At 47.7% G+C, this 114,282-nt stretch overlaps 2 protein-coding genes across 9 annotated transcripts; one reads left to right on the top strand and one right to left on the bottom strand.

Annotated features, from left to right (window-relative positions):
• Positions 1–22,644: 22,644 nt before the first annotated feature.
• Positions 22,645–102,640, bottom strand: LOC146046274 (solute carrier family 66 member 2-like). Of its 7 annotated transcripts, none has more exons than XM_083165523.1 (8): positions 102,561–102,640; positions 97,359–97,439; positions 76,054–76,185; positions 64,649–64,775; positions 56,008–56,229; positions 50,334–50,467; positions 31,705–31,921; positions 22,646–24,472 (listed from the first exon to the last, which is right to left on the bottom strand). In XM_083165523.1, the coding sequence occupies exons 5-8, from the start codon at positions 56,199–56,201 to the stop codon at positions 24,298–24,300; spliced, it is 720 nt and encodes a 239-aa protein (XP_083021649.1). In that variant the 5' UTR covers positions 56,202–56,229; positions 64,649–64,775; positions 76,054–76,185; positions 97,359–97,439; positions 102,561–102,640; the 3' UTR covers positions 22,646–24,297. The 7 variants fall into 7 exon arrangements, with proteins under 7 accessions (XP_083021646.1, XP_083021649.1, XP_083021648.1 ...); XM_083165522.1 differs by lacking the exon at positions 102,561–102,640 and adding an exon at positions 97,538–97,635; XM_083165524.1 differs by lacking the exons at positions 76,054–76,185; positions 97,359–97,439; positions 102,561–102,640 and adding an exon at positions 67,069–67,328.
• Positions 102,641–102,737: 97 nt separating this feature from the next.
• Positions 102,738–111,526, top strand: HSBP1 (heat shock factor binding protein 1). 2 transcript variants are annotated; one of them, XM_083165528.1, is made up of 4 exons: positions 102,738–102,893; positions 107,472–107,538; positions 110,237–110,331; positions 111,277–111,526. In XM_083165528.1, exons 1-4 carry the CDS (start codon positions 102,849–102,851, stop codon positions 111,286–111,288), a joined length of 219 nt encoding a protein of 72 aa, XP_083021654.1. In that variant the 5' UTR covers positions 102,738–102,848; the 3' UTR covers positions 111,289–111,526. The 2 variants fall into 2 exon arrangements, with proteins under 2 accessions (XP_083021654.1, XP_083021653.1); XM_083165527.1 differs by having other exon boundaries at positions 111,274–111,526.
• The last annotated feature ends 2,756 nt before the right edge of the window (positions 111,527–114,282 follow it).

Here is a 114,282-nt window from a genome sequence, read left to right as displayed (position 1 = left end):
AAATTTAAGAAATCTATTTCCGGGAACTGGAGATATCTGCAGTCAAGCAAGCTGTCCTCGCACCAGAAAATTATGAATAATAAGCCCACTCCACTACACACCCCTCCTCTGCGTATTAAACATCCTCTACCAACCTGGAAGTTATGTATCAGGGCCCCTTTATTCAGCCAAATGCCCCCTTCTCCTAACCCATCTCCCACCATCTGTGCAGTAAAGGGGTAATTAGTGGATATTACTGAGCCCTACATGCTGAGCGGTTTATATAACACCCCCTACCACCCGCAGGACATCAAAGCTTACCCCACCCCTACCGCTGGAGGATCGGTAGGGGCCCCAATAAATTGCTATGCCCAGGGGTCTACACTGCTGTTGACGCCCCTGTATGTATGTATGTATATATATATATATATTTTATTATGATTATTATTTATATACATTTGGTCTATCTATAATACTTTAACTGACCCGGTATATACTGGGTCACCTAAGTGTCCATCTCCGTGCTTTGCTCCGCCCCTCTGGAAACCCCCTTCTGAAAATCCTGCGTTTGCCACTGAGTATATTGCATGTTTAGGAGACTGCTAATTAGCCCCCCTGTGCACAGGAGATTAGTCTCTTACCCCAACATGCCCCCTTCTCTGCACAGGAGATTGAACTCTTACCCAACAAGTCCTTCTCTGCACAGGAGATTGGTCTCTTACCCCAACAAGTCCCCTTCTGCACAGGAGATTGGTCTCTTACCCAAATATGCTCCCTTCTGCACAGGAGATTGGTCTCTTACCCAAATATGCCCCCTTCTGCACAGGAGATTGGACTCTTACCCAACAAGTCCTTCTCTGCACAGGAGATTGGTCTCTTACCCAAATATGCCCCCTTCTGCACAGGAGATTGGTCTCTTACCCAAATATGCCCCCTTCTGCACAGGAGATTGGACTCTTACCCAACAAGTCCTTCTCTGCACAGGAGATTGGACTCTTACCCCAACAAGTCCTCCTCTGCACAGGAGATTGGTCGCTTACCCCCACAAGTACTCCTCTGCACAAGAGATTGGACTCTTACCCCAACAAGTCCTCCTCTGCACAGGAGAATGAACTCTTACCCAACAGGTCCCCTTCTGCACAGGAGATTGGTCTCTTACCCCAACAAGTCCTCCTCTGCACAGGAGATTGGACGCTTACCCCAACAGGTCATTCTCTGTACAAGAAATTGGACTCTTAGCCCAACAAGTCCTCCTCTGCACAGGAGAATGAACTCTTACCCAACAGGTCCTCCTCTGCACAGGAGATTGGACTCTTACCCCAAGTCCTCCTCTGCACAGGAGATTGGTCTCTTACCCCAAGTCCTCCTCTGCACAGGAGATTGGTCTCTTACCCCAACAAGTCCTCCACTGCACAGGAGAATGAACTCTTACCCAACAGGTCCTCCTCTGCACAGGAGATTGGACTCTTACCCCAAGTCCTCCTCTGCACAGGAGATTGGTCTCTTACCCCAAGTCCTCCTCTGCACAGGAGATTGGTCTCTTACCCCAACAAGTCCTCCTCTGCACAGGAGAATGAACTCTTACCCAACAGGTCCTCCTCTGCACAGGAGATTGGACTCTTACCCCAAGTCCTCCTCTGCACAGGAGATTGGTCTCTTACCCCAACAAGTCCTCCACTGCACAGGAGCTTGGACTCTTACCCCAACAGGTTCTCCTCTGCATAGGAGATAAATCTTTGCTTATACAGATAAAATGCCTATAGCACCATCCAGGCAGGGGGTGGTATGCAGACAGGAGTAGGCGGTATGCAGACAGGAGATGGTATGCAGGCAGGGGGTGGAATGCAGGCAGGAGATGGTATGCAGGCAGGAGGTAGTATACAGGCAGGTGGTTGTATGCAGGCAGGGGGTGGTATGCAGGCACAGTGGCATAGCAATAGCCTTGCAGACAGCGCTGAGTAGTGTGGGCACCGGGTTCTGCAGGGCTATCACTGCACTGCTGCCGGGACCTGCCTAACTCCTCCACTTGCCGCCGTTGTGCCTGTAACCGGGACCCACAGATCTACTTGTCTCTGGTTCCGGCGCTTCCCTGGCTCCTGCTGCTAATGAAAACTGACCCTCACAAAATGTCCGCTCCCTTACAGCAGACAGTTTTTGATGATGCTAGAGGCGGCAGGCAGGAGGTGGTATGCAGGCAGGGGTGGAATGCAGGCAGGGGTTGTATGCAGACAGGAGGAGGTATGCAGGCCGGAGGTGGTATGCAGGCAGGAGGTGGTATGTAGGCAGCAGGTGGTATGCAGGCAGGGGGTGGTATGCAGACAGGAGGAGGTATGCAGGCAGGAGGTGGTATGCAGGCAGGAGATAGTATGCAGGCAGGAGGTGGTATGCAGGCAGGAGGTGGTATGCTGACAGGAGGAGGTGTGCAGGCCGGAGGTGGTATGCAGGCAGGAGATAGTATGCAGGCAGGAGGTGGTATGCAGGCAGGAGGTAGTATGCAGGCAGGTGGTTGTATGCAAGCAGGGGGTTGTATGCAGGCACAGTGGCGTAACAATAGCTCACAGACCCTGCGGTGGCGAGGAGGTGCTGAGTAAGTGTGGGCGCCAGGGTCTGCGGGGCTATTGCAGCTCTCCTGCCGGGACCTGCCTAACCCCTCCGCTTGCCGCATCTGTAACTGGGACCCGCAGATCTACTTGTCTGCAGTTCCGGCATGCAGACAGGAAGAGGTGTGCAGGTAGGGGTTGGTATGCAGGCAGGGGGTGGTATGCAGGCTGGGGGTGGTATGCAGGAAGGGGTTGGTATGCAGGCAGGGGTTGGTATGCAGGCAGGGGGTGGTATGCAGGCAGGGGGTGGTATGCAGACAGGGGTTGGTATGCAGGCAGTGGGTGGTATGCTAAGGATCGAATAGCTTATCGTTTACGACCCTTACTGAATCAGGCCCAGAATGCACTGAGGCTCTAGAATAAATGATGCCCTTTACTTTGGTGGTGCCCGATGTACGTACACAGATTGCTAGGGTAGAAGGTCACATTACATTACTGTGCAATACTGTACATCTGCGGCATTATTAATGTAATACAGGTACCATTGCACACCATGGCACCACAATGCTGCACGGATACTGTGTAACACATGTGCACTCACAGTATTTATTACTGAATCACCAAGTATAATGGATACACTCCCTGGTCTTATCAAGATAGATAGATCCCTGATAGAATGACATGAAAATCACTCATCAATAATTAACCTCATGGATGTCACAGAGGCCTAGCATTCGGTTATCTTGCTCAGGAAGAATGATCCAGTCCCAAATCATGTGTACAGCCAGGCGACCTCTGCAACCAACCGGTGATGTACTATTAAGTTGAGAGACATTAATTCTTGGTGTGTGGTCCATTTATCCATCACCTGCCCTAAGTAGCTGGTCTCAGTCCCGGCATTAATCACTCCTTTGGCATGTACTAGCCCTCAGTGCTGAGACTGAGTCCCGCAGGCTATATAAGCATCCCAATGAAAGCCATGGTTCTGATATCTGGGGCAGGAGCTATTATTTAGCCCTGAGACAAGAAGCCGGCAGTCTGCCCCAGATGATCATTTGGGCATTACTTATGAATTGGAAAACATAACAATTATTACTGTGCTAAGGGTTGCAGTATTGGGAGGTGAAGGCCATTACAGGGGGCAGGGGCTGGAACAAAAGTGAATGGTTGAGAACAGTTGTATAGATCTGAGTCAGATTTATGGGATGACACAAAGAGTTACAGTGTTCTCTTCCCTAATGTTCTGTGAACAGTCCCCCTACTGCCGGATAATAGTCCTAATACTGTATGTGAGAACTGAAACCTTTATCCTCAATGCTGCCGTCACAAATACACACAGCATGCAAATGCCGTCACAAATACACACAGCATGCAAATGCCGTCACAAATACACACAGCATGCAAATGCCGTCACAAATACACACAGCATGCAAACGCCGCCACAAATACACACAGCATGCAACGTCGTCAAAAATACACACAGCATGCAAACGCCGCCACAAATACACACAGCATGCAACGTCGTCACAAATACACACAGCATGCAAACACCGTCACAAATACACACAGCATGCAAACACCGTCACAAATACACACAGCATGCAAACACCGTCACAAATACACACAGCATGCAACGTCGTCACAAATACACACAGCATGCAACGTCGTCACAAATACACACAGCATGCAACGTCGTCACAAATACACACAGCATGCAAATGCCGTCACAAATACACACAGCATGCAACGTCGTCACAAATACACACAGCATGCAACGTCGTCACAAATACACACAGCATGCAATGCCGTCACAAATACACACAGTATGCAACCACCTGATTCAATTGTTGTATATTACCAATATACACAAAAATAACAACAAAAACCTTTATACAGTATGCGAAGGATATTACTGGACGTGTGACTGTGTGTACATAGACAGTGCCCACTCTATAATGCCACCCAGCAAATACATAGACAGTGCCCACTCTATAATGCCACCCAGCAAATACATAGACAGTGCCCACTCTATAATACCAACCAGCAAATACATAGATATTGCCCACTCTATAATACCAACCAGCAAATACATAGACAGTGCCCACTCTATAATACCAACCAGCAAATACATAGAAAGTGCCCACTCTATAATAACAACCAGCCAATACATAGACAGTGCCCACTCTATAATGCCAACCAGCAAATACATAGACAGTGCCCACTCTATAATACCAACCAGCAAATACATAGACAGTGCCACTCTATATTAACAACCAGCAAATACATAGACAGTGCCCACTCTATAATGCCACCCAGCAAATACATAGACAGTGCCCACTCTATAATACCAACCAGCAAATACATAGACAGTGCCCACTCTATAATACCACCCAGCAAGTACATAGACAGTGCCCACTCTATAATACCACCCAGCAAGTACATAGACAGTGCCCACTCTATAATGCCACCCAGCAAATACATAGACAGTGCCACTCTATATTAACAACCAGCAAATACATAGACAGTGCCCACTCTATAATGCCACCCAGCAAATACATAGACAGTGCCCACTCTATAATGCCACCCGGCAAATACATAGACAGTGCCCACTCTATAATACCACCCAGCAAGTACATAGACAGTGCCCACTCTATATTGCCACCACCCAGCAAATACATAGACAGTGCCCACTCTATAATACCAACCAGCAAATACATAGACAATGCCCACTCTATAATACCAACCAGCAAATACATAGAAAGTGCCCACTCTATAATACCACCCAGCAAGTACATAGACAGTGCCCACTCTATAATACCACCCAGCAAGTACATAGACAGTGCCCACTCTATAATACCACCCAGCAAGTACATAGACAGTGCCCACTCTATAATGCCACCCAGCAAATACATAGACAGTGCCACTCTATATTAACAACCAGCAAATACATAGACAGTGCCCACTCTATAATGCCACCCAGCAAATACATAGACAGTGCCCACTCTATAATACCACCCAGCAAATACATAGACAGTGCCCACTCTATAATGCCACCCAGCAAGTACATAGACAGTGCCCACTCTATAATACCAACCGGCAAATACATAGACAGTGCCCACTCTATAAAGCCACCCAGTAAATACATAGACAATGCCCACTCTATAATGCCAACAAGCAAATACATAGACAGTGCCCACTCTATAATGCCACCCAGCAAATACATAGACAGTGCCCACTCTATAATACCACCCAGCAAATACATAGACAGTGCGCACTTTATAATGCCACCCAGCAAATACATAGACAGTGCCCACTTTATAATGCCAATCAGCAAATACATAGACAGTGCCCACTCTATAATACCAACCAGCAAATACATAGAAAGTGCCCACTCTATAATGCCTCCCAGCAAATACATGAACAGCACATGAGAAGCACAATTCAGTAGAAGTCTGGGAATCACTACCAATCTTTTAGTCTGTGTGCAGGTAAATATTCAGTGCCCGGCGCCATCCCCCCCAACTACTGCTCAAGGGCAGAACAGACACTAATACAACCCTGCCTGTAGCACACCCTCCAGGGGTATACCTGTGTGACTCCATGTCCCTGACACAGATATATAGCTATTTATGGCTCTTATGTTTGTCCTGGTGCCAGACCATTTCTACTCACATTAACACATTGTCTATACATATATACAGATATCTATATATAGCGTACATATACTGCACTATACAGCGCACAGAAATGATACATTCTCTATGTGTCATGTCCTGGTTCTCAGAATGAATGCAGCGTTTACCTCTTGGTGTCTGGTCAGATTGTCATTGAAGAGTTGTAATTCCTAATATAAGAGGTTTAGGTTCTCATTGATCTGTTATGAATACATGCCCTGAATCAATCCCCGGCTAATTCCCTTCATGTCCCGCTGTCAGTGGTTACAGAAGACAGATGAATGTCTACAAGGCCCCAGTGAGGTCTCTGCATGCACAAACCAGCTCCCAATGCTGCATCTCACAGGCTGCGCAGTGTGATAGGATACCCTGTAGGGGGGCCAGATGGGGTTCCGACAGTCCAGATCCCGACAGTCATTTACCCGACGTCGGGATCCCGACTGTAAAAACACCGACAGACGGGTTCCTGATGGCCACCGGCTATTCTCCCTCATGGGGGTCCACGACCCCTATAGAGGGAGAATATAATAGGTGGTGGGCGTAGCGAGCCAATGTGCCCGCAGCGTGGCGAGTGCAGCGAGCCCGCAAGGAGCTTTGTTGCGCTCGCCATGCTGTCTGAGTCCGGCCAGTCGGGATCCCGACGTCGGGCTAATGACTGTCGGGATCCCGACTGTCGGAACTCTATACCACACCCCCATGTAGTACCATGTAGTCATTTATAATGATGATGACACCATAGTGTCATTACAATGTAAATAGGCACCATGTCAACATCCTCAATTGTCGACAAATCATGCCACATCCGGCTGTTTCGTTTATTTAATTATCAATCTTCCCTCAAAGTTATATAATAAAGATAAGGCGCCTATTGGATTATTTCGCTTGACCTTTACCTTAACATAAAACTGATTACCCCTGGAAATAACTCACACGGACACCTTATCTAAAAATAAACACGCGGACAACCACTGCATAAGTTTAAAGGTCAACAGTGTTTATTGCTGGTATGACCCTTATTGAAAGGGATGGCCAGGAGAGCGCTTGTAGACCAGCTAAGTCACAAACGTTACCAATGGCAGCGACTGCAACGCCCCAACTTTTAACCAGGGCGATGAACCGCCACCATTGAATTCAAAACACAGCCTGCACTGTGACGGTCTTACCAATCCTCCTATTGCATGGTGAGGACAGTTCTAGTAAGTGCCCATCGTCCCCCCTCGGGGGCAGGACTCACCAGCCTTCCTGGCAGAGGGTGGCAATACCGCACAGTGACCTCCTGCACTTCAAACTTGACCGCTGGTCGAGAGCGCCCTCCCGCCAATTTGAAATTAAATTAGTGAAGCCAAATTTGGTGAAGGCCGAAAGGCCGGGTGGTGATTGAGCAAGCAAGGGAGGGAGGGTGGGAATCCGGACTCAAAGAGGAAGTAGAAAGCCAAGACTACCCTTTATATAACCTGCCCAAGCTACCACCCATTCTACACCTGATTGGCTGCACCTAACTGCCGTGGATTCTGGGGTAAGAAACTTTATCGACTACCTTTATCTGACAATCACAAAATCCCCAGGCTCTTAAATGCCCTCGTGCCTAGGCAGCCGGAAGTACAGTATATAGCGGGATGGGATGGGTGTGTGTCTGGGGCCTTTACTGCTAGAGTTTACATCTTTTTCCAGTAATGAGCCAATGATAAATCACATTCCGCAATACAGGACACAATTCCCCACAAACCCCATTCCTAGAAGTAGTAATTCACCATTCTGAGCTTCAGGGGGTATGTTTACTAAGGGGGGTATTCTAGTTCACTCGAAAACACTCTCTAATGGACAAAACCATGTGCACTGCAGGTGGGGCTGATGTAACATGTGCAGAGAGCGTTAAGGTGCGTACACACGGAGCAATATGATTGCTAGCAATATATTGCCCAGTAATCACATTGCTCAGTGTCCTGTTACATCAGCGACCAGAGATGGTCGCTGATGAAAATGTCACACTGCCGGGAGAAGAGGCAGGGGAAGTCGCTGGTGGGAGGAGCAAGCTCCTCCCACCAGTGACCTTTCAGGGGCTGAAACGGGAGTGCGCACACGGCGATTTATCCAATTGCTGGCAATATGGTTGCTGAGCGACCATATTGCCAGCTATAAATGACCGTGTGTAAATAGCTTTAGATTTGGGTGGGGTTTGTATCTCAAACTGATATCTATATTGCAGTGTTAAAATAACGCAGGCAGTATTTACCCTGCACAGAAACATTAAAACACCCAAATCGAAATCTTTCTGCACGTTACATCCGCCCCACTCGCAGTGCACATGGTTTTGTCCATTAGAGAGTGATTGTGCCTTTGCGAGTGAACTAGAATAACCCCCTAAGTGTGTTTTTTTTTAGAAGTGGAGATGTTCAGATATTTGGGGGGATTTTTCCCTTTTTTTTTTTAAACGGCAATCAGTTACACTGCAAAATCAACCTGGTATATTGCCAGTGATCATATTGCTTCGTGTGTACACAGCTTTTATGGCAGTCCTGCTCCTGCAGACAGAAGCATCGCTGTTCATTTTTAATGAGGTTTTCTCTGGACGCTGTGGGCACTTTGTCAGTCTGCATTGTGCAGGGAGCTTGTGACTTGCTGCAGGGGTGTGATATACAGCAAGCCTTGTGTCCAGGGCTCCGCTGGGGATACATGATATATATAGCAGGTGTCAGGGAAGCCATGGGGGTGGGGGGGGGGGGGGGGAGGGGGATGTCTCTGGCCAGCAGGTAAACTATCAACTCTCCTGTCCTAAAATATTTCCAGCAAGTTTATTGGGTACTCTTTACCTAGAAGGGCGCCAGCGATTGAAATCGCGGGCATTGGGGGTAAAAAATTGCGGCCATCGCGGGTAAATCGCGGGTACATTAAAATCGGGTACCCGCGATGACCGCGATTTTCCCATAGGGATCAATGTTAAAAACGGTAATTGACCGCGATTTTAATGTTAAATGCCTCAATGCCCGCGATTTGGCCATAGGAATCAATGTTAAATGGGCCACAGAGCCCTAATAGTCACCGTGAACTCTGAAATGGCCCCCACAATTGTTACCGCCACCCCACGATCAACGTCAACCCGAAGCGTGGCGAGCGCAGCGAGCCGGCGAGGGGCGGCGGTACGCGTCCTCCGACCTTTTCATGCCCTACTATCCACGTCGGCGTGGAGTTGAGAATAGAATAGTGTGGCGAGCGCAGCGAGCCACCGAGCCCGAAGTGTGGCGAGCGCAGCGAGCCCCGCGAGGGGACGCGGATACCTTCACAGGTAAACGCGTCCCCTCGCGGGCTTCACAGGTGTCCGCTTTTCACCACGGACACCTGTGAAGCCCGCGATGGGACGCGTATAACTGTGAAGGTATCCGCGTCCCCTCGAGGGGCTCGCTGCGCTCGCCACGCTTCGGGCTCGATGGCTCGCTGCGCTCGCCACACTATTCTATTCTCAACTCCACGCCGACGTGGATAGTAGGGCATGAAAAGGTCGGAGGACGCGTACCGCCGCCCCTCGCCGGCTCGCTGCGCTCGCCACGCTTCGGGTTGACGTTGATCGTGGGGTGGCGGTAACAATTGTGGGGGCCATTTCAGAGTTCACGGTGACTATTAGGGCTCTGTGGCCCATTTAACATTGTTTCCTATGTAAAAATCGCGGGCATTGAGGCATCGAACACTAAAATTGGGTCCAATCTGATTTTTAACATTGGTCCCTATGGGAAATCGCGGCCATCGCGGCCATCGCGTCGCACCCGATTTTTAGTGCATTCGATGGTCGCGATGGTCGCGATGGGCGCCCTTCTAGGTAAAGAGTACCGTTTATTGCTGATCTGGTTTTATTGGTATCTGCTGTAAGACAGGATGGGAAGCAACAGCAGCAGGATAGGTCCAGATATGTGGTCATAATGTGAATGATGGCGCTGGTCTGAATAATAGTAATACCCAGGGCCGTCTTTTCGTATGGGCTTAATGGGCACTTGCCCAGGGGCCCCAGGTGTATAAGGGTCCTATGCTGATAGCTGAGGATCCCCTTTTTCCAGGGATACCAGAATTTTGAAAATCGGCCCTGGGGAACTGGAGATATCCAACTTCAAAGCAGCAGTCCACATCCGACCTGTTAATTGCAATTCCCAGTCATATTTCTCAGGTTCTCTCTGACTTAAGCCTGCCATACCTCTACAGATCGATTGTCAGATTGGGCTGGTTGGAACAAAATCCTGGTAATATATGAGAGCAAATGACAATTGACCATTTGCTTCTAAATGCTGGGAAACTGCCAAACTGTCATTCAGATATTACCAAGTTTTTGCTCCAACTAGCCCACACTGACAATCGATCTGTAGTTGTAGGGCCACCTTTAGAGTTTTTCAAAATAGTATATTCCAAAGGCTGGGACTCTCCCCTTTCTGTCGACACTAGCGGCTTGTCTTTATCATGCCCAGAACCAGAGATATCAGCCTTCCAGCAGCCGGACCCTGCTCCAGCTCCAAATGTCTGGTGTACAGTTTTATATTTTTATCAATGGATTTCTCTGGCTCCTGATCTCTGATCCCCAAGTTCCCAGCATCTCCTGAAAGTTGGGACTCTAGGTTTTTATACTATTGAAGGCTAAGAAATCTATTTCCAGATGATGGCGATATCTGCAGTCAAACAAGCTGCCCTTCCACCGGAAAATGACGAATATTAAACTCACTCATTATCCAACCCTCCCCTGCGTATAAAACACCCACTGCCTACCTGGAAGTCATTTACAAGAGACCCTTCATTCAGCTCAGTGCCCACTTCCACACGTTAGTGTTCACCCTCCCACCACCTGTGCAGTAAAGGAGTAATTAGCAGAACTTAATGCTCCAGGTCCTACATGTTGAATGGAGGATAGAGCACCCCCTGCCACCCGTGGGACATCAAAGCTGCTGCTGATAGCACCCCCCACCCCTAGGAGGGGATAATGGGTAAGGGACCCAGTGCATTGCTTTGCCCAGGGGCCCACACCGCTGTTAAGACGGCCCTGGTAATACCAGGTGACTATCACAGGCTTGCCTACCCTCCAGGGAGGCTCACGAAAATCAGGTCCCCCTCTCGACCCGAGGTTAGCAATCCTCCCGCATTTGTCAGGCAGCCCCCGCACCCCCCTGTCGTGCCGCACTAATTACTGGATTTGGCGGGTCTGCGGCAAGGGGTGGGACTGAAATGACGTGAATCGCGTAATTTCTTGTCATTTTAGCCCCTCCCCCTACTATACTTGGTAAAGTGCTGGGAATTCAATGTAAATGTATCTCTCTCTCATTCCTTTTTTTTTCCCAAAAATCTAACAGTGTAATGAGGGCTAGGTGACATGAGGGAGATTGCTAGACTAATGAGGGAGAGAGGGAGATTGCTGTAATTTCAGGGAGTCTCCTGCAGAATGCAGGAGGGGAGGCAGCTATGTCTATAAAGCTCCGGGGTGGGTTTGTGGCGGGGGGGGGGGGGGCTTGCAGGTGACAACCCCACGCCCACTCCAACCATCCCCCACCCAACTGCAGCAGCACTGCATCCGCCCCTTCCCCACCCACACCACCCACATGTGTCAACACCGAACCAGCAACTCCCACCCCCACAGCACCACCGGACACCCTCCCCCACCCACGGCACCCCCGCAACCAGACCTTCTCAACCCGCAGTACCCCTGCACTCAGCTGTGGCAACACCGCACCTGCCCGTCCCCCACTCGCAGCCTTCCCACCCACACCACCCCCGCTCCCACATGCAGGGGGCGGAGACCCTTATGATTAATATCATATAAATACATGATATTAATAATAACAACGTTAGATATAGGATGAAGTAGATCACCAGGCAGAGGGAGAGGGACGGACTCCTGAGAATGATGCGTGTGTATTGTACTTCGCAATTAGGCTTTTCCAAAGCCTGTTCTATTCATTTTACATTCTTCAAACCTACATGACAGGAAAGTTATACATAAAAGGAACGTTGTCTTACAGAATCCCATTAACAACATACAGTTTGAGTTTCTATCTCTCCCCAAGAGCTTACAATTCCATTGTTTTGCTTGTAGTGTAATCGCTGGGGACATTTTCCAGAGCTCCCTCATAACTAACCTGTCACATCACAACACAGCAGACACGACGCCAAGCGTTATGCAGAGATAATTAAACAGAACATCCTGGATATAATGTAATTATGGGGAATGTGATGAGAAATGTGAAATATTGGTCTGATGAGGCCACTGCAGGACAAAGTGATACCATTACGGAGCCTCACAAGGCTCTGGTGACAAATGGCATTAATGTGATCTACCTGCAGTGTATCAGACTGAACCTCAGGTCGGTGTGTGCTGTTCGGTGGGGTGAGATGCTCAGACTGCCCTGTAGTGGCCGCAGTAGCGTCAGATTTTGGTATCAGGGAGTATATTGTGGGGCAGTACGGATGGTGTAATGGTTAGCATTACTGCCTCACAGCACTGAGGTCATGGAATCGATCCCCACCATGGCCCTAACTGTGCTGAGTTTGTGCCTTCTCCCCGTGCTTGGGTGGGTTTCCTCCAGGTACTCCGGTTTCCTCCCACAATCCAAATATATACTGGTAGGTTATTTGGCTCCTAACAAAAAAATTAACCCTAGAATGTCTGTGTGTGTGTGTGTGTGTGGATATGTGATAGGGAATATAGATTGTAAGCTTCACTGGGGCAGGGACTGATGTGAATGCTCAAATATTCTCTGTAAAGCGGAATATGTGTGCGCTATATAAGAAACTGGTAATAAATAAATATTAGTGAGGGGCAAAAACATTTTGTAGGACATTGTGAATTCTAATTGATAGAATGCAAGTGGTAATATATAAAGCATCGGTACTTGTTTCCTAGAACGGCGCCCAGATTTCCTACGTACGGCACCGTAGGGAAATCGCATCGCATGGGCCATTAAAGCGGCATGCGATGCGATGTAATTTTTTCTATGCTCATTGTACCCCACTACTGTATATCGCATCTCATTGCATCGCATGTCCCGCAAAATCGCATGTGATCGCATGTGATTTAATAGGATGTGCGATGCCATGAAATTAGCTATACAATAATATGATTGTATGTCCCAAAAATAGGAATAAACGCACCCCACCACTATCTACGCCAGCCCGAATGTGTCCTCCGACCTTTTCATTCCCCCACTATCCACGTCGGCGCGGAGTTGATATTATATAGTGTGGCGAGCGCAGCGAGCCACCGAGCCCGAAGCATGGCGAGCACAGCGAGCCCCGCGAGGGGACACAGATTACTTTACATGTATTGCGCGTCCCCTCGCGGGGCGCGCTGCGCTCGCCACGCTTCGGGCTCGGTGCCTCGCTGCGCTCGCCACACTATATAAAATCAACTCCACGCCGACGTGGATAGTGGGGTAATGAAAAAGTTGGAGGACGCGTTCCACCGCTGCTCGCCACGCTTCAGGGTGGCGTGGATAGTGGGGGGGTGTGTTAAACCTGTTTTTGGGACATACAATCATATCATTGTATACCTAATGTCATGGCATCGCACACCCTATATAATCGCATGCGATTTTGCGGGAGGTGCGATACGATGGCTCGGGGCTGAGAGAGCAGTGAATAAATTACATAGGAAAATCGCATTGCACATCGCATGGCCCTAAAATGGCCCATGCGATGCAATGCGATTTTCCTACGCAGAATAGCCCACTAAGCAAATTGCGTAGTGGGCTCCGTTCTAGGAAACAAGTACCAAAGCATCAACTAGAGTACAGAAAATAAAGACCCATTCATATTAAACAATCCCTGTCGATGCCGATATTGGCGGTGGCGGCGGGGACCCGGCTGTGTGCCGGCATCAGTAAGTGCATACACACACTTGCGGATGCCGGCGGGGAGGGAGCAGAGATGGGGAAGCGATGGGGTGAGTGGGAGCCAGTATGGCCATCGTTAACAAGGACCTCCCTCGCCTGTACGTGTTCAGATGAGGTAGAGGATCGTTAACGATGGGCGGGAGTGTGCATCGTTAACGATATTGACTGTACACAGCAGACGAGATAGCAAAAGATATCGTTCAGAAGAGTTCTTCTGAGTGATAGGGCTATGATGTCATTAGGTATCAACCCCATTGCGGTACAATGGTGCAATTCACAGATGTGAGAAAGGGGTGGAGCTAAATTATGCAAATTTACATAATTTAGCTCCACTTCCTCTACTGCATCACAAATCACTTGGGATTCATATATTCATATTATTTCCCACCCTGCCCTCCTCACTAGGAAGAAGGCAGGATGCAGACGATCTGGCTACTCTTCTGGGAGTGCAGTGGACTTATATGGACTGGTTGAAATGACTCCAGGCATGGTTGGTAACCTATCAACAGTCTATTATTCTGTAATTGGGGCCTGACTGTGAGTCACATGATGAAAATGTAAAAGGTTGCATGACACAAATCATTACTACTAATGGGTCTGCACATTACCACAGGGCCTAATGCCCACATTGCCTCGGCCTACTACCGCTGTACCAGAGGGACATATAACAATGCAGGGCCTAATGCCCATGGTGGCTGGGCCTAGTGTTGCCTATCAATGGCTTATATATACTAGGGGCCTAATGCCCTGGTGGCTGGGCATAATCTAGAGGGTGTCATGCCCTTCATGCCTTCCAGGTCTTATGGCCACTTGCAGCGGCCTAATGACTATAAATCCCCAATGGCCTAAGGCTCAAACCCTGCTGATGAGGATCTATAAGGAAATAACAATGAATTGACCAGTCTTGTAGTCTTCAGATGATCTAAGCCTGGTTCAGCCACATCACCGCTTGGTCTCCTCCAACCTCCTCAGGGCTTCCTGTAGTCTTTATCTGAGGATCAGTGCCAGGCACTAGCTCTATTACAATGACCATGTCTTCCTCAGGACTTTAGATATCTGCACCAGCGTCTCTTCTGCCAGCCATCGGCTCTTTGATGTCCATGTCGGTAGCAGGGGCCTGCTAAACCTCTTTTGTACTGGCCCTATTCATTAGCCCTATGCAGTGTGTATAAATCCCCCTATACTGCCTGTATAAATCCCCCATGCCGGTGTATAAATCATCCTTCCGTATGTCACGTGACCTGTGAGACTCATTTTACATAAGGGACCTGCACAGATCCTAAATTATCCCTACTGGGACTTAGTTACCATGTCTGTAATTAGATGTCACAAATAATGGACAACATGTACCAGTCTTCCTTTTCTCAGCAATTTCTGGTGATTTATCACCTGGGCTGCCTGTGACATAAGAAGGAAATCTGCTGTTATGTACAAACAAAATAGTGGAGATTCCTCGTTTAAGGGGCCTACACACACACACACGCACACACAAACACAGATTTGATGAGCGTTCTGAGCAATGCTAGATCGGAACGCTACGCAAGACCGGTCAGCACAAAGCGCTGCGCAGGGGCAAACGCAGGATTTTCAGAAGGGGGTTTCCAGAGGGGCGGAGCAAAGCACGGAGATGGACAATTAGGTGACCCAGTATATGCCGGGTCAGTTAAAGTATTATAGATAGTCCAAATGTATATAAATAATAATAATAAACGGTACATATGAGTTATCCGGGCGCCCGATTTCTAAATCGGGTCGGATCGGGCACATCGCATCGCATCGCATGCGACCATCGGATGCGATGCGATGACCCGATTTTTCCATAGGAATCAATGTTAAAATGGACTGAGTCCATTTTAACATGGAATTCAATGGGAAAAAGGGGTCCTTTTCATACCCCTACTATCCAAGTGGGCATGGAGTTGGATATAAACCTGTGACGAGCGTAGCGAGCCACCGAGCCCGAAGCGTGGCGAGCGTAGCGAGCCCCGCGAGGGGACATAGAATACCGTCCCCTCGCGGGGCTCGCTTCGCTCGCTACGCTTCGGGCTCGGTGGCTCGCTACGCTCGCCACAGGTTTATATCCAACTCCATGCCCACTTGGATAGTAGGGGTATGAAAAGGACCCCTTTTTCCCATTGAATTCCATGTTAAAATGGACTCAGTCCATTTTAACATTGATTCCTATGGAAAAATCGGGTCATCGCATCCGATGGTCGCATGCTATGCGATGCGATGCGATGCGATATCGCATCGCATCTGATTGTATGCCTTAACTTAAGGCATACAATCAAAAAATCGGGCGCCCGGATAACTCATAAGTACCTAATAAACATATATAGTGGAGTGGGCTTATTATTCATAATTTTCTGGTGGGAGGATAGCTTGCTTGACTGCAGATATCTCCAGTTCCCGGAAATAGATTTCTTAGATTTTAATGGAATTAAAAACTAGAGAATCCCACCTACCAAATGGTATTGGGGACTAGGGGATCAGAGTTCAGGAGGCAGAGCAATTTGCTAACGAGTATATAAAACTACATACCAGGTGTGTGGAGCTGGAGCAGTAACCAGCTGCTGAAAGGCTGATATCTCTGGTTCTGGGAACAGTAGAGACAAGCTACTAGTGTCCATCAAAGGGGGAGAGTCACAGCTCTTGAAACATATCCTCAGAAAAACTCTAAGTCAGACAGAACCTGACTGGGAAAAACAAATATCAGGCTTGGATGGGGACCATTGCTTTGAAGTCTGATATCTCCGGTTCTCAAGGGCCGATTTTTAAAATTCTTATACCCATGGAAAGAGGGGACCCTCAGCTTTCAGACTAGGGCCCTTAGACTCCTGGGGGGGTTTCTGGGTACTCAGAAACCCCCCCTGCGTGCGCTACTGCTGCACAGCGATGTGTCAGTGCTGTGTGCTGAGCTATCTGTCAGGGCCAGTGTTCTCCAGTGACAAAATGCCCCTAAATCGCTACGTGTGTAGGCCCTATTAGGAGGTTGTTTACTAAGATGTTGTAACATCACATCTTCCCTTGATAACGAATAAACCCTTTCAAATCATTTCTATACAGTCCTAATTCCTTTCCATGCTCAGTCCAGCTCTCTGTCCATGCAAATGTTGGAGTAATTCAGGATTCACACCATCACAGTTACCAGAACAGGGGGGCAGAATTGTCAAGCTCAGTGAAGTGATAAAGTGGCTGGTACTTTATCACCGGCCAATCAACTCCTAACTGCCATTTTTTTCAAACTCAACCTGTACCTTGCCAGTTAGGGGGTGATTGCCAGTGATAAAGTACCAGTACTTTATCACTTCGCTGAGCTTAATCATTCTGCCCCGGGATACCTTTAGAAAAGTCCTTCCAATTTCCTTACACGGCTTAAATGAAATATGTGTGGGGAGAAATAGAACAAAGGCCAAATTTGATGAAATTGCAGCCTGAGCCGGTTTGTAAGTAAGTGCAACCTAAATGCGTCTCTTTGCTCCCCACAATTACTGCAAATGCCCCTGTAACAGTGCAGAACCTGGCTCTCGGACACTGAGGCGGAGCCATCATTTTAATTTCACCCTCGGAGGGGGTACGGTTGCACACAAGTGGCATTCACTGCGCATGCGTCTAAGCTGCAATTAACACGCATAATTAACAAGCTCGCATTGAGAATCCCATTGCAAAGTGATAGACAGGAAGTCAGCATTTGGGAGTGGTAAATTAAAATGTGCCAGGTCCATTGAAACGCTGTTCCAGGGGTATGCATTGTGCTCTGTGTTGCTGACGTCGAGCCCTCTGGACCACAGGAGACTTGCTCAGACTGGGACTATTCAGGCTCACTCAGATGATGGACGGCCAAAGATTTGCGATGATGGCACCCGCCGTGTTTCAGCTATTTTAAGCCAATGGATAGATATCTGGATGCAGCAGTGGTCTGGGATCGCATTATAATATGCGATTTATTAGCAGCATGTATTATTGTTCACCAGCAGGGACAGGGGCTCCAAAAGAAGCCCGTCCTTGTGTTGTGCTCTGCCACTTACCGAGGGAGACCCTAGACCGGAAGTGCAGTGAGTAGCCCGTAGGCTACTGCCATTTTCGGATGTAAGCACTGATAAGACTATTCTGGGGGACTATGTAAAAACCGGACCCGGACTGCACTCCGGACCACCGGACAGGACATCAAAATCTGCAGTCCTGAGCTTGTAGGGTCCGGTCCGGGGGGTGTCCTGTCCGGGGGGGTGTCTTGTCCGGGGGGGGTCCCTGTGATAGCTATCACCAGGGACATGGGGAGGGGAGATTACAGCCTCCCCAGGTGGTCCGGACCGTCCGGTTTTTGCTACATGCCCGGTCCATACAGGGAGGCTTATTCTACCCCTCCTCCTCTACCTGGTGACAGGCAGCCCCCCGGACAGGACTCCCCCGGACAGGACACCACCCGGACCGGAGGCTACAAGCTACAAAATGCAGAGTTTGATGTCCGGTCCGGCGGTCCGGGGGGTTTTGTCCTGGTCCGGTTTTCACCCATACCCCTTCTCTGGGACTCAAACTAGGCTTAACGAATGGAGCCTCCTCACTAGGAAGAAGGCAGGATGCAGACGATCTGGCTACTCTTATGGGAGTGCAGTGGACTTATATGGACTGGTTGAAATGACTCCAGGCATGGTTGGTAACCTATCAACAGTCTATTATTCTGTAATTGGGGCCTGACTGTGAGTCACATGATGAAAAGGTAAAAGGTTGCATGACACAAATCATTACTACTAATGGGTCTGCACATTACCACAGGGCCTAATGCCCACATTGCCTCGGCCTACTACCGCTGTACCAGAGGGACATATAACAATGCAGGGCCTAATGCCCATGGTGGCTGGGCCTAGTGTTGCCTATCAATGGCTTATATATACTAGGGGCCTAATGCCCTGGTGGCTGGGCATAATCTAGAGGGTGTAATGCCCTTTATGCCTTCCAGGTCTTATGGCCACTTGCAGCGGCCTAATGACTATAAATCCCCAATGGCCTAAGGCTCAAACCCTGCTGATGAGGATCTATGAGGAAATAACAATGAATTCACCAGTCTTGTAGTCTTCAAATGATCTAAGCCTGGTTCAGCCACATCACCGCGTGGTCTCCTCCAACCTCCTCAGGGCTTCCTGTAGTCTTTATCTGAGGATCAGTGCCAGGCACTAGCTCTATTATAATGACCACGGCTTCCTCAGGACTTCAGATATCTGCACCAGCGTCTCTTCTGCCAGCCATCGGCTCTTTGATGTCCATGTCAGTAGCAGGGGCCTGCTAAACCTCTTTTGTACTGGCCCTATGCATTAGCCATATGCAGTGTGTATAAATCCCCCTATGCTGCCTGTATAAATCCCCCATGCCGGTGTATAAATCATCCTTCAGTATGTCACGTGACCTGTGAGACTCATTTTACATAAGGGACCTGCACAGATCCTAAATTATCCCTACTGGGACTTAGTTACCACGTCTGTAATTAGATGTCACAAATAATGGACAACATGTACCAGTCTTCCTTTTCTCAGCAATTTCTGGTGATTTATCACCTGGGCTGCCTGTGACATATGAAGGAAATCTGCTGTTATGTACAAACAAAATAGTGGAGATTCCTCGCTTAAGGGGCCTACACACACACACACACACACACAAACACAGATTTGATGAGCGTTCTGAGCAATGCTAGATCGGAACGCTACGCAAGACCGGTCAGCACACAGCGCTGCACAGCGATGTGTCAGTGCTGTGTGCTGAGCTATCTGTCAGGGCCAGTGTTCTCCAGTGAGAAAATGCCCCTAAATCGCTACGTGTGTAGGCCCTATTAGGAGGTTGTTTACTAAGATGTTGTAACATCACATCTTCCCTTGATAATGAATAAACCCTTTTAAATCATTTCTATACAGTCCTAATTCCTTTCCATGCTCAGTCCAGCTCTCTGTCCATGCAAATGTTGGAGTAATTCAGGATTCACACCATCACAGTTACCAGAACAGGGGGGCAGAATTGTCAAGCTCAGTGAAGTGATAAAGTGGCTGGTACTTTATCACCGGCCAATCAACTCCTAACTGCCATTTTTTTCAAACTCAACCTGTACCTTGCCAGTTAGGGGGTGATTGCCAGTGATAAAGTACCAGTACTTTATCACTTCGCTGAGCTTAATCATTCTGCCCCGGGATACCTTTAGAAAAGTCCTTCCAATTTCCTTACACGGCTTAAATGAAATATGTGTGGGGAGAAATAGAACAAAGGCCAAATTTGATGAAATTGCAGCCTGAGCCGGTTTGTAAGTAAGTGCAACCTAAATGCGTCTCTTTGCTCCTCACAATTACTGCAAATGCCCCTGTAACAGTGCAGAACCTGGCTCTCGGACACTGAGGAGGAGCCATCATTTTAATGTCACCCTCGGAGGGGGTACGGTTGCACACAACTGGCATTCACTGCGCATGCGTCTAAGCTGCAATTAACACGCATAGTGATAGATATGCGATCAAGCTCGCATTGTGAATCCCATTGCAAAGTGATGGACAGGAAGTCAGCATTTGGGAGTGGTAACGGTTAATTAAATGAAAATGTGCCAGGTCCATTGAAACGCTGTTCCAGGGGCATACATTGTGCTCTGTGTTGCTGACGTCGAGCCCTCTGGATCACAGGAGACTTGCTCAGACTGGGACTGTTCAGGCTCACTCAGATGATGGACGGCCAAAGATTTGCGATGATGGCACCCGCCGTGTTTCAGCTATTTTAAGCCAATGGATAGATATCTGGATGCAGCAGTGGCCTGGGATCGCATTATAATATGCGATTTATTAGCAGCATGTATTATTGTTCACCAGCAGGGACAGGGGCTCCAAAAGAAGCCCGTCCTTGTGATGTGCTCTGCCACTTACCGAGGGAGACCCTAGACCGGAAGTGCAGTGAGTAGCCCCTAGGCTACAATGGGCTACTGCCATTTTCGGATGTAAGCACTGGTAAGACTTCTCTGGGGGACTATGTAAAAACCGGACCCGGACTACACTCCGGACCACCGGACAGGACATCAAAATCTGCAGTCCTGAGCTTGTAGGGTCCGGTCCGGGGGGTGTCCTGTCCGGGGGGTGTCTTGTCGGGGGGGTCCCTGTGATAGCTATCACCAGGGACATGGGGAGGGGAGATTACAGCCTCCCCAGGTGGTCCGGATCGTCAGGTTTTTGCTACATGCCCGGACCATACAGGGAGGCTTTATTCTACCCCTCCTCCTCTACCTGGTGACAGGGGTGACAGGCAGCCCCCCGGACAGGACTCCCCCGGACAGGACACCCCCCAGACTGGAGGCTACAAGCTACAAAATGCCGAGTTTGATGTCCGGTCCGGGGGGGTTTGTCTTGGTCCAGTTTTCACCCATACCCCTTCTCTGGGCCTCAAACTAGGCTTAACGAATGGAGCCTCCCTCACTTTCCATCCGTAATCCCAGCTTTATCTGTCTTTACAGAAGCTGAAACGGCTCCTACCAAGTCATTTGCAAACATATTCCTGGAGTTTTAATGTATTTAGCATGTAAATGTGGGTCTAGTAAGGTGGTTGATGCTTATACTGTATAATCAGATAACACAATAAGGAATGTCAGACATAAAGAAGTATTCATCTCTCTATTCTCAGATATCATCCTGAGTGCTGCAGAGGTACAGTATGTATATAGGATCTTCCCTTCTGTGCCAAATGTACACAATGGCTTATAGATTTTATCTTATGAATATTATTAGCGCTTTCTGCAAGTCTCAATCACCAGCTGCATAATTAGTCATATTCTAAGACTTCTGGAGGATGAAAATATGATTTATAACACATCTTAAGGAATATATTAACAATGGAACAAAAAGACAAATATTATTCAAAGGAGGCTGATACGATACCCAGATAATTGGTTATATAGACACACAATAATAAGCTCCGGGGCTGTAGAAAAGTCCAAACATAGAGATTAAATCGAGCAGTGGATATAAAGTGTATATAAATGAGTATAAACATTATTACGTTACAAGGAGCCAATGTAACTCGGAGAGGTCATTTACAGCCCGTGTGCCTTCCGTGTGTCCCTTGTATTGTAACAATGGGGCCGATTCTTCATCAGATTGAGACACTCATACAATGTGATGATTTGTAAGGCGGCAGGATTAATAAATGGATTATAGAGTCAGTTTATCCTGTGGCAGTAGCCATGTAGTCCCCAGCTTCATAGCCAGATTAAGGTGTGGGTGAGTGGAGGGCGAGGGGCATACCGTACCCCGGGACCCCTTTTGTCAAGCGGCCTTCTGGCTAGAGCACCATGACATCGCTACCTTTCCCTCTTGTGCAGCAGCAAAACCAGGCAGCCGGTATACGTGCTGGACATTATTCAACTGAGTCCCTCCTGGAGCGGGTCATGTTGGGTGGTATACACAATTGTATACCCCACCAGTGCCCCGGGAAACCTAGGGGCTTAATCTGGCTCGGCACAGGTCACAAGGCAATACGTCTTTCTGGGTGTAGAAATATAATACAATATGACTGGCCTGCTGCCCTCCTTATGGCAAAGTCACATTTATTACACTGAGAAAGTTCTCACCCCCCCCCCCCCAATAAAGTTCTGTATCAGACATGAGCAATATAGTATTTCCATGTTCCTCGTGAGTGAAGATTATCTAGTGCGCTCAGCAAGGACCCTTACACCCTTCATCACGTAAGCCGCCCCAGGGTGACATGTTTATTAAACTGATTAAATTGCTCCCAACGCCTCTCACTAAAACCTACAGAAAAGGGATGAAAGAACATTACACACAGTTACATCAGATATTACGGAGCCGCATCAAGTGCCGGCTCCAATTTAACTGATATCTGTAAAACTTTCACAACAATTTACCCAGCCAGCTCCTACATCCAGATAAAATGCAAATGTCTGAGGTCCTACATATTGATAGTTGCCTCATTTACATGCACTTTGTCAGATTAGCTGTGAGCGGAGGATGCAAGCACAGGTCTGCTAAGCAGTGTTACTGCCGATGCTAGCCAGTAGTCAGCAGTTCTATACTTATGTGATCTCTACTAATGAGAACTCTGTCGAGAGTTGCACGTCAATATGGAATTGCGTTCCAAAGCCTCTCTGCTCACTACATCGTGTGCCATGTGACTGTGGTTGCTACTGGAGTCACATGAGACAGAATTTTAATTCATCAGTAGGAGCCTGAAGAAACAAACCAGGGAGAAATTAGATATGAAAAATGACTATAGATAATTTTAAACCATCGATGGTCTATGACCAATGTTATCCACCTTTCACATCAATGGGTGGAGAACAAGAGGTTTTCCACCATCAATGATATAAAGTGATTGAATTTAATCGCTCTGGGTCCCTGATTGGCCCGCAGTTCATAGAACTAAAGCAAGGGTGAATTTATAGATAGTCACACACCACTGAGGTTAAGCATTAATAGTTCCATCTATGGTAATCATCAATGGATAATTCACTGATTTTTGCTTTAAACTACCATTATATTACTACTGACAATTCTACAATTGGGTTAGTAGCCAGTGGTGGGTATAGGTGCCCAGGACCATGGGCATAGCTATAGTGGGTGACCCATTGCTATGGGGCCAAGAGGGTAAGGGGGCCTGAGACTACTGTATCCTGGTCATAAAGTTGTCTAACAGGTTCCTGGAAATGCCCACTAAGCACTGGGTGGCATAATGTGAACTGAGGGCATGGTTTTGCCCCATTGTGTGCTTTATTCTTTGCTAACACAACTGAATCAGGCCCGAAGTGGCAGATGGCCAGCGGCCAATAGGATCTTCTGCCTGCGCTTCTGAGTCCACCTCTGAATCAGGCTCTAAAGGTTGTTAAGACCAGCGACACCTGTAAGACAATGGCCCTAACCCAAGTACTGGTGGCATTGCAAACTGTATTAAGAACTGGATATTTGAGCGAGACAAGTTGTACAATTGAATAACAGATACCTTTACACTGCATATAAAATGTCACATTGGAAAATATATATTTTTAATTTATAGTGGCAGTTTTTACATAAAAAATTTAAATCTATATTTTCATGTTTCTCTCTGTCATGTAATATTTGCTTGCCATAAAATACGGACATTTATAATCAGAGACCAATCCACAGCGCTGGAGATGTGCGCGATTCCAGGAAGTCGCGTCTTAGGTCCTCTCCACCATCATAGTGGATATATTGTTCGCTGCGATGCTTCACCACTGTAGAGTTCCCACATGACTGGCATCGGTCAGCCAAACTTGGCATGAGGCCTGTGGCTGTAGTGATAGACCTGAAGGAGGATAGCCATGTCCAGGCAGATCTGTAGGGCTCCACACAGCCAGAACTGAGCTGGGGTTTCCTTAATAATAAAATATGTGGTCTTGAAGCTGTCGCCCACAGTCCACAGCAGGACCATCTTCACACTAATCAGGAGAGACAGAAGATTGTGTTAGAGACAGAAGATTGTGTTCAGGTTACTGTCCTGCAAGAAAGAGATACTCAGCCCATCTCTCCATCCTTCCTTCTATAGCCTCTATCTGTCTCCAGGTCCGTCACTGTGGTTTCTTATCGGGGTGCAGTCAGGATGACGGGGTTCAATACACCGATGCCAGCATCCCGACTGCCATTAAAAAAGACCAGTGCCGGATCTGCAGAAGGATCAGGATGCCAATGCCAGAATACCAACAGTTGGCATCCCAATCGTAAAGTAACTGGGCTGCCTAGTGTGCGGATGGGGGGGGGTGTTAGGTTTAGGCAATGGTAGGGGTGGGGGGACTTAGGGATAGGTTGTGGGGGGGGGGGTTTAGGGTAAGGCTGCAGGGAGGAGTGGTTAGGCACCTAGATGGGGGGGGGGGGGTAGGCTTCAGGGTGGATGGGGGTTAGGTTTAGGAACTAGCGTGGGGGGGCTGGGGTCAGGCTGCAGGGGGAGGTTAGGGTTAAGCCAAAGGAAGGGAGGGTTAGGGGGTGCAAGGGGAGTGTAAATATACTTACCTAACCCCTGTCGGGATTCCCTCCTACAGGATGCCGGCGTTGTTATTCTGACCGCCGGTCATCCGTATATATACCCTCTTATCACCTTCACTTTCTGTCCTGCTTACTGCAAACCCCACCCCATGAGCCACATCCTCCAATCAGGCTCTAGGTTTCCTAATAAGGGTTCCCACTAGGCAAAGTCATTCAGCTGACTCTATGAAGTCTCTGCCCTTAGAGTAAGAGCTGCCATCTCTTTTTATGGTGCTACTGGAAAGAGCACGAAATCTTGCTTCACACCCCTATAGAGCATAGGTTATTGCAATATAAGAGGGGTCCTGCTCCTGGAAGTAAAGCAGCTCTCAGATAATATATATACCAGCTTTATAGAGAAAGAGAACAATTTGCCGTATACCTTACAATAAGTCAAAACAGTGTATTTATATTCAACAAAACAAATAAGACAACTTAAACGTCTTCATCTGCCTAAATGTAATATGCAGAAGCCATCATGTATAATACATAAGTCCAGATTGTATCCAGCTTGTGAGGAATAGACTGTGTTATTCTCCATTCTCCTTACGGTCATAGAACAGACTTGGTCCCAGCATGCGCTAAATCAAAGTGATTTTAATGGGAATGTGTTTATTCACTCTGCGTTTGCCCTACAGAAATCACTAATGACTTTCTAAGTACTCTAAAAATAATGACTTTGCTACAAAGAACTAATGTTTGTGCGTTTCTTTCTGCCATTTTTCACATTTATTGACAATGTTCTTTAAAACTTTCAGCCTGAATTGAAAACTATATTATAATAAAGATCTTTAATGATACAACCGATTTAAATGAGTTAGCTGCAAATAAGATGACTTTGGAGATTAATTATTTTTATTTTGTTGTCACACTTCTGTTATTTGCAATGTCACTGATGCGGGGGCATACTGAGCTCTCCCTCTGTCATACAGGGCCCCATAATGTGTGTTCAGCAGAGTCCTCGGCCCCACATTCAGGGGAGCACTCTGCTGGTGTTCTGTAGTAATAGTGGTGGAGGACACGGCTGAGTTACCAGCCAGATTGTGGTGGTGTCTGATATCTGTAGAGCTGTGTAGTGTATTCCAAGGTCAGGAACAGATTATAGGGGGTGTATTGTAGCTGGAGGTGGAGAGGATGAGTCAGGGGACTCATATATATAGAAGTAGTCATCTGAGAGCCAGAGAGATAGTCATCTGAGAGCCAGAGAGATAGTCATCAGTCAGAGAGGTTTTCACCTAAGATCCATAGAGGTAGTCAGCCAAGAGCCAGAGAGGTAGTCATCTGAGAGTCAGAGATGTAGACACCTAAGATCCAGAGAGTTAGTCATCGTAGAGCCAGAGAGGTAGTCATATGAGAGCCAGAGAGGTAGTCACCTACGATCCATAGAGGAAGTCATCCGAGAGCCAGAGAGGCAGTCATCTGGCAGCTAGAGAGAGATTAATTTGAGATCCAGAGATGTAGTCATCTGAGATCCAGAGAAAGAGCAATCTGAGAGCCAGAGAGGGAGTCATCTGACAGCCAGAGAAACAGTCATCTGAGAGAAAGAGAGGTAGACTTAAGTTCTTAGAGACAGAGAAGTAGTCATCCTGGAGCCAGCAAAATAGTCATCTGAGATCCAGAAAGGGAGTCTTCTGAGATCCAGACAGGCAGTCATCTGGTAACCAGTGAAGTAGTCATCTGACAGACAGAGAAGAAGTCATCTGAGACCCAGAGAGGCAGTCATCTGAGACCCAGAGAAGCAGTCATCTGAGACCCAGAGAGGCAGTCGTCTGAGACCCAGAGAAGCAGTCATCTGAGACCCAGAGAAGCAGTCATCTGAGACCCAGATTGGTGTCTTCCTTTGCAGCTAGGGACTGCCATAGTTATTTTGCAATATGCATTGCAGGGAGGGACCGGGAAGCTGGGTGGCCCTTTTTTGGTTGGCCCCTAACATGTTAGATAAACCAGTATCAGATTTGGTACTTATGTAGTATCTGGGCTGCCGATTTTGTGATTGTATGCCTTACCTTAAGGCATACAATCAGATGCGATGCGATTCGATGCGATTTTGCATAGCATTCAATGTTAAGAAGGTCCTGTTCATTTCCCCACTATCCAAGTGGGCATAGAGTTGATTTCATATAGCGTGGCGAGCGCAGCGAGCCCGAAGCGTGGCGAGCGAAGCGAGCCCCGCGAGGGGACGCATATTTCTTAAAAAGTATTCTGTGTCCCCTCGCGGGGCTCGCTACGCTCGCCACGCTTCGGGCTCGGTGGCTCGCTACGCTCACCACAGGTTTATATACAACTCCATGCCCACTTGGATAGTGGGGAAAGGAAAAGGACCCCTTTTTCCCATTGAATTCTATGTTAAAATGGACTCAGACCATTTTAACATTGAATCCTATGGAAAAATCTTGACCATCGCATCGCATACGATTTGGTCGCATGCGATGCGATGCGATCCGATCCGATTTCTAAATTGGACGCCCAGATACTACATAAGTACCTCAGATTTTAATAAGCCCTATGACTTAGCAGATATCATGGTTCCTAATGGACTGATTCTCAGGAATGTTGAATGAGGTAAAAAAACAAAATGACCGCCTCCTCCCTTCGTAACTGACATTAGTGTCCTACTGATCTATCCTCTCACAAGCAAACATGGATTAATTTGCTTCCATAGAAGCTAAAGTAAAACAATCTGAGAAACATAAAGAAACAGATAAATGCTAAAACACAAATATGTATAATGCTAAAACACAAATACGTGCAATTCTTTCAAAGTGTTATTTTCTGTATAATATTCCTTTAATTTCAAGAGAGAAAAAATAATTGAATAACCGCGAGCCTTATTTCCGAGACACAACTGCGAAGTCTATGAGCGTCGTCTCTGCAGCGTAAAGCGGCCACAAACTGCTGAATATGCATACAAAATGGCTGCTCTGGAATCTCTTATACATCCCAGTGCTGATACCTATGATTTTACAGTTATTTGGTACATCGCCAGGCTCAGGCCTAGAGAACTTTACAGCTGTCTTTCAGATGATAATCAGCCCAGGGAAATCTCTATTACTTTGGTTCCGCAAAGCCTTATTCTAACCATTTTACCCGAGAGCTTCCAACAGGATTTTCCTAATGCCGACCTGCAGACGACACCATTACTGAGGACTGATGTCTGGCTTTATATGCTGAGATTATTCTATATTCATATTTATGAGCTACAAAGAACACTTATTACCAGTGTGCATTGCTTTATGCTGCTTGTAATGTGTCACTTGAGATACGGCGGGCAGGAGAGTGAGTAAACAATGTCATTCATGCTCGCTCTGTTTGGGATGTTCTGCTTTTATACAATAGATGGATAATGACTGAACTCGTTTAGCTGATACAGGTTTATCCATATCATTCATGTCTGGTTTTATTTCTAATATTCTCTCCCTGGAATCAGCTCTTTAACCCGAGGGAGGCTGGGAAGAGACAGCCAGGGAGAGTCCTGTATTATTAGCCAATAGAAACATAGAATGTGACATCAGATAAGAACCATCTAGACTGCCCCTTTTTTAACCATATTGTTACCCTTAAACCCTATTTGATCTTTATTTCTTTGTAAGGATATTCTTATGTCTACCCCTTTTACATTGTCAGACTGTCTTAGCCTCTACCACCTCTGATGGGAGGCTATTCAACTTATCCACTACCCTTTCTGTGAGGTAATTTTTCCTTAGATTTCCCCTGATCCTCCCTCCAGTGTCATTGCCTGTCCTCGTGTTCTAACACTTCTCTTCATTTGAAGAATTTTACCCTGCTGGACTTTGTTATAACCCCTGAAATATGTGACAGTCCCTTCCATGTCCCCCTTTCCCTTCTCTGCTCCAAACTATACATATGAGATTTTGAAGTATTTTTGGGTAAGTTATGTGATGTAGGCCATGCACCATTTTAGATTCCCTTCTTTGTACAGTCTCTAATGTCATTCTATCCTTCTGGAGATATGGCCTACAGGACTGGACACAATATTCTAGATGAGGCCGTACCAATGACCTATACAGAACTGGACACAATATTCTAGATGAGGCCGTACCAATGACCTATACAGAACTGGACACCGTATTCTAGATGAGGACGTACCCATGACCTATACAGAACTGGACACAATATTCTAGATGAGGCCGTACCAATGACCTATACAGAACTGGACACAGTATTCTAGATGAGGCAGTACCAATAACCTATACAGAACTGGACACCATATTCTAGATCAGGCCGTACCAATGACCTATACAGAACTGGACACAGTATTCTAGATGAGGCCGTACCAGTGACCTATACAGAACTGGACACCGTATTCTAGATGAGGTCGTATTAATGACCTATATAGAACTTGACACAATATTCTAGATGAGGCCGTACCAATGACCTATACAGAACTGGACACAATATTCTAGATGAGGCCGTACCAATGACCTATACAGAACTAGACACCGTATTCTAGATGAGGCCGTACCAATGACCTATACAGAACTGGACACAATATTCTAGATGAGGCTGTACCAATGACCTATACAGAACTGGACACCGTATTCTAGATGAGGCCGTACCAATAACCTATACAGAACTGGACAAAGTATTCTAGATGAGGCCATACCAGTGACCTATACAGAACTGGACACAATATTCTAGATGAGGCCGTACCAATGACCTATACAGAACTAGACACCGTATTCTAGATGAGGCCGTACCAATGACCTATACAGAACTCGACACAATATTCTAGATCAGGCCGTGCCAATGACCTATACAGAACTGGACACTGTATTCAAGATGAGGCCGTACCAATGACCTATACAGAACTGGACACAGTATTCTAGATGAGGCCGTACCAATGACCTATACAGAACTGGACACCGTATTCTAGATGAGGCTGTACCAATGACCTATACAGAACTGGACACAGTATTCTAGATGAGACCGTACCAATGACCTATACAGAACTGGACACAATATTCTAGATGAGGCCGTACCAATGACCTATACAGAACTGGACACAGTATTCTAGATGAGGCCGTACCAATGAACTCTACAGTCAGAGACTGAGCAGGAGTAACACAGCAGTCAGGTCAATATATGGGAATTCAGAGAAACAGATGTGCACGGTGATCTGGAACAGACTTAGCCGTAATAATCACCTAGCAAAGTTTGCTACGTTCAGACACTGTGTGTACCCGATGTTACACATCACTGACGAAACTTCCGTACCCATGCAGTTCAGTCTCAAAGATGCGAAGCACCAGAGCAGGTAGATCTCTTTATACTGGGTCAGTTTCTTACTGCCATGTTACATGCTATGTTTGAGAAATGTCAGTAAAGCCCCGTACACACGGGGGAGATATATTGCTCAGCCATATATTGCTGAGCAATATATGGCTGAGCAATATATTGCTCAGTTTCTCCTTTTCATCAGCGACCAGAGATGGTCGCTGATGAAAAAGAAACTGCCTGGGGGAGCCCGGCAGTGGTAATCAGCTGGTCGCAGGAGCATGTTCCTGCGACCAGCGATCACTACAGGGGTAAAAACAAGAGCGCGCACCCGGCGATATATCGCCGGTGCACACTGTCATAGTGGGCAATATGGTCGCATAGCGACCATATTTCCCGCTATATTGTACAAAATCGCCCCCGTGTGTACACAGCTTTAGGAGCTGGTATTTTATCTCTGTCCACTTTATCTCTCTCCAAGTCTTAGTACATAGACCCCTAAATCACTTAGATAGCTTTACATAGTGTGTGTGTGTGTGCTAGGGGGAGGGGGGTGGTACAAATCGACGATGATTGGTGCAATTCCATAGGCTGGACAAAACGTTCTGGCAATTAGCAAGTGTTGACCATAATTGCTGTAACGATAGGATGGTTAATAATTAGCACCGACCTAAGACAGCAAGATTGAGAAGGGATATGAGATTTTACATCATATGTTGAATCAGTTGGTACTTGTTTCCTAGCACGGCGCCCCCGATTTTGATTGTATTAAATCTTATACATTCGCATCACATGCAAAATAGCGGCCCGAAGCATGGCGAGCGCAGCAAGCCCCGCGAGGGGACACGGAGCTCTTTACATGTATCGCGCGGCCCCTCGCGGGGCATGCTTCGCTCACCGCGCTTTTTGCTCGGTGGCTCGCTGCGCTCACCAACTATCTAAAATCAACTCCACGCCGACGTGGATAGTGGGGTATGAAAAGGTCGGAAGACGCGTACCGCTGCCCCTGCGCTCGCCACGCTTCTGGTTGGCGGTGATAGTGGGGGTGGCGTTGACAATGGGGGTGCATTTAACATTGTAAGCACCCATCAGGGTGATTGTACAATTAAAAATCGCATTGCATGCCCTTTGCTGGCATGCAATGCTATGCGATATTTCATTGTACAAGCACTCCTGTTAATTTAGCATGAATATCGCATCGCAAGCATCGCATACCACTAAGTATGCTATGTGATGGGTGCCGTGCTAGGAAACAAGTACCAATCATTTTATACCATATATACCATCTAAATTAAAATGACAATGTTCCTTGCAACATGCTCTGTTTTTTTCAGAGATCTGAAAATATCCACAACAAATAACTCCGGTAAGTAAACCAAGTTTTGAGGTACAATGAATGAATATGTTTCTGCATTACCTCATTCCCCGCGTGGATCTGTTCCTGAGGTTCTGCAGCAGCTGTGGAAGTCCCAGCATTGCCTCCGTCAGAAGAGCCAATAACCCAAGTCCTTCCACAAAGACAGGGACATCTAGGAGGATGTATGTGAGGAAAGTGCAGCAGACAGTCAGCAACAGGCAGAACTGAAGGTAATCCTCAAACACACTCCACTGCCAGAAGTGGGCGAGATCGAAGTCTGCCAGGAACAAGAAATATGCCAGACATTACTATGTATCAGTACCACGAGTATCAATACTATCTACCGATACGCTGATCATTACTACAGTATGTATCAGTACCACGAGTATCAATACTACCTACCGATACGCTGATCATTACTATGTATCAGTACCACGAGTATCAATACTACCTACCAATACGCTGATCATTGCTATGTCTCAGTACCATGAGTATCAATACTACGTACCAATACGCAGATAATTACTATGTCTCAGTACCATGAGTATCAATACTATCAATACTATGAGCACTACTATGTATCAGTACCATGAGTATCAATACTATGAGCACTACTATGTATCAGTACTATGTGTATCAATACTATCAATACTCTGTACCAATACGCTGATCAATACTATGTATCAGTACCATGAGTATCAATACTATGCACCAATACGCTGATCATTACTATGTATCAGTACCATGATTATCAATACTATCAATACTATGAGCATTACTATGTATCAGTACCATGAGTATAAATACTATCAATAGTATGAGCATTACTATGTATCAGTACCATGAGTATAAATACTATGAGCACTACTATGTATCAGTACTATGTGTATCAATACTATCAATACTCTGTACCAATACGCTGATCAATACTATGTATCAGTACCATGAGTATCAATACTATGCACCAATACGCTGATCATTACTATGTATCAGTACCATGATTATCAATACTATCAATACTATGAGCATTACTATGTATCAGTACCATGAGTATAAATACTATCAATAGTATGAGCATTACTATGTATCAGTACCATGAGTATAAATACTATGATCATTACTATGTATGAGTACCCAGGGCTGGCTCTACCATTAGGCAGCTTTAGGCATCTGCTTAGGGCGCTGGGATCTGGGGGGCGCCACCAAGTCTGCAAATCAAAAAATCAAGGGTGTCTTTGAGGATCCTTTTTGTACTTAACGCAGGTGGCGGCTGTGGAACTTCTATGACCTCACCTCCATACTTTCCCTTGAGACATACTTCCCTACATTGCTGCCCCCTCTTCCTTGTACTCTGTTGTGGGTGTCAAAGGGGAGGATGCAGAAGGCTTTCAGGGAAAGCAGGGGACTTGGGTGCTGAGAATCCTTACACCGGCCCTGTCAGTATCATGAGTATAAATACTATCAATACTATGTACAATATGCATATGACATTAAATCATACATCTTAAAGTAAAGTGAAGTTAAACTTCAATTATCCCTACCTAGAACATTCTAAAATCCAAAATGAAGCCAGAATTGGACACTAGGTACTGCAATGGTTGCACAAGCCATTTATTGAAAGAAAAAATTGGAAACAACTTTTGGCAACATGTAGCACTGTTGCAAAGCAAATTACTTGAATAGCATTACAGCTGTCCTCCTTTGTGGTCAACAGCAGTTCCCATTTACAGGAACAGCATTCTTTACAGCAGAACGCAATGTGCTGGGTAGAATAGCCATCACATGTCTATTATATAGCGCACACATATTCTGCAGCGCTTTACAGAGTATAGTTGAACACTCACATCAGTCCCTGCCCCAATGGAGCTTACAATCTATATTCCCTAACACATGTACACGCACACATTCTAGGGTTAATTTTGTTGGGAGTCAAATAACCTACCAGTTGTTTTTTTTGGATTGTGGGAGGAAAAGGAGCACCCAGAGGAAACCCGCGCAAGCACGGGGAGAGTATACAAACTCCACACAGTTAGGGCCATGGTGGGAATCGATCCCATGACCTCAGCGCTGTGAGGCAGTAATGCTAACCATTACACCATCCGCACTGCCCTGATATAAGATACATCTCCTGAGGTGAGGTCCAGTGGTGGTTTTGGCCAAGATATTTGCCACTATTTCAGACACCTCGGCCACCCCAATATTTTATTTATTTTCTGCCGTGGTAGGTGACACCGTCTCCATATCAAAAATTCTCTTTAGCTCTTTATAGCTTGGTGGAACTATGTGTTATATATTACATTGTATTTTACGTCTTTTTATTATTATAATATATTACAGTGTGTGTGTTTTTTTGGAATATATATTGTGTTTTATGTCCTATTATTGTTGTGCACTTTGTAGATAAACAATGTACATCTCCGTGACTCCCGCTGGGCGTATCAGCAAGACATCTGAGCTGAGACCCCCACCTTACGTGAAGGATTGCGTACAAGCAGTCGCTGCTGGAAAATCCACAGCAATTGCCAATTAAAAGTGATATGTTAGACTATAGAACTATCAGCAGGGTATAAAATGTGCAGATAAACAGCTTCCAAAGAACAACACTTCCCATTACTGGCAGACTTCAGATGGAAAACCAGGATATGTTGGGTATTTGCTCTTACAGACCTTGTGCCTGATTCAGACGTGTTTGCTAGGCTGTGTATACTTGCAGCCTAGCAAATAGGAAAGTGCCACCTGCCACCCAAATCCCCTCGCATATGTGCGCCGATCGCTGCATTATTTTCTGCCGTTCGCAGATAAAAGTAAGCCTGGAGGTCATGTGACGTCAGCCGCCCGCCCCCGAGCAGGCATAGATATGCCTGCATGTGCAGAGGAACGCCCAGCGTGTTTTGGGGACGCCCATAAAACGCTAGGCATTCCCCTGCTGCCACCCTTTGCCTGCACCCTTCCCTCCCGAATGTACGTGACTGAATCGGGCCCCTTATTCTGATGAGCGGAACTATTCCAAATCTCTGCAAGATAAGGTCACTAGGTCTACAAGCATTAGGTCGACATGCATGAAGGTCAACATGACTGAAGCAAGGTCGACATGCAGGAAGGTCGACAGGGTCATTAGGTCGACGTGGGGAAGGTCGACAGCCAAAAGGTCGACATTTGGTTTTTCATGTTTTTTTTTAACCGACCTGTGCCGACAGGCGGTATTTCATGCCCTACCATCCACTAGGTCGTGGTGGGAGAATAAAATAGTGTCGACATTAGGGACAAAAACGTAAAAAAACCTCATGTTGACCTTTTCACTGTATCGACCTAACCCATGTCAACCGTCAGTCATGTCGACCTTCCTGCATCAGTCATGTCGACTTAGTGGTGTCGACCTAATGCTTGTTGACCTAGTTGCTGTCTATCCAATGATCCATACCCATTTCTGCTTCAGATAAAAATCTGTTCACCTTCAAAACAAACTGTGAACGTATTACCCCAGGGTAGGGTAAGTGTGGCACTAGAGCAACATCCCAGCATGCATTGCCACAGGTTTAGTAGGATCTAACAGCACAAGTGTAGCAGAATGCATAGAACATTCCTGAATAATTGTGGTACAGTCTAGCAGAGTCTACAATAATACGGGTTGGGATAATTTGGTCTACAGCATGATGGTCGACAGTCATTAGGTCGACACCATTAGGTCGACATGGGAAAAGGTCAACATGGGACTAGGTCGACATGGTTATAGGTCAAAAGGTCATTAGTTCGACAGGTCGTTAGTTCGACAGGTCATTAGTTCTACAATGTCGAGGTCGACAGTCAAAAGATCGACATGGGGTTTTTCACTGTTTTTTTACCTGAATGTCAACACAGTCGACATGGACACAGTTTAAAGTGCACCGCATCCCCTCACTGCGCTCGGTGCCATGCTACGCTCGGCACACTATTTTATTCTCCCACCACTCCCTAGGGCAGGCATTCCCAACCACGGTCCTCAAGGCACACTAAGGCTGGTTTCACACACTCCGGCTCCTGCCGGACGGTGAAATCCCGCACGGCCAGGGAGCCGTGCCGCACACATTAGTTGTGAATGGACACTATTGTGTCCATTCACACGGGACGGCCACGACCCGGCCGCACGGCTGCAGCCGGATCCCACCACTGGAAGGGACGGCTGCCGGGCTGTGGCCATCCCTTCCATGTTAAACTAGTGTGTGCGGCACGGCTCCCTGGCAGTGCGGGATTTCACCGTCCGGCAGGAGCCGGAGTGTGTGAAACCAGCCTAACAGTGCAGGTTTTAGTGATATCCAGGCTTCAGCACAGGTGACTTAATTAGTACCTGAGCTAATTTGATTCAATCACCTGTGCTGAAGTCTGGATATCACTAAAACCTGCACTGTTGGTGTGCCTTGAGGACCGTGGTTGGGAATACCTGCCCTAGTGAATGGTAGGGAATGAAATACCGCCTGTTGGCACATGTCGGCTCAAAAAACAGGGAAAAACCCCATGTCGACCTTTTGACTGTCGACCTAGACACTGTCGAACTAATGATCTGTCGATCTAACGACCTGGCGAACTAATGACCATTCGACCTTTTCCCATGTCGACCTAGACCCATGTCGACCTTTTCCCATTTCGACCTAATGGTGTCGACCACCATGCTGTAGACCAAATGACCGCATCCCCAATAATACTAGAAAAGTCTAGATCAGTATGGGGAGAGTCTGGATAATCCTGGGACAGTGTAAAACGGTCCTAAATGATCTTAGCACAGAAAAGTTCTAGGAGAGCCCTTAACCCTTTGAGTGAATTTGTCAAAATAGGTGTGAAAATTGCAGAGCAAACACTTATATTCACCATAGTGACCTGTAGTGTTACCTTATATAGGAAATATTTTTTTTTTTACACAACTTTTTATTTGAATTTTACATAGTAAGTTACATAGTTACATAGTAGGTGAGGCTGAATAAAGACTTGTGTCCATCTAGTTCGACCTATGTTTATAATAGTTTATCCCTTGTTGTATTTATTTATTTATTAACAGTTTCTTATATAGCACACACATATTCCGCAGCGCCCCACAGAGCATAGTCAAACATCCACATCAGTCAGCACCCCAGTGGAGCCCACAATCCACACAGACACTCCAGGGTCAACCCTGCCGGGAGCCAACTCGCCCACCAGTACACTTTTGGACTGTGGGAGGAAACCGGAGTACTCGGAGGAAACCCACGCAAGTACAGGGAGAATATACAAACTCCGCACAGTTAGAGCCGAGGTGGGAATCGAACTCATGACCTCAGCGCTGTGATGCAGTAATGCTAACCATTACACCATCCGTACTGCCCTAGTACGATATTTTAAAGACAGATTGTTACTTATTCATACCCGTGGATGTTTTTAACCAATAAATGTTTATCCAACCTTATTTTAAACGTATTTATAGTGTCTGCCGACACCACTTCTCCAGGAAGAGAGTTGCAAAGTTTGACTGTTCTGACTGTAAAGAATTTTTTTCTTCTAGATGAACAAAATCTTTTTTGTTCTAATCTAAACTCGTGCCCTCGCGTCCTAGATTCCTGTCTAGCAGAAAAAAAGGTGTTTGACAGTTCCTTATATTGGCCCCTAATGTATTTATACATATTGAGCATGTCCCCCCTTAAACGTCTCTTCTCTGATTCTAACGTCTGATTTATATAACAAATGTGAGCGACGCTAGTATTTTTATTGTATATTTTGCACATCTCTCTTAAAGGGTTAATAATCATGGCACAGTCTGGAACAGTCCAGAATAATCCTGATGCAGTCTACAACACTCCTTTGAGAGTCCAGAATAATGCCGACAGACTAGAACAATACTGACATAGGGCCTTATTCACTCTTTCTGACAAAATCCTTCTTAGATGGACAAAACCATGTGCACTGCTGGTGGGGCAGATGTTGCTTGTGCAGAGAGAGTTAGATTTGGGTGGGGTTTTACTTCAAAGTGAGATCTATATTGCAGTGTAAAAATAAAGCAGTCAGTATTTACCCTGCACTGAAACAAAATAACTCACCCAAATCTAATTCTCTCTGCACATATTATATCTGCCCCCCCTGCAGTGCACATGGTTTTGTCCATCTAAGAAGGATTTTGTCAGAGAGAGTGAACTAGAATAAGGCCCAGAGACATGATAAAGACAGTTATGTAAAACATTTGCCAATGTATGGGGTCACCAACCAAAAACTGATCGAAATCGTTAAATCAGGTTGTCCAAAATGGCCGAAAATGCGCAAATTTAATAGGGTGTGATTTTTTTTTTATTTTAGACAAAGTCAGAATTCGCTTGCGATTTCAGCCTTTTTTTTTAGATATGGTGAATGTGCAATTTTTTTAGACAGATGAAAATGTGCAAATTTTAGCGCATGACTACATGTGCGAATTACACCCCGTTTTTTTTTACCTAAAAATCTCACATGTCCAAAAATCGCGCCTTATTAAATTTGACCCCCTTATCTTGGGATTATATGATCCGTGAATCACTGTAAAATATCTGCAACGTATCGGCGTATATTGGTGGATTGGCGAATCGTTAAATAGGGGGGAAAAAATCCAGGATTTGTTCATGTTTTTGTTGTTGTTGATGTACAGCATGGGTCCAATTACTGTAGTTACAGTGCTAGAAACTGTAATGTACTGTCACAAATAAATACCCTACAAACAATGACCTATTAGTGGGTAGCAAAACACAATTCAAAAGTTGCTAATACCAAATATCCACAGCTAAATGTGTATACTGGTCTCTATGATTGCAGTCTATGGCCACATCCAGACCAGGACACCAACACTTAATGATGAATCCGTTCATTTTACCTTGAAGGGAATTAAAATGTAATCTGGAGAAGCAATGTCAGTTGTAAGCTCTGTAACAAAGAGGAAATCAGTGGGAGAATAAAACCTCTGTGGGGTATTTAGCTGCCGGAGAAGCGTATTTATGTAAATTCTACAATGGACGAGAGCCAGGGGTAAATCACACTGATTATTTATGAATATGGCTGGCAGCTTAGCAGGACATGCCCGGGAGCTTTGTGGGGCCTGTGGCTAGCAGGACATTGTAATACTGTACAGAGATATAGGTTATTGTGTGATAGCAATGCAACAGCTTACACTATCACCTGGTGTATGATTACACTATCACCTGGTGTATGATTACACTATCACCTGGTGTATGATTACACTTTCACCTGGTGTATGATTACACTTTAACCTGGTGTATGATTACACTATCACCTGGTGTATGATTACACTATCACCTGGTGTATGATTACACTATCACCTGGTGTATGATTACACTATCACCTGGTGTATGATTACACTATCACTTAACTGGTGCATGCTTACACTATCACCTGGTGTATGATTACACTATCACTAACCTGGTGCATGCTTACACTATCACCTGGTGTATGATTACACTATCATTTACCTGGTGCATGCTTACACTATCACCTGGTGTATGATTACACTATCACTTACCTGGTGCATGCTTACACTATCACCTGGTGTATGATTACACTATCACTTACCTGGTGCATGCTTACACTATCACCTGGTGTATGATTACACTATCACTTAACTGGTGCATGCTTACACTATCACCTGGTGTATGATTACACTATCACTTACCTGGTGCATGCTTACACTATCACCTGGTGTATGATTACACTATCACTTACCTTGTGCATGCTTACACTATCACCTGGTGTATGATTACACTATCACTTACCTGGTGCATGCTTACACTATCACCTGGTGTATGATTACACTATCACTTAACTGGTGCATGCTTACACTATCACCTGGTGTATGATTACACTATCACTTACCTGGTGCATGCTTACACTATCACCTGGTGTATGATTACACTATCACTTACCTTGTGCATGCTTACACTATTACCTGGTGTATGATTACACTATAACTTACCTGGTGCATGCTTAAGGCCCCCATACACTATGCGATTTGCGGCCAATTTCATCCGATTTCGGCCCTTTGGGCCGATAAATCGAGTGAAATCGGCCCAAAATTGAATGTGTTTGACATCTGATCTGATGCGCGGTCCCGCGCGCATCGGATCACGGCGTCGGACCTACAGAACATAAGATATATCGGAATCTGAGCCATCATGGGTGCTTTTTAGCACCCACGATATTCAGATCCGATATATCTTTATATACAGCCCCCCTGTCTTACTAGCAGCGCCCCCCCGCGCATTGACAGCTCTCTGTGGAGGTAGTGCAGGCAGGGACCGCAGGCGTCGCAGAGCAGAGACTGTCGGCGCGGCGGGAGAATAGAAAGAAATCCTATTCAAAAGACCGGGCGGCCGCTGATTGGCCGCCCAGTCTTTTGAATAAGATTTCTTTCTATTCTCCCGCCGCGCCGACAGTCTCTGCTCTGCGACGCCTGCGGTCCCCGCCTGCACTACCTCCACAGAGAGCAGGGAGCCGGGAGCCATCAATGTGGGGGGGGCGCTGCTAGTAAGACAGGGGGGCGCTGCGGGGGACACAGAGTTGGCAGTACAAGAGCCGGGCAGGAAAAGCTGTCAGCGCTGGACAAAAAAAAGCAGCACCCCCCCCCCCCCCCCCCCCGCTCCCCGGGTTTACATGTGATAAATCGAGACGATTTAAAAAATCAAAAGTTTTTTATTTATTTTTTGCAATTTTCATGATGTTTTTACAATATTTTATTGGGGCTACCACCTGAAAAAAAAAAATTTACTCCGGAAAACGAACAGGTTCAGTGAAATGGTTTTCACCTGCCACAAAAGATGCTTTCGGGAATTTGGTTTCACCTGCACTAGGCAGACGAGACAAAATCCCCGAAAGGCCGCAACACACGCCAGCTTATAGCCTCCAACAGCTCTCGGCCAGACATTTGGATACCACTATAAGTCATATATGGGGCGAGATGGGAAATTATTATGGGACCTCTGAACATAAGCTAGTTATGGCGGGAAAACATGATGGCGCATATCAAGCGATGATAAGCTGAGCATTTTATCACTTGCCCACAAACACATGGTGCCATCTGATGACAGCGCTCAGGTTAATCACATTTACAAATGACAGATGTCCTCATGCATGCGCAATCTATGCTAAATAAAACTTGGCATGTTACATGCACAAGTGCGCTGCTAGACCATTATGTATCTCATCAGCCCAGTCCTGATGCAGGACACTGGGGGGTCGGAAGGGGTGACTTTCCCGTATCGCTCTCCAACGTCTGACATATGGATACCCCGCTAGACCATTATGTATCACATCAGCCTAGTCCTGATGCAGGACACTCGGGGGTCGGAAGGGGTGACTTTCCCATATCCCTCTCCAACGTCTGACATATGGATACCCGCTAGACCATTATGTATCACATCAGCCTAGTCCTGATGCAGGACCCTGGGAGGTTGGAAGGGGTGACTTTCCCATATCCCTCTCCAACGTCTGACATATGGATACCCCGCTAGACCATTATGTATCACATCAGCCTAGTCCTGATGCAGGACACTCGGGGGTTGGAAGGAGTGACTTTCCCGTATCCCTCTCCAACATCTGACATATGGATACCCCGCTAGACCATTATGTATCTCATCAGCCTAGTCCTGATGCAGGACACTGGGGGGTCGGAAGGGGTGACTTTCCCGTATCGCTCTCCAACGTCTGACATATGGATACCCCGCTAGACCATTATGTATCACATCAGCCTAGTCCTGATGCAGGACACTCGGGGGTCGGAAGGGGTGACTTTCCCATATCCCTCTCCAACGTCTGACATATGGATACCCGCTAGACCATTATGTATCACATCAGCCTAGTCCTGATGCAGGACCCTGGGAGGTTGGAAGGGGTGACTTTCCCATATCCCTCTCCAACGTCTGACATATGGATACCCCGCTAGACCATTATGTATCACATCAGCCTAGTCCTGATGCAGGACACTCGGGGGTTGGAAGGAGTGACTTTCCCGTATCCCTCTCCAACATCTGACATATGGATACCCGCTAGACCATTATGTATCACATCAGCCTAGTCCTGATGCAGGACACTCGGGGGTTGGAAGATGTGACTTTCCCGTATCCCTCTCCAACGTCTGACATATGGATACCCCGCTAGACCATTATGTATCACATCAGCCTAGTCCTGATGCAGAACACTCGGGGGTCAGAAGGGGTGACTTTCCCGCTTCCCTCTCCAACATCTGACATAGGGATACCCGCTAGACCATTATGTATCTCATCAGCCTAGTCCTGATGCAGGACACTCAGGGGTTGGAAGGGGTGACTTTCCTGTATCCCTCTCCAACGTCTGACATATGGATACCCCGCTAGACCATTATGTATCTCATCAGCCTAGTCCTGATGCAGGACACTCGGGGGTCGGAAGGGGTGACTTTCCCATATCCCTCTCCAACGTCTGACATATGGATACCCCGCTAGACCATTATGTATCTCATCAGCCTGGTCCTGATGCAGGACACTCGGGGGTCGGAAGGGGTGACTTTCCCATATCCCTCTCCAACGTCTGACATATGGATACCCCGCTAGACCATTATATATCACATCAGCCTAGTCCTGATGCAGGACACTCGGGGGTTGGAAGGGGTGACTTTCCCGTATCCCTCTCCAACGTCTGACATATGGATACCCCGCTAGACCATTATGTATCTCATCAGCCCAGTCCTGATGCAGGACACTCGGGGGTCGGAAGGGGTGACTTTCCCATATCCCTCTCCAACGTCTGACATATGGATACCCCGCTAGACCATTATATATCACATCAGCCTAGTCCTGATGCAGGACACTGGGGGGTCGGAAGGGGTGACTTTCCTGTATCCCTCTCCAACGTCTGACATATGGATACCCCGCTAGACCATTATATATCACATCAGCCTAGTCCTGATGCAGGACACTCGGGGTTGGAAGGGGTGACTTTCCCATATCCCTCTCCAACATCTGACATATGGATACCCCGCTAGACCATTATATATCACATCAGCCTAGTCCTGATGCAGGACACTCGGGGGTTGGAAGGGGTGACTTTCCTGTATCCCTCTCCAACGTCTGACATATGGATACCCCGCTAGACCATTATGTATCTCATCAGCCTAGTTCTGATGCAGGACACTCGGGGGTTGGAAGGAGTGACTTTCCTGTATCCCTCTCCAACGTCTGACATATGGATACCCCGCTAGACCATTATATATCACATCAGCCTAGTCCTGATGCAGGACACTCGGGGGTTGGAAGGGGTGACTTTCCCGTATCCCTCTCCAACATCTGACATATGGATACCCGCTAGACCATTATGTATCTCATCAGCCTGGTCCTGATGCAGGACACTCGGGGGTCGGAAGGGGTGACTTTCCCGTATCCCTCTCCAACATCTGACATATGGATACCCGCTAGACCATTATGTATCACATCAGCCTAGTCCTGATGCAGGACACTCGGGGGTCGGAAGGGGTGACTTTCCTGTATCCCTCTCCAACATCTGACATATGGATACCCGCTAGACCATTATGTATCACATCAGCCTGGTCCTGATGCAGGACACTCGGGGGTCGGAAGGGGTGACTTTCCCGTATCGCTCTCCAACATCTGACATATGGATACCCCGCTAGACCATTATGTATCTCATCAGCCTAGTCCTGATGCAGGACACTCGGGGGTTGGAAGGGGTGACTTTCCCGTATCGCTCTCCAACATCTGACATATGGATACCCCGCTAGACCATTATGTATCTCATCAGCCTAGTCCTGATGCAGGACACTCGGGGGTCGGAAGGGGTGACTTTCCCGTATCCCTCTCCAACGTCTGACATATGGATACCCGCTAGACCATTATGTATCTCATCAGCCTAGTCCTGATGCAGGACACTGGGGGGTTGGAAGGGGTGACTTTCCCGTATCCCTCTCCAACATCTGACATATGGATACCCGCTAGACCATTATGTATCACATCAGCCTAGTCCTGATGCAGGACACTCGGGGGTCGGAAGGGTCGACTTTCCCGTATCCCTCTCCAACATCTGACATATGGATACCCGCTAGACCATTATGTATCACATCAGCCTGGTCCTGATGCAGGACACTCGGGGGTCGGAAGGGGTGACTTTCCCGTATCCCTCTCCAACATCTGACATATGGATACCCGCTAGACCATTATGTATCACATCAGCCTGGTCCTGATGCAGGACACTCGGGGATCAGAAGGGGCGACTTTCCCGCATCCCTCTCCAACGTCCGACATATGGATACCCGCTAGACCATTATGTATCTCATCAGCCTGGTCCTAATGCAGGACACTCGGGGGTCGGAAGGGGTGACTTTCCCGTATCCCTCTCCAACGTCTGACATATGAATACATTTCAATGCTATAATTTAGAAGGAAAGACGGTAAAGCAGGAGCTGTAGAACTGTGTACCGCTGATACACTCCCCCCACAGTCAGAGATTGGGGGCACGGTAAGACGCTACGCACGGCTCACTGACAAGGTCCTGGCTCACACCTGGGAAATGACACATCTGAATAAGCAGTTGATCATGGCCTGTTCTTGGCGGATAATGCAATAGGGATCCTTAGCCAGAGAGTATTCTCACTCAATTAGCGGCGGAGAGGGACTCACCCGTCGCCTGCAGAGAAAATGATGAATGAGGACAGTAAGGACAGAGAGAGAACCATCATGGTCACGTATATTTCATTGTCACTGCATGAAAGAATATGGAGAATTTCAGGGTGACAGACTTTGCTCCCAGCCAATACAAATCTCCATTCATCAGAGTAAGAGCTGGCCCTGACGATACAGACCACTCACTGACACTGCAGCAATACAGGGAGAACACGATGAGTCATTAGCTAGGTGTAGGCTCTGGCTAATGATTACACAGGATGTACAGTATACAATGCACATAGGTGATCACAGGTGCGTGCTGAACAAGTCATTATCCTGTGCACCCCACGAGCTTCTACACCTTACAGGCGACCAATGACCCATCAATCATTAAACCCTCAACCTCTGTCATTAACCCTTCATCATGCATCATTAACCCCCAATTATCCATTATTAACCCCTCATTCTCCATCGTTAACCTTTACTCATTCTTCATCATTGCCCCAAACTCTCATCATTATCATTCTTCATTAATCTGTCATCTTCCAGCACAGCATATAACATGGCAGGCAGGAGCTGATTGGTTGGTACTTCTATTTCTCACTGCTTAGTACATCTCACCTTAAACATCAATCTTGATATCTCTTCTTCCTCCATCATTCATTAACCCTTCAGCCTCCACTATCACCCATTAATCATCATTCTTTATACTGTAAACCCAGAATTCTTCAACATTAAACCCCTTTCATCACCATTATCATCCAATTATTCACCCCTTATCCTCCACCTTTAACCCTCTTCATTATGACCCTCCATTGTTTCCCTCTCATCATCGTTATTAGCGAACTCCTGCTCTCCCATCTATAATTACCTCCCTCATTTATTTATTTACTTATTGTTTCTTCTTATATAGCGCAGCATAGTCCATTGCACTTTACAATTGATATTATCCACTAAGTGCTGTCACTGCTATGGTGAATGGGGACCGACAACTGCAGCTGTCGATATTGATGGTTGCATGTGTCAGATGCATACTTCCCAGCTTTTAGAAGTCCCCATTAGGGACTTCGCCGCGCGCACCATGCAAAGACCCAAAAAGGGAGTGTGGCTGCAGTCAAAAGGTGCATGGCTTTGTAGAATGCCAGAGAAGTCACGCCCCCATTGTCACCAGTATTGGGGCATGGCTAGAACTGTAAGATCTGCCGGCCATGCCCCCTGTCCCTCTACCTCTACACTGTGCAACTAATCTCCCCTGCTCTGGTCAGCTCAGCAGTAAGGATGGCCAACGTTTCCTATGCCATCGATGGTTGCCATCGATGGCAAAAGTGCAACTGGCCATCGATAGTGTATAACTATGCAATGGATGACCATCAATGTTTTTACATATTGATGGTCATCCATTTTCTTTGTTTGGCCTGTAAGCCAATGAAAATATGGGGGTGGGGCTTCATGGGTGTCGGGGCGGAGCTGCGCTCCATTTCCCGGCCCCTTGGTGAAAAAAGCAAACCAAAACTATTCGTTGAAGCTTGATATCAATGGTGGAAAACCATCTGGTTCTCCCCCACCGATGTCAAAATTATTCAACATCGGCCATAACCATTTGAATATTTCTAATCATCGATGGTCGTTGGCCATCCCAACACAGCAGTGCAGGGGGAACTCCTAAATGCCCCCACCCCACTGTGGGACACTGCCGGCCATGGGGTGGGATGTGGGACTGTCCCCAAAAAAACAGGATGGTCCTGCAAAAAGTGGGCCAGTTGGTAGGTATGAGAATGGTCAGTGCTACTAACTGTTCACACATTGCCCATGCTTATCAGCATGCCATCTTGTAAATAGCAGCAGTGATAGATGCCTGTCACTTTCTCATACTTGCCTACTTTTAAAAACTGGTTTCAGGGAGATTATAGTTGGTAAAATAATTTTGCACAGCGCCCCATTGAGGGGGTGTGTCATGCTCCACCCAAAGGACGTGTCTAGTTCCATATATGGTGAGAATGTGAAAAGAGATTGTGAACGTGGCACCTAGAAGCGTGGGTGTGCACTGCTACATCTGAGAGGAATCTTGTAAAATGACTTGTATCCAAATGTAGATGAGCCCCAGAGCAGTTAGTAAGAGATACTATACTTGCTAAAGTGCTGGGAAATGGTTCTGATGATTCAGTGTAAATGTATCTATCTCTCATTCCTTTTTTCCCCAAAAATGTAACAGTGTAATGTGGGCTAGGTGAAATGAGGGAGATTGCTAGACTAATGAGGGAGAGAGGGAGATTGCTGCTATTTCAGGGTCTCCTGCAGAATGCAGGAGGGTAGGCAGCTATGCACTTTGTGCACTTCTCCTTCATACATGACGGTGCTGATACTGTCTTCTCCCCCCATAATAACCCTTCTTACATCTACCCCTCGGTACCAAGAGCGCTCCAATCAGTTCTCCTACCAGTAAGTTCATATTTGGGACTGTAGAACACCAGGTAGCGGTTGGAGAATACTGGACACGTTGCAGAAAATGTTAGAGGGACGTGGAGCAGCCGGACATAAGGACACGCTCGGACTCTTCTGTATGCTCCGGTTTGTGTGTGTGTGACAGTGTTAGCACATAGAAGTTCTGTTCCACAAACAAAAATGACTTACATTACCCTGCCATGGTCATGGAGATAATCACCAGAGTGAATGACACCACCTGGTGGAGGTCAGAGCTTACTGCAGTACAAGCAATACCATAGCATGTTGCTGATATTATCCCCTGAGCAGTCTGGGTAATTCATCGCTGAGTAGTCAGGGTAACAAAATCCCAGCTCTGGCAGCACCCTTCCAAAAACTGCGTCAGTGTCATAACTTATTAGAAATATAAAGACAGAGATAAGTAAACTCATGGTTATCTATGCAGGAATACTGTGTACGCAGGAGTTCTGTGGGAGTTTCTGAATGCTTGGCTTAGGAACAAAGCAATAAACAACATGGCTCTTAAGGTCCATACACACTGGGCGATTTTGCCCAGCATGTATTGATAGCGCAGTTTGATCACTATAAACGTCCTTCAATTAATCAAGTCACCTCTTAAATACCTTTTACCAATGCATTGGAGAGAACACAATGGGAAAAGACACCACCGATAGTTATGTCCTTCATTTTACCCCCAGATAAAATCCACCACTGTCTCTGCCCAAAGTGAAGCAAGATGCAGTCTGTGAGACTACTCTGGCTTCACTGTGACTGGCAGTGACTTCCTATTGGAAGTCCGACCTGTCAGTCACTCAAGGCAGTCCCATTGGGAGGTGTTCCCTCCCTCTGGGATGCCTCTCTATGCGCAAATGCGCAGCAGCCCCCAAAACGGGTTCTGCGCATGCGCAGTACTACGGACCATACTGAGCATGCACCGGACCCGGGAACCTGATTAAGCCTACGGGGGCTGCTGCAAAGGCAGCCCATGGAGGCTTGGGCCAGCGAATGCGCAGTATGTATGAAGTTACTGTGCATGCGCTGGCCCCGTGCAGGGGACTGGCGGCCAGACTGGCGGCCACGGATTGGGGCGTGGCCTAGCGGCGTCTCTGACCGAAGGAATCTTGCTACTAGCTGGCAGTGAGTGTAACGGGTCCAGCATCTTGTGCGAGCAGCACTGATTATATCTTCTATGTCTGAGGTACACTCTACCGCTTCCGGGGGTACGTGATTCTTGCCAGCAGTTATTGTTTTCATGTGTGTTCTTAAATAAAACTTTTAAACAGTCATGCACTATGGAGCGCTCATTCTCATTACAGCGATAATATATATATATATATATATATATATATATATATATTATATCAGTTAAGAATAACGCATAGAGCAATCACAGCAATTCATCTTTGGTTTTGTGATAATACAAGGTGAACCAGGATCATTAATTGCCGCAGAATCTAATCAGGCTCACTTAATTAACACCGGATAATGAGTAGTGCCTTAATGAGAGAGTCTTCAGGTTTATATTAGACACTGATGTTATTCTCTCTCACATCTGTATAATTGAGAACCTGTAGCTGGACAATACATAGAACAGAACAGACAATAATGATGTCACTGATATTAGTTAGAATAGGGATAGTACCGGGAGGCTGTGAAGGTGCCTGTCAGGGGCGGGCTGGGCCGGGGGGCAGAGTGCCATATGCCCCCCGGGCCGCTTACCCACCCACTGGCTGCGGGCCGTGCTGCGGCTGGATCAGCTTCTCCAGCCCTCCTGCACTGGCCGCGGCTTACAGAACACGGCCGCGGCTACAGGAAAATGGCCGCCGGCCCCCTGCACTGAGGACATGTTCTCAGTGCAGGAGGCCGGCGGCCATTTTCCTGTAGCCGCGGCCGTGTTCTGGAAGCCGCGGCCAGCGCAGGAGGGCTGGAGAAGCTGATCCAGCCGCAGCACGGCCCGCAGCTAGCGAGTGGGTAAGCGCTCTCCCCCCCCCCCTCCCTCACCCCAGCATATGTGTTTCTGTCACTGTGGGGGGCATATCTGGCACTGTGTGGGGGCATATCTGGCACTGTGTGGGGGCATATCTGGCACTGTGTGGGGGCATATCTGGCACTGTGTGGGGGCATATCTGGCACTGTGTGGGGGCATATCTGGCACTGTGTGGGGGCATATCTGGCACTGTGTGGGGGCATATGTGTATCTGGCACTGTGGGGGGCATATCTGGCACTGTGGGGGCATATATGTATTTGGCACTGTGGGGGCATATGTGTATCTGGCACAGTGGGGCATATGTGTATTTGGCACTGTGGGGGCATATGTGTATCTGGCACTGTGGGGGCAAATGTGTATTTGGCACTGTGGGGGCATATGTGTATCTGGCACTGTGGGGCTTATGTGTATTTGGCACTGTGGGGGCATATCTGGCACTGTGGGGGCATATGTGTATCTGGCACTGTGGGGGCATATGTGTATCTGGCACTGTGGGGACATATGTGTATCTGGCACTGTGGGGGCATATGTGTCTGGCACTGTGGGGGCATATGTGTATTTGGCACTGTGGGGGCATATGTGTATTTGGCACTGTGGGGGCATATGTGTCTCTGGCACTGTGGGGGCATATGTGTCTCTGGCACTGTGGGGGCATATCTGGCACTGTGGGGGCATATGTGTCTTTGGCACTGTGGGGGAATATGTGTCTCTGGCACTGAGGGGGCATATGTGTCTCTGGCACTGAGGGGGCATATGTGTCTCTGGCACTGTGGGGGCATATGTGTCTCTGGCACTGTGGGGGCATATGTGTCTTTGGCACTGTGGGGGAATATGTGTCTCTGGCACTGTGGGGGCATATGTGTCTCTGGCACTGTGGGGGCATATGTGTCTCTGGCACTCTGGGGGCATATCTGGCACTGTGGAGGAATATGCGTATTTGGCACTGTGGCAGAATATCTGGCACTGTGGCGGCATTTGTGTCTGGCACTGTGGGGGCATATGTGTATTTGGTACTGTGGCGGAATATCTTGCACTGTGGGCATCACATTGTGCGGTGTAATGGGCATCATGGTATGGGGCGTAATGGACATTACGGTGTGGGGAGCATTGGGTAATTGCCATCACAGTATGGGGTGTAATGGGCATCAAGGTGTGCAGCATAATGTGTAATTAGCATCACAGTGTGCGGTGTATTGAGTAATTAGCATCGCAGTGTTTGGGCGTAATGTGTAACTGGCATCATGGTGTTCAGCATAATGTGTAATTGGCATTACGGCATGTGGCTTTATGTGTAATGGGTATTACAAGGTTCGCTAAAATGTGCAATCTGCAGGTACACAATACAATCATGGTACAGGCAACGCCCCTTATGATAGGCCACGCCCCTAATTTTTCGGCGCGCCTACGGCGCGCAAAAGCATTCCTTCCGGCGGTGACTTGGCTGATTATGGGCCAGTGCTCTGGACTTGCCCCCTAGGCTAAAAGTTGCCAGCCAGCCCCTGGTGCCTGTTACCTGCACTCAGAGGAGGTGGCCCTCATACATGAGCACATAGAGGGTGACCATTGATATCCCTGAGGTCCTTCGTAAGTTACCTCCTTCTGTCCACTACTACATCAGACCTTTGTTGCTCACCTGTAAGACGGTGCAGCTTTGTAGAGACACGGTTCGCCATCTGTACTGAGCAGCAGAGGTGAAGCAGAGCCAACATGGCGATAATCATTAGGATGCTCTGTAGCAGCAGCGGGTATTCGAAAAACTTCCCAAACCTGCAGAAAACAAAGAACACAGTGATCATGAGATTGTTACATTTTATGTCAGTCAAAATTCTCTTTGACGGAAAAAGTCAGGTTGACACCCATGGGTCTTGCCAAACCTGACATCCTGTGACATAAGAATCTGTATGGGTGGGGCCATCACTGGCACTCTGAGACATGAATCTGCATCGGTGTGGCCAGCACTAACATTCTGTGACACATGAGTCTGCATCAGTGACATTCTGTAACATGAAACTGCATGGAAAGTGCCATCACTGACATTCTATGACACATGAATCTGCATGGGTTGGACAATCACTAACATCATGTAACATGACTCTGCATGGGCAGGGCTACCACTGATATCTTGTGAAATGAATCTGCATGGGCTGGGCCATCACTGACATCCTGTAACATGAATCTGCATGGGAGGGGCCATCACTGACATCCTGTAACATGATAGCAAAAAGAATAGAAATGGATACAGTATGATGCGCCTGGCAGCCTACAGTGGGTGCACCTACAATAGTGACCCCTCACTACAAAAATACAGAAACAACAAAGCAAATTGAAGTGCTCCCTCTGTTGGCGCCTGGTTAAAGGAATGTTACGTTCCTAGATTCTCCATCACATTTGGTAATTAGCCACTTTTTCAATCAATGTCACATGTCCATTGTGCCCCCGTGAAGTTTGTTTTTATTTTATATTTGTGTGCATAAATAAATGGTATTACACCATCTACTGCTCTCTGTTTTTTTTGGGTACCCATCCTACGACAGGGACATCTTTTTGAGCCGGAGGGATTATTGATCACTTTCTGGTATTTGAGAGTCGGTTTTTGGGAGAAGAGGAACGCTACACCCCTAAGAGGGACGTAAGGTGTTTTATTTGATTACAACCTGACTGTCTATATTGGAGAAGAGGATCCTTTCTCCATTTCTAGGAAAGTAACATTCCTTTAACCAGGCGCCAACAGAGGGAGGACTTCAATTTGCTTTGCTGATCCTGTAACATGAATCTGCATGGGCAGGGCCCTCACTGACATCCTGTGACTTGAATCTGCATGGGAAGTACTTTACTATCACTGATATCCTGTGATATATTGATCTATATCAGCAGTGCCATCAATTACATTCTGATACACATGAATCTGCATGGGCGATGACAACATTCACATTCTGACTTTCTGAGACACATGATACAGCTACTCTATGATGAATTCCCTCACCTGCCGTGACCCACCCACCTGTCTCCCTGCCTGCCCCAGAACGTATGTGGGGGGGGAGGTGGGCTCCCCGGGAGCCAGGCAGCACAGGCTGCCCCCCGGGAGAGCCAACAGGGGACCTGGTATTCACTGCACCCGATCGTGCATATGTAATGATCGGGTGCAGTGAATATATGAATATCTAATGAGCGGCTCTCGGCTCCCGGCCCCCTGCTGGCTGCTCTGTGTAAAAAAAATATATATATATATAAAAAAAATTTTAATTAAATATATATTCATGTGCTATAAGCACATGAATAAAAATAGCATGCCCTTTCACAGAATAAAATTCCTGATTTTTTGACACCAAAATTAAAACAAAAAAACTTTTATTTTAAAAGTTCACATTCCACTTCTCCATGAAAAGATGGAGAATTGCTACACGGAGAGACACAGCGAAAATCACTTAGAAAGACGGCGAGAAGTGCACATTGAATAGGGTTGTTCGCTTTTTGAGACCAAAATTCTCCGTACAACGCGAGAAAAGCACAAACTCGCCATAAAACACGGCAAATTTTTCTCATTGAATACTGCCCAGTATCTAGTTCCATATATACAATGTGAGTGAAATCAGACTTTTTTCAATTAGATTGCAATGAAGAAATCGCATCAATCAGGTTGCAGCAGCTTCGTGTGACTTCAGGCAGCTGCCCCAGGAATGGTCCAGATGTGCCTGCATTGTCCTGACCACGACCCCTACATGCTGTATCACCACCCTATCAATATTTATTTATTATTTATTTATTAACAGTTTCTTATATAGCGCACACATATTCTGCAGCGCTTTACAGAGTATAGTTGAACATTCACATCAGTCCTTGCCCCAGTGGAGCTTACAATCTATATTCCCTACCACGTGTACACGCACACACAGACATTCTAGGGTTAATTGTGTTGGGAGCCAATTAGCCTACCTGTATATTTTTGGATTGTGGGAGGAAACCGGAGTACACGGAGGAAACCCACGCAAGCACGGTGGAGAATATACAAACTCCACACAGTTAGGGCCATGGTGGGGATCAAACCCATGACCTCAGTGCTGTGAGGCAGTAATGCTAACCATTACACCATTCGTACTGTCCACCACTGTCCAACAGACTGCAATCTAGCATAGAAACTAATTTAAAAAAAAACCATATAATTGATAAAATCTAATATATCATTGATGGGCGTGCAATTTTTTGACCCTTGTTTTATTTAATTATACACATCCCCGCACATGTTAGCAAGGGGATTCGCACATCAGGGGGGGGGGGGTGTCATTCGGCCGGCAAGCATTTGCCTGTTCGCTTACCTGTTTGAACATACGCAGCTTAGCGACCTGGTCTGAATCAGGCCTGAAGTCTGCGCTGACAGTACCCATAGATTGCTACAACATTGCAGTGACCTTGCCGATACAGAATTTGTTACACTGGGATAAATGTAAGCATGGCATTGAATGAGACTTTATCTGTCCTTTCATATTTCCACATTATCTCAGCCTTATTACTGGCACGGAGATCAGAAGCCGCTCATTAATACGCTCACATTAATTCTCTGGGTTACAATAATGTAACGGAACAAAGTGGAAGTTGAAAGAAACATGACAGTTACAAAAATTGGATTTAATTAAGTGCCCCGTGCCAAGGAGAAATATTTCACACTAATCACTAAAAGAAATAAAAAATCTGACCAAGCAATGCAGCAGACCCATCGCAGGCTTAATAATTACAATATATGTTGGGAAAAGCAACAAGATATAATACAGCCCACGAGGTGAATTCTATTTTCTAATTAGAGAAACGATGACATCTGCATGTTGGTAGAAGTTAGACTGTGAAAGTTCCTGTTGTGTGTCGTCAGCTAAGATCCGTACTGCCTGACGCCACAATTTATCTGTCATAAATGAGTAGTCACCTCCTGCCAGCTAATGGTGATATCCAGCTGGAGAACGACCACCCTCTTATTACTAGTCGCCATCAAAGTCACTTCCCTGTATTAATAAAATTATTTTGGATTGGCCAAAATGCTGCTTTGCGTGTAAGTTAGTGATTGTTTGACGCTCCGCATGTGATTGAGGGGCACTTGGATTAAGGCCCTTATTCAGATCAGAACGCAGTACAAATTTGTTCTCAAAATGGGGAAAACCTTGTGCACTGCAGGTGGGGCAGATGTAACATGTAAAAAGAGAGTAAAGGTCTATATACACTGGGTGATTTTGCCCAGCATGTATGGACAGCGATGATCGTTTTCATCGCTGGGGTGAAAGCTGCTCAGTGCATACATACTGAGCCACTGTCCCCCTGCCTGGCACCGACACCGGGGGCGGACGGCTTTGCATACCAGCAGATGAACGGCTTTCCCGGCGATGATGCGGGGGTGCGCAGCAGCGCTCACAGCTCGTCGCCCGGGCATACACACTGGGCGGCTTTCAGCTGAAAGCTGCTCAAACATGCTGTTCTGAGCGACTTTAAGCTCAAAGTCGCCCAGTGTGTATGGCCTTTAGCTTTCGGTGAGATATTGTGGGTGACATATAATGAGATGCGAAAAATGTGATTTTTGCGATTTTGTTCGCCAAAAACGTCCGAAATCGCACTTTTTCCAGAATTCACATATTTAATGAGATGCGAAAAACTGCAAAAAAACTGCAGATTTTGCTGCAAAATCGCACATCCTGAAAGTGCGATTTTTAGTTGCGCCGGAACTCACATCCAGATGTTTCCCATTGAAAAGTATACAATGTGCATATTTAATGAGATGCGAATTCGGGAAAATGTGTCTAAAAATCGCCAAACATGCAGACCAGGTTCTGATATGCGAATTGGTTAGAACCCTGCACAGATCATTGAGATCTGTGCATGGTCCTGTGTAAAAAAAAATGTGTTAAAGTGGTTTTTTTTTTAAATGGCGTGGGGTCCCCCCTCCTGCGCATAACCAGCCCTGGACTCTTGGACCGGTCCTGGTTCCAAAAATACGGGGGACAAAAAATCTGGGTGTCCCCTGTATTTTGAAACCAGCACCGGGCTCCAACAGCCCTCGTGTCATGCCACAGCCGGGGGACACTTTTATATAAGGTCCCCCGGCCGAAACATGAGCACCGTGGCTGGTCAGCCTTGGACGGGGTACCTGGAGGAGTGGGAAACCCTCAATAAAGGGCCCCCCTTCCCAGGCTTCACCTGTCCAGTCCGTGGCCAGTGGACGCCAGCCTGATAGGGTTAGATCTCACATACTTAACATTGCTTTATGCAGGAGAACTACAAGTGCCAGCAGACCTCCCCCGCATGCTGGGACTTGGAGGACCACAAGTCCCAGCATGCGGGGCATTAATGGGCCCGCTGGGACTTGTAGTCCACCTGCAAAAAGAATGTTAAAATAAAACACACACAGGAAAGTATAACTTTATTTCACGCACAAATACACACCTCACTTTTACACCAATATAATTACCAATCCAGGATCCAGCGCTGGTCTGTGTCCTCCAGAGCCAGCTCATCCCGCACTGACAGAGGGGTGAGCCAGCTTTCTCCTTTGCAGCTATCACCTCCTGTAGCGCTGTTCCAGCGCTACAGAGGCTGAAAGCGTGATTGGCTGAGCTATGCATCTCCATGGAGACGTATAAGCCCAAGACGCTATCAGCCTCTGTAGCGCTGGGACAGCCCTACAGAAGGTGATAGCTGCGCAGGAGAAAGCCGGCCCACCCTGCTGTCAGTGCGGGGTGAGCTGGCTCTGGAGGACACAGACCAGCGCTGGATCCTGGATTGGTAAGTATATTGGTGTAAAAGTGAGGTGTGTGTGAAATAAAGTTATACGTTTCTGTGTGTGTGTTTTATTTTAACATTCTTTTTGCAGGTGGACTACAAGTCCCAGTGGGCCCATTAATGCCCCGCATGCTGGGACTTGTGGTCCTCCAAGTCCCAGCATGCAGGGGAGATCTGCTGGCACTTGTAGTTCTCCTGCATAAAGCAATGTTAGGTTTGTGAGATTTAACCCTATCAGGCCGGCATCCACTGGCCACTACCCAAGGCTTTGATGGGCCTGCAGACCATTCACTGAAAGAACATGTATGACCACCATAGGGTAAACCCATCAATGGTGACCATCAATGACCACTCACCATTTCACCATCATTGGCAACCTTCGATTGTGGACACACAGATGGCCATCCCTACAACACACAAAAAAAATCTCGGCAAAGAGATTACATTGTTTAAGACTGGTCACCAATTACATTTAGTGGGTGCCAAACTGACCCATAGAGCAGTGAGTGGGGTACAAGAAGGTCATTATAGCCACCTTACTTTCCACTCACCAAAAGAATATCCTGAGAATGTTAGCGACCAGCAAAACAAAGCACACCCAGGTGGAGAATCCGTCAGGATTAGACGTCCGCTTAATGTCCTGATACTGGGGGATGTAGGGCACAATGCCACCAAACACCATGACACAGGAGGAGAGCAATGAGAGGAGTGGCCAGGCGTCTGTCTCGTCCTCCGTGGAGTCCATCTTCTCTTCCAGCGATCTCCTTATACTCCTGCAGGGTGGAAGAGCAGGATTTGGTCAGGAGAGAAGACATCTAACATAAGGTTGGCAACATGGAGGACACCAGACTATGACGTAGAGGTCACATACTAAAGCTTCTAGAGGTGTAAAGTGGGGATGTTGTCTATAGCAACCAATCAAGCATGTTTTAGGATGCAATAGAGATAGAGCTTGAGGTAAATTTACTAACATGGGAGTTCTATTTCTCATGGGATGTTGCAATCAGAATCTACTTCTTATTTATTTAGTACCTTCTAGAAGATAATAGACAGTATAATATTGGTTTCCCATAGCAACGAGTCATCTGAAATAGAACTCTCATCTTAGTAAATTTACCCCCTAGAATCTGATTAGTTGCTATGGGCAACATCCCCAATTTTCACTTGTAGAAGTTTTAGGAAATTTACCCCACAGAATGTGATGGCAGATAAGACCCACTGGACCCATCTAGTCTGCCCATGTCCACGCACACACTCACACACTTACACACGCACACACTTACACACTAGGGTTATTTATTTATCTAGTACATTCCTATAAGTATCAATGTATCTCATATCTATCTATCTATCTATCCTGCAGAGTAAAGGCCCTCATACACTATCCGATTTTGGCCCAATTTTACCCGAATCCCACAGATCCAGCCAAGAAATCGGGTGAAATTGGCCCAAATCCCTTGTGTATGACATCCGATCCCAAGTACGATCACATGCAGCAGCTCCGAGTCGGAGGTTGGTTGGACAGAACATTAAATTTAGCACCTGCAATGTATTGCATACGATTTAACCTGACTTCCTCCGCCAGTGTTCTTTTACATACGATAAATTGTATGTGGTTTGTCGGATGTAAAAAACAGCACATCAAGTCCTATATCGTATGTGAGCCTTCCCAGGGAGCTCAAGTGAAATCGGGTCCGATTTGACCTTAGGTCAAGCCGGGCTAGCGTATGGGGGCCATTAAATTGCTTTAAAAAAACTAGAAGTGTTTGAGAAAGTAAATGAACATAAGAAATATCTAAATCAAATCCATATTTGGTGTGAACACTCTTTGCCTTCTAAACAGCATCACTTCTCCTAGGTACACTTGCACAAAGACTAGGTTTGAAGTTTGAAGGTGTATGATTAACCAACCATACCAAGCAGGTGATAATGATCATAATTTTTTTTATATGTAGGTTGAAACACAGTAATTAACTGAACCAGAACAGCTGTGTAGGAGGTTTAAAACTGGATGAGGAACAGCCAAACTCTGCTAATGGTCATCCACCATCTATCTATCTATCTATCTATCTATCTATCTATCTATCTATCTCTCAGGAGGGTTAAATGAGAATGCCAACACACAGGCGGGTGGACGTGTACAGTTTGATTTTCCGCCCGCACCCTTAGGTTGAGTGATGTCTCAGTGTGGGACTGTGATTTTGCCGCTCTCATTGTGTCCTGTGTGACTGGGTAAATAATCCATCACACGTGTTGACACAGAGAGGCCGTAACTCAGGTCTCCTCTCCCATTACTTCTAGCACTGAGAGTCAGCACAAATACAACACTAAATCAGTCAAACAGGAGAAAAATCAAATAGTATGTGATGCCGCCCTGGCGGGTGAGATAGCTGAGATCGTCACAGACAGGAGAGAGCTATAAACATGAAACGACAAGTGTAAGAGATGCCCTTCATTATCACAATGATGATATATATCTGTATATAAGACACTGTTATCTGCAGAGAATGCTGATGGTAATAGGAAATGTTTCTCAATGGATACCAACGTATGTTAGTGCAATCTGACAGTGTTATGCGAAACGTATAGTGATAGTGTTGAAATACGCCCCGATGCAGGGATGGTTTCCCCTGCACTGGAGCGGAAGGAGCGGTACCTCCGCCGGGTGGCGCTGCCCCTGCAGCCGGGGTCACTGGCGATAACTGGCATTGCTGCTGGTGGGCGCCTGCCTCCTTACCTGGGGTAATCCGGCGCCATCCCATGGAGGCAGGTCTCCAGTCGCTGATCAATGTGGACAATGGCGGCGAGCCTACATCCTACAGGATTCAAACCTCGCCAATCACGGTGCAGCAATTTGAATTTGGCACCAAAGGGGAGCCAATCACGGCCCCGCCCCATGGCGCTGGTTTGTACTAGCCAGCGCCGGGAGCGAGGAGGATGTTCGGCAGCCGGGACGGAGCCCTGAAAGGTGCACAGGACTGCTGCACACTGCCGCCCGCCAGGCGCAGTACAAAGAATCAGGAGCCGTCGGCGGGAGCGCCGGAAGCCCGGGTGCAGCGGTGTGCAATGCAAAAGAGCTTGCCCCATCCATTGGCTCTGTGGGTTGCGTGCTGGTCAGTTGACTGTGTTTTAACTCATGCAATTGCATCCCTGTGCAGAGTGTGTTCTTTACAGGTTAGTTGTTAAGCGCCAGGTTGCGCAACGCTATGCCATGGTATCTCAGGATCCGGCGCTAGGTCGCAGGTTGCGCGGGCGTTAGGCACTAGCCGCTTGATCTATATACCTCTACATGGGATGAGGATGTAGCTGTGTGATCTATATACATGGGGTAAAGGTGTAGCTGTGTGATCTTATATACATGGGGTGAGGGTGTAGCGTGTGATCTATATACATGGGGTGAGGGTGTAGCTGTGAGATTTATATACATAGGGTGAAGGTGTAGCTGTGTGCAGTGGCGTAACTATAGCCATGCATCCCCCGCGGTGGCGGGGAGGCGTTGAGAGGGGGGGGGGGCGCCGGGGCTATAGTTAGCCGCTGCCATCTGCCCCTGGCGATTCTGTCTTGCGGGTCCACGGCGGCCTCTTCTAGCAACCTTAAAAACGGTCTGCAGTATGGGGGCAGCCATTTTCCAAATGTCAAATTTTCAGCGGGGGGGGTGCATAATTAATAGTTATGCCACTGGCTGTGTGATCTTATATACATGGGGTGAGGGTGTAGAGTGTAATCTATATACATGGGGTGAGGGTGTAGAGTGTAATCTATATACATGGGGTGAGGGTGAAGCTGTGAGATCTTTATACATGGGGTGAGGGTGTAGCTGTGTGATCTATATATATGGGATGAGGGTGTAGCTGTGAGATCTATATACATGGGGTGAGGGTGTAGCTGTGTGATCTATATATATATGGGGTGATAATATAGCTGTGTAACCTATATACATGGGGTGAGGGTGTAGCTGTGTGATCTATATATATGGGATGAGGATGTAGCTGTGTGACCTATATACATGGGGTGAGGGTGTAGCTGTGTGATCTATATACATGGGGTGAGGGTGTAGCTGTGTAATCTTATATACATGGGGTGAGGATGTAGCTGTGTAATCTTATATGCATGGGGCGAGGGTGTAGCTGTGTGATCTATATACATGAGGTGAGGGTGTAGCTGTGTGATCTATATACATGAGGTGAGGGTGTAGCTGTGTGATCTATATACATGAGGTGAGGGTGTAGCTGTGTGATCTATATACATGGGGTGAGGGTGTAGCTGTGTGATCTATATATATGGGATGAGGGTGCAGCTGTGAGATCTATATATATGGGATGAGGGTGTAGCTGTATGATCTATATATATGGGGCGAGGGTGTAGCTGCGTGATCTATATATATGGGATGAGGGTGTAGCTGTGAGATCTATATATATGGGGCGAGGGTGTAGCTGTGTGATCTATATACATGGGGTGAGGGTGTAGCTGTGTGATCTATATATATGGGGTGATGATATAGCTGTGTGACCTATATACATGGGGTGAGGGTGTAGCTGTGTGATCTATATATATGGGATGAGGGTGTAGCTGTGAGATCTATATACATGAGGTGAGGGTGTAGCTGTGTGATCTGTATACATGGGGTGAGGGTGTAGCTGTGTGATCTATATATATGGGGTGATGATATAGCTGTGTGATCTATATACATGGGGTGAGGGTGTAGCTGTGTGATCTATATATATGGGGTGATGATATAGCTGTGTGACATATATACATGGGGTGAGGGTGTAGCTGTGCGATCTATATACATGGGGTGAGGGTGTAGCTCTGTGATCTATATATATATGGGGTGATGATATAGCTGTGTGACCTATATACATGGGGTGAGGGTGTAGCTGTGTGATCTATATATATGGGATGAGGATGTAGCTGTGAGATCTATATAGATGGGGTGAGGGTGTAGCTGTGTGATCTATATACATGGGGTGAGGGTGTAGCTGTGTGATCTATATATATGGGGTGATGATATAGCTGTGTGACCTATATACATGGGGTGAGGGTGTAGCTGTGTGATCTATATACATGGGGTGAGGGTGTAGCTGTGTGATCTATATATATGGGGTGATGATATAGCTGTGTGACCTACATACATGGGGTGATGATATAGCTGTGTGATCTATATACATGAGGTGAGGGTGTAGCTGTGTAATCTTATATACATGGGGCGAGGGTGTAGCTGTGTGATCTATATACATGGGGTGAGGGTGTAGCTGTGTGACCTATATACATGGGGTGAGGGTGTAGCTGTGAGATCTATATACATGGAGTGAAGGTGTAGCTCTGTGATCTATATATATGGGGTGAAGGTCCCACTGTGTGTATACATGGGGTAAGGGTCCCGCTGTGTGTATACATGGGGTGAGGGTCTGGCTGTGTGTATACATGGGGTAAGGGTCCCGCTGTGTGTATACATGGGGTAAGGGTCTCCCTGTGTGTATACATGGGGTGAGGGTCTTGCTGTGTGTATACATGGGGTAGGGGTCTCGCTGTGCATATACATGGGTGTCACACAACCACAGTGACTGAAGGTTGTACTTACCCGGGAGCTCACACACCCACAGTGACTGAAGGTTGTACTTACCTGGGAGCTCACACACCCAGTTACTGAAGGTTGTACTTACCCAGGAGCTCACACACCCACAGTGACTGAAGGTTGTACTCACCCGGGAGCTCACACATTCACAGTGACTGAAGGTTGTACTTACCCGGGAGCTCACACATTCACAGTGACTGAAGGTTGTACTTACCCGGGAGCTTACACACCCACAGTGACTGAAGGTTGTACTTACCTGGGAGCTCACACACCCACAGTTACTGAAGGTTGTACTTACCCAGGAGCTCACACACCCACAGTGACTGAAGGTTGTATTTACCCGGGAGCTCACACACCCACAGTGACAGAAGGGTGTACTTACCCGGGAGCTCACACATTCACAGTGACTGAAGGTTGTACTTTCCCGGGAGCTCACACACCCACAGTGACTGAAGGTTGTACTCACCCGGGAGCTCACACATTCACAGTGACTGAAGGTTGTACTTACCCGGGAGCTCACACATTCACAGTGACTGAAGGTTGTACTTACCCGGGAGCTTACACACCCACAGTGACTGAAGGTTGTACTTACCTGGGAGCTCACACACCCACAGTTACTGAAGGTTGTACTTACCCAGGAGCTCACACACCCACAGTGACTGAAGGTTGTATTTACCCGGGAGCTCACACACCCACAGTGACAGAAGGGTGTACTTACCCGGGAGCTCACACATTCACAGTGACTGAAGGTTGTACTTACCCGGGAGCTCACACACCCACAGTGACTGAAGGTTGTATTTACCCGGGAGCTCACACACCCACAGTGACTGAAGGTTGTATTCACCCGGGAGCTCACACACCCACAGTGACTGAAGGTTGTATTTACCCGGGAGCTCACACACCCACAGTGACAGAAGGGTGTACTTACCCGGGATGCTCACACACCCACAGTGACTGAAGGTTGTACTCACCCGGGATGCTCACACACTCACAGTGACTGAAGGTTGTACTTAACCGAGAGCTCACACATTCACAGTGACTGAAGGTTGTACTTACCCGGGAGCTCACACACCCACAGTGACAGAAGGGTGTACTTACCCGGGATGCTCACACACCCACAGTGACTGAAGGTTGTACTCACCAGGGATGCTCACACACCCACAGTGACTGAAGGTTGTATTTACCCAAGAGCTCACACACCCACAGTGACAGAAGGGTGTACTTACCCGGGATGCTCACACACCCACAGTGACTGAAGGTTGTACTCACCCGGGATGCTCACACACTCACAGTGACTGAAGGTTGTACTTAACCGGGAGCTCACACATTCACAGTGACTGAAGGTTGTACTTACCCGGGAGCTCACACACCCACGGTGACTGAAGAGTGTACTCACCTGGGAGCTCACACACTCACAGTGACGGATGGTTGTACTCATCCGGGAGCTCACACATTCACAGTGACTGAAGGTTGTACTTACCCAGGGAGCTCACACACCCACAGTGACAGAAGGTTGTACTTACCCAAGAGCTCACACATTCACAGTGACTGAAGGTTGTACTTACCCGGGAGCTCACACACCCACAGTGACTGAAGGTTGTACTTACCCGGGAGCTCACACACCCACAGTGACTGAAGGTTGTACTCAACCGGGAGCTCACACACCCACAGTGACTGAAGGTTGTATTTACCCGGGAGCTCACACACCCACAGTGACAGAAGGGTGTACTTACCCGGGAGCTCACACACCCACAGTGACGGAAGGCTGTACTTACCCGGGATGCTCACACACCCACAGTGACTGAAGGTGGTACTCACCTGGGAGCTCACACACGCACAGTGACTGAAGGTTGTACTTACCCGGGATGCTCACACACCCACAGTGACTGAAGGTTGTACTTAACCGAGAGCTCACACATTCACAGTGACTGAAGGTTGTACTTATCCGGGAGCTCACACACCCACAGTGACAGAAGGGTGTACTTACCCGGGATGCTCACACACCCACAGTGACTGAAGGTTGTACTCACCAGGGATGCTCACACACCCACAGTGACAGAAGGGTGTACTTACCCGGGAGCTCGCACATTCACAGTGACTGAAGGTTGTACTTACCCGGGAGCTCACACACCCACAGTGACAGAAGGGTGTACTTACCCGGGATGCTCACACACCCACAGTGACTGAAGGTTGTACTTTCTCGGGAGCTCACACACCCACAGTGACTGAAGGGTGTACTTACCCGGGATGCTCACACACCCACAGTGACTGAAGGTTGTACTCACCAGGGATGCTCACACACCCACAGTGACTGAAGGTTGTATTTACCCAAGAGCTCACACACCCAGAGTGACAGAAGGGTGTACTTACCCGGGAGCTCACACACCCACAGTGACTGAAGGGTGTACTCACCCAGGATGCTCACACACTCACAGTGACTGAAGGTTGTACTTAACCGGGAGCTCACACATTCACAGTGACTGAAGGGTGTACTCACCTGGGAGCTCACACACTCACAGTGACGGATGGTTGTACTCATCCGGGAGCTTACACATTCACAGTGACTGAAGGTTGTACTTACCCAGGGAGCTCACACACCCACAGTGACTGAAGGTTGTACTTACCCAGGGAGCTCACACACCCACAGTGACTGAAGGTTGTACTTACCCGGGAGCTCACACATTCACAGTGACTGAAGATTGTACTTACCCGGGATGCTCACACAGCCACAGTGACTGAAGGTTGTACTTATCCGGGACCTCACACACACACGACATTGACTTATGTCTACATGGTTGTACTTAACCCGGGAGCTCACACACAGACAGTGACTGATGTCTTCAAGGTTGTACTTACCCGGGAGCTCACACACAGACACAACACAATAGTCTGTCTGTGTGAACTAAGATCTAGGAAGGATGCACTCCTGTCCTACAGTAGATGCACTACTTTAGGCAAAGCAGGAAACTGCCCCTGTACAGTACCAGGGATTGGATGGCTAAGTCCCTATTATCGGGCGGAGCACATGATAAATATGCCATCCTGAAATCCTGATATCAAAACAAGTTATGACACAGGAGACAGGAGGGAAGGGCTGAAGCTGCCAGCATCCGGATCATGATTGCAGAAGTAGAACACAGACATACAGTGCACAGTATAAACACACTACTGACTCCCACCCAGTCACAGGAACCGAGGTCAGAAGTCAGTGATCCTTTATATGGCTAGTACAGACCATGGCATTCTTAGCAAAAGCCACTGAAAGACAAGACTGCACAGAACAGCAGACTTTATACAGAGGAAGGATAAGTCCATATACAACAATTATATAATACATAACATGAACATACATGACATACAGTAACAATAACACTAAAACCAACAACAATACACAGCAGTAGTACCAATAACAGAATACACAGCAGTGACACCAATAACATGATACACAGCAGTGACACCAATGACATAATACACAGCAGTGACAGCAATAACATAATACACAGCAGTGACAGCAATAACATAATACACTGCAGTGACACCAATAACCTAATACACAGCAATAATACCAATAACATAATAAGTAGCAGTAATACCAATGACATAATATGTTTGCTTACTGTGCTCTATAGCTTAAGCTGTTTTGTTTTTGTTCCTTTGGTTTTCAACCTGTTGTGGTTATACAGCTTTGAATTGTACACTGTATTAATGTGCCATGCTTTGATGCTTGTACAGAAACTTAGAGTCCTGCGAGAGATATAAATAAAGTTATTAATATTATAATTATTATTAACTGAAACAGAAACAGCTGTTCAGGAGATTTTAAGCTGGTTACGGAACAGCCAAACTCTGCTACAAAGGTGAGGTTGCGGAAGGCAATGTCACAGATCATACACTAAGGCAACAAGACTCACGGACGGTAGTTATACTGCATCAGCAAGGTCTCTCCCAAGCAAAGATGTCAAAGGAGACTTTTGAAGAAGCACAAAGAAACGGCCAACGCTGAGACCCATACATGCAGTGGACGTCAAAGGAAACTTCAGATCATCATCATGCTTACTTTCCTTCTAAATTGGAAGAAGTTTAGCAGTGCCATCAGCTCAGAACTGTCAGAAACCATTGTATACCCATCTACTGTTTGGAGGAGGTAAGACGTGGCCTTCATAGTAGCTATGGACAGAAACATGGGACCTGGGATGCTGAAAAATGGCAGCAGGACTTATGAGTCAAAAATATTTGGCTGTAACAGGAGGCAGTTAGTTCGCTGAAGCTCCTGGAGAGCGGGACTATAATGTCTGTAGGTAACAGTCAACAATTACAGTCAAGAATGGTGGAGGTTCCTTGCAAGTTTGGGGCTGAATTTCAGTACATGTAGTTGGGGATTTGGTCAGGATTAATAGTGTCCTCAATGCTTAGAAACACAGGCAGGTACTTATCTGTCATGCAATACCATCAAGGAGGCTCCAAATTTATTCTGCAGCACGACAACTCCAAACAACCAGCCAATGTCATTAAGAACTATGTTAAGTGCAAAGAAGAACAAGGAGTCTTGGAAGTGATGACATGGCCCAACAGATTTCTGATGTGACATCATTAAGTCTGTCTGGGATGACATGAGACAGAATGGACTACATCCACAGAAGGATGGGGTTAGTTCTCCAAGATGTTTGGAACAACTTCTCTGCCAAGTTCCTTCAAAATCTTTGTGCAAGTACCTAGAAGACCTGATGCTGTTCTGAAGGCAAAGGATGGTCACGCCTGATATGGACTTGATTTAGATGTCTCTTCTGATTATTCACTTTGGATTTTAATTCTTAAAAATAAACCCTTAACATTTCTATTTTTTTGAAGCATACTTACAGTGCAGTATTTTATCTATCTATCTATCTATCTATCTATCTATCTATCTATCTATCTATCTATCTATCTATCTATCTATCATTTATCTATGTATCTCTGTCTATATATCTATCTCATATCTTTCTATTGCTGTGTACACATGCTTCGATCCAGGGTCATTTTCCATTCGATTTGGACTATACAGTGCAACTCGAATCTAAATAACCCTGAATCAAACAGTGCTTAGCTGCAGATTCGCCGCCACGGTATCGGGAACGGAAGCAGAAATAGGTTTGCCTGATAAGTCTATTTCTGCTTTGATCTAGCTCAATGCAGCATCCCCCCTCCCTCCCCCCCCCCCCCCCCATGCACTGTCCTCACGCCATCCGCCCTCCCTCGTCTTCGATGCCGGCAACCGTCAGGTCCCGGCGGCCGTCGATATCGAATTGGCATCGACAGCTGCCAGATGAAAGCGCCTGTACACCCCTCATGTCATACCTATATATAGATGTTTGTAGTTTGGGGCTAGTATAAAGTCCGGTCGGTTTGTGGGTTGATTATCGGCGTGCACCCGCTGCATGGAAATAACACAACTAAATAAGACTTTTTATATCATCTCTACAATCTTGTTAAATACTCCAGAAGATGGGGTGACTGGGGCTCCTATTCTGTACGGGTGTGGTATGACTCGGTCGGGATCCTGGCGGTCAGTATACCGACATCGGAATCTCAGCCACTGGTATTACCACAGTGGGGCGCCAAAAAGCCCATGCGCTCACCACAGGTTCTATTCTCCCTCTATGGGGGTCGTGTCCCCCATAAGGGAGAACAGCCCCTGTTGGTCTGAATTGTGGCTGTCAGACAGTTGAACAGTCGGGATACCATCTGTTGGCGAGTCACCCGGCACCCATTCTGTACTGCAGCAGGGACGCCTTCATTCTGTACAACTCCTATACTCCTGTAAACGTCACCACCCCTGCAGACAAGGGCATCTGGAAAACAAACCTACATGTGCCTACAAAGTGAGTGGTATGATGTGGCTTGTGCCCTACAAAGCCTCCTACATGCCCCCTCCTGGTGAATGCTGTGATTTATGGACTTGACAAAAAGTAATGAGGCTCCCTCCTGCAAATAGAGCACAGTGACATTACAGACCCTTACGTACAAGGTTTATACCTTTACCTGCAGGTAATCTACTCACCGGAGCAGCTGTCTCCTGCAGGCTGCTGGGATGCAGAACTCACCTTCAGTTGGACAGGTCTGAACTGGAGAACAGGAGGAGGTGACTGCATGAATATGTAACAGCTGGAACTAGGACTTCCTGCCAGGGATGGAATTACAGCTGCAGGACAGGAATGTGGGGACACAGCTGGTACTGTCCTCCTCTGCAGGTCAGGGTAATGCGTAGCACAGTACGCACAGTGTTCTGCATTACATTAGCATAAGTGTGTGTAGAGTGTGAAAGTCTGCAGGTGTCACAGACCACTGTTGTCTATAACTTCACCTACAGTAGAAGCAACCTATAGACATCTAGTGGCCATAGAAAGGTACTGCACGGTAATGAGAATGAGTGTCGAGGCAGACATAAGTAATCCGTCATAATAAGAAATTGCCTAATATGTTACATTATATTTTATATCAGTTAGGTTTGTGTGATACTATTCACTTCAATATTTGGGGCAAGACATTGATACAGGGGTTGAACAGTGCACAGTGGTCTACCTCTAAACCTCCGTCTCTCTGTTTGGTATGCGGCCCCCGTGTCGACATTGACTAGGTTGACACCTGGAAATGGTCGACATACAATTGGTAGTCATTGACAGGTTGACACAAGCTTAATGTTGACAGGGACATGGTCGACACCTACAAGTATGAAATGGGTTTTTCATGCTCGTGTCAACCAACTAGAGCAGTGATTTTCAACCTTTTTACCTTGGGGCACACTAAATAAGATTTTAAAATTGCCAAGGCACATCATGAGATCCACACAGGGCAAAACACATTGGCCCCCACAGGAAAAAAACAAACCTATTGGCCCCCATATCAAAAACAATCACATTTGTTCCCACAGGTAACAAAGAAGAGACCAGTAAATAACAATTAAACTGTTGGTGGCTGTAAACTGGTTTGGGCATCTCTAGATCTGGGGGCACAATTGAGAACAGCTCAAGGCACACTAGTGTACCACGGTGGTTGAAAAACACTGAACTAGAGGTCCAACTAGATTTGTGCTATTAGCAGACTGTTACTAACTCCACCCACTGCGCAGTAACTTTCTGCTACCACCAGGTTCCAAGAGTTGGAACCACCTATTTGTGAGTATGCTTGGGCACACTGCTGACACACCTCCTAGTCGGTGACAGATGATTCACCATTGACCATTCAGAGCATACAGATGTTCAATCCAAAACCAGTTTGTCCAAAGCACAATCTGATTTAGCATATACTGTATGTAATAATAAGCTTGTCCAATCAGCAACTATAGGGGCCTACAAACGGGGAGATTGTCTGAGCGATCAGTAAGATTGCTCAGCACCAGGACTGGCAACAGAAATCTTGGGGCCCTGTACAATTATATTTCTGGGGCCCCCACCTAATCCCAGATCCACACAACCCTTTTCTGTACGAGCCTCATTTAACCTTTCGCTGCTCCAGATCCTGCTTTCAGGTGCAGACTTCTCTCGCTCTCAGTCCTGTTGACCCGGCTACTGGCTGCTGCCTTCTGCTGGCCTGTCACTTTCTCAAAAGAACGCCGAGCACTACAAGCAGGCACGGAACAGTCGACCCACGCATGTGCTATAAGGTACAGAAGCCAGAGACTGAGGCTACAGTGCCAGCGGCGGGTATGACTGTGCACCTGCGGCCACAGGCCAGGTGCACACACAGAGTAGATGGCTCTGAGCACCGAACGGCAGGGTGCACACACAGTAGACAGCAGTGGCACACAGTGTCAGTCAGACTCAGCCACACACAGATGGTGCACAGTAGACAGCCTGGCCGCGAGGGTCTATGACAGTCCAGCGGCTGTGATGAGACATGGAAGCTCTGGGGCCCTTGAGATTGCTGGGGCCCGTCACACTTGTCCCCGTTGACCCCCCCCCCCTGTCACCTGCTCTGCTCAGCACACAGTGGTGTGTCTCTCCAGTGAGAACACTGGTCCTGAAAGGCGATTAACTAGATTAATCCAGCATGCTGGATATTAATCGCCGGTCGATATCGATGTGCAGGGCCGCGTATCGTTATTGCTATGGCCCCTACACATGAAGCGATGTAGGGGCAATTACTAAGTGTCTAGTCAGATCGCCCCGTGTGGGCTCCTTAGCCCCTGCTTGAGCTAGGACCATTACCATCACTTCCTATGTCTCTAGAAAAATAAAAGTGCATAGTTCACATATTCTAACATGCGTTTCCCTATTTCACAACTGCACACAGTGCTTTATATATAACACAGTAAATCACATGACAGGGTATTGTCTAATCGCTGTGCCCAACTATCCCCCCACAAATGACATAACTCTCTTGTTGGATAAAATTGGCCACAGCAGCCATCTTTATTGAACAATACAATTTTAAACAATAATCCAAAAACATTCCCACGGAAGGTGGTCCCCGAGGCCCTCAATAAATATATATCCACACCTCTAAGCACTTCCAGGAGCTCTTACCCCCAGCCGATAGCGATTGGCTCGAGGGCACCAATTGTACACACCCAGTGCTCATTAATTAACCTCACCCAGGGGAGTCCAGCCCCCTCATGGGGCCCTCCCCGCCGCATAATTAAGCCTCAATGCCACCAACCTCGAGGACCCCCCTCCGCCACAAAGCACGAGGTTAAACCCTTAACCCCGTGCGCCCCCCCCACATCCGGAACGCTGTTTCTATTCCCTCTTGTAGTCCCAAAGACCAAACATCTATCCCCACAGCATTCAGGTGCACACCGTCACCTCTCCAAAATGCCCCGGCACCAGACTCCAGTTCCCTGTGCCTCACCACAACAGCCCCGTTCCTGGCCATAAAACGCCCAATCGCCCTGTTAACTTTAATCCGTGCCTTATTGAGCTTGTCAGCCGACCTCGCATCCCTCCAATAATGGCGTGGCACGATGTCTGACCAAACCGTGATTAAATCCGGAAACATTGCCCATAACCGTAGGAGATCAAACTTGATATCCCGTATCAACTCCCTAAATGGTCTGCTCCCAAGGTCATTCCCGCCTACATGCAGAACTAATATGTCGGGAACCCTATCGAGCCGAACAAAACGGTGAAATTCCTGCAGCACTCCACTCCATACCATACCGCATTTTCCCAGCCAGCGAACCACTGCCTCCTCTCTATCCAAACCCAGCTGGCGGCCGTTCGGTCTGACATCCCCCCGTAACGCTCCCCAAAAGACATATGAATGTCCTAAAATCCAAATCAGGCACGGAGGCTGCCCTAGAACAGAAAAACACGATCAACCTCAACAATCCCCTAAACGAACATAAGACCGAAAGCGAGACCATTCCCACCGCCCAATACGCTTAATCAACTCATCCCCAAATCCCATTCTAGCAGCCTCAGTTGCGGCCCCAATGCGGAAAGAGTGACCCGCATATTCCTCTCCCTTGAGGCCCAACGTCCGCAGGACTGCTCTAAACACACTTGTGAACTGAAACCGTGATAAAAAGGATCCATTCGCATGCATCAGCAAAGGATCCCTTTCCCTGCCCACTCTGACCTCCTTAAATATCCTCAGCCGTGCCACCGGGCACATATCCGACCCTGGTACAGAGAAGAGAACTACCTTCTTCCCCCTCCCTAACTGATCCGTCTTAGACCTCCTCACCACTAGCTCCACCCTATCCGAGTATAAATCCACATCCTCTCCTAACAAACCTCCCGGCCTGGACACGCTTGGACTCACGAGCTCCCCAATCCGCAGTGCCCCGAAGAAGGCAAGCGAAAAAGCTACCCCAAACAACCTTTCCTCGAAATTGGAACTACAGACCTCCCCTAACTTCATGCCCATATTCTGTAACAACTGGAAAGACACCGGCCTTCTCCGATCCTGTACGACATGACCTCTCCTCCAACCTTTCAAAGCCTGCGCAATCAGAAAATTCTTAGTGACGTCAGGCCTGCCGCCTGCACGAAACCCAAAAGCCAAGCCCGCCATGCAGCGCGTGATTTTTGCCACTGACCAACCAATCTCCTTACAATGGCCTATATATAGCAAGACAGCCAACTCGTCATCATCCTCCTTCAGACCTACTACCTCACGCCATTCTAACCAGCTCCGCCATTCCTGATTGTATGCCGACCATGTATTCGGGGCCAAGGATTCCCTGATGAGCTGATCGACTACCCGTCCAGCAGAGCCCAGAGCCGACTCGGGAACCCGGTCCCCTCCCTGTCCGCCTCTGGTGCCAACTCCCGAAAACGCTCCCACTGTGAACGAGATAAAGCATCCGCAATGCCGTTAGAGACACCAGGAACGTGCCTAGCCACAATCCACAAATTCAAAGCCAGACATTCCAATACTAACTGCTGCAAAACAGTGACTACTGACGGTGAAGATGCCGACAATTGGTTAATAGCCATGACAACCCCCAAATTATCGCAGTGAAAACAAATCTTCCTATTGCGGAATAGCTCCCCCCAAACAACTACTGCTACCAAGATAGGAAACAACTCCAACAATGCCAAGTTTTTAACCATGCCTCTCTGCACCCAAGACTCCGGCCACCGGCCTACACACCAATGTCCCTGGCAATATGCCCTGAACCCACCACTCCCGGCCGCGTCTGTGAAAAGGTCTAGCTCAGTAGCGACGCATGTGTCTGACATCCACAAAGCTCTGCCGTTAAAAACTTCCAAAAAAGTTGCCCACACCCGCAAGTCCCCTTTCAACTCGCTACCCAATCTGACAAAATGATGAGGAAGAACCACCCCTGCTGTCGCTGCTGCCAGCCTCCTGCTGAAAATGCGGCCCATAGGCATAATGCGACACGCAAAATTCAATTTGCCCAGCAAGGATTGCAATTCCCGCAATCTAATCTTCTTCAACAGCAATGCCCTCCCTACCTCGGCCTTCAAACCCAGCAATTTCTCCTCGGGCAAGCGGCACTCCATATTCTCGGTATCAATGACGATACCCAAAAAACTGATCACAGCCGCAGGGCCCTCCGTCTTACCTGGAGCAAGCGGGACCCCAAAGTCTGCCGACACCCTTTCAACAGTCCTCAACAATAAGTCACATACTCCAGTCCCCCCAGGACCAATACATAAGAAGTCATCTAGGTAATGAATAACTGAACTACACCCAGAGACATCCTTAACCACCCACTCCAAAAAAGAACTAAAGGCCTCAAAATAAGCACATGACAAAGAACAACCCATCGGTAAACAACGATCAACAAAAAATTCCCCGTCCCAACAACAACCCAACAAACGCAAACTGGTTGGGTGAACCGGCAGCAAACGGAATGCCGATTCAATATCAGTCTTTGCCAATCTGGCCCCTTTCCCAAACCGCTTCACCCACTGAACAGCCGCGTCAAACGATGTATAAACCACCGAGCAGATGTCAGGGTCAATGCCATCATTGACCGACGCCCCTTTTGGAAAAGATAAATGGTGTATAAGACGAAACTTGTTCGCCTCCTTTTTTGGCACCACCCCCAATGGAGAGACTATCAAATCTGGCCATGGTGCCGACCCAAAAGGTCCAGCCATACGACCCAGCTGCACCTCCTTACGCAGTTTGTCCTGCACCACCTCTGGATGCTCCCTTGCAGACTTCAAATTCCTCCTCAAGCCCCCTGAAACCTGCACGTCAGAAGGTATCTTAAAACCTTCCCTAAACCCCTCCTCCAACAACACGGCCGTCTGCTGGTCAGGATACCTACGCAGATACCCCAGCATCCTTTCCAGCCAAACCGGTGTCTCCCCCTTTTGAATTACCGTCCCGTGACTTCCCTCTGAAGCATTTATTTGCACCATGGGTCCCTCCACACGAGGAACATTCATGTTTAAATTTGCATTTTGCCCCAAAACGACATGACCCGTCATTAAAGGCAAAGCAGAGTCCCTTCTGCATGGCCGTCCCATTTGTGGCCTCCCTCGCCCCCCCCCCCCCCGTCCCCACGAAAGGGCTGCCCACTTTTTGTGGGAGCCGTCACCTTTAACCATAAAGCAATATCCTTATGGTCCCAACGTATGTTAGGGCGAACAGCCTTCCTCTGCCTAAACTGCTCATCGTACCTGAGCCAAGCCAAGCCCCCATACACACGGTATGCCTCTCCTATCGCATCCATGTAACAAAACAAGCCTGAACAATTGTCAGGCGCCTTCTCCCCAATCACACTAGCTAAAATAGCAAATGCTTGGAGCCAGTTCGTGAATGACCGCGGTATCAGCCGGTACCGCCGCCGTTCCTCCTCCTCCTTCTTCTCCTCCTTACGGGGCCTATCTAGATTAAAACGCTCTAAAGGGAGCAATGAAAATATATCAACGTATTCCCCTTTCCAAATCTTCTCCCTCACCTCCTGCTTCAGGTGGGCCCCCAATGGCCCCTCAAAGCATACATACACCTCCCCTTTTGCAGTGTCACTGAGCCTTCCACTCTCCTCCTGCGTCCCAACACTGCCCCCTTCTGCCCCTGCACTACTGCTATTTTGCTCACCGCCGGATACCGGCACCCCGCTGCTCACCGGCACCCCACTGCTACCCGGCACCCCACTGCTAACCGGCACACTATTACTGACTGGCACACTAATGCTAGCTGGTGTGCCCGCATTCTGCGGCACCCATGCTGCCGCTGGGGACGGCCCCGCCCCCTGCCGCAAACCCACCAACCAATCTGCAAAACCACTCAATAATTCAGTAAAACCTCTACTCATTTCCCCTTGGAGGGCTAACCCTCCCCCCCCCCTGACTCTGCGCTAAAGCATTAACAGACATAGAGACAGACTCACCAGGCTGCCTGGGGGCTGTGAACCCAGCAGCCGCAGGTCCAGTGTCCTGACGAACTCCAGCCAATGAGGAAGGACCAGGTATTTCTCCATCATCTGCTGACGCTGCCATCACTCTTCTCCTGACATCCCGACCCTCAGGTACAGCACCAGCCGGCGTGACCTCGTTGGAGGCGGAGCCAGCTGTGCGCCTCTCGCTCCGTGTACCAGGCCTGCGGTCCTCAGCCTGTACTTCTGCCCCCCTGGCACGACTCACCCCGCGCTGGGCAGCAGCATGCCCCGCATGCCCCACCGCACCAGGTCCAGTACCACGCAACGCCGGATCTTCTTGCACGTGGGGGGGATCCCCCCGCGCGGAGGGTTCCGCCTGCTGGTTGGATTCCTCCCAGACCTGGTCCTGCGGGCGGAAGGTGCCCGGCCCACAGCCTGGCCTGGAGGGTCCCTAACGGGGCTCCGTGAACGGCGCTGAACCCTGGGGGACACAGATGGGCTAAAGCGCTCCGGAGGCCTAGACCTCCGAGGCCGTGCACCCACTGGAGCAGCCTCTTGCGTTGCTGCTCCCAGTCCCCCCAGCAGACCTGACATCTGCTGCTGCAGCCACTCAGTCCCTCTGGTGCCAGCTGCCTCCCTGAGGGCAGCAAGCGCAGCGGATACCTCTGCATCAGCGTTGCCTGGGGAAGCCATGTGAGATGTCACGCTGCTTAGCTGTTGAGAAAATCTCCCAGTGACCCCTATTTCCTGCCTGAACCCTGCTTATAAACCCCTCCAACACCCCGTTAAGCCCCTCCCCCTATGACCCTCTCCTTAAGCACTCCTCCTATGACTAACTGCTAGCAGCTCCCTACAAACCCTGTCAGGGGAGCCTACCCCCAGGCTTTGCCTCCAGTCTGGCTCCTACATTATGAAATATACACTTGCAGCACATGTAATATGATAGTTCATATGAAAATGGCGCTGCAGTACAAGGAATGCCAGCAGCCATCTTGGCTATGTGTGCTGCGGCTCCAGCCACGGGCTTCCATCTGTGTACAATAAAATAGATTTCTCTAAAAAACAAACAAACATAGGGGCCAATTCAGACCCACTTGTACGGGTCCGAATTCTGCCCTGTTTTCGATGGTGGGGGTCTGAGCATACATCAGGGGAACGCCCATGAAAATGCTGGGCATTCCCCTGGGAGCACAGACGTGGCTTTGCCTGCTTGGGGTTGGCAGCTGACATCACATGATGTCCCAGCTGGATGGCAGCTACTCTATAAGTTGATTGGATAATGACGCCACCAAGGAGACCACAGTGTAACAACACACTACTAGCCGCATAGACCTGCTTTGTCCATTCCCAATTAGGAGCTTAGCTGCATTAATTAATTAATTAGATTATCCACGTGTTTGTTAAGCACTTTATATGGCTTATTTAGAAGAGAAATAGTTGGAACTAGAAGTATCTGAATTCCTGTTATTCTGTCAATTAGGTTAAGAACCGTAAACCAGAAATAAGTCATTAAGGGACAATCCCGCCAAATATGCATCAATGACCTAGTGTTCCCACACTGGGTCTAATTCAGACCTCATCACAGGGCAAATTTGTTCTCAAAATGGGCAAAACCATGATGTACTGCAGGTGGGGCAGATGTAACGTGCAGAGAGAGTTAGAGTGGGTGTGGTATAGGGTTCCGACAGTTGAGATCCCGACAGACATTAGCCCGACGCCGGGATCCCGACTGCCCAGACTCAGACAGCATGGTGAGCGCAACTAAGCCCCTCGCGGGCTCGCTGCACTCGAAATGCTGCGGGCGCGGTGGCTCGCTACGCTCGCCACCTATTCTATTCTCCCTCTATGGGGGTCGTGGACCCCCATGAGGGAAAATAGCGGGTGGCCGTTGGGCCCCTGTCTGTCTGCATTTTGACAGTCAGGATCCCGACGTCGGGTAAATGACTGTCGGGATCCCGACTGTCGGGACCGCGTTCGGCACCCGTTAGAGTTGGGTGGGGTGTGTTCAAACTGAAATCTAAATTGCAGTGTAAGAATAAAGCAGCCAGTATTTACCCTGCACAGAAACAAAGTAACTCACCCAAATCTAACTCTCTCTGCACCTGTTACATCTGCCCCACCTGCAGTGCAGCATGATTGTGTCCATTTTGAGAGTAATAATTTGCTCGGCGATCAGGTCTGAATTAGGCCCACTGTCTTTAGCAGCCACCAGTAACCCGGATGTACTGTACACCATAGTACCTGGTATATACTGTATGCTGTAAGCATTTTCCTTTACAGGTACTCTGTGTCTGCTGTGTTCAGTCTCCTCCATCAGTCTAGTATGATGTTCACGTCTCTTTCCCAGCCGGCATCATGAGGCTCTGGAGATTGCTGCTGAGAGTAAAGTAATGGTGAGTTATGGAGAGAAGTCCTGAAGCAAGATGTGATGAAACTGTTATTTAATGTGTCAAATCCCCAAAAATACAAGAGGAATCAAATGTATACTTAAGACATAACACCCATGTAAGGCGCTGTGCAAACCATCAATGTAACCAACAGGAAAACGGTTATGGGATATTAGATGTACAATCAGAAGTAACTAATGGTCAACAGGGTCAAAAGATTGACCGTAAAACAGGGTTGCCTACTTTTAAAGTCTCCTTTCTGGGTGAACCCCGCCCATAGGTGCCGATTTATGTTTTTGCTGGTGGGTGCTCATGCCAAAAATATAGGGGAGTGGCATCATGGGAAAGGGGCGTGGCCACACAAAAATACTGATTTATATTATGCAGCACAGTTGTCTCCAATATTCAAATTATGAAATTATAGCAACAGTGTCAAATACATAATTGCCCCCACAGTGCCAAATACATAAATGCCCACACAGTACCTGTGCCAGCGACGAGGGAGGGGGAGTGCAGTGGGACACGGGCGGGTGGGCCGCTGCTGAGCGCGTGGGTGCTCAAAAATTTCCGTGGGTGCTTGGGCCCTCAAACACTCACAGAATCGGCACCTATGGCCCCACCCTCAGTAATGTAAATCCCGCAATTTGCGGGTCTACGAGGAGGGAGTGGGTCTAAAAGGACACAATTTGCATATATATAGCCCCTCCCCTCCCCTCCCCTCGAAAACCTGCGAATCACTGTGATTTTTAACACGCCAGGGATGGGGGGGGGCGCATGTGTATAGGACGCAGTATGAACACCGTCATCCACTATCACAGTTGCTGAAGCGTTTGTACGGAGGGGGGTGGGCAGTTGGTGTACAGTGGGCTGGCACATGGGGACAACCAGCGTTTCCTGGGCGTGCCCACAAAAACGGTGGGTGTGCCCAGAAAAACTAGGCATCCCCATGCAAACACAGGTGGGTCAAAGCCTGCACAGGGTCATTACATGACCTCTGTTCGGCCATCAGATCAGACTGAAAAAGTTTTCGCCAGTACGCCCGCATACGAATGGATGTGTCAGTATACAAATCCATTCACATGCTGGGGGCAGAATCACTTCCAAAGGTTGGCGGGACAAAACCCCCTAGGTTGGACAGTGGCAAACAGTCAGGACCCAGGAGAGGGAGAAACCAGGCTGATGATGTAACACAGGGGGTAGATTTATTAAGCTCAGTGAAGTGATAAACTGGTTTTATCACTGGCCAATCAGCTCCTACCTGTGAAGTTACAGGCTTGGTTTGAAAAATGACAGGTAGGAGCTGATTGGCCATTGATAAAAACCAGACAGTTTATCACTTCACGAGCCTAATAAATCTACCCCACAGTGATCAAACAGATGAGGTCAGGTACCACCATGATATACAGATAGCAGGGGAACTCTGACCCTGCTGGAACCCACCAGAGCAGAGAAGCTGCAGGAAGGATTGCAGATTGTACAGATGGGCTCTGAGCTACTGCTCTTCATTTAGGAGATTGCATCTGTGAATTACATCTTTCCTTTGTAAACCTTGACAGCAAGTTTTAATTCAGCAGCGATGAGTGGTGCAAAAGCTCATCAGACATGGAGGCAACAATTAATGTCTGCCTTAAGCCTTGGTAGAAAGAAGTGCGTAATTCCTGGGGGAACATTGGATGACGACAGATGTGGGAGAGAGTTCATTATACAGACAGTTCATAATGTGCACCAGCTTCATCCCACATTATTACAGTCAATTTAGTCGCCAGGATATCAGAGGCTGGAGTCGGGAGCCCTGGTGGTTCTGTCCCCATTCTCAGTTTCAGCTTACTGGATGCCACATAACTGGATGGCTCAGCCAAGAGCGGGTACTGATTACCCATAGTCTGGGCTTTGTCTGATGGTGGCCCGACAAGGTGTGGAACTGTGGGGTGGAGGTGGGGCATGTTCTCATAGTAGCATAGCCATGCCTCAGGGGATTGGCCCAGTTTCCTTATTTCGCCCAAGCTCAAGTCTGAACAGCCCTGGGCTCAGCTGTGAGGCCGGAAAACATTTCCCCACTACAAAGAGGCTGAAATTTTCTGATGTTGGTCTTCAAGACTAGGGGTGAAATTTAATAGGATGAGAGATCCAGAAAGTGAGAGATTTGGTAAGAAATCCATACCTCCCAACTGTCACGATTCCGTCGGGACAGTCCCGATTTTCTGTCCCGACGTCCCACCCGCGGCAGGCATTGTCCCGCTGCGGGGGGTGGCAGTTGGGAGACCCCCCAATCTAGTAGAATAGACGCTCGTATGAAAATGAGGTCGCGGCTAATTAGCATACGCCGCACCCTCATTTGCATACGCCCCGCCCCTTTTCGAGTGTCCCTATTTCATCCGGACAAAAGTTGGGAGGTATGGAAATCTCCATTATTATTTTTTTAAAGCGGCAACATTTACACTGCAAAACCAGTTTGATTTGGAAGAGTAAATGATTGCCGCTTTAAAAAAAACCTGGAGATTTTTTACCAAATCTCTCACTTTCTGAATCTCTCATCCTATTACATTTCACCCTATGAATTCTCGATTCCCCATTTACTACATTGTAGGGGAACTGGAAGGCTGTGAGCCTGGATAAATATGGGGAGAGGTGGGAGAATGCAGATTTGGGTGGAGGGGTGTACTTCAAACTGATATCTATATTGCAGTGTAAAAATAATGCAGCCAGTATTTACCCTGCACAGAAACAACAAACCACCCAAATTGAACTCTCTCTGCACATGTTACATCAGCCCCACCTGCAGTGCACATGGTTTTGTCCATTAGAGAGTGATTGTGCCTTTCCGAGTGAATCAGAATAACCCCCAATGTCAGTGGGAAGGGATCTTATGATCCCTCTCCTGGCAAATTCTGCAAATGTAGCCCACATAGGCTACAACTGGCTAACACTATCTATAGAAGGCGCTAGTCATGGGACCAAGCTATGGGGGCTGCAGTAGTTGCTGTTATCCGCTGCTGTCCCTTCGTAGTGCATCCTGGGGATCCTAAATGCTGTATTTGCAGGAATACTAGTTTTTGGGAGATTCCACACAAATATTACTTAACGAATAGGCCCATAAGACTCTATTCTGATACAATACAAGAAAAAAGGATTGACAGTTGGTACGTGGCGCAGGAAAGTGAACAGCCACACTCTTGGATGTATGTATACTTGACATTTTAAAAAAATTTGGTTTTATTTTTTGTTTTTTTTTGTTCTGGAATTTTTCTGGATTTTTTCGTTGGTTTTTATGTTTTTCATGTGTCTCTATGACCTGCCCATGGGACTGTTTTACTCTAAACTGGCTCTCTGGTTCCATACAAGAACACCAGTGATTAGTACCTAGTACTTTGGGAAAATATACCTTTACGGGCTTTCTGCCCCTTACCAAAAGGGGTGAGTAAGGTACGCCACTTTCACATGGCGTACAACCATATATAATTTATATAAGTAGATACAAATTTCTCACATTGGGAATTTCTATATTTTATACACCTGGGAGCACTGGAGCTGTTAATGCACATGTGAACTCCACAGCCACCCATGACATCACATCAGCAGGAAAACACATGTGAAAAGAAACCTTTATAGGTTTGAAAACCCCATGAGACACCGTGAGTAGGGGTAGGCTTTCCTTCTAGTAAAAAATAAACTTCTACACGTGTGTTTTCCTTTTCACTTATGTAAGTGAGGTACGCTGTCGAAGTCCATTGTATTTGTACAGACCTCACAATATTTCGTTTGTATACACAGTGAGACTGTAGATCTCAGACACCATTGCTTTTTTTCTTTACCGAGAACGTATGAAAATCCTGTGATCCATTCACACACACGTAAAGAAGCACACACATTGAAAAGTTGAACCCCGTCTGGACAGTACAAAAAAGAAACCTTTATAAGAGGGATACCATCAAAAACCCACGTGAGTTTTGGTACGCCCAGAGGGACTCAACCCATCCTCACACTTAAAGCACCACGCATCTGAGCGTTTATAATTAAAGACACAGACACAGTTATCTAATTTGTATTTTTATACTTTCTTTCCACACGCTAACACCGTGATCCGGCAATCCCTACTCATCTGAGAACAAACATCATCTCATCATGTTACCAGAGGGAGGAGCCCGAATATAAAAAAACTCTAAGTATCTTCTTTTTGCGCCATTGGTTTATATATCCCATTTTTCCAAAATTCTCTATTCTGATACAATCATATTACTACAGGGAGTCAGGTGGGTTTGAGGACACGCCAAGTCTTCGAGTCATCGTCCTGATATTGGTGCATACGGTATATACGGTACATGTGTCTTCTTCTGGCATATTGTGAGAGGCAGGCAGATGGCGGCAGTCACATCTGTGTTTGCGGACTGAAACAGGATATGGATATATTTTACTTTCTGGATTAAAGGATTAAATGCTGCAAAAACAGAACTGAACCTTCTGTGTACTGGGCATAAATCACTATGAGATGCTCATTATATAGAGGGAGCTGAGCGTCTTGGAGCAATTACACAGTATTACAGGCACAGCTGCCAACTGTCCCAAGTACCTGTCAGTCCCTGATTTACAGAATTGTCCCTGGAAGTGTCACATTGTACAGATACCTCTAACGTCCCTCTGCTCCAATGGGAGCTGTGCTATCTCCATCTGAATGTCGTCTGTGGTGCATTAGGGCTTCTCCTGGCTCTGTGCCTATTCCAGACATGAATACACTGCTGCATTGTACCAGCCACTGTAGCCCTGCGCTCTGCAGCACTGTACCAGACGGTATAGCCCTGCGCTCTGCTGCATTGTATCGGCCGGTATAGCCCTGCGCTCTGCAGCATTTTGTACTGGCCGGTATAGCCTTGCCCTCTGCAGCACTGTACCGGCCGGTATAGCCCTGCGCTCTGCAGCATTGCACCAGCCGGTATAGCCCTGCGTTCTGAAGCATTGCACCAGCCGGTATAGCCCTGCACTCTGCAGCATTGCACCAGCCGGTATAGCCCTGCGCTCTGCGGCATTGCACCAGACGGTATAGCCCTGCTCTCTGCGGCATTGCACCAGCCGTATAGCCCTGTGCTCTGCAGCATTGCACCAGCTGGTATAGGCCAGCGTTCTGCAGCATTGCACCAGCCGGTATAGCCCTGCGCTCTGCAGCATTGCACCAGCCGGTATAGCCCTGCGTTCTGCAGCATTGCACCAGCCGGTATAGCCCTGCGTTCTGCAGCATTGCACCAGCCGGTATAGCCCTGCGCTCTGCGGCATTGCACCAGACGGTATAGCCCTGCTCTCTGCGGCATTGCATCAGCCGTATAGCCCTGTGCTCTGCAGCATTGCACCAGCTGGTATAGCCCAGCGTTCTGCAGCATTGCACCAGCCGGTATAGCCCTGTGCTCTGCAGCATTTTTTGTACCGGCTGGTATAGCCTCGCGTTCTGCAGCACTGTACTGGCCGGTATAGCCCTGCACTCTGCAGCATTGTACCACCCGATATAGCCCTGCGATCTGCAACAGGAGTACACCTGGAGCGCAACAGACATTTCCCCTGAGCCCGTCACATTCCAGACTGCAAGTCTCTGCAGCTTCTACTGGAGTAGCTCAGTCACAGCCAGCTCTGTGCCTTACTTATACAGCAGGGATGGAAACCTTTGGCCCTCCAGTGGTTGTTGAACTACACATCCCAGCATGCCCTGTCACAGTTTTACATTGGCCAAATGGGTCATTGGGTCGACCCATATTAGGTCAACATGCATTTGGTCAACCACAGAAGGTCGACTTGTCTTAGGTCAACACTGAAATAGGTCAACACGGCTAAGGTCGACATGGTTGGAAGTTTGACATAAACATTAGATCGACAATGGCTAGGTCAACAGTCAAAATGTCGACATGAGTTTTTCACGGTTTTTGTACCGAATGTCGACATAGTCAACATGGACACCATCAAAATGTACTGCCGCGCTCGCCATGATTTAGGCACGGTGCCTCACTGCGCTTGGCATAATATTCTATTCTCCCTCCATGCCCTAGTGGATGGTAGGGCATGAAATACCGCCTGTTGGCACATGTTGGCTCGAAACAAAGTGAAAAACTCATGTTGACCTTTTGACTGTCGACCAGGCCATTTTTGACCTAATGCTTGTGTCCACCTTCCAACCCTGCTGACCTTAGCCACATCGACATATTTCATGTGTCAAAGTAAGCCATGTCGACCCTCAGTAATCGACCCAATGCATGTTGAATTATACGGCCAAATTTGCAAAATTGTAGCAGGGCATGCTGGAATGTGTAGTTCAACAACAGCTGGTGGGCCAAAGGTTCCGCGTTACTGTTATAGTATGTTCCACTGTGCTTGGGAACTCAGATTGGAGAACACTTACAAAGCCTCAGTTTGAGATTCATTACAAAGCCGACGGGCGTGGATGGAGGTTTATTGTCAACATAATCAGGTTAAATGATCATATAACTTACACCGTCAATGCTAATTGGTTTTGAAGCCCTTATGATGTCACAAACCAGATGACAATCCGCCAACAATCAGTGTCGGATTACAAGCTCTGTGCAGGCTCTGATGGGATAAATCTATACCAGGGTTGCTGACTTGCAAAAAATCCTCTCCGGGAGAAGCCTGGAGAGGAATCTTTCATTACGAGTTTGGGGGCGGGGCTTAATGGTGACATCATTAAGCCCTGCCCCCATTACGGCAAATAGCCGAAATAACTGATCTCCATGGATGGGGCGGGGCTAAAATGGCACGATTGTGCCATTTTAGCTCCGCCCCCTCCTCTGAGACCCGCGGATTGCGGCATTTAAATGCTCCCGCAAATTCCAGGAGGGTCGGCAACCCTGATCTATACAAATGTGCAAAACGTTATAAAAACAATGTGACAAACCAAAATGCAAACCAGCCCTAATGGATACATTTACTAAAGCTTCTAAACATGAAAAGATTTGATATTGCCCATAGCAACCAAACAGATTCTGCCTATCCTTTCTCTATGTAATCCTAAAAAATAAAAGACAGAATCTGATTGGTTGCTATGGGCTTATCATCTCTTTTCATTTTTAGAAGCTTTAGAAAACTTACCCCTTTGGGTGATATTTGGCCTTTAGTATTCAATTGCGGCCATTTATGGATGGTTTAAGTCATTTTTCCACATAGCAGTTTCACTGAATTGGCAAAAAATTACATACATTTTGACAAAAACACGTGAATCGGCGAGTAAATCGCTTCATAAGTGGTACGATCTGGCAGCCGCCGGGACTGATATCCGCAGGCACCGGGACCCAGCGGCAACGCCTGGAAGGGAGGGAGGAACGGCATGTGTGTGATCCTTTCGATCTAGCAGAAATAAAACTTGCCTGCACAATCTATTTCTGCTTTCAATTCCGATGCCTCGGGGCCGCGCATCGGGCTCACATCCAGATCAAATGCGGCCTAATACTGTGCGATTCTGCCCAACTTTCTATTCGATTTTGACTATATAGTCTAAATGGAATAGTTAGCCAGAATTGCACCATGTGTACACAGACAAATCAGGGAGAAAAACAGTGTGAAGTCTCTCTTGTTTTATTTATTTATTATTGTAATCTTTTTATTGAACATAGGAAAGATAAAAAGCAGTACAATTAATACCGCTTTCACACTGCCAAAACATTTAAAGAACCGGTATTTAAAACAGGTCTGAGCCTTCACATTGCAGTAGATTACCGTTTTAAATACCGTTTAAGTATCATTCACATCAGTCAACCCGTTTAATCCCCTGAACACGTTTCAAGGCAGAATGCAGGGGACAGCCTATCACAGGTCTGGAATCTGTTGTTTTTACTAAATACCGTTTCAGAGCCATTCTCACTGCATAAAAAACGGCTCTGAAACATATAGGACTCTGCTTTTTAAACGTTTTGAAATACCGGTTATCTTTAACCGGTAATCAACTCTGGCGCTTTCCCACTGCAGCCTTAAACGTTTTAAAATGGGAAAAAAAGGCAATATACCGTGTAACAAGTGCGGTGTGAAAGGGGTATTAGGGGGTCACTCTAATCCATAAGCTCACCAGTGCGTTCACACAGGGGAGCGATGGTTTGCAACTGCCCATGCGCACGTGCAGCCTCTCGGTGCGAGCGGCCGTGACGAATTGCTTGTTCGCCGGCCTGTTCGCACCTAGCAATGCGGACGTGGGGCGGTGGGCCGTTGTGGCGCCCATGGGAACGCCCAGCGTTTCATGGACATTCCCATAAAGACGCTGAGTGTTCCCATGGTGATTTGACAATGACGCGGGTGTGTGGGGGGGGGTGGGGGGCGGGCAGGTGACGTCAGCAGCTTTCAGCTGCCCGTCTGCTTCCCATACAGGGAGCACACAGATCTAAGACGCCAGAGAGTGTCTTAGATCTGCGAGCGCTAGTGAAATCTTTCGATGGTCGCCCTCATCAGTGCACTGGACCAGAGAGCAGCTGCCAGGGAGAAGAGACAGAAGCCTTATGCCCCATACACCTTAGGTAATATCAGCATCGACGAGGACCCGGTGGGGAAGGGAGCTACGTATACATGCGGAAGCGGTACATCTGTCAGAACAGACTTAGGTCTACAGACATTAGGTCGACCCGGAAGGTCGACTGTCCCCAAGGTTGACAGGGTTAAAGGTCGACATGGCTCAAGGTCGACATGACTTAATGTCGACATGGGCCAAGGTCGACATGGTTTTTAGATCGACAGCCATTAGGTCGACGAGAGTTTTTCACTGTTTTTTGACCCGAATGTTGACACAGTCGACATGGACACAGAAGAAACACAAGGGGGTACACTGCGCTAAAAAATGTAATGGTAATTAATAAATTTGTGCCCATGAAATGAAAAAAATTTTAAATATTTAATTAAAAAACAGAATATGACATGGTATATGACATAAAAATGTGGATAAAAATAGAACACAGTAAAATAAAAGAGGGGTACTGAAAAAATTGTCCAGTTTATACGGTACCGTATTTATTGTAACTACTGATGGGTAAGTCCGTTCCTATGTTGTCTCCTGGTAGATGACTGGGTCATATGGTAACCAATGTATCAGAGTTACCCGCGGTAGGTGTTATTGTGGAGTGTTGCTCTCCTACTTGGAATAAATATCCTCCGTTCGGGTTAGATACTGGGTGTGCCCTTGCTGGGGATCCCAATTGGTATCCGTGATGTTAATGAAAAATTGGAGAGGAGACTGGTCCGGGTCAGAACAGTGGTAAATAACAAGGTCCAGAACTGGATAGAGACACCCTCTTAGTCCATTAGTCTTATTTCATTAACATCACGGATACCAATTGTGTTCTATTTTTATCCACATTTTTATGTCATATACCATGTCATATTCTATGTTTTTTAATTAAATATTTACAATTTGTTTCATTTCTTTGGCACAAATTTATTAATTACCATTCAATTTTTTGCGCAGTGTACCCCCTTGTGTTTCTTCTGTACCCAGAAGGAGGTTGACTACCTCCTACCCACACTGCAGCTTGGCGAAGCACCCCATATCCACTGCGCCCCCTATACGAGGCGGTAACCAGTTACCCTCTCTCCCCCCAGACATGGACACAGTTGGAGTTGAACCGCAGCCCCTCGCAGCGCTCGCTTCGCTCCATATGCTTCGGGCACAGTGCCTTGCTACGCTCGGCACACTATTTTATTCTCCCACCATGCCCTAGTGGATGGTAGTGCATGAAATATCGCCTGTCGGCACATGTCGGCTCAAAAAACAGTGAAAAACTACTGTCGACCTAATGACTGTGGACCTAAAACCATGTCGACCTTAAGTCATGTCGACCTTGAGCCATGTCGACCTTTAACCCTGTCGACCTAATGACTGTCGACCTAAGTCTGGTCTGACAGATGACCGTTTCCCATACATGCAGGATGAGGGAAGGGGTCCTTAACAATTGTCGGGAGCAATTTATACATTTAACATTATTGTCAGAAGGTAAGTAACCTACCAGTATATGCTTGGGAGAAAATCCACACAAACACATACAAACTCCACAAATATAGGGATATTGTGGGCTTTGAGAATGCGATTCACATTCCCTTCTCTGCCTTGGTATTTCTATTCTCCTCACTCCTCATAATGGTAAGACACTGATCTTAGTAGTCGGGAGTCACTGCTGCCATCTAGTGTTTACCATGCATACCACATCCAATGATAAGATATTGGGCCTCATTCAGACCTGATTGCTGTTGTGCAAATATGCAGCGGCCAGTGCAGGTAGACGCTGCCCCGCTATAGTGAAATCCCGCCTTGTGAATTAACCTGCTCTCTGTGTGAATGAATGTGCATGGCTAGCGAAGAATTCACAGACGAGCAAAAATGTCCAAATTCTGTCGCAAGCCGCTCAGCATCGACTGATTTTTACACTGCTCACTACTCATCACAAGTGCTGCATAGCCCTGGACCTATACGGTGGCTACGATGAATGCAGGAATATCCTGGAGCTGACGTCACGCACACCTTTGTTTTCCCTGACACTTCCAGTGTTTGTTCTGGCACACCTGCGTTTTTCTTCATAGAGAAGGCAATATTATGGGAACCCCCAGCTCCTACCAAACCTCTTCCACGAACCCACTAGCTGTTACTCAAGAAATATATATTTTATTTCTCATCCAGAATTAATTAAAGGTTATTGTGACATTCTAAGATACCATCAGGTGACTAGGGGAACATGGCCTCTGAGCCAGGTGGCCCCCATTTAAGGGATACATTTACTAAAGCTTCTAAAAATAAAGAGGTAATGTTGCTCATAGCAACCAATCAGATTCTGTCTCTCATTTTCTAGGATGCAATAGAGAAATGATAGAGAGAATCTGAATGGATCATATGGGCAACATCACCTCTATTAATTTTTAGAAGTTTTAGTAAATTTACTCGTAAGGGGAAACTTCTGAAACTGTCCTACCCTTCTCTTTACCATACTAGTTACCCCTACAGAGTCTTCTGCCTATGACCTTCACTACTGGCTCCCCTCCTCTACGTAGGCTTCTACCCTCACCTGTACTACTCACCACCTATCATTGTCTTCCTGTCCCCCACTTGTACTACTCATCACGTACGTAGGCTTCTACCATTGGCTCCCCCACCTGTACTACTCACCTCCTACGTAGGCTTCTACCATTGTCTCCGCCTCGCTCACCTGTACTACTCACCACCTACGTAGGCTTCTACCATTGTCTACCCCTCCCCCAAATGTACTACTCACCACCTATGTAGGCTTCTACCATTGGCACCCCCTCCCCCACCTGTACTACTCATTACATACGTAGGCTTCTACCATTGGCTCCCCCACCTGTACTACTCACCACCTACGTAGGCTTCTACCATTGTCTACCCCTCCCCCACCTGTACTACTCACCACCTATGTAGGCTTCTACCATTGTCTACCCCTCCCCCACCTGTACTACTCACCACCTACGTAGGCTTCTACCATTGGCTCCCCCTCCCCCCACCTGTACTACTCACCACCCATGTAGGCCTCTACCATTGTCTACCCCTCCCCCACCTGTACTACTCACCACCTACGTAAGTTCTACCATTGTCTACCCCTCCCCCACGTGTACTACTCACCACCTACGTAGGCTTCTACCATTGGCTCCCCCATGGCCCACCTGTATTACTAACCAACTACTTAGGCTTCTACCATTGGCTCCCTCTCCCCCACCTGTACTGCTCACCACCTATGTAGGCTTCTACCATTGTCTACCCCTCCCCCACCTGTACTACTCAACACCTACGTAGCCTTTTACCGTTGGCTCCCCCTCCCCCATGGCCCACCTGTACTACTCACCACCTTCATAGGCTTCTACCATTGTCTACCCCTCCCCCACATGTACTACTAACCACCTACGTAGGCTTCTACCATTGGCTCCCCCTCCTCCACCTGTACTACTCACCATCTATGTAGGCTTATACCATTGGCTCCCCCTCCCCCAACTGTACTACCTACAATCTATGTAGGTTTCTACCATTGGCTCCCCCACCTGTACTACTCACCACGTACATAGGCTTCTACCATTGGCTCCCCCTCCCCCACCTATACTACTCACCATCTACGGAGGCTTCTACCATTGGCTCCCCCACCTGTACTACTCACCACCTACGTAGGCTTCTACCTTTGTCTACCCCTCCCCCACCTGTACTACTCACCCCCTATGTAGGCTTCTACCATTGTCTACCCCTCCCCCACCTCTACTACTCACCACCTACATAGGCTTCTACCATTGGCTCCCCCTCTCTCACCTGTAATACTCACCCCGTACGGAGGCTTCTGCCATTGACCTATCTCCCTACTAACTTTGCTTATTTTGTCCCTGATTGACCCTCTTCCTATTGGAACGTCAGCTTTGTTTTAATGCTTGCATTCTACATTGTATGGAGATAAGTAGGAGTAGTATCATGCACAGGACAATAAGAGAGTCACAAATAGTTAAAGAACCAACTAGAAAAACTATGTATTTGATGACATACAACAGTTATACCGTTGGAGGTGCCTCCAGGAATCAAGTACTAGTATACTCGAGGAGAAGAGAAGTGGTAGTCCACAGAGAGTGGGCAGCCATTCACAGACAAGGATTCCTTTTTGGAGACACACTTTTAATTTGTTAGAGATGGTGTACAATGAATAAGTTTAAAACTTAACTTTTAATTCCATTTGGTTTAAAATAGTGATAACTCTATTAATTCATATAAAGCAAAATTAGCCATGAAGAGTTACGGTATATAGCACTTTAAATATTTTGTATATTTTCTTGTGAGCAAGAAATGGCCACTGATATATGTTCATGTAATGGTATCCAAAACAGTGGCAGTTGGTGGTGTTATTTTAAATAGACATATAGCATAAATTATGCAAACATGATTTAAAAAAAAAAAACCTATGATAGGATAGCTGATGACAAATCCAGAGTATGTGACTAGTCTGTATGTATTTGAAAGTATATTTTTTAGTTAATTTTTTTTAGCTCATTTTTTTGAAGAAGGCGGGCAGCAGAAAGAGTAGACTCTAACTCACTGTACTTCCCCCCCCCCTTTCTTTCCTTGCCTTCTCCATCTTTTTAAAGGATACCTGCGTTAGTTACCATACCATGATGTTTTTTATAACATACGGCTAACTACCATTTAGGGGCATACTATATGTGACTCTCTGTATTATATTCTCAAAAATTAACTAAAAATATACTTTCAAATACATACAGACTAGTCACATACTCTGGATTTGTCATCAGCTATCCTATCATAGGTTTTTTTTTTTAAATCATGTTTGCATAATTTATGCTATATGTCTATTTAAAATAACACCACCAACTGCCACTGTTTTGGATACCATTACATGAACATATATCAGTGGCCATTTCTTGCTCACAAGAAAATATACAAAATATTTAAAGTGCTATATAACTCTTCATGGCTAATTTTGCTTTATATGAATTAATAGAGTTATCACTATTTTAAACCAAATGGAATTAAAAGTTAAGTTTTAAACTTCTACATTGTATGCCCTGGTTACCCTACTACTTGGGCAGCAGAGCACTGTGGTGTCAACAATAATAAGGTGGTATTTCAGTGACTGGGCTAATATAGAAACTGTACATGCCACTTATTTAATGCATCATGAGCATCTCCTGAAAATGATCCTACTGAAGTCAAGTAAGTATTGTTGCCTGTTCTGCAAGTACTGTTGCCTGTTCTGCATGTGGGCGTTAGAAACGTTTAATGGTGACTTAATTGGGTACTGGCAGCAGTACTGAGATGTGTAATGCCGTCTTGTTTGTGAGACTGTTACACATAGTATGGATGTCAGAGAACATGGAACAGCCTGTGCTTTATATCCTGAAGAGGTAGAAGACACAGAGCAGTTATGATATCTGTGAAAAGAACAACGTGTAGGATGAAAGGATGAGCGATTCAGTCTGGGAGGAGGCCGACGGCTTCATAACAGGAGAAAGAATATCAAAGAATAATCAGTCCATAATTAGTCCACACGCATGCCCAAGTCTATGCATGAAACACGTGTGTACAGAGTCCCAATCTCTGTACTTACACAATATCACCTGTTATTTCACTTATACTGTAGATCACAATGTTACGGTGCCTACTGTGGCAAAAGGAGCAATAGTTGGCGGATGTAGGCAGGTGGTCAGGCGTGAGCCCGTAGCCGGGACCGCCGGTTAGGACGGCCACAGCGGATGCTACTCTAACTCTATTGAGTCCCTGAGACAGATGGTAAACCCCTGCAGAGCTAGGCTTTACCTGTGGCCGCCGCGTCCGAAGGAGCGAGTTAGGCCCGCTCCGACCCCGATGCAGCCAGGTCTTATGTATGGACAAGGGGTAAACGATCGCCACAGGGTACCCAAGAGGACCACTAACTACAGGGCCTAGCTGGAAGATGACCCCTGACTGCCGGCACCAGGCCAAACTGGGATGCGACCTAGTCGCAGACACAAAGAAACAGAAAGAGGAGTCTCCAGCAGGCTACGCCCCAGGAACGGTGACTCCTTAAAACCAGGATAGCAAAAGAGGACACCCCCTGCCTATCAGATGCTAATGAAGACAAGAAAGATACAATAAAGAAGATAAAGGAGTGAACCCACGGAAGGGCACGGCCACGGCGGGCCACAGGAGGTGAAATGGAAAGAGAATACTGTACCCACGGAGGGGCACGGCCACGGCGGGCCACAGGAGGTGACTGGAAAGAGAATACTGAACCCACGAAGGGGCACGGCCACGGCGGGCCACCGGAGATAGAAAGAAAGACCGAGGCTCCACAGGAGCACTTACGTGACCCACAAGAAGATGGAGACAGTGGGCCAAACGCAGGCTCAGGCTGAAGCTGGTCTTCTGGCTGAAGCAGGATACTGACAGGACACTCCAGGGAAGGCTAGGAGAAACGGACAAGGAAAGAACCAGGAGCTGGACACAGGGCAGTGGGCTGGGAAGCCACGGGAGCCGGAAGCAAAGCTGTCTGCAAGCAGGGCAGAAAGCGAAACGCAAAGATAGCAAAAGCTATAACCGGCGTCTGTGCCCAGCAGACGCCGGCTATTTATTTAATTTTCGCGCCGCCTGACTAACGTCAGGCGCGCGCGTCTGCGGCTGCCGGTGGGAAGCTCGAGGACGTTGCCTAGCAACGTCCCGACGCTCCGTGTCAGAGGGAGGCTTGAGACGCTGCTCGGTAAAGTCCCCGGCCACGTCACTCTGTGCCGTATCCGCCGTCCATGCGTCCGGGTGCATCGCAGCCCGGACGGCGGCGTGCAACACACAGGTTCTCAAAGTCGGTCCCCAGGACCCCACACAGTGCATGTTTTGCAGGTCTCCTCAGAGAATCAAGTGAAATAATTAGCGCCACCTGTGGATCTTTTAAAATGTGTCATTGCGTAATGAGTGCATCTGTCGGGTGACCTGGAAAACATGAGAACTGGGCACCCAGTGAGCATCCTGCCAATGTGGGCGACTGCCGCTCTGAAGGAACTTACTACAAATGTGTTGCTAATGCTGAATAGACAGTGGGCAACTGTATCACTGTAGCCAAGTGCTAACCACTAGCGTAACCATGCCTGCGACTCCATGCTTATGCTAATATCTCTGTTCAAGCATGCACTTATTACTCCCATTCTAAAAAAAAAAACACAATTCTGATCCAAACTGTCTCTCTAACTACCGTCCTATCTCTCAGCTCCCATGCCTCTCCAAGCTACTTGAGAGACTTGCCTACACTCGCCTCACACACTTTCTTAACTCCTACAAACCTGTTGGACCCACTTCAGTCAGGCTTTCGCTCTCGACACTCCACTGAGACAGCACTGAATAAAGTAAACTGTAAATAAAAGAAATAAATAAATAATATCAACTCTCCCCTGGTGTACACCTATGCATCTGTCTGTACAAAGACCGGGACACCCACTCTGTGTATCCTTAGATAATACAATCCCTGTTGAGAGCTCTTATGGGCCCTGGTACTGGGAGGGGGGTTCAAATCCCTGAGGCTGCCGCTTGGCCACTCCTCTCTTCTGATAACAGTTAACAAAATGCAAGCTCTGCACAGGGGTGGCTCCAATCAGGGGCGGTCCATCGGCTTACCTGTAAAACTTCTGGCTACGACCGCTGTGGGCCCCCTCTGTATAGCAGCACATTGGGTGAGAGAGAGGAGACTGCCATAAGTGCCGATTCTGTGGGTGCTCAAGGGCCCGAGCACCCACAAAAGATGATGAGCATCCACAGGCCCATAGCCTCCAAAGTCCCAATGCCAGGCCACATTTACTTGCTGATTTGTGTCTGCTGCAACCGCACTGCTGAATCTGCAACCTGGGATATGCCAGACAGTATGCCAGGAGGAGTGTGCTGCCTAATGTGTGTTCTTTTTGCATACACATTGCCCTTTTTGTGTAGTATGTGTGCTTACAGTGGGCAGTATTAGTCACTAATATGTGTTGTGTATACAGTGTGCAGTATTAGCTATTTCTTATTGTGAGTTCATTGTGATTCTGGACCATTCAGGTCAACATATTGCAGGGCCACACCCCCTCCCCAAATGACATGCCCCTTTTCATGAGGCCACACCTCCTTGAGCTCCCTCCAGCAAAAACATAAATCGGCACCCCTGGAGACTGCTTCTGCTCAGCAACAGTAGTCTCCTCTGCCTCACTGACCAATGTGCTGCTGTGGCTGTGCTGCTATACAGATAGGGTCAGTGTTACATCGCTGATCTATGCCCCTCCAACAGACCTACTACATTCCAGAGTCATTGCGACTCGATAGATACTGCGACTTTGTGTGCGTAGAGTCTGTGTGACTTATTAGTGACTCAGGCGTTAGTAAAGAAATGTAAACTACTGTAATCATCTCTACTTAAATGCATAACAGCCGTTAATTTAATGTCATTAGTTGCATAAAACTAGACATTTATTACCAGTTATTTATAAAGCCAATTCGCTCCCAATTGACATTTTCAAACTGAGCAGTGATAGTTGGGAGCTGATTGGCTGGTTGATTTTAAGTAACGGAAATGTGCTTTTCTTTAGGCATGGTGCGATTATTTAGTGACGGGAATGAGTTTTTTTTTTAGTACGGTTTAATAAAATAAAAAAACGAGCATAACCAGCCCCCGGCACTTTGATCTGGTCCTGGCTGGAGAAATACAGGGGAACAAATTAATAGGGTTCCCAAATATTTTCAAAACTAGCACCAGGCTTTTGAACCATTCCTGGTTTAAAAAAAATTTGGGACACAAATAAGAGTAGGGACCCCTAGTTTGGAACCAGCAGTGGGTTTTAACAGCCAGTAGGGTAATGCCACAGCCAGGGGAGACTTTTTATACAAGCTCTGCCAGCCAAAACATTACCCCTTAAGAAGAAGAGAAAAAATGTGATGCGTGGTGCTCAATCAACAGCTGCTGGCACAGGGTTGTCAGGCCCCAATATTAGAAAAATAGTAAAAAAGGATGTGCCAGCGCTGGCTGTACCAATATTCTCAGGGCCGGCGCCACCACTAGGCAGCTCTAGGCATTTGCCTAGGGCGCCGGCCACTAGAGGGCGGTAGTCCGGAGCTGGGAACCCTCCTGGATTGGATGAGCAGCTAAGTGGCTCCCCGCCACCCCCTGCAACCTCGTCGGCTGCCGATGCATTACACCCTCCCCCTGTCACTTTACTGCCGACAACCCACCCGCCCAACGCCGCTATGGAGAGACGGGGCACCCAGCAGGTGAGCGGCTTCCCCCCACCCCCAGCAATCTCAGCGGCTGCCGCAGCATCACTGCCCAACCCCTGCCCAACGCTGCTGTGGATCGGCTGATGTGGCAGGCACCCAGCAGCTGAGCGGGTTCCCCCCTAACCCCAGCAAACTCAGCGGCTAGCGCCGCACCGCTCACACACCCCCCCCCCCCCCCCCGGAGCGACCGCATTCTCCACCCCCCCTACCGCAGCGGCCGCATCATCCACCCCCCTGTAACAGCGCTCCGGTGGGCGCCGGGGCGACCCCCTCGCCTGGGGCGCTCCGGTGCCTTGCACCGGCCCTGAATATTCTACACAAGACGGTTCTTCCACTATCCACTATTCCTCGACTGAGACAGGCTGGGTGTGACCCTCCTCAAAACTACCTGGGCATGCCTGCGCTTTTTAGACGCACCCATAAAATGGCATGTTTCCTATCCCAAACGCCAGCGTTCTGTCAGTAAAACTGCGACTACATTGCGTTTACGATCCATATGCATTTTCAGTTGCTACTTCCCCTCGCACATGTGCCATGTGTATGGTACGCATACGCAGATGTTCAATAATCGCTTGATTTTCAAACTCTCTAATTAGCGATACATGTCGAATTAGGCCCCAAGTGCGTACAGATGTAGGGAAAGCTCTGTTCCAGCAGAAAATAGAGGTTATTTGCCAAATATCCGATTCCCGTGGGAGTTATTTGACTGTCTGTTAATTACCCTTGATTCCCAGTCAGAAAATGACCCCAGTCCATCCTAAATTTTCTTTAATAGTAATATATTACCCTGGAATTATTACTGTAATATATAACCCTAGCATTATTACTGTAACATAGAACCCTGGCATTATTACTAAGAAATTGCAGTATATTTCAATTGCAATAATTCAGTTTGCTCCAGCGTAATGTTCCTGCAATCTCCGCAGACGCCTGGGGGATAATAAATTAATCTGGATATGAACAGGCAGCATGTAATGAAGGTGTTTGTCACTGTGAGTGTTCCACGTTTCTTAGGATAATTAAACAGCAGTGATAGGTAAGTACATATGACAGTACACAGATCTAGATGTATGTGGACTGTCACCACGCGGTTAGACATAATTAAACTGTCCTCTTTAATATCATAGTATGAGTTCATTCATTTTCTATGTAAATATATGTCAAGTGGCTAATAGTAATGTACTGCAGGCGGGGGAAGGTGAGCTGGGAGATGGCACAATCCCTTCATATGGCAGCTACGGACTGATAGAAACGTACAGTAGGTAACGCCTTGGTATTAATGTTTTGGCAGGTTTTATATAGCGCAGTCTATTTACATATGGTTTAACCACTTAACTGGCAAATAGTTTGATCGAAAAATGACTCAGAAATTATCAATTTATTTATGGATTTATTAGGCAATGGTGTCAGTTTAAACATTTATTTCATAATATTTCTGCAAATAAACAGTTTAGAGCAGAGGTTCCCAAACGCAGTCCTCAAGGCACTCCAATGGTCCAGGTTTTAAGTATGTCCATGGCTTAGCACAGCGGGTTAAATCCCATTGACTGAGGTAATAATTTAACCTGTGGCCAAGCATGGATATAATTAAAATCTGAACCGTTGGAATACCTTGAGGACCGTGTTTGGGAACCTCTGGTGTAGAGCAACCAGAGTTTGCTCTAGTCTACTCTAAACCAACCTGGCTAACCTGTGGCTCTCCAGATGTTAAGAAACTATAGATCCCAGCATGCTTTGCCACAGTTCTAGCATTTAAAAATAGCAAAATGGTGGCAGTGCATGCTGAGACTTGTAGTTTCACAACAGTTGGAGAGCTACAGGTTGCCCAGGCCTGGTTTAGAGGATGTCTAATGCCACCCACTATGGGCATGTCTAACAGACCTTTGAGTCATTATCCTTACACCCTGTAGCATTTAAAAATGACTCCTGTAAGCAAAATGACCCCAGCTGTAGCATAGAACCCCCCCCCCCCCCCCCCGTACAGCTGATGCCCCCTGTAGCATCCTCACCACTCACTTCTACATATTCCTATCACCCCTGTAGTCTTTAATCCCACCGCTCACTATTTTTTTGAGTGATCTCTCCCTGTTGCATTATACCCCCACCAGACCATAGATATCCCTATTTGCTACCCCACTCCCCACCTCCTGTAAGTATGTGTCATGCAGCTCAGAGCGGGCAATCAATGACAGTCATAGAACTCAGGGGTCAATGGGGCAGATGTATGAAGGATCGTTATGGGGGAGAAGGGGTATCAGCGCACTGATACCGCTTCTCCCCCATGTATTTTAGCAGATCCTAGTCATCCAAAATATGAGGTTTTTGATGTTCTGCTATCACAAAAACGGTATTGTAGTGTTCCGGCACGCACAAAGCGCATGTTAAATAGCTTTTTTCCTACTGCTGTTCGCATGCTAAATGCTGTAAAGTGACATGGGAATTGCTCTTAGTGTTTTCTTTTGTGCAGGTTCTTGTGTAAAGTTTTGTTGACAGTGCATTCGTTGTGGTGTATTGTTAATAACAATAAAGTATTCTTATCTTAATGTATGATGGAGCCAGCGTGCGGCAAAGGACAGGGGCGCTGTCCTTGTGGGAGGAAACCGGAGTACCCGGAAGAAACCCATGCAAGCACAGGGAGAATATACAAACTCCGCACAGTTAGAACCACGGTGGGAATAGAACCCATGACCTCAGTGCTGTGAGGCAGTAATGCTAACCATTACACCATCCGTACTAACAACAGAATGTCTATAGGTTCTCTTAAAGCTACAATCAGCAACCTCTAACTGTGGTTAGACTACAAATCCCTTCATCGGTCTGGTAGGAAATGCTGGTACTTGTAGTGTCACAGCAGCTATCAGGCCACACAATGAACTAGCATTTGAGAGGCAGCAGCAGCGACGTTGCTGAGGGATGGGAGTGACCACACACGTGTGAGACTGTGACATATAGAGAAATGTTTTTAGATTGTGAAATAATAGATATGTGAGCTTGTAGCTGGGTACACAGTGGGTGATACATCATCAACGATATGGATGATATCAATATCGTTGATGATATTGCCTATATATCGTTCAAAGGCCCCCCGTCGTCTGTTCATGCAGCTCAATACCGTCAATACTATCAATATAGTTATTCCGCAGCACCACTGATATCACGGGAATAGCTAAATGTGTACTCAGCATATCACTATACCAGTGAGTACTGACAAGGATAGGTCACCCTGACACAGGTATGCTGCTGGTCATTCTGGATGTAAGGTGCCATTGTATTAACTATCAAGCGTTCCTTCAGCACTGTGTACCTGCTGATGATTACTGGTTCACTGACCATTTCTTATAGTCAATAATACACATAATTACACATGGAAATAGAAATATTATTGTAGTATTACCATGGTCAATGTATGGAAAATCTATGATTATACAGACCTCTTCCACGTTCTGGGCCCATAACATCTGCTGTTACTGTATATTGCCGTATAATTCCCGGACGTTGAACGAACATACACCCTGCACAGAGAAATCCCATTATAGTTACTAGCTGCAGATATAATATATACACATTGGTTCTAGATCTTAAAGCTATAGACCATGCTGAGTTCACTCACTGCATAAATAAGAGGGATGTTCAGCTCCTTCTACTCAGAGACATTCCAGGTAGCTGAATTCAAATACATGCAATGGTAAGACGTGCGGACCATCATCTAATTATAGTTATGGAGACTGATCCGGACAGGTGTCATCGTGAAGCTGGGGGGAGTGTCTGTGATATTGGAGACATGATGATAGTATAGACGGGCAGATGTATTAAGCCTTAACAAGAGATAAAGTACAGGGTGATAAAGGACCAGCCAATCAGCTCCTAACTTCCATGCTACAGGCTGTGTTTGCAAAATGACAGTAAGATGCTGATTGGTTGGTCCTTTATCTCTCTTTATCACCCTCCACTTTATCTCTTGTTAGGGCGTAATACATCTGCCCCATTGGGGGGAATTTACTAAGATGTGAGTTGTGTTTCACATGGGATGTTGCTATGGGCAACCAATCAGAATATACTTCTTATTTATCTAGCACCTTCTAGAATATAATAGATAGGACCTGATTGGTTGCCCAAAGCAACAGCCCATGGGAAATGAAACTCACATCTTAGTAAATTCCTCCCGTTGAGTGATAAACATCCAGCCAATTGGCTCCTAATTGTCATTTTGTGACACAGCCTGTATCATGACAGTTAGGAGCAGATTGTTTATCGGCTGGGCATTTATCACTCTTTAGGCCAGATTTATTTCATTAACAGTTTCTTATATAGCGCATACATATTCCACAGCGCTGTACAGAGAATATTTGAACATTCACATCAGTCAGTATTATGCTTCAAAAAGTGATAAAGTGGAGAGTGATAAAGAACCAGTCAGTCAGCTCCCAACTGTCATTTTTCAAACCCAGTCTTTATATCACTCTCCATTTTATCACCCAGCTGGATGGATGGATGTCTCCCCAGGCCACAGAGATGGCTCACTGTACACTGGGCTGTATATACCGCCTCAGTGTGGGACCCCCAGAGATACAGACAGCACAGCCATGAAGGTGACACATGACTGGCGTGGAGTGAAGGTGACACATGACTGGCGTGGAGTGAAGGTGACACATGACTGGCGTGGAGTGAAGGTGACACATGACTGGCGTGGAGTGAAGGTGACACATGACTGGCGTGGAGTGAAGGTGACACATGACTGATGTGGAGTAAAGGTGACACATGACTGGCATGGTGTAAAGGTGACATGACTGGCGTGGACTGAAGGTGGCACATGACTGGCGTGGAGTGAAAGTGACACATGACTGGCGTGGACTGAAGGTGGCACATGACTGGCGTGGACTGAAGGTGGCACATGACTGGCGTGGAGTGAAGGTAACACATGACTGGCGTGGAATGAAGGTGACACATGACTGGCGTGGACTGAAGGTGGCACATGACTGGCGTGGAGTGAAGGTGACACATTACTGGCATGGAGTGAAAGTGACACATGACTGGCGTGGAGTGAAGGTGACACATGACTGGCATGGAGTGAAAGTGACACATGACTGGCGTGGAGTGAAGGTGACACATGACTGGCGTGGAGTGAAGGTGACACATGACTGGTGTGGGTTGAAGGTGACACATGACTGGTGTGGACTGAAGGTGACACATGATTGCTCTGGAGTGAAGGTGACACATGACTGGCGTGGAGTGAAGGTGACACATGACTGGCGTGGAGTGAAAGTGACACATGACTGGTGTGGAGTGAAGGTGACACATGACTGGCGTGGACTGAAGGTGACACATGACTGGTGTGGAGTGAAGGTGACACATGACTGGTGTGGACTGAAGGTGACACATGACTGGCGTGGAGTGAAGGTGACACATGACTGGTGTGGAGTGAAGGTGACACATGACTGGCATGGACTGAAGGTGGCACATGACTGGCGTGGAGTGAAAGTGACACATGACTGGCGTGGAGTGAAAGTGACACATGACTGGCGTGGAGTGAAGGTGACACATGACTGGCGTGGAGTGAAGGTGACACATGACTGGCGTGGAGTGAAGGTGACACATGACTGGCGTGGAGTGAAGGTGACACATGACTGGGGTGGACTGAAGGTGACACATGACTGGCGTGGAGTGAAAGTGACACATGACTGGCGTGGAGTGAAGGTGACACATGACTGGCGTGGAGTGAAAGTGACACATGACTGGCGTGGAGTGAAGGTGACACATGACTGGCGTGGAGTGAAAGTGACACATGACTGGCGTGGAGTGAAGGTGACACATGACTGGCGTGGACTGAAGGTGACACATGACTGGCGTGGAGTGAAGGTGACACATGACTGGTGTGGACTGAAGGTGGCACATGACTGGCGTGGAGTGAAGGTGACACATGACTGGCGTGGAGTGAAAGTGACACATGACTGGCGTGGAGTGAAGGTGACACATGACTGGCATGGAGTGAAAGTGACACATGACTGGTGTGGAGTGAAGGTGACACATGACTGGCGTGGAGTGAAGGTGACACATGACTGGCGTGGACTGAAGGTGACACATGACTGGCGTGGAGTGAAGGTGACACATGATTGCTGTGGAGTGAAGGTGACACATGACTGGCGTGGAGTGAAGGTGACACATGATTGCTGTGGAGTGAAGGTGACACATGATTTCTGTGGAGTGAAGGTGACACATGACTGGTGTGGAGTGAAGGTGACACATGACTGGCGTGGAGTGAAGGTGACACATGACTGGCGTGGAGTGAAGGTGACACATGATTGCTGTGGAGTGAAGGTGACACATGATTGCTGTGGAGTGAAGGTGACACATGACTGGCGTGGAGTGAAGGTGACACATGATTGCTGTGGAGTGAAGGTGACACATGATTTCTGTGGAGTGAAGGTGCCACATGACTGGCGTGGAGTGAAGGTACACGATTGGCGTGGAGTGAAGGTGACACATGACTGGCGTGGAGTGAAGGTGGCACATGACTGGCGTGGAGTGAAGGTACACGATTGGCGTGGAGTGAAGGTGACACATGATTGCTGTGGAGTGAAGGTGACACATGACTGGCGTGGAGTGAAGGTGACACATGACTGGTGTGGAGTGAAGGTGACACATGACTGGCGTGGAGTGAAGGTGACACATGACTGGCGTGGAGTGAAGGTGACACATGATTGCTGTGGAGTGAAGGTGGCACATGACTGGTGTGGAGTGAAGGTGACACATGACTGGCGTGGAGTGAAGGTGACACATGACTGGCGTGGAGTGAAGGTGACACATGACTGGTGTGGAGTGAAGGTGACACATGACTGGTGTGGAGTGAAGGTGACACATGATTGCCATGGAGTAAAGGTGACAAATGACTGGCGTGGAGTGAAGGTGACACATGACTGGCGTGGAGTGAAGGTGACACATGACTGGTGTGGAGTGAAGGTGACACATGATTTCTGTGGAGTGAAGGTGACACATGACTGGCGTGGACTGAAGGTGACACATGACTGGCGTGGAGTGAAGGTACACGATTGGCGTGGAGTGAAGGTGACACATGATTGATGTGGAGTAAAGGAGACACTTTATTGGACTGAAATAGACACATGACTGGCGTGGAGTGAAAGCTGATACTTTATTGGTGTGGAGCAAAGGTGACATGATAGGTGGCACCATCAAATTAGTAAGTAATCCACTGGATATATGTCCGAATCCGAATCACAGTGGATGGGTCCAGAATCCAATGCGCAAATGACACACTTTGGATCAGAATCAGAGGTAAAAAAACACAATGTGACACTTTTTACATGAGTTATCGGCCTGTTGTGTGGAAATAGGGACTAAATCGCACCATACCCTCCAACATGACCCATTCCATTAGGTACAAAATGCTCTGCTGCTGGACTTCCCTCTCTCTGCATGACTGCTGTCACCTGTGCTGGACCAGTTCATTAGTGAGAAGGGTGTTTCAACACAGGTGATGGTAATCATACATCAAGAGGGAAGTCCAGGAACAGAGCATTTTGTACCTAATGGAATGGGTCATGCTGGATGGTATGTCGCACTAGTGTATAGGGGATTGGGCCAAAGGCCACTTGGTATTGTGGGTGTACAGTATTCTTAAAGCCCCGTACACACGGGGGAGATACAGATGGAGCCGGGCTCCCTCTTGCTGGCGAATCGCCAGACTGTCATCACTGGCGATCCGCCAGCAGCCCGGCTCTCCATCTGACTGAGACACGCGTGCGTCTCACACGCGTCTCAGTTTCCGTGCGGTGGGGCGACGGGACCCTGTCCGTCTCCGCTTCAGGGAGACGGACAGGGTTAGGGGGGGGGTGCGGGGAGGCGGTGGGGACCCCGGGTGACCGTCGACAAGCCGGCAGGGACCGGGGGGAACCGTGCGAAAGGGCATCCGTCCCCTTTCACAGATTCAGATGGCGGGGGATGGTGGCTGGTGTCGCCATCGCCATCCCCTGCAAAGCCGAGCCCGGCTCCATCTGTATATTGCTTAGCAATATATTGCTCAGTTTCTCCTTTTCATCAGCGACCAGAGATGGATTAGAACGGGGCTGAAAACGATTTATCGCCGGGGCACACTCCCATCACTGGCATCACACTCCCATCACTGGCATCACACTCCCATCACTGGCAATATGGTCGCCAGCGACCATATTTCTAGCGATTTCAGCCCCTATCGCCCCCGTGTGTACACAGCTTTAGAGCCTACATCTGGGGCCCTGTCAGGCCCTATCTTCTACTAGAAATACCCCTCATACTTGCCTGCCTGACCCTCTCCATGAGGGAGAAAATGCTCTGTTCCTGGACTTCTCTGGTAATGTATAATTGCCATCACCTGTGGGGAGCTACGTAATTTATAAGAAAGGCGTTTCACCAGAGGTGATGGCAATCCTACATTACCAGGGAAAGTCCAGGAACAGAGCATTTTCTCCCTGAAGGAGAGGGTCAGGTAGGCAAGTATGCATACAAGTGCACACTGGAGAAGTTGGAATTGCAATCCCCTACTGAAAAATAAGGACTTTTGAGGGACCAAGCCAGGACAATAGGGACTGTTAGCTCCTATTTTCTCCCATGTGTCTCTACAAGAGACACTGGTGCTGTACCTAGCTATAACAATAACTGGGCTGGCTGTCCCGATTTCTGTGTCACTGGTCCCTCCCCAGCAATCACAGGCACAGCAGCAGCTGAACCCACTCGCTTCCGTCTCTATGGCAACAAGGGGACCGTTGAGCTTGGACGCTCAGAAACCGGCCAAACCAGGAAGTCCTCCCCTGTGATTGGACCGCAGGGCGGACGGTGGGTGTACCCAGCACTGCCGCTTCTCGCGAGATCTCAGCGGGGCCGCTGCGGATGAGCTGTCTGTGTACGGACGGGTGACTGAGGAAACCAGGATGTCAGAGACCGATCCTAAAACCGTTCAGGACCTGACCGAGGTGGTGAGTACGGAGCCTGGGGGAGTCTGTAATAAAGTACAGGGCCTGTGGTGACTCCTGTTAACCGGGGGAGGGGGCAGTGTACCCGGCTTGATGGTTGTATGTCTCACCCCCAGGGCCACAGAGACTGCTCACTGTACACTGGGCTGTATATACCGCCTCAGTGTGGGGCCTCCAGAGATACAGACAGCACACCATACAGGGGGCCTGTAGATACCACATCCCCTGCCTCCCCTCAGTGTGGGGCCCCCAATGATACAGACAGCTCACTATACAGAGAGCCTGTAGATACCCCATCCCCTGCCTCCCCTCAGTGTGGGGCCCCCAATGATAGACAGCTCACTATACAGAGAGCCTGTAGATACCCCATCCCCTGCCTCCCCTCAGTGTGGGGCCCCCAATGATACAGACAGGTCACTACACATGGGGCCTGTAGATACCCCATCCCCTGCCTCCCCTCAGTATGGGGCCCCCAGAGATACAGACAGCTCACTACACAGGGGGTCTGTAGATACCCCCTCAGCTTTCTCCAGTGTGGGGCCCTCAATGATACAGACAGCGCACTTTACAGGGGGCCTGTAGCTACCCCATCACCTCCTCCCCTCGATGTAGACCACTCACTATACAGGGGGACTGTATATGCCCCCTTAGATTCCTCCTTCAGTGTGGGGGCCCCCAGGAATATAGACAGATTACTATACAGGAGATCTGTATATCCCCCTCACCTTTTCTACCTTAATATGGGTTCTCCATGGATATAAACTGCTCACTATACAGGGGGACTGTATATGCCCCCTCACCTCCTCCCCTCAGTGTGAGGCCCCCAATGACAGACAGCTCACTATACAGGGGGAGTGTATATACCCCCTTCACCTTTCCTACCTTAATGTGGGGCCCCATGGATACAGACCGCTTACTACACAGACTGTAAATACCCCCTGTGGGGCTCTCAGCGATGCAGACAAATCAGTATACAGGAGGACTGTGTATACCCCCTCACCATTCCTCCCCTCTAGGATACAGACAGCTCACTATACAGGGGTGCTGTCTATACTCCTCTCACCATAGTCTATCTTTATATAGAGGTCTGTATACCCCATCACCTTTCCTCCAGCAATGTGAGGTCCTTCGTGACTACAGAAAACTCGTTATTCAGTGGGGGCTGTATGTGCATCCCCATTTGTACTCTCCTCAGTTTGGGGCCTTTATGTACCCCCTCTCCTTCCCTCCCCTCTGTGTTGTACCCACAGACCCAACTCCTCATGAAGACATGTTATATGTACCCCATCACCCTACATTCTCTGTGTGGATACCTCAGTGGCCACAGATCCAATCGCTTATACAGGATGTGGCAGCATGTATATATTTACTAGGTGATTCATCGCGCCCTACGGGCGCTCTTCACACCGGCGTAAGGGGCTACGCCCCTTAATTTGTGAACATTTGTATTGTGAGAAATATGGTTAGAATTGTATGAAAGATGCCCTGTATTGCAGCTTCTGGCAGTGGGTGAGGGTCCAGCGTGGCAGCACAGGAGTACCGGACGGTGGCTCTGAGTCAGTGTCTCCTCCTACTGGGTGGGAGTTAGGGTGCATGAGAGCAGGAGGCTGGGATATGAGGCATGATAGGGGTATGTGGGCAACACAGCGTCAGCGATTACCCAGTGGTGGAAGTTACGGTTCAGGAGAGCAGGAAGCTGGGTAGTGATAGGGGTGTGTGGGCATACGGGGGACTAAAGAGGGTGGTGGACACTGTGCAGCGTGGCAGCACAGAAATACAGGAGTCAGTGTCTCCTCCGACTGGGTGGGAGTTAGGGTGCATGAGAGCAGGAGGCTGGGCGGTAAAGCATGATAGGGGAATGTGGGCAACACAGGGTGAGCGGGTCTCCACTGGCGGAAGTTACGGGGCAGGAGAACAGGAGGCAGGGCAGTGTCCTCCCACATTGATGGCAAAAGTATTCAACATCGGCCATAAACCATCGATTATTTGAAAATCATTGATGGTCGATGGGCATCCCTAGAACTGGAGGAGGGTGGGGGACAGTATGCAGCTCCCGGCAGTGGGTGAGCGTCTCCTCCCACTGGGAGGGAGTGAGCGTGCATGAGAGCAGGAGGCTGTATAATAGTGGTATGTGGGCAAGACATTGATAAAAGTTGTGGCGCTGGTGCAGAGGGCAGTGGGGAAACCTGCAGTGCGGCAGCCAGGGCCGGATTTCCCACCTAGGGGCGGTACCTGCTTGTGGTGGTACAGGATCCCCCATTGTCACGGGGGTACGTGAAATGCGGGAGCGGGGGCCGCGGTGGTCCGCTGGGGGGTGGAATTGCCGGAAGGGGGTCTGGGGGGTCTGCAAATTGCGGGAGGGGGGGTGGTGTGTGGGGATCCGCGGTTAGCGGGAGGGGGCGGGGTCCGCAAATCGTGGGCGGGGGCGCGGGGGGGCTTGAATCGTGGGAAGGGGGGTCCGCAAATTGCGGGAGGGGGGTTGTCGGGGTTAGTGAATTGCGGGAGGGGGGGTTGCGGAGGTCCGTGAATTGCGGGAGGGGCGCGTGGGGTGCCGTGAGTCAAGGGGGGGTGGTGCGGGGGTCCGTGAATCACGGGAGGGGTCATGAATCGCAGGAGGCGGGGGTCGTGGGGGGGCTGCGAATCGCAGGAGGGGGGGTGTGGGGGGTTGCCGTGAATTGCATGAGGGGGGCGTGAATCAAGGGAGGGTGGGCGCAGGGGGGTGGTGCGGGGGTCCGTGAATCGCGGGAGGGGGCATGAATCGCGGGAGGGGGGGTCGTGGGGGGTTCCGAATCGCAGGAAGGGGGGTATGGGGGGCATGAATCGCGGGAGGGGGGGTCCCCGAATGTGTGAATTACGGGGCGGTCGCAAATCGCGAGAGGTGCCGAGGGGGCCCGCAAATCGCGGGAGGGGGCCGCTACGGGGGGTTTCGTGAATCGCGGGAGGGGGGGTCGTGGGGGGTTGCGAATCGCAGGAAGGGGGGTGTGGGGGGTGCCATGAATTGCGTGAGGGGGGCATGAATCGCGGGAGGTGGGGTCCCCGAATGTGTGAATTAGGGGGCGGTCGCAAATTGCGAGAAGTGCCGAGGGGGCCCGCAAATCGCGGGAGGGGGGCGCTACGGGGGGTTCCGTGAATCGCGGGAGGGGGCGGCGCGAATTGCGGGAGGGGGGTCGCAAATCACAGTAGGGGGGGGGTAGCCGTGAATCGCGGGAGGGGGGGTCGTGGGGGGGCCCTTTTAATGCCGGGAGGGGGGGTCGCAGGGGTCCCGCGAATCGCGGGAGGGGAGGATGCAGGGGTCCTGCGAATCGCTGGAGGGGGCTCGCGGGAGGGAGGGGTCGCTGGGGTCCCGCGATTTGCGGGAGGGTCGCGGGGGTCCCGCGTTTCGTGGGAGGGGGTGGTCGCGGAGGTCCAGCGAATCGCGGGAGGGGGTGGTCGGGTCTGGGACGGATATTAGACAGCACTTACATCGACAGCCATTACATCGACACCATTAGTTCGACAGCTCAATAGGTCGACATGGTTTTAGGTCGACATGTCATTATGTCGACAGCTCATTAGGTCGACAGCTCATTAGGTCGACATGTTTTTAGGTCGACACTGCCATTAGGTCGACAGAGTCTATGTCGACAGTCAAAAGGTCGACATGGGTTTTTCCACTGTTTTTTGGCCGAAATGTCGACACAGTCGACATGGACACAGTTTGAAGTGTACCGCAGCCGCTCGCTATGCTTCGGGCACGGTGCCTCGCTGCGCTCGGCACACTATTTTATTCTCCCACCACGCCCTAGTGGATAGTAGGGCATGAAATACCGCCTGTCGGCACATGTCGGCTCAATAAACAGTGAAAAAACCCATGTCGACCTTTTGACTGTCGACATAGACACTGTCAACCTAATGGCAGTGTCGACCTAATGAGCTGTCGACCTAATGAGCTGTCGACCTAATGAGCTGTCGACATAATGACATGTCGACCTAATGGTATGTCGACCTAAAACCATGTCGACCTATTGAGGTGTCGAACTAATGGTGTCGATGTAATGGCTGTCGATGTAAGTGCTGTCTAACAATAGTCCGGATACCGGGGTGGTCGCGGGGGTCCTGCGAATCGCGGGAGGGGGGTCGCGGGGGTCCTGGCAGAGGGTAGGGATGTGCAGGAGTAATGGTGGATGGTGGCTGTGGAGTAATGGTGGATGGTGGGCGTGTACTGTAGCCCTGGCTGTGCGGGGGGAGGTGATGTCAAGGGGGTGGAACGTTAGACACATGAAAGTGAAACTGTTCTACACAGGAACGTTCTCCACAGGGGTTGAGTGACAGATCTGGCTAAATATATAAGAGATACAGGGGCTGTATGTACCTCCACCTGTCTCTCTCTCTGTGTGGGCCTTCATGGGCCACAGAGCCAGCTCATTATACAGGAAGTACTGTAAAATGTTCTCTCCTCTAGTGACACAGGAATTTAGTGATCTACTTACCATTATCCGGTGGGGAACATCACACATAGATTATGGCTTATGAGAGAGTCCTGTATAATGTATATTTCCCATGTAGCTAGGTGTTTGCTACTGACTGAATTTCTCTGTACAGGTCCAGAATTTACTTCAACAAATGCAGGACAAGTTCCAGACCATGTCTGACCAGATTATCGGGAGAAATATCCTTTGGAATAGTTGGTATTAGAAATTGTGGCTTCTCTGCTGTGACACTGCTGTATGCCCCCTGTAGTTTTGCACCTGTTATGTTGGGTTCAGTATGATTTACCGACGGACGTTTGTCCAACGGTCGTTATACTGACACCCTTTGACCAACAGTCAAAATGCCAACTCGGTCATTATACCGACATGGTCAAAAACCAACATCTAACATGCAGACAGGTCAACATGTTTCTATGTGTTTTTTTTTTTTTAGTGTCTGTTGACACACAGTCCTACTTCGGACACTATTATATTCCTCCACCAGGTCCACTGGAATGGTAAAGTATGAAAAAGGTCTGTTTTGCTTGAAAACTCATGTTGGCATGTTAAATGCCGGTATTGTGACTATGTTGGTATTTAATGTTGGTCAATGGGTGTCTGTATAATGACCGTCAGTGAAAAGTCTATCGGTAAATTGACTGCATTCCGTTATTTTCAATTGTGCTTTATAATTAATAACCATTAAAATGTTTGAATGTGAAAAACGAGTGTACAAATGGTGGTTCAATAAATAAGGTAACTGGACCTCATTACATAACTTTATTCAACTTGTACATCTACTTATCACTAGTATGACCTTTGGTAAAGACTGTTTTTCGACATAGTCCCCATACTTATCTGAGCATTTGTTCCGTTGCACCAAATTATCCATTGCGGCATAAAAGAAATGTGAAACGTCCGGCTCCAGGACACGGAGGCTTGCTGAAATTTACCGTTGATTGCAAATCGCCTTCCACACAGGGGCTACTTCAGTAGTCCAAAGAGATGGACAGCACTCCATCAGGGCACCACAAATTGTCAACTGTGGAGGATGTGCCTTGCCGGCCGGCTGGACCACTGCTAGTCTTGAATGTCTGTACTGCTGTTATCAATTGCTGTGCACCAAACCTGTTTCCGTAACATGATGTTATTACCGTACATCTCTACAAGATGGTGATGAATTTCAGCTGCTCATGTGCCCTTTTAGACGTAGAAATGTGGTCATGACACACCTCAACGTTTGGCCATGTTTCCACCAGACCTGTCATTTTACACCTGATATAGGGACAGTATAACTGAGGTGAGGTGCAGTGTAATGGCCATTAGGGGAAGCTCTGGCCTGGTGGTAAGTAGAATGAAATAGAGCGCATTAAACATTTACCTTCCTTATTGAACCACCCTTGTAAAATGACTTATTCTTGTGTAATACTTGCATTATATTGTAGTATTGCTAAAAATAACGGAGTAGTGATCATTCTAACACCCTGCACCTGTCAAAATCTGTGCAGTTCCTCTTTCCTGACTATGGAGTTTCTCTCTGTTGTGGAGTTTCTAGCTCAATTTGGTCTGCAACTCTGCTGAAATACAGATCAGCCTGTGCTAGAGTCACCACAGGAAAGCGGAACTGCACAGATTTTGAAAGCTACATGGTGCTAGATTGAACACTAATGGAGTATTTCCTTCTTGGTAGCTTCTATTCCAAATAGCACAAGACAAATATCAAAATCATGGCTAAAAACCTGGAGCCTATGGACGGTATTGAATCCTGGATTCCGACTGTGGGAACCCCGGGCCGTTCTCACTCAACCCGACAAACTCAACAACCGGAATTCATTGTTCCGGCTGTCGAGTGTTGGAAAGTGGGCATGTTCACTTCCACTGATATGTACAGAGCAGTTGTTACCTAGGAGACTGTACACAAATCAGTGTTCTATACGGTACTTGTGTAGTATCACGGCTCCCACGATGTGCATTGCATAAGAAAAAATCGCATGCGATGTGATGCGATGCCATTTTTCAAAGAAATCATTGACATGTGTTGAAATCATGTTAAATGCACCCCAAAGGGCATTTATTACTGTACCACCCCCACTATAAACACCAACCCTAAGCGTGGCAAGCGCAGCGGTACGCGTCCTACGACCTTTTCATACCCCCACTATCCACGTCGGTGTGGAGTTGAGAATAGAAAGTGTGGCGAGTCACCGAGCCCGAAGCGTGGCGAGCGTCCCCTCGCGGGCTTCACAGGTATCAGCGGGGCTCGCTGCGCTCGCCACACTTTCTATTCTCAACTCCATGGCGACGTGGATAGTGGGGGTATGAAAAGGTCGTAGGACGCGTACCGCCGCCACTCGCCACGCTTCGGGTTGGCGTTGATAGTGGGGGTGGTACAGTGTGAAAAAAGACATTTGGGGTGCATTTAAAATGTTTGCTACTAATTTAAATGCATTTGGATGCATTTGTGATCAAAATCGCATTACATGCGATGGCATGCGATTTTTTTACAACAAATACATTAAAAACTCTGAAAAATCGCATCGCATGCCACTACATATGGCATGCGATGGGAGCCGTGAAGGTATGCAAGTACCCTCTATACTTCTGTACTCACCTCTGTAATGCAGTACTAATCCCTAAAGAGATGTTGAAAAGATTGATTACACCTGCACCAGTGGCTGTATCCCATACAGCGGCATAGCAGTGATCTGTAGGTTCTCTACCAGACATCTATAGCTACTAGGACCTGATGAGAGCACTACACTTGTTACTTGCTCTGACTTCTCTGCTAGCTGTGCACAATGACGTCAGTATTTCCATACTAAAAGTATGTATTATATATTATCATTGGTTGTAGTGTGACTGTATGCATTGTTGACTGTAATCTTTAACTAACCTCACTCGATGATATGAGTACCCGCATCGACGACCTGGAGAAGAACATTGCAGATCTCATGACGCAGGCAGGGGTGGAGGAGGAGGAAGCTGCAAACAAGGTTTGTCATTTATGGCAGATAGAGGACTATGATAACCCCCAACACTGATGGTATGGGGAGCTGCAAACAGACCGCTGCAATGTAGAATTGTGGATCCTTAAAAGAACAGCAGATTAATATTTGGCAACACTGACTTATTTGTAGCAACCAGTAATACAGTATGACTTGTATAGCAATAGAAAGCTGGCTGGGCCAATAGTAGATGTCAGCATAGCACTGTAGAGAGTGTCTGATTGTACAGTGCTTATAGGGCATGGGTCATAGGGTCTACTGTATGAAGGTCGACACAAGCATTAGGTTCACAGTGAAAAGGTGGACATGAGTTTTTCATTTTTATTTTGGATACCGTATCGGTGTACTGCATGCTCTTGCTATGCTTTGAGCACACTATCTTCTTCCTCCAGGCCCTAGTGGATGGTAGGGTATGAAATACCGCCTCTCGGCACATGGCTCAAAAAAAACTGTGAAAAAATCATGTTGACCTTTGACAGTCGACCTTCGCCATGTAGACCTATGTCATGTGTCAGCCTTTAGTAGTCGACTAAGTATGTCGATCTAGCGACTGTATCCCATGCTTATATTGGCAGAACAGAGTCCTAAGGCCCAGTGTACACATGCACAGGCTCAATGAAAGTAATCCCGCTTGTTGTATCGCTGTGTGTCTTGGGACTGGTACACATACATGTCTGTGATTGTTTTGCATGTTTTGCATCTACCATAGATAAGACCATGTTACTGGTGCTCAGACGGATATATAGATCATACATGTAGTACATTTGTGTAAATCCAAGAAATAGTTATCCGATAACTGCCATGGAACGCTGTACGTTCCTGCATTTCCCATTCGTGCCAGTGTTTGCCATGGTCAGTATATAGTTTGGGTGTTACTACATGTTGATGAGAGCAGAGATTTCCAGGTACTGACTGATTTGTTTTCATTAGCAGGCCGCCAAATAGTGACCAGAGCGGACTCGGATTTTATATCGGCACACGTGAGAACCGGATCACTATTCCCAGTGTAAAATGACTGCAAATCGTTTTTTTTTTTTTTTGGTAATAACTATTGTAATAGTTTTCATTTACTAACCGTATTGTATATTCAGATTGTTTTGTATTCTGACTACGTTGTGACTTCACTTTTGTTTTTCACATCTGTGGGAAAATAAATGTTAAAATAAATAAATGACTTTCTCGATCTTATGGTCGTGTTAAATAAACCCTCGAAAAAAAAAGTGTGCATTCCTCCTCCAACCCAGCAGGGACATGATGGCAGCGCTAACTGACTTATACCGCTTTCACATCGCTATGCAATCCTGGCTCCAACCCAGGTCGGGCCTTTTCACATTAAACCCAGGTAGTATACTATATCCAAGGCGACCCGGATTTAACCCCTCTTACAATTCGGGTTGGTCGACGCAGCAACAGCTCGAGTCTGAGGTGCGGTGTGACAGGGGTATTACTGGTCCTCTCAGAGCATGGTGTGCCTTGAAGCAACACGACACTTTGGATTCAATTCAGTGCAGGGAATAGTGTCTAGAAGGATCTCCTAGTGCAGGCATGGCCAAATGATGGCCCTCCAGCTGTTGTGAAACTACATGTCCCATCATGCCTTGCCACAGTTTTGCTATTAGGGAATGCTAAAACTATGGCAAGGCATGCTGGGATGTGTAGTTTCTCAACAGCTGGAGGGACACTGTTCTAGACCTATTCAGTTCAGCACTCTGCTTTGTTAGGGAATAGCTTTACAGACCCAGTTTTGTTGGATTTCTGCTCTCACCACATGGGGATGTGATCAGAAATCCACTGAATTAACATAGAGCTGATCTGAATAGTTTGAGGAGCTCCTTCCTGGAACTATTCACTACGTTCTGAATTGATTCAACCCCATTGTTTGAAATCTGAATGTTATTCTCTGTGCAGAGCTGACAGCACCACAACAGGGATCATTACTGAGAAGGGGATGCACTATCCTGGCAGGTACAATGACATTTAAGGCCATTACATGGCTGCATTTTGGTCTCCTAATACAGACCAGTTCCATCTGAATGTGGATTATCTCCTTATCTGGATAGGCTCTATCACCATGCATAGTGCAATCGGATTCAGTATTGAATCCCGGCGGTCGGGATCCCGGCGTTCAGAATCCCGACGCCGGAATCCCGACAGCCGAAATGCCGACAAGGGGGGGGACGTGGATCGCCCCCCCTTGCGGGCTCGCTGCGCTCGCCACGCAGCGGGCCCGGTGCCTCGCTACGCTCGGCACGCTATTTTATTCTCCCTCCAGGGGTGTCGTGGACACCCCAGGAGGGAGAAAGTGTCGGCATTTCGGCGGTCGGGATTCCGGCGTCGGGATTCCGGCGTCGGGATTCTGAACGCCGGGATCTTAACTGCATCCCGTGCAATCATTCCATATGAAATCAGGGTACTGATCCTTAGAGAACTATATTTTTCTGTGTCAGAAACTTGTGGGTGGCTGACACCCAGAACAAAGGTGCGGAGTTTAACTTGCCAGAGGTATTCACCAAGGACCGCCTGCAAGGAAGTTTGGACTTGTGTGCACCCAACTGGCAGGTTGCGACACTGTCTGCATTCCCTTGTACAGGAGCTGGCGTACTCAGTAGTGAAAGCTGGAACTACATAGTCAGACTAAAGGTGAGTGCAATTTCATGTAAAATCGCTGGGAATATTCACCCTTCTGCAACTTCCCCGCGGGGACGCCCCGACATCCATTGTGGTATACTTAGATGCTGCAAAAGCGTTTGATTCGGTGGAATGGGCGTTCTTGTGGGGAACCATGTCCAGGTTTGGTATCGACCCTGGTTCATTAAATGGGTGCGGCTCCTATACTCGTCACCAAGCGCTAGGGTTTCAGCCAACGGATACATATCCCCCTCGTTTCCATTGTTTAGAGGCACCAGACAGGGTTGCCCCCTTTCCCCCGCCCTGTTCGCACTGGCGGTGGAACCTTTGGCGTGCCTTTTAAGGCACAGTCAGGCAGTTAAGGGATTTGCAACGGGATCCCGGACGGATAAAATAGCGCTGTATGCGGACGACATACTCTTGTTTGTCTCCGATTATGTAAACACCATGCTTGGATATCGTCAACACATTCGGTAATTACTCCGGCCTGCTAATAAACTGGGACAAATCGTGTATTATGCCCCATACTGGCCCATGCCCGGTTGACGCGCCCATCCCCCTTCCACTTAAATGGGTAGATAAATTTAAATACTTAGGGATTTGGATATCCAATAACCCAACCGACTACATAACACACAACATCCAGCCCCAGATGGACTACTTACAGTCCAGGGTAGCAGTATGGGGGAACTGCCCCTAACGGTGACAGGCCGAATAGGTCTCATAAAAATGGTAGCACAACCTAAAGTCTTATATGCCCTACAACACTCCCCAATATATATTCCTCAATATGTCTTTAAGAAAATAGATGGAATTTTGTCTTCCATCATTTGGTCCTCAAAGAGGGTTAGGATTAGCCTCAACACACTAACCCGCACAAAAAACACGGGGGGCATGGCGGTACCGAACTTTCGCTATTACTACCTTGCAGCGCAACTATACCACATACACTCCTGGTTGGGGAGGAGATGGAAGATGCCCTGCCTGCGCAGATGGTCTCTACCCTGGTTCCGGGACTTAAGCCCCTTCAGCTCCTTCTTTCGGGCAATGCTGCACTTGTCAAACTGCCACTGGCTAAACAAGCCATCCTAGTCTGGAAAAGAGCAAATGACATCATGCATGCTACTGGGTAGGATCCGGACACTCCATTAGATGACACACTAGGATTTAAAGAGTTGAACGAGAAACAACTTAGGAAAGTCTGGGGGCGCTACGAAGTAATCTCAATAGGACAACTTTATACTGACGGTGTATTTAACTCCTTTCACCAACTACAAGTAGCCAACGCAATACCCAATACATACTTTTTCA

Source organism: Crinia signifera, chromosome 11 (genome assembly GCF_055691185.1).
Source record: "Crinia signifera chromosome 11, ASM5569118v1, whole genome shotgun sequence".
Taxonomy (NCBI): Eukaryota; Metazoa; Chordata; class Amphibia; order Anura; family Myobatrachidae; genus Crinia; species Crinia signifera.
This window is presented reverse-complemented; position numbering and strand designations above follow the sequence as displayed.

Coding starts and splice junctions, on each gene's coding strand:
- HSBP1 (XM_083165527.1), top strand. CDS start 102,849: ATGTCAGAGACCGATCCTAAAACCGTTCAGGACCTGACCGAGGTG. Junction 102,894..107,471: donor TTCAGGACCTGACCGAGGTG/GTGAGTACGGAG, acceptor TTCTCTGTACAG/GTCCAGAATTTACTTCAACA. Junction 107,539..110,236: donor TGACCAGATTATCGGGAGAA/ATATCCTTTGGA, acceptor AACTAACCTCAC/TCGATGATATGAGTACCCGC.
- LOC146046274 (XM_083165520.1), bottom strand. CDS start 63,808: ATGTCGTGTGTGTGTGAGGTCCCGGATAAGTACAACCTTCAGTCACTG. Junction 50,468..56,007: donor ATTCTCAGGATATTCTTTTG/GTGAGTGGAAAG, acceptor TGTTTTCTGCAG/GTTTGGGAAGTTTTTCGAAT. Junction 24,473..31,704: donor AGATCCACGCGGGGAATGAG/GTAATGCAGAAA, acceptor TCTCCTGATTAG/TGTGAAGATGGTCCTGCTGT.